The following is a 135,288-nucleotide window of genomic DNA, read 5'->3' on the forward strand; positions in this document are numbered from 1 at the left end:
AGGTGAGTGGTATAAATGAAAAATAAGAACCCAGATAATTCAGGCATTGGTCTGGGATTTACAACTGTTCCTTAGAATGCACTCTGAAGGCTTAGTTGTTGAGCAGGGCACATGGTTTTTCCTTCTGGCCCACCAGAAAAGGAAACTGAATCATGTCAGAAGGGCCAAATATTCACTGTAGAGGAGAAAAAGTAGGAAATGATCACCAGTTAGGAAATTTTCCTGTTTGGTAATTTATGTGCTTCCTAAGGTCTCTGGTTCAGATAGGTAAATGATTAAGACGCAATGTCCATAACATTATTTTCCTACTGAGCTATGTTATTGTATGTGAATCTGCCTGCAATGCAGGAGACCCAGGTTTGATTTCTGGGTTGGGAAGATCCCCTGGAGAAGGAAATGGCAACCCACTCCAGTATTCTTGCCTCGAGAATCCCATGGACTGAGGAGCCTAGCGGTCTACAGTCCATAGGGTCACAAAGAGTCGGACACAACTGAGCGACTAACACATGTTATTGTAAGCATATGGCTACTAGCTACAGAAACCCTGTCAAGTTCCAAATGGAACAAAAGAGTTCAGCATGAAACAACGCAGAGAGGATTTCTCATTTAAAGACTTAGAAAAAGAAGAAAGAAAAATTAAACAGCAAGAACAAAATCTTGCCTGTCATAGCTGTTTAAATTACCTAGATAGTTCCCCTTTCTCCCAATCTTTCTTTTTTTTAAGAATTTATTTAGTGCTTTTAATACATTTTCAGTGATCACATAATAATCATTTATTTACATGAAAAGGATATAGTTGTAAATCAAGATTAACAGGAAGAACTGGAATCATGTTTCAAAAGAATTGAGTATACTACACCTTCTATTAGGAGCTAGAAAAGAAGGCAGAATGCTCACGTTATGTGTAGCATGTGTTGTTGTTCAGTCACCAAGTCGTGTCCAACTCTTCACGACCCCGTGGACTGCAGCATGCCAGGCTTCCCTGTCCCTCACCATCTCCCGGAGTTTGCCCAAGTCCATGTCCATTGAATTTGTGATGTCATCCAACCATCCCATGCTCTGTCACCCTCTTCTCCTCTGCCTTCAATCTTTCCCAGCAATGTAGTAGGTGACATTTAGTCAAACAGAATCACAATCAGGCATTGTGCATGAGAGCATGAGATTTAGGAAATAAAAATATTCAGTCTGGAAAAGTACAAATCAAATATCTTAGATGAAAATGCTCTTTTTAAAAAATAGATTTTTAAAGGAGGATATTTCTGTAAAGATGTAAAGCCTCAACAAAGGAAAATAACTCTTTAGGGTGACTTGCTGACTAAGGACACAAAATGTGTTTTTTCTCTATTTTGACCAGGGAGATGGTATTAGAGCCTGATCAAGGACACAAGCTCCCAGCTTATGAGGTAACAGAGTCACTGTCCAGCTTGAAGATAACAGTTTAAAGAAAATGCTATGTTAAGGGCTATTAGAGTCTCATGTCATCTCTTTGGTTATCACTGGAATCCTAAAAGAGGTGCTAAAACACTACAATGTAATCTAAGGACAGCTTTAAAAATGCTCACTTTTGGAAGAAGGAAAAATAGTCACACTTCATAATATGATTTTTGCATCATTGGGAGAATTATAACTATAGTTTTTCTGAGGTCTCTTCACTCATTAGACAAGTCTTCTGATCCTCCAGATTATCAACTGTCATAGGAAAACTAAATGCAGAAAAATCTGAAGTAACTAGAGGAAAGGGTCATGCTGAATAATTAACTGACATAAGTTATTCTCGCCCCACGAAATCTTTACCAAAACTTTTAAGAAGTATCTACTTGAGATGTGCTTCAACTGCTTTTCATGCTGACTTCTGGTATAACCAAAGTTCAAGGAGTTCAAGAGAAAGGAAAGACAAGACAAGAAAGGGACTAGTGTTAATGCATAAATTGAATAACCCAAAGCCCCAAATGATCCACAGATAACTGTATTAAGTTGTATAATTTGTAATAACAATGTCTTGGCTCCAAGAATGATCTTTAATTGAAATACCTTGTGAAATTTTATTTTATAACAGAGAGAAAGATTTCAAATATGTTTTGCTTAAAAATAACAATAGCAAGCTAGTCAAACCACTTTGCTTTAACTCTAACATCCCCTTAAGCTATAATTTATTACTTAACCAGGTATACAATAAGATGTTTATGTTATGTACTGGTTTTATTTAAATAATTAGAAGAAAATTGATTGCTGTCCAAAATAAAAATAAATCAGGCAATTTGTTTACAATCTCATATTTTGAAAATAAGTAAAAATTTTGTGCAAACATACAGAGGGGGAATTTACCATTTTCATTAGAAGAAAAAATTCTGTGGGGAAAATGATAGTAATGACAGAAACAGAGAAATCTCTTGGGTAATGGTTTAAAAGTTTTCCTTCAAAGATTTTAAAATAGAAAAAATAAGCCATGTAATTTTGAAGAAATAAGGTTCTAAGTTAGTAGATTTTTCATTAATTTATCAAAATTTATTCTGCAAAATTACCATCATGGACCACACCGATGATGTTAAATGCCTAGAATGTATTATAACAACAATTTTAATATTCTAACCACTTCATAAGATTGAGCTAAATGTTCTGTCCAAATAAAAGGAATTATAACTGACCAAACCCGTATGATTGATTGCTTTAACCCCAGATTTCTTCTGGGCAGGAAAATAATTCATATTTATTATTGAACACTTGAACACAATTTATAAAGCACTATTCCCCCATTTTGGTATCTAATGAGATACCAAATAATTCTCCAGTTTACTTTACTTGAAAGTCTGCAGTAAGACTACTTGAAGGAAGAAGCAAAAACACAATATATATTTGCCTTCAACGCTGAGTAGGTGATTTGTTGTAGAGATTATAGATGGAAAATCTGTATTTTTCCTCTACTTTAAAGATGAAGTATTAACCATCCATCAATACGGTTTATTCCTCATGATCTTACTTTAATTCAAGTTTTCAGAGTCAGCTCCATTTGGTGTGGAGATCTTTGTTGCCACAAAGGGTGAGCTGATGGGAGAGGACAGGATGTCCCAAGCCCCTCAGCAATGGGCCATGCCCCTTCGGAGAGGAGATGAAAGCTACACTTCACCCCTGGTCACCAGAGCCTCTATCGTTGGATGACGCAATACAGCCTCCGTGTTCTGCGCCCGTATACATCTGGGGCTCCGCTCTCCATGATGACTGTTCCAAGGACGCTATACAACAGAAAAAAGGCATTTCAGTATTCCCATCACTTACAGTGTCCAGCCAACGAGACCCTAACAGTGGTTGGAGAGTAGACCTGAAATATGAGATACAAATGGACCTATTCTCAAGCCATTCTGAACCCAATTTTTAAAAAATTAAAATAGTTTTGGTTAGTTAAGATGATTCAAAGGACTGTGCTACCTGACATTGCTATTTAGCTTTCTCTGTGAACTCTCTCTCTTTCCATTTGGCCCATAAATGACTTGAAAACAGAGCCCAGGTTTTAAATGCAGTTGCATTCCTATTCCCTGACATGGTATTCTACCCTTAACCTGCTCCAGTTGATGTTGGTTTTGGTCAATGAATAAGTAACTTTGGAGGCACTACTAGTAAGGCTTGTGGTTTAATGGGTTTTCCAGGAATAGACAAAGAATTGGTTCAGAGCCAATCCTGAGCTTTTATCTCATTTTCCACTCTACCTCCCCACCTCCAATCTCTACATGCTCTTTCATAACAGGTATTAAACATTTATGAGCTGGCTAGACATGATTGGGGATGTGATGACTCATATTGGGAGACAGGTATATGAGTGGCTCATACAGAATGGGCCAAACTGTTTGCAACAGAATGAGCAAAAAGAGAGAGACTCTAATTTATTTCTGAAAATAGTCAGCTAACTGAGTCCTCAGTGTTTTCTGGGCTTAACCATACTCTTTCATTTGCAAAATTACATTATATGTACCTCTAAAGAAGATTACTTTCATACCCAAAAATTATTTGCTTTTAGCTCCTCAAGAAAAAGTACTATGTAAGGTATTCCACTGCTTTCAAAAATTACAAAACCCTAAGCAACTTTTGAAAATGCCAAATATTTTCATTATCCAGGTTAACAACACATATTAAAACTACAATAAATATTATATATAGTATATATTTTATATGTTATTAACATATATGTATAATATGTAAAATATTTGCTGTAGTTTGAATGTTCAATTCTGAAATATACTTTAGTATCCAAAGCCTTCCTCAAATTAGGAAATAAAGTCATACTGAATCTGGGTTACATAGCAACATGAGTGAGAGCAGGGTTTGGAGTGAGTTTTTCAAAACAAGAAGCCAGTGTTCTCTCTACAAGGAAGTTCTAGGAGAAGAGAATGGTAATCAGCATATTTATGAAGGGCAAATATCAGAAAATATATTTTCTGAAGTGAAATATGAAGGGGCTGAAGTGCCTCTCATGAGCAGAGAAACTATTGTCTCAAAGTTTTTTCAGACTTTTCTAAAGGTTTATGATACAAAGTGTATTCAACCTTGTCCTGTGAGTTAGGAAATACGACTATGATATATATCTAAGACCCAAGCCCAAGAAGCTTATCATAATGCAACTCTTGGTAAAAGTATTATGTCAAATCATATATAACTCCATTTCTACCTGAAGCAGATTGAGCTCCACAACAGCCTGAAAATGTGAGTTGATTTTATGGCCCCTCTTCTAGGGGTCTGACTGGATTTCACAGATGGCCAGGCATCTGGCTGAGGGCTAGACCCTAATAAGACTTAAATAGTCCTCAATCCCTAGGAGAATCCCCAGATCAAGTTAAATTCACAAGAACCCTTTATTCTAGAACATGAAACACAGTTTCTTGGAGTCATTTGCAATTTCGCTGGAACCATACTGACAGCAGCCAGTATAGGTCCGTAACCCCAAGGATGACCTCAAACTCCAGTGTAATTCAGAATAAGGTGGCACTCACTGTGTGCTTGCTTAAAGGGATCCAGCAGACTGCTCTGTGACCAGAGTTTTGAGTGAATGTGGTAACCTCACATAAGACAGGAATCTGGTCCAAATGTATTTCTCTAAGCTCTATGGCATTCCAATACAGCCAGTTGTTCACATAGCTTATACAATTTCACTATTGCTTCTGTGCATAGATGAGACTTTCCACAGTCAGGGAAACTTCAAGATCCAGATAAAGATAATCATTCACCAGGATCCAGGGGGGAAAACTGGCCAACATCTGCTGCCAGGCCTTCCTTGAGGGCCTCGGATGGACGCCCATTCCTGAGGTTTTGATGTTCCTTTACAACCACGAACTGCAGAGAACAAAAGGGAGACAGAAAACACTTAAAATTCATAAATTATCTCAACATACATTAAAGTCTATGGCTTTGTAATGTTCATCCTATAGGAGGGGAAAGCCAAAAGGAAGGCCCTATCAAATTTGTTTCTCTGGCTAGTGAAGGCTTCAGTTTTCAGTGAGAAGTCTTACGCTACTCTCTCTGAAAAGTGAAAGCGAAGTAGCTCAGTCGTGTCCAACAGTGGTGTCCGACTCTTTGTGACCCCATGGACTGCAGCCTACCAGGCTCCTCCATCCATGGGATTTGCCAGGCAAGAGTACTGGAGTAGGGTGCCATCGTCTTCTCCGCTTAAAGCAACTAGGCAGTACTAATACCTTTACTGAAGAATCAATTCTAATTCTGGAATCCCAATTTTTGGGCCATGGATCCCTAGGGACTACTTTTTCCATAAGCAGCCCATGAATCTACAAGAGGTCTGAAGGTTGCCCCTAGACCAGATAAATAATGCCTCTTACATGTATCTGCTCCAACTTTCCAAATATGTGTGTAGGTGCTTAGTCGATAAAATTCACCTAAATATGATACCAAGGTCTGAACAATTTGGGCTCCTTAGTGACTAATAAGCACTCATAAATGCAGCTACTATTTTTCAGGGATCCATGAAATGTCTTCTCATGCTTGAACAGCTTGGGAACCAAAATTCTAAAAGACAGGCCCAGAAAACAACATTATTTCTCTTTGGTCAACAGAATTATTACTTATGTCATTGTTTGTACTGTCCACATTTGATTGGGCACTTGCAATGCAGGCTGACCAGAGTTAATTGGCTCACATTCATAAGAGATGAATCCACCTGCAATGCAGGAGACCCCAGTCCAATTCCTGGGTCAGGAAGATCCACTGGAGAAGGGATAGGCTACCCACACCAGTATTCTTGGGCTTCCCTGGTGGCTCAGCTGGTAAAGAATCTGCCTGCAATGTGGGAGACCTCGGTTTGATCCCTGGGTTGGGAAGATCCCCTGAAGAAGGGAACACCTACCCACTCCAGTATTCTGGCCTGGAGAATTCCATGGAGAATTCCATATAGTTCATGAAGTCGCAAAGAGTCGGACATGACTGAGCAACTTTCACTTTCACAAAAGATAGATTAAAGTATTAATAGGTCAAAGATAAAAGGAAAGAAAAGAAGATACCCCATGCCCCAGGATGAAGGATACAGTTTGGTCAAGTCTTTCCCTGCCAATCAGTAACCCAGCAGAGAGGCTGCCCCAAGGCTCTGGTTGATTATGCTCCATTGGTTCAGAAATGGGTCCTCCACATAATGAGCCCATAACTCAGAAATATAGAGAAGAAAAGAAAAAAAAATTTCCTTGACCATATTTCTTTTTGAAAAAAGTATAGGAAGAATGAGTGGTTTATTCAGTTCAGTTCAGTTCAGTTCAGTCGCTCAGTCATGTCCAACTCTTTGTGACCCCATGAATCGCAGCACGCCAGGCCTCCCTGTCCATCACCAACTCCCGGAGTTCACTCAGACTCACGTCCATCGAGTCAGTGATGCCATCCAGCCATCTCATCCTCTGTCATCCCCTTCCCCTCCTGCCCCCAATCCCTCCCAGCATCAGAGTCTTTTCCAATGAGTCAACTCTTCGCATGAGGTGGCCAAAGTACTGGAGTTTCAGCTTTACCATCATTCCTTCCAAAGAAATCCCAGGGCTGATCTCCTTCAGAATGGACTGGTTGGATCTCCTTGCAGTCCAAGGGACTCTCAAGAGTCTTCTCCAACACCACAGTTCAAAAGCATCAATTCTTCAGCACTCAGCCTTCTTCACAGTCCAACTCTCCCATCCATACATGATCACTGGAAAAACCATAGCCTTGACTAGACAGACCTTTGTTGGCAAAGTAATGTCTCTGCTTTTGAATATGCTATCTAGGTTGGTCATAACTTTCCTTCCAAGGAGTAAGCGTCTTTTAATTTCATGGCTGCAGTCACCATCTGCAGTGATTTTGGAGCCCAAAAAATAAAGTCTGACACTGTTTCCACTGTTTCCCCATCTATTTCCCATGAAGTGATGGGACGGGATGCCATGATCTTCGTTTTCTGAATGTTGAGCTTTAAGCCAACTTTTTCACTCTCCACTTTCACTTTCATCAAGAGGCTTTTTAGTTCCTCTTCACTTTCTGCCATAAGGGTGATGTCATCTGCATATCTGAAGTTATTGATATTTCTCCAGGCAATCTTGATTCCAGCTTGTGCTTCTTCCAGCCCAGTGTTTCTCATGATGGACTCTGCATAGAAGTTAAATAAGCAGGATGACAATATACAGCCTTGACATACTCCTTTTCCTATTTGGAACCAGTCTATTGTTCCATGTACAGTTCTAACTGTTGCTTCCTGATCCGCATACAGATTTCTCAAGAGGCAGGTCAGGTGGTCTGGTATTTCCATCTCTTTCAGAATTTTCCACAGTTTATTGTGATCCACACAGTCAAAGGCTTTGGCATAGTCAATAAAGCAGAAATAGATGCTTTTCTGGAACTCTCTTGCTTTTTCCATGATCCAGCGGATGTTGGCAATTTGATCTCTGGTTCCTCTGCCTTTTCTAAAACCAGCTTGAATATCAGGAAGTTCACGGTTCATGTATTGCTGAAGCCTGGCTTGGAGAATTTTGAGCATTACCTTAGAAAGAAATATTTGTAAGAGAATGGTGAATCCCCTGAACACATTTTCATTTTCTTATTTTCCATAACGCTAAGCATCCTTGCCACCTCCTCCTCATCAATAGTCTGCGGTAACACAATGCAAAATTAATACATGACCCACTGTTTAAGGGCACATGCCCATTTTTCTCAATGGAGAAGGGAATGGCAAACCTTTCCTAGGTATCATACCTTTCTCAGATGAGCCCCCCAGGTCAGAAGTGTCCAATATGCTACTGGGGAAGAGTGGAGAAATGAATGAACGAAGAAGCTGGGCCAAAGCAGAAATGACACTCAGTTGTCTGGCTCAGGCCAGACTTCAGCCCTCTGCACTGCAAATTTTCCAACCACATGCCTCTCTGCTAAAAGAACCTAGGTTCCAGGATTCTGGCCTGGGTTGGGGAAGGCAGCTGATGGAACCAAATTTGTTTCTGCTGCTTCTCCTCCTCGTTCAGGTGCTCCCCCCCATTCTCACTGATGCCCACAGCAGCAGTTGGTGTCAAGATGGTTCTGACCACTGGGGATCAGCCCCTCACCATGGCCCTGTGTCCGTACGCTGCTCACGACAGCGGCAAGCGTCTCTGAGTTTTTAAATAAGAAGATACACACAGATTGCGTTTTTCCTTCTCTCCTATGATTTAAATAAAATGAACTAAACTTGCTACCTAAAACCTGAAGGAAGTACCATATAGACTAACAATGAAATCAGGGTAATTAAGGATTTGAAGACATGAAGCTTCAAAGATCTGAGGACATTTCTGTAACTAAGTTCACCCAGAACCACACATATAGGGAATCACTAGAAACAGAAGGGATCTTACAGCCCATGTAATCCAAATGCCTTGGAGTCCTGAGGAGGAAACAGGGGTTAAGTGACTTGCTGAAAATTAGCCAGTTGGTAGAAGAGTAAAGTCAGAATTTATTTCTTATTGCATTTCTGTACTCAAGTTCAACCAAAAAATAAGTACACACTGAATGCCTACAACGGGCAGAGACAGATGGTTGCTTGTCCGTCAAAAGCGCAGCCACAGGAAAGCTATTCTCTGAAATGCATATGAGGTAGAGGCAGGAAAATGCGATATGGGAAGGACCCCAAATGATACCTTTGACCCTCTAAACCCCCTTAATAAGCTTTTCTCTATGTGCCCACAGGTTTCACTTCCCCATGGGCCTGTCATATATTCCAGCTTCTTCCACAATATATGCCACAAATGATACCAACAATACACACTAAACCAGTCAATGTGTCTCTGACAGGATCCTGGAAATGGAAATCCCAACCGTTGCAAGAGAGCTTTGTCCCATGTCTGCCCTCTAGGGTTCTAAGATCAGTGACTGAAGAGGATGATCTGTGAAGCATTTTGAACTTTGCAGTTACTATGCTGTTTGGAAAATACAGGATACCTAGGAATATTTGAATTTAAAATTGAACTTTCAGTATTAGTCTGAATTTAACTAGGTGTTCTGTATTTTTATTTGCTAAAGCTGGCAAACTGTTTTGCTGCTGAAGTTTAAGGACTTAAAATGTGTGTAAGAAAAGAAGTTTTAAGAAAATTAGGAGCATAATCTTCAGTTTGTAAGACATCCATCTGAAAGGGATCACCTAAAAATTGGGAAAGACTTTTCACAAACATATAAAAAGCTAAGTTATAGCAAGAAAGTACATGATAGGAAAAAGGATCCCATAAACGTCTTGGGCCATTACATCATGGCACTAGTTTAGCTCGTCTGATTAACTTAGGACACAGTTCCCCCAGCCCCACTGCCCACCCAGGACCTCCCAGTTGTCGTGGTGTTGGGTAATATTAACACCAGCTGGAAGTTATAATAGGTTCCAGTCTCTCTCAACTCAGCAAAGAACGAGAAAAAATGAACTGGGATTAATAGAAAGCCAATTTCTTGCTTCATGTACTTTGGTTACATTACCCAAGGTTGGGGGCAAAAAGGCATCCAGCCTCGCCATCTGCAGGCCTGCTACGGATCACATCTCTGCTCGGTTCTTCACAAGGATTCTTTGGATTTTTCAGTAGCCACTTCTGAGTCCTGCAATAAAGCCAAAATGTGAGACTATCTCAAAATAAAACAGTAGCCCATTCAACAATGGTCAGGCAATTACTTATGTTACTGAAATTTAGGTACCTAAGATGCATGAGAGAAGAGAAGTATTAAGGAGACTAGGAGCATAACTTTGGGTTTTAAAGCCTTCTTTCCTGCATTATTTTACAGATTCTGTTTCACTATTTGCAAGGTACTGTGAGAAGGGAGAAGGAGGGCATGGGAGGCAGGGGAAGGCACGCGTGCATTCATGGATATATCGACTGAGTACTAACTATCCTAGGCCTTGTGCTAGTACTAGAGACAAAGCAATGGAAAAACAACAAAATCTCTGCTTAAATGGACTTTGAATTTGTAGAGAGGGGAGTGCCTATAGAAACACTATCACAGCAATTGTGTGACACACAGTATTAACTCCATCTTATTAGTGAAGCCAGTGGTGTTGGAAAACAGTAGTGATGTACCCAAGGCACGTGGCTACCAAGGGCAGCCCAGGGGCTGGGTCACAGTGATGGGCCAGCTACAAATTGGCATGCGCCATCTACCTCTATAAGGATTAAGTCATGAGCTGCTAAAGCTGCTGACCTTCAACACCCCCTGAAAGGAGTTCAGGTTGAAGAGCAGAAGTGAAGCACTCTGTGCTCTGGGAAAATCTGGCAGGACACAGCTTCAGAGAGTTAAAAATTTTTCAGGAAAAGATTTTATGAACCAAATTCTTGCATCTCCTTGTACCTAGAAAAATACTAAAATTCTTCATGGTGATATTTGCTCCTCATGACTAGCAATAACCTTCTGCAAAAAAAATATGTGCTTGATCACACGTCCTCCCCCTGCCTTCACCAAAATCACATATATTCTGACGTTCCCCTCTACCTCTTTGGAGCAGTTTCTCAGAGCTATCTGAACTGCTGTCTCCTGAGCTGTAGTCTTCATTTTGCTCCAGATAAAACTCAACTCATAACTCTCCTGTTGTGCTTTGTTTTGTTTTGCTTTCAACAGATATAAAGCCTAGGCTCCATCCAGGTCTATGCTAGGCATGGTGTCATGCCCTCGGGGAGGGGGCAAAAGGAAAGGAGATCTAACAGGGACCCCTGTCCTCAGAGCCCAGCCTCAAGAGGGAGAGAGGCTGGTGCATCACATCTGAGCAGCCATCTAAGGGAAGGCAATGAGGGAAAGGCGGTGGGGAAGACACCAGCCAGCCTCAAGATTCCCAAACAGCGCTACTACTTCAAGGCAGATGGCAGCTCAATTCCCTTTGGGAGTGCAACCCTCAGCCACACAGGCCTGTCTGCCCATCTGAAAGTGAAAATTGCTCAGTCGTGTCCAACTCTTTGCGACCTCATGGACTTTAGAGTCCATGCAATTCTCCAGGCCAGAATACTGGAGTGGAGAGCCTTTCCCTTCTCCAGGGGATCTTCCCATCTGCCCATCTGAGGAAGGGCAATAGGAAGATAGGGGCTGCTCTGGAAGCCCATGCCAGGAGCTGTGAATTCCATGTAACAGATGGAACCCACTGGGAAATTGTGTGGGTTATTATTTTTAACCAAAGGCATCAAAGAGAACAATTGAAGTGGTTAACATAAACAGTTCCAAAGTTTCAAGGTATAGTTTGTGGGACATACTTCCTGTTGATTTTCTTACAAAGCAGGCCTTTCAAGAAATCAAGTTTCATGAAGTAATTACACTACCATACTTTAAAAAATTCAGTTGCACAAATAGCCTTTTCAGAGATACACAAAACAAATAGTGTTTGGACAGTTAATCTAAATAAGACAGGCAAGACTGATACAAAGGGAGGAATAACTGATTTTATCTCTTTAAAGAAAATTGCTTAACACACCTAACTGACAAACTCAGTGCTGGAGTTGTATTTACTGGTATATATCAGTAATGTGGCAATATTTAAGTTGGCAGTTTTAATTTGATCCCAAGAGAATCTTATTATGTTGTAGTCCACAGAATAAGAAAAAAAAAAAAAACAAACTTAGCAATTATAGTACATGTGGACTTAAGTTTCTTCCTTCCATTTTTTTTTTTTTTACAGTATTTGCCAAACATCTGCTTTTCTTTTGACATTCTGTCCAATGGATGAACAGCTGATTATTCAGTATTCTGTCTACAAACATCCAACATATTGACTGAACACTAGGCTAAAAAGTACAAAGTTTACTGATGGACCACTGAATTAAAATGTCAAATTTTTGCCCGTGAATCCTGTGTCTCAAGATAGAAAAGGGTTTGGAATGTGGGACTCCTTGGGGAAGCTTACAGTTCTTGGAAAATCATAACAATAAGAACAGAAAGCATTTATTAAGCCCTAAATTAGCCAGACAAACTACAATAGTGCATAAAATGCTTTTCAATATTGAAAATAGTAGATGACACTGGCCTACTTTTTAAGAAAGTGGAAAATGAGCAAACAATACGATGCCCAATGTAGTGGGGTTTTTGTGTGTAATAAATATGTAAATACTATTATTCCACAGTTCTGAGCTTTTAACTGGAAATGATTAAAAACACAAACTCCAAGAACCAGAAACTTCCTTCCAATTTAGGGAAGACACTGATATTCTTGAGCAGAAGTTAATATTTTGTGGGAAACCAACTCAATGGACAGGATGTATGAAAAATTATAGTTATGCAGGCTGGGGATGGGGTAAGGAGAAGCCTGTGATGCTAAAAGAAAAAGGTGGAATATGAAAATGCATGATGTTATATAGCCACCCAATATACTACATACGTCCATGGACAAAGACTGGAAAGGAACAATAAAACCACAGATGTTTTAGAGCAGTGAAACCCTGGATCATTTTTTGTTTTGTTTTGTTTTCTATTTCCTGTTCTTCCAGTTTTTAAATGAAATAAGTATGTAGAAGCAGCTCATCTCCAAGAGCCCCTGGGAGGAGCTTGAAGGAGGTGGAAAGTTCCAGTGGATGCAAAATCACCTGTAGTAGTAGTGAGCTCTGCACAGCCCGAGGAGCAGCAGGAAAGCCAGCACCAGCGCACGGACAGCCACCGGGCTGGTGTTCCACTGATGCCCACGGCCTGCACTGTGCGGATCCCACCCATCGAAGTCTATGTACTCACCTCGCTTCCCAGGGTAGCCAATGGGACAGCTGCGGCAACACACAGACAGAAGTCAGCAGTGAGCTATGGCCAGAAACACTTACATTCTTGTACTAGCCAGTCATCTCTCAGCCTCTACACTTCAGCCTCATACTTTGTGAAGAATATGGAAAATCCATCAGGGCTCAGTTGCTGCTGTTGTTCAGTCACTCAGCTGTGTCCCACTCTTGCAACCCCATGGACTGTAGCCCACCAGGCTCCTCTGTCCATGGGATTTTCCAGGCAAGAAATACTGGAATGGGTTGCCATTTCCTTCTTCAAGGGATCTGCCCGACCCAAGGATCGAACCGTGTCTCCTGTACTGGCAGGCAGTCTCTTTACCGCTGACACCCCAGGAAGCCAAACGGGTCAGTTGAAAGCACTCTGATCTACAAGTTACTGCAGCATAGACTTCCCCCATTGGTCTCTTGGCCCTGGGATTGATTCGGGGTTATTTGCATACCACCTCTATAAGGCACTGCAGAACACTGATTAAAGATCAATTTCTGTTAAAAGAAGAACTGCCTCTCTCTAAGACCAACACAAAGCAACCCTGCCCTAGGAGCAAAGGGAGTTTACAAACAAATGTTTGGCCAGATTGCAATCAATATAAGTCAAAGGAAGGAAGAATTTGAAAGCAGAGTCTTTTACTTGAGACCAGGTTATAAAAGAATGTGAGTAGCCTCTGAACAGGAAGCAGAGGAAACCGTTTTTCTTACTTTTTTCTTAAAGGTCATAGATCCAAAAGGTCTCAGTGGTAACAATAAGCACACACTTACTTTCTTCAAGAGAGAAAAACTAAGTGGAGGGAAAAGCGGCATTCACCAACATCCCGCTGTTCATTAGTGAAACTGTTACTGGAATTATTGTTGTTCATATGGGGCCTCCCTGGTGGCTTAGATAGTAGGTAAAGTATCTGCCTGTAATGGAGACCTGGGTTCGATCCCTGGGTTGGGAAGATACGTTGAAGAAGGGAATGGCTACCTACTCCAGTATTCTTGCCTGGGGAATCCCATGGACAGAGAAGCCTGGTGGGCTACAGTCCATGGGGTCTCAAGAAGTCCAAGACACAAGATGGGACGGAGTGACTAACACTATTAGCAACCAACACAGGCTGTGAACTTTTATGTGAAAGTAAATGAAACAATGCTGCCATCTACTGGGAATGCATGCTTCCAGAGCCTCTCAGGATCTTGAGTAGAATTAATTATTCTTTGAAAGAGCATAAACTTTAAAAATAGTCTACTAAGCATTTTGTGATGCTCACTTGTTAGGAATTTCTTCCCCTTGGCCCTGGACCCACTAACTATATACCCATGCCCCCACTTTATTCTAGAAGGAGATGAAGGCATGAATACACAGAGAATGGACATCAGTCCCCATGATGGGAAGAGGCAGCAAGGGACAAGCTTTAGATGAATCATGCATCTCCTGCATGGATCAAGCCCCAGAAGAGATCTCAAGTCTAATCCTAGTTGTACCTTGAGTTAGTCATAGGAGCTTTGGCAAGTCACTTTCAGAGACAGAAGGGAAAGAAACTAGCGTTTGCTATACACATTATGTTTCTGATACTGGGATAGTTAGATAGCATCACCGACTCAAGGGACATGAATCTGAGCAAACTCCAGGAGATAGTGTAGGACAGGGGAGCCTAGCATGCTACAATCCACGGGGTTGCAAAGAGTCAGACATGACTCAGCAGCTGAACCCTGGGCACTTTTGTTTTGTTCTCAATGGTAGATTTCCATTTTATAGATGAGGAAAGTGAGATGCAGAGGAGTTACATAATTTGTACCAGGTCACACGGCCAGTGAATGGCAGTTTTGATTCAAATGGTTCTCTGATTTCAAAGTCTGTATTCTTTCTACTACGTTGAGCCACATCCAAAAAGAGTTTTCAGTTCCATGCACCTCTGAAAAACTGTTCTGACTCTGCAAAAGCATGCACGATCTGAGTATAGCACCGATGGAGGACCATCCAGTTATTCCTGGGTTTGCTGATGCTGTTTTAACACATCCATTTAACAACACATGTTTTAACAACAACACATTGGTTATACACATCCATTATTAACACCTAGCAGCCATTTTTAAACTGGTGGATATTAACAGGCCACACCTCCGATCCTCTCAGAGATCGTAAAGTCTCAAGTAATAAGTCAAGCACATGATAAGAGTCTGGAGAGTTAAGCAGGCTGCGATATCAAAGCCTTTCAGCCTTATAAGGCCCAGAGCAATCAGCCAGCATTTCACAAGGGCAGGCCACACATCACTAATTTTTTGGGTTTTGATTAATTCTTCTCCTACATTAAACAGAAAGTTTCCTAGCCGAATAAGCTTGGTTCCATGGTCAAACAATTTCAAGTTCTGGACTAAACAAAGGTCAACAAGACTTTTTCACACGTTGTGGTGACCATGAATCAAGAATTGAAGGCTAGCGTAAGCAGCATTTCTTAAACTGTGCCACACGATCCTTTTCTCATGAAACATTTCACAGCACCATAGTTTGGGCAACTTGGGCTGAAGAAGACCTGCCCTAGAGGCTGTGGGTTGGTTCAGAGCCAAACCAGAATAAATGAGGACCTCTTCTGTGCTCAAGAGGTTTGGAATCCTCTGAGAACCCCCGAGCAGGGGCCCTCTGAGGAGGCCTGTGGTGTAGAGACTTCCGGTTCTCATATCCTCTGCATCCCCAGGGCAGCTGGGATTTCCTACATCTGGGAGGGGAGCTTCCATTGCCTCCAAGCAAGGAAGGAAGAAAGTTCCTTTACTAACCTGCTCACAACATCGTGAACAGTCTCTGGGCTTCCCAGGTGGCGCTAGTGGTAGAGAACCCACCTGCCAATGCAGGAGATGCAGACGACCTGGGTTCAGTCCCTGGGTTGGGAAGATCCCCTGGAGGAAGGCATGCAACCACTCTAGTATTCTTGCTTGAAGAATCCCATGGACAGAGGAACTTGGTGGGCATGGTTCACAGGGTCGCACAGAGTTGAACATGACTGAAGTAACTTAGCACTCATGTATACATGTGCAGAATGATGCCTGTGAGATGTTTCTAATAACCGTTGGACTGAGAAGCACTCCCTAGAGATGTTTTCTTTTTATGGAATTAAAAAAATACAAGGTGAGGTCACTGGGGCATGGAAGGGTTGGATATCTGACAAATCCATGTTTTTATTAGATATAGAATTCAAAAACAAATTATGATCCAGATTAATGAGAACTCTGGTGATATTTTAAATATTGCTTTTGATTGCTGCTGCTGCTGCTGCTAAGTCGCTTCAGTCGTGTCCGACTCTGTGCAACCCCATAGACGGCAGCCCACCAGGCTCCCCCGTCCCTGGGATTCTCCAGGCAGGAACACTGGAGTGGGTTGCCATTTCCTCCTCCAATGCATGAAAGTGAAAAGTGAAAGTGAAGTCGCTCAGTCGTGTCCGACTCTTAGCGACCCCATGGACTGCAACCCACCAGGCCCCTCCGTCCATGGGATTTTCCAGGTAAGAGTACTGGAGTGGGGTGCCATTAAAGGTGCTTAAATTTAAGTGTTAGATCCAGTTTAATTGTCATTTTGTAGCAACTCATATTTAAAATATTATTAGAGGAATACGATATTTTCATCGGGTTTTAATGACAGAAACGAAAGCAGTGTGCTAAAGAGTGTTCACAAGTCATTTAATGATTGGTGCTATCAGTTCCAAGTGAAATTGATGTGCTAACTACAATACATAACTCTGCAGTACCCTTCTTCTTCTTATAATGCCTTTAATAATCCAAAGTTAAAGTGTCAGAGAGAAACATAAACCATTGCTAGGATACTTGTTTTCATAATTTCATTACTGGGAATAATAAAAAGCCATGAACAGATGAAAACAATTTGATCCTTATTATCAAAATCAAGAATGATTATCATCAAGTACTAAATTTATCTTAGGTTAGAAAATCATGGCATGAAATATGAATATGAAAACAGATTTCTATTAGGACTGAGTTATTTTTTCTAATATTCACAAACATTTCCCACTATTTTTGTCAGGATGACGTGATTTCTAATGCAAGGCCATATTCTTCATCACAGAATATAATTTATTCTAGTAATTTAGACTATGTTTCTACTAATTATGATTAATAATCAAAGCTTTTAAGCTTATAGCACCTACTCATGAGGATCAACGTACTCTCTCACTCCATCATTAGCCACAGAGAAAATTATCACTGAGTCAGGAGGCCAGCCAGAAGAGACCTATTTATTTTTCAGTATCTATCCATTCCCTCAGATTGCCTTCAGATTATGAAAGTTACTAAAAGTAAGATTTGATACAGAACTAGATCTTCTGGGTGTGGTTTTACTAAAGACTGAGGGGCACGGTTTTGAGGGAGTATGGTGGGAGCAGGCTGACACATAACCCACCAAAGCCATCACGGTGACCAAGGCAGAGCAAAGGCAGCCGTGGCTGCATTTATCAGTTGTTAACAACAAAAATGCAAACGCCAACTATTAGGATGTACAGGGAGAAAAATGGAGGCCCAGTGTGACTGTATGTAACGCTTTTCAAAATTTAGAAACGTAGCACTGATGCTCCCCATCTATTTGGCATAAAATAGAAGTTTTATAAAATAGAAGTTTTTATCTATATCGAGTTAGAAACAAAGGAAACAAGGAAACAGACCAGATATAAAAATGCAGAGATATATTTCATTTCTGTGATACAAACCATAAAAAAAAAAAGAATAGAAGTAAGATAAAATTCTCCAAGCAGGCTCCTCAAGCTGTGGTCCTATCACTTTTAGGGAATGTGGTATAGCCCACTTTTCCAACCCTGGTCATCCTCAGGGTCCTCAATTTGTGCAAGAAGGCAACTCATTTACCAGTAGCAGAGGACAGCTGTTCTCTAAGAACTTGCCAGAGAGTATAATCTTTGAGGGATAAAAAAAAAAAAAAAAAAAAGACATTGAAAGCACAAAATTTATAGAAAAGATTGATAAGTTTAACTACACTGAAATATTTTATTATAAGAAATTTTCAGTAAAGAATTGGGAAAATATATTTGTAATACATATACTAATAAAAACTTGGCATTCAAATCTTATTAAAAATATGAATGCAAAAGAAAAAAAAAAATAGAAGTTTTAAGAAATTCTCTCAGTTTACTTCCCAGACTGTACCAGTAGTAACAGCAAGTTATTTAAGTCAGAGGGGAAATCACCCAATTCCTTAAATTTCATATTTGCCACTGACACCTGGGGTGTGTGTGAAATATTCAGAAAGAGTGTAATACACACATTATATATATATATATATATATATATATATATATATATATATATGTAAATAACAGATTTACATGTGTGTGTGCTCAGTCATGTCAGACTCTGCGACCCCATGGACTGTAAGCCCACTAGGCTCCTCTCTCCACCTCCAGGAAAGAATACTGGAATGGGTTGCTACTTCCTCCTCCAGAGGCTCTTCCCTGACCCAGGCACGGAATCCGAGTTTCCTGCCTCTCCTGCACAGGCAGGCGGATTCTTTATTGCTGCACCATGTGGGAAGCCCAGATTTACATATATAAATTACATATATTTTTCACTATGGAAAAGTTTAATTATAGAAAAATCTCAATATAAATTTTTTGAATTCACTAAAACTTATGGGCTGCAATATCATATCTCTACAGAAAAATAGTTTGACTTACTGGCAGGAGAACAGGTTGGCAATGCCAAAATATATACAGACATGACCATTGAGGCAGTACCCTTCAAAATTCGGGGTATATTCAGGGAAACATTTTTTCAAAAAATTGTGTCCATTCTTCCCAAGGTGAGACAGCAGAGTAGAGTCTAGAAGAATCAAAGGCATTTCTTTTACTTTCTGAAGTGACTGGAGTCTTTCAGATATCAACATCAGGAACTAGTTTCTGTGAACAATTTGTCATATGGAACAATAATTTCACTTTCTTAACCAGACCTTATGGAATTTGCTATGGAGTCACCCATTTTGCTTGAGGTTCAGCACTATTTGATATAAAGTATATTGGAGGCAAGTAAGAGAATGGTCAATCCTAAGACCATATGAACCCTGAGTACAGATCTCTTATAAAAGCCATCTGTCATCTATAAAAACACACCATGTAAAACAACAGTTAGCTTAAGAGGGTCTCACTGAACAACCGTCTCTCTTCATGGCTTATAACCACCCACCACTATACAGTCAATTACCCCCAGTTCCCTGGGAGTCTCAAAATTTTATCCCACAGGATACTTGCTTCTAAACGCAATTTAACTTTCAGGGGAGCCCTCAAAGACAGGACTAGCAACTTTGACAGAGAGGAAATGTTACCATAACAGAGGGGATGCCCAAGTGGAAAAGTCCCTTTTATTAATGGTTCACTGCTCTTTAAAAGAAAAACATTAGGGTGTGTAGCTGACTACATAAATATTAGGAGTTTTTCAATACCTCTAAGAAGAGCAAATTATTTGAGAAAATAATATACTGAAAAACCAGAGCCCCAAACAAGTGCCGAATTTTCCTTTTTCAGGATGTTTTCTGCTTGCAGGGCTGAGATGGGTAAATGGCTGTCAGTGACTAAGCTGATTCTGGCTTCTGGTGTCTTTGAAGCCAACCCCCCGCCACCCTCTGACCACCCCTCCCCATTCTGGAGTGCTGATGGTGAGAAGATACTGCTTTTGCAGGGGGAGGTTTCAGGAAGCAGAAATGGACTATAATTAACAATTTAAAAAGTTCTCATTCAGCTCAAGAAATACTGACTTTTTAAAGTAATACTTTAAAATCCTTGAAAGTGATTCAAAATGCCAGCAGACCAGACATCCTCCCCAACCTGTCTAGCCCTGCCAAGTTCTCCCAGCGGCCCCCAAAATCAACATTACAAATCAGGACATTAACTGAATAGTTAAAGAGAACCACCTGTGTTCTCACCTATATTGCATTGTGAATAATAAAAAAGGATTTATTCCAGATGCTATTAAATTAAGAAAACTTGGACCATTTCATTCTCGACCTTATCATCAATCTAATCAGGAGAGGAAACTCACCAGCCTGATTGAACCAAATGATTTCTTGAAGCTCTAATGAAAACACACTTAAGTAGAGATTTTTTGGGAATCAAGTCCCTCCCCTTGGATCCAAACCACCCACCAACCTACCAGGGCAAATCTGTCCAGGCTCAGACAAGTCGCCAGCACACGTGCAAGTGTGGTTTCCCTCCATATTTTTTCAGGTGGCATTTTCCCCACAGCTGTGCACGCCCCGTCGGCACTCATCAATATCTCCAGGAAAAAGGAGTAGGAAAGAGAAAAGTGAGGTGCAGAGGAGATCAGAGGCTCATATAGTAATTGAAAAACCCAATATTCTGGAAAAGAAGCATCTTCAATTTGTGTCGTGATACATGTTCTCAGAGCTCTGTACATTTTTAGATTCAAAAATTCTATTATCCATGTTGGAAAGAGAGATGAACTGGGTCCCTGGGGTGCATACCCATGCAGGTAAACTCCTGATGTCAGGCTGGAAGCTTCCTTACTGCTTGGAAGGAAAGGAAACTTCCCAGCACAAATAGCTCCGTGGGAAAGTTGGAGATGGTAAACTATCTCTAGGTAAACATTTAGAAGTTCAGATCCTATTAAATAAAACATTTTGCCCTTTTAACACAGATATAAATGAAATCATCTCTTTCTTTCCCAACTACCCATCTTTTCTTTTCTTAGTTATCACCACCATAACCTTTAGGTCCTTCCTCTCTTCAATTTTCCATCGCTGTAAGAGGAGTAGCCTTCCTACATTCCCCGTATCCCATCTCTCCTCTACTCTCCTAAGCATCAGTGCCACATTGATCTTCCCCAACCACACCTCCCATCATTGCACCACTGACTCAAATGCCTAATAAAGTGTACTCATGCCCCCAGGTTCATCCAAAGTAATACTTCCTCCATGAAGTCCTTCCCAATACCTCAAACAGGTATTTCTACCTATTCTAAACTCCCACTTCATTTTTAGTTCTCTTATGATGCACATCTTTCTTCACTACTTATCACAGCTGCATTAATTTTAGATTATATTCTAAAGGTGGGGAACAATGCAGAGAACGAGAAAAAGCTCACTGTTTCTATGTGACCTGAGGACTCCATGCCACTCAGGCAGGCTGGGCCATAACGCTCTGCTACATGAAAGGAGGTATGTGAGTAACAGAGTTGGAATCCAGAGTATACTGACTTTAAACATCCAAGAAAGTATACCTTCCTTTTTCTTCAAAGTAAATGAAATATAAAGCCTGTTTGTCTAAATTATCTATGAGCCTGTTTAATTAGAGCAGTGACATTTTCCTGACTGACAGCCAAATATGTGCTTAAAAGAGCATTTACAGATGTTTGTGGACTCCACAAAACTAATCTGATAAAGGTCTGATTTAAATCAACCAGATCCAGAAAATTGGTAGTTATGACTGATATTTCATCTTTAACCTCAACGTGTGGGAGAAAGCTGTGACATTTCAGTTTCTTATCAGGGCATCTGCCCTTCACCGTGAAAAGATTTCCATGTTTTCAGAAGGAAAAGAAAACACTGGAAGAGACATTTTAAAGCCCCATAAAACTTGAGATAACTATTTTACTGGGCCAGGATGGCTTCAAGTCAGGTCTTCACTTGTACAGTGATGCTGTGCTATTGGCACCTGGAATGGTACATGATATCCACTAAGTGAACTCCCAACCCAACCAGCCACACCCAGACCTTGGCAGAGGATGGTGATTATGAAAGAGGTCTTAATCATTCGCTGCTTATATTTAAATGTCAGTGGCTTGAACTGATCAAGAACCAGCCAGCGAACCCTCTGATAGAATCTTCACGCACAGCAGTGACTTCCAACAAACCCATGTCAGCTCTGAAGTTCACCACAGTTCAGTTGCCAAATTCAGTGACAAAGAAAACGCTGTCCGGTTTTCCCCTTGATGGCTCACAGTATGGGGTATTGATCAGGTAGTGATGTCACTCAACCCCCAGAGAAAGAATTAGAAAGGCAGAGGGGAAAACAGCCTCTGCAGAGGGTAGGCGCTAAGTAGTGCGGTCATGGCCAAAGGGCACAGACTTGACTATTTACCAAGAACTGAAATATGTCAGTTTGAACAGGTCACACAACTCCCCTTTTTGACTTAACATGTATCACTGCAGTTATACCCTGTCTTTTCTCAAACTGCCACACCCAGCATTCAGTGATTCTCCAAGGCTTGCCCCTATCCACTTCCCTCCACACACAGCTTTCCTACCCAAACAGTGGATTCCATCTCCCTGGTAGCTCTCTGAGCGCCAGCAGACATAGCCACCTTCTGTATTGACACACTTGGGGGAGGTGGGAGGGCAAACTGAGAGACCCATCTCACATCCATCTACATCTGCAGGCAAAACAATCAGCTAGTGAAATATGCACGCAATCCTGGTATAAACTACTACAGTAGGAAAATGAAAGCGTTAGTCGCTCAGTTGTGTCTGACTCTTTGTGAGCCCATGGACTGTAGCCCACCAGGCTCCTCTGTCTATGGCATTCTCCAGGCCAGAATACTAGAGTCAGTAGGCATTCCCTTCCTCCAGGGAATCTTTTCAACCCAGGGATTGAACCCTGGTCTCCTGTATTGCAGGCAGATTCTTTACTGTCTGAGCCACCCAGGGAAGCCCATAGTAGGAAAGAATAGTGTAATCTTACATACACTCATCTAGCCATTTACAGGTACTGTTTGCAAACATAATGCAAGCCTGCATTTGGACCCAAAGTTCATTTCTGAATCAATTTTCACAGATTTCTCAGTGTTTGACTAGCTAAGTATGTGTAAGTAAATCACTTTGTGCCAGAGTTTCAAACCATAAGAACATTTACAACAATGGCCATCAAAATAAAATAGAAACCTATCTAGCCTGGATGGGAGGCAAGGTTGGGGTAGAATGGATACATGTATATGCGTGGCTGAGTCTCTCTGCTGCTGTACACCCGAAACTACCACAACTTTGTCAACTGGCTATACTCCAACACAAAATTAAAAGTTAAAAAAAGAAACCTATCCAGCAAAGCCTATTTAATAAATTAAAACTTATGATCTAAGCCTTTGAGGGGAAAAGTTGTTTTTCTTGGAATTGGGGAGTTTATAAATTTGACTTGAACTCAAATTCATGCTTCTAAAGCTAATTATAAATTCATCTCCTTAATATCAACTATATACATTATGGAATTCTAATATAAACTCAATGCACTAGAGCATATACTCTATGTTTCATTTTTTTCTATTCATATATCCACTACCTTTTAGCTAATATGAAATAATTTACTCATACCTGAGGATAACATAAATCCTCCTGGAGATTTTGAGTCAATACAATCTGAGAGAATCTTTTTTATTCACTATTTTCCAGATATGTGTATTTGGATTTTGCTCTTACCAGAACATTGTTTTCCATCTCCAGCAAATCCTTTCAAACACTGACATGTGACATCTGCTCCCTTTGAAAGGCACTCAGCCCGTGTACTGCATCCCATGGCATCAGTCTTTATTATCTGCAAACAATAAGAACCCTATCAGATTATTTTCAGATCTCAGAGGAAAAAAATAGACTTTAATGCTTTGCATTCTACAGAACATTCTAGAACTTCTTTTGTCAAGTTCTGGGACAGGTTAACCTCCAAACAGAAACACCATGTTGATCTGTAATCTGTATCTATATCAAAGGGTCCACAAGCCATATGCTTCTGTTTACATGCTCTCAACAAATCTTTAGTCTTAAAGAATTATGTGGTGTTCAGAACCCTCCTATGAACTTATTTATAATTTTTTAAAGAATTTGCAAATTTGAACTATAACATTTCTAGGAGTAAATGGACTCAAATGTTTTAAATTGTATTGCTTTATTTGAGAATTCCCAACCATCATGAAAGGGTCAACATATTCTTATCTCCCAAAGATAATATGTAGCAAGTAGGTCTATGTACCAACATGACAAAGAGATTTCATCATAAAAAGATTTACTGTCAATTTACTAAAATTATGTTTCATGTATAATAGAATATGTATGTCAAAAATGTATGTTTTACTATCAAGATTTATGCCGTGACTTGCAAACCTCTAGGCACTTTTACAGAGTCATGAACCATACAAACTAAATGCTGTAAATGGATCATTTCATTTCATACTCCATTGAAATGCAAATGCCCCAGGGAACAGAGTTGCCTGTTGAGCCATAAACATGAGCAAGTTTTTTTTTCTTCCTTTAGCTACTTATGTATGAAATCATTCTCCAAATGCCTCCTCTCTGTTGGAGTTGGGGGTATCTGACATACCACAGCAGGATATAAACTATCTTCTGTCTTTTCACTGGTAAACTTGCTCATCTGAATATAGAAGAGGTCAAGAAACCCTCCAAAGTTGCCCATAAATTAAAGAAAGTTAAGTGATCTAAGTAGGATTCAAGTCCCATGAGAATGTAGACATCGGGTAATTGCATTTGACTTGCTTAGCTATTTGAGCGAAAAGATTTCTTTTGTGGGAATACATGCCTTTCATGCTTGCTTGGTCACCTCCTGTCACTCGTGATTCTTTGAGGTGGATAAGTTCAGCCTAAATCAGTTATCCATTGGATTCAGCATTTATTTGGAAGACTAGCTCCCAAATCACAAGGCTGTTCAGAGAGTATGGTGGACAGCATCCAATTACCCCAGACATTTTAAGTCACTAGTGGAATTAGAATATGATTCAGGAATTACTTGGTAACTTGCAATCCCCCAGGATTCCCTGGTGGCTCAGAGGTTAAAGCGTCTGCCTGCATTGCAGGAGAGAGACCTGGGTTCGATCCCAGGGTTGGGAAGATCCCCTGGAGAAGGAAATGGCAACCCACTCCAGTATTCTTGCCTGGAGAATCCCATGGACGGGAGGAGGCTGGTGGGCTACAGTCCACGGGTGGCAAAGGGTCGGACACGACTGAGCGACTTCACTTTCTCTTTTGCTTTCAATCCCCCAGGCAATGAAAAGCAATGGACATGCGTTTGCAGTTGGGGGGTAGGCCATAGCCAAAGTTCTTTTTGCCACCCCCTGGCTCCAGAAGGAGCGAATGCCTGTGCTCCACGTGCCTCCTCTCTAAAATACAGTGACAGTTTCCATCCAGTCTACTTCACATGGTTGTTTTAAGAACTTGAACAAAAAGTGATTTAAAAAAAAAGTTTTGAAAATTTTGAAATATACATATCTAGATAAGGGTGATAAAGGAGAAAAGCATTGTGATGGCCTGTATCAGAATTAGCCTTATCACACTAGAAAAGACTCTGCAGTCTGTTAGTAAAACTAACAAAATTAATTCACTCCAAAATGCCTACTATGTGTCAGATCCTCATGAGGGCCAAAAATACAGTGGTGGAGGATATAGATGAGAGTTCTGCTTTCTTACATGATTAATTACTGAAGTTTATGTGTAATGAGCACAGTCAAAAACAATACTGGCTTCCAAGAGGGCTGAAACAGCTCTTGTACTGCCTGGTCAGGAGACTAGGAAAGTCTTTCTGAGAAACAGCATATTATGTTGAGATATGAAGGATTCACAGGACTTGGTGGGGAGGGGGTTAGAAAGAGCACTGTAAGTCAAGAAAACAACACCTGCGTGTTACAGGCAAGGCCTATGTAATGGAAGAAGGCCATCCAAAGAGGGGATAGAAGGGCACAAACTAAGGCTCATGAGGTAGACACAAGTTAGTTTCTCCAGGGCTCAACAGGCTACATTAAGAATTTTACATTTTAGTCATGAATTTAGAAGAATTTGTGATTTTAATAAATTTCACAATGAAACTTTTTATGATTGAATCGCTTTGCCATGTGGTACACAGATCTACTTGCCACATATCATTATGTGTCTTTGGGGAATAAAAACATACTGACCTAAAATCTAATATAAAGTTTTCAAACTCTTTTTATTATAGCTACTTGCTTGAAATGAAAATTTCACTACAAAACATAAGTAAGACCTCTTAACCTCACACAGGCAGAACTAAAACTTCACAGGCTAAGACAAAATAGAATAGAATCCAGGGAAGGAAAGATGAGGCAGTTCACCAGGACAATTTCGTTCATTCTACAGTCTCCAGGTAGGAAGCCAAACACAGCCTATTATATGTGTATTCCACATCTCTGGCCATGTTGTCACTTGCTCATTGCACCCATGGGGCCTAGTTTCCCATCTGTCATTCACCTTGGTTTTTGAGTTCCCCAAACATTAGGCTTTCAAAATATCTTCTATCAGCTTAGAGGAAGGTTTTCCATACTGCTGATATTTATTATCTCTACTGTTTTATTCTATCATATTGTTTGTCTCAGTATCAGACTGTGACTTTGGAGGCTGGGGCTGCATTTAGCTCAGCATGCTATCACCAGCCCATAGCACAGCATACGGCAAATAAATAGTCACCAGATGAATAATATTCCTAACATAACTATGTTTCCAGTACTTCTTTTCTTGACATGAATTACTGATAACTACTCAGTCATAATTTTCAAAATCTTTGGTCAAGTCATTAACTTAATAATATAGCTTAGTTTCAGTTTTCAAATCTGTAAAATGAGACACTGTGATAAAGGTTAAATTAGAGAATACATTTAAAGGATCTGGTAAACTCTAATGGTCTGTAAAAATTATTACTAAAAATATTCACCTCTTTGTATTATATCAAAAATCACACTGATAAATTCCTATAAAGAGAGGTAAGAGGTTCCAGGGCCTTGTTAACTATAGTTTGCCAACAACAAAAGTTGTGGTTGAGTGTATATGAAATCCTAATATGGAGTTCTCCAATTGATTTTTAAGCCACATACTGTGTTAAAATTAAGATTTACTCAGAAATACAAACAAATAAAATGTTTCAAAGCAGAGCTGCACTGACTGAATGGCAGAGACCTAGCATGAAGAAGAGGTGGGGTTTGCAGGAGCTTTAGGGCTGAGCTAAACCCTGTTTGAAAACCACTACCTTCATGAGTCGAAGGCGATGGCACCCCACTCCAGTACTCTTGTCTGGAAACTCCCATGGACGGAGGAGCCTGGTGGGCTGCAGTCCATGGGGTCACTAAGAGTCGCACACGACTGAGCGACTTCCCTTTCACTTTTCACTTTCATGCATTGGAGAAGGAAATGACAACCCACTCCAGTGTTCTTGCCTGGAGAATCCCAGGGATGGGGGAGCCTGGTGGGCGGCCATCTATGGGGTCGCACAGAGTTGGACGCGACTGAAGCGATTTAGCAGAAGCAGCAGCAGCTTCATGAGTGAACAGAGTATAAAAGAATTAGGTTCCCTAGAACTGGACATGGAACAACAGACTGGTTCCAAATAGGAAAAGGAGTACATCAAGGCTGTATCTTGTCACCCTGTTTATTTAACTTATATGCAGAGTACATCATGAGAAACGCTGGACTGGAAGAAACACAAGCTGGAATCAAGATTGCCGGGAGAAATATCAATAACCTCAGATATGCAGATGACACCACCCTTATGGCAGAAAGTGAAGAGGAACTCAAAAGCCTCTTGATGAAAGTGAAAGTGGAGAGTGAAAAAGTTAGCTTAAAGCTCAACATTCAGAAAACGAAGATCATGGCATCCGGTCCCATCACTTCATGGGAAATAGATGGGGAAACAGCGGAAACAGTGTCAGACTTTATTTTTCAGGGCTCCAAAATCACTGCAAATGGTGACCGCAGCCATGAAATTAAAAGACACTTACTCCTTGGAAGGAAAGTTATGACCAATCTAGATAGCATATTCAAAAGCAGAGACATTACTTTGCCAACAAAGGTTCGTCTAGTCAAGGCTATGGTTTTTCCAGTGGTCATGTATGGATGTGAGAGTTGGACTGTGAAGAAAGCTGAGTGCTGAAGAATTGATGCTTTTGAACTGTGGTGTTGGAGAAGACTCTTGAGAGTCCCTTGGACTGCAAGGAGATCCAACCAGTCCATTCTAAAGGAGATCAGCCCTGGGATTTCTTTGGAAGGAATGACGCTAAAGCTGAAACTCCAGTACTTTGGCCACCTCATGCGAAGAGTTGACTCATTGGAAAAGACTCTGATGCTGGGAGGGATTGGGGGCAGGAGGAGAAGGGGACGGCAGAGGATGAGATGGCTGGATGGCATCACTGACTCGATGGACGTGGGTCTGAGTGAACTCCGGGAGTTGGTGATGGACAGGGAGGCCTGGCATGCTGCGATTCAGGGGGTTGCAAAGAGTTGGACACGACTGAGGGACTGAACTGAACTGACTGAACTGAAAGTTGTTACATATTGAATACATTCTTTAGCATCTTGGTGATAAGTGTACAATATAGAAGAATAAAATCTAACATTTGTTGTTTGTGGACTTTCTGGAGCAGCTGAAGCAACCAACCTATATTTGCTTATCAATTACCATCTGCTTTTCACAATGATGAAAGTAATGCTAAATGGGTCAAATACCAAAAACACTAGGCACAGATGAGGATCCACTCAAATCAGATCAGTTCAGTCGCTCAGTCTTGTCCGACTCTTTGCGACCACATGAACCGCAGCATGCCAGGCCTCCCTGTCTGTTCTTGCCCATTTTTCAGTTTTGCCTCCAAGTTAGATTTCTTTTAAAAAAAGAAGTCCAACAACTTTCATCAAGTAAAGTCATGTCCAGTCTAATATGGAGCCATCTAATATGACAAACCTTTGGGAAGAGAAGGACCAAAGTTCAAGTCCAAAGTCTAGCATCACTCACTTTACATAGACTTAGTCAACATTAAGTTAGAGAGATCATTCAGAATTTCAAATGAGTAGGAGGAAACTGTTGGAACCAAAGCTGTAGCAAAGATCTCCTGATTCACACCTGACACCATGATCTCGGCCACTGGCAGGTGTTGAGACTCTGCCATGTTATAGTCAAGCTCTCTGCTGCCGGCTAAGATGTCCAGTGGCAGGACTTCACTACTCAGATTGGCTCCACTACCTATGGGAGGACAACAGATACAGTTAGTTTACCATCTGTGATTTAAGAAATGTTTGAGTTAATTTATATTTATGGCTGCTTGTTGGTTATGAGTTCAGACTCAGAGTAGGAGGATTCAGAGAAACTCGCAAGGTCTAGCTTAGAAAACCTTCCCTGCCACACCACGCCCTCTCAGCTTCCCTCCATGCACGTGAGATGGAGGGTGGGGAGAGCCAGGCAGAAAGACAGGACTCTTTCAGGTACTGGCATAAATGGTAACAGTAGAATACCCAAATCCTTATGCACAGAATCAGCTCATAATCACTGTTTGCCATTATGGAGGACAAACTGACCTCTCCAACCTGCCTTCATATATACTCTTTCTCCTTCAGGCTGCTTTAGACATTTATTTTAGCCTGACTTTGCCAGTATTTAGAAATGTGGAAGAGCATAAAAAAACCATAACTTAACATAGGCATGGGACCTAAGCAACTCCCTAGAACACAGGAGAAATGGATCCCCTAAAACACTGTATATTCTCTAAGTGTGGTCCACTTAGATGGATCCCTGGGGTCTCATTGCACGCCACCTAGAAGGTCAAAACTATTTTCATAAAAAGCAGATAACTCCGTTATTATTTTCACTGTGTTGACCAATGGGGCAAAAGCAATGATGGGTGAAAGTGTGGTGCCTTAGCATGAATCAAGTCATGCTCCTAGCGGCATCTCTACTGTGGTCATGCTCTTCACCGCCACATACACACACATGCATGCACGCACATACTCTAGCTTCACCTTTAAAAAACCATGATGGAGCATTAAAATTATTGACTATGGCCTACTTGCTGTTTCATATCCTGTATAGTGAAATGGGAGGCACACAGAAAAGACTGCACACACTGAACTCATGATGTCTATCTTAGATGTTTGAGCTAAAACTAGCCTCTTTTTTCCACTGAACATGATTTTTACCTGAAAGAATGTTTGATAAACTGTCAGTAACACTTGAGGATTTGGCATGTTTTCAAAAATGAATGAAGCTATTCTGTCTCTTCAAGGAAAATTAGCTCACAGTGCTTGTTGCCAATAATAAGATTGGAGTTTTCAAGTGAAGAAGTACAATTCTACAAAATTTTCCACAAGAAGTTTTTGACAAAATCCAGACACTCAAAGACTTTTCTGATGAGTTTGATAAATAACTCATGAACATTATTGTAGGTATATTAGTATGACACTCAGAAGATCTGCATAACTAAATCAATCAATATTTTTAAATGACCAAAACACAACAAAATCATGCATAGCAAAAGATTCATGCAAAATATAAAACAAGAATACTGGGTTTTAACATAGCAGAGGACAAGAAGTTCATTGATATGACTTCAGATTCAACATTGCAACGGGCTCTGAGAAACTACCATCTGTCTAGTTCTGAAATAATATCAAAAGAAGATATACAAAAAGGGCATCTGAAAAGGCTATTAAGCAATCTTTCCTTTTCCAGTTCCATGTCTGTCTGAGGCCAGATTTTCTTCATAGGCTCCAACCAAAACAACACAGCAACAGCTTTAACAGAGAAGCAGATGAGAGAATCTGGTTGCCCTCTATTAAGCCAGACATTAAAAATGTAAATGTAAAACAATGCCATGCTTCTCACTACATATTTTTATTTTGAAAAATAGAGATTTCCTTTTCATAAAACATGTTCACATATAATAAATTACTATAACTTTAATAGATATTAGATTTTTAGTTTTAATTTCTAATGTCATAAATCTTAACAAATAAAACCCACACAAAAAAACCTTCAGTTTTTCAATCATTTTAAAAACATAAAAAGGTCCTGAAATCAAAAAGATTGAGAATTGTTATCCTAAGGCAACAATTAATAGATCTGAAAATCCAAAATATCCAGTTCTGGTCCATGGATAAATTAATCCATTTGCTGTCAATCTGTCACCTAACTTATATCATGCCAATTGGATAAACATGAATTTTATAAACATCTAAAATAAAATTTAGGTTCTCTCTTATTAGATGTCTGTCAAGAGATGAATCCAAATATACCTTACTTGTCTGGATGCACATTCAAGGAAAGTAAATTAGCACCTCTGGTTACCTGTCAAATCAGATCTATTCTTCCTCGAACTCATGTTTAAAATGTGGATCACAAGCCTTATCAGTCTGGATTCCCCACACTTGTTTGGTATCCTCAACTTATTTATTATAAAGCACTTTTCGTTTCATATTAAGACAGTCATGTGGCTGGGGAGTTGTATATGACTGCCTTTAAAATAGAGGCCATAAAACTGGAGAAAATGTCTTTGAACATTCCCTGAGTTGGTAAAATACTGGCATTTATTTCTAAGAATAAGCTGTGTGTGCATACCTGCTCAGTCATGTCCAATTCTTTGTGACTCCATCAACTGTAACCCACCAGGTTCCTCTGTCCTTGGGATTTCCCAGGCAAGAATATTGGGGTGGGGTGCCATTTCCTACTCCAGGGGATCTTGCAGACCCAGAGATCGAACCTGGGTCTCTTATATCATAAATGGGGGGCTGAAGCATTGGAAGACTTTGAATGTTATATTTTGTTCATTAATTTTACAGCTGAAAGTGAAAGTTAAAATCACTCAGGTGTGTCCAATTCTTTGCGACCCCATGAACTATAGTCCACCAGGCTCCTCTGTCCATGGGATTCTCCAGGCAAGAAGACTGGAGTGGGTTGCCATGCCCTCCTCCCGGGGAATCTTCCAGACCCAGGGACTAAATCTGGGTCTCCTACAGTCTGAACCATCAGGGAAGGGAGGCCAGTTGAATTTAATTTGTAATGAGGAGCTGAAACTCATCAGAAAGAGAGAGAGAGAAAAAAAAAAACCAGACAGTTGGCACCCCTAAAAGTAAGGGAGCTTTTTATAACACAAAATATTAAAAATCAGCACAAGCACAGGAATCAATATAGAATGATATTCCTGAGCCAAAGTAAGAAAATTCAGCTGCACAGTTTGTCATATTATCTGACAATATCCGATGGCCATGAAGAGCCAGACACATTTTTCCATCTGGAGCTTTCACAAAACCTTCATGACACAAACACTGAGCAGTTTCAAACCTCTCTTTGCAAATATGTTCACAGCCTCCATTTTGATGTAAGCAGGGATCTGCTCCTAGCAGGGAGAAGACACGCATTCACAGATGGGCTTGGAGATAAAAAGGTTGCCGCTGATGCAAAGTACAGCATACAGCTTGGGGGAGAGACACTGTATCTAAGTGGAGTTTATATCAAGAGCTATTTCAGGAGAGTTCCTATAAAGAGCCACTGGTTCTCAGATAAGCTCAGAAAGTTATTACCTTATGAGTATTTATTGAATTTAGCCAGTACTTTTGTTCAAGAAGCTATTTGGGAAGATAGGAATCCGATTTCCAGACTCATCATCCAGTCAAACTGACAAAGGGTGATTCAGAAAAAAGAGTTACAGTGGAAAACCAAGTGGCTTTTCCATTTTGCTTTACCTACTCCTGGCTGAAGCTTACTCACTGGCATTCTCAGGAGGTGAGGAAAAGCCCAATGTGGGTAGAAGCTTCCTCTGCAGGCTTCTAAACTGCTCTCCCCACCCATCCCTGCTCCTGGACTTAGTGCCTTTAACCCAAGTCTTTGAAAAGGAACAAGTAAGTAAAAACTAATTAGGAGAAGAAAAGATGAGCTTGGAGGGATAAAGCCCAAATTCATTGCTAGACTGTCTTAATTTAAACAAAATTCAAGTCTCAGGAAATCTTAATAACTACCCAAATTAGTGAGAATTGCAACACCCCCCTCCCTTCCCTGCCATCAAACAATTTAAATAGTTGCAGATGCCAGTCAAAGAAAGACTAGTGTACCTGGTTTTGCCAATGGATGAACTACAAGCAGAGATGAGGGCTTCAGCATGCTGCCTGGGAGACGTACGCTATTTTTGCCAGTCCTCTTGTTCATCCTTGTTATCGATGGCATAGTCCAATCAGAGAACCACACGTGATCCTCAAACACAGCCACGGCAAATGGGTGACCTGGAAGCAGTCAAATCCATTACAAACATCTTGTTTTTATCATAAATATTGTTCAAAGGACAAAGAATACCCAATTCCTACACTAAATCAATTCTTTAATAAGCTGCTAAGCAATGTAATGAGCCACCCACATCAAGGAGAACCCGCGCGATGAGGAAACCTGTTAGAAGGGGAGCCTGGTGGTACGAAGTCCTAGCAAAGCCTGTTGTCACTCAGCATTCAGAGAGTGAGAGAATGTGGGTGACTGACATAATAGCACCAAGAAGAAGGAACCCGGGCAGAAATGTTCCCATGTTCAGTGATTCTATCACTACTTACAGACTAAAGAGCTTGACTGGGTAAGTTATTTTCCTCCTCTTTGTCTTAAGTTCCTTGTCTTTTTTTTTTTCAGAATTTTTTTATTTTTACTGATTTACATAATGACCAGTAGTGATTTAGAATTGGAACTCTTTTTAATAAAGAACAAGTTGCTGTTATGACTATATATCTGCCTACCCTGCAAAAATACGTTCTTCTTAAGCTAAGTTAGTACCAATTGGAAGCCAACTTTCCCTTTGCAATATTGTGAGCAGTATTTTGACTCTTCACTGGAGCTGAAATGGGAAGATATGGTTTACCAAAAGTAATATAAAGTAATAAGGCATTTTTATTTTCTTTAAAAAAAATTTTTTTTAGGTTCCTTGTCTTTTGAATGGCAGTAATAAGTAGTAGACTAAATTCACAGGTTTTTGTAAAATTTTTTAAAAATCTAAGGTAACTGAATAACAGTCTCCTCAAATTCCCATCTCCAGCACATTTCCATGCATCAAACCCCTACCTCCTTTCCTACTCTAGGACCTTGTTCTGTCAATTACCCCTTTCGTTTATTCATTCTCTTCATCTCTCCAGCTTCTTTCCTTTAGCTGATTAATATCTCCAGGTCTCTCCATCTTAATTCCCTCATCCCCTTGACCTCTCTTCTTTTCCTCTCTCTCCTACCCTTTGCAGCCAGGTTCTTTGGAAGTCATTTATTATCTGCTGCTTCCATATTCATGGCTCTAATCAACCCCCAAGTGGGTCTTCCCATCTTACCTCAACTAAACCCACCTCTCCACGCCACTGAAACTGCTCTGATAAAATATTCCAGTGTTTAGTAAGCTGAGAGATGTTTTAATATACTATCTCAAGTGTTTAGAGGCTATGGCTAAGAGCCCCTAAGTTTGGAAGCTTTGTATCACTGCACATCCAGTCACATTTCCCAGGCCAGTCGTTTTCGCAAATGAGCAACGGATTTGGTGGACTAGGATGAATGTCTCCCTCTAGTGGCAGCAAACTCAAATGATTAGTCCTGGTGAAATGAGTCTGCGCCCATCATTATTGATGGGGGCCCTTAAGATTCATTTTGGTATCTAGCCTTTGTTCCAAATAAAGCCATTAATGCAGGAAGGGAACTTTTTACATAACTTTTGTTTTGTTTTGCTTACTGAGATTAAAAAAAATACCTAACACAAAATTTACCCTCTAAGCCTAAGATAACCCACAGTTTCTGTAGTGTAAAATACATTCACATTGCTGTACAACCAATTTCCAGAAATTTTTTTTAATCTTGCAAAACTGAAAATCTATCCTCATTAAACAACTTCTCAGTCCCTGCCCAGCCAGTCCTTTGCAAACCCTATGTTACTTTCTGTTTCTGTAAGTGTGACTATTCTATTCAATAAATACCTTAAGTTAACAATATTTGTCTTTTGTAACTGGCTTATTTCATTTAGCCAAACGTCCCCGTGGAAATGGCAGCCCACTCCAGTATTCTTGCCTGAAGAATCCTATGGGCAGAGGAGCCTGGCGGGCTACAGTCCATGGGGTTGCAAGAGTTGGACATGACTTAGCAAATAAACAACCTCAAGATTCACCTATGTTGTAGTATGTGTCAGAATTAGCTATAGTTTTTCACCACAAACCCCAAACTACATATAATATCTCTTATTTTTTGTCTACAGGAGAGCCGCAATTGTGTGTTAAATTAAGAATGAATTCCTTCAATCTTTAAATGAAAAACCCTGAATTGGTCATTGAGATGCTACCATTTAAAAACCGGCAGGTGGTTATTTAGATATTTTCATACCAATTTGTATTTGTGAATGTATTTAATAGGAAGTTGCGTTGGTCATAAAGTAGAGCAATGAAAATTATTTATAAAATATCTGCTATACTTTTTGGCTTAGAATATGGTGTCTTTACATTCTAGTAGGGAATTTTCAAATCCCTTTATATACCAAAGCTATAAATTTACACTTATTTGGGAGATTCATTTTTTAACAATGTGTGGCTCCTGACTAGACTCGGTGACTTCACAGGAACCATACTGTACCCTCCAGTGTATCTCTACTTCCTACAAGATTCTATAAACATCTGTTGGGCGCATGGATGATAAAGCCTATGATTACAGACATGTGAAGTATGTCCATTTTTAAGAAGCTTGGAAGTAGGTAGAATTTTTAATTATATTTATCTTGATCTGTTTAATGTATAATGCTAATGCTAAGTCGCTTCAGTCATGTCCGACTCTGTGTGACCCCATAGACGGCAGACCACCAGGCTCCCCCGTCCCTGGGATTCTCCAGGCAAGAACACTGGAGTGGGTTGCCATTTCCTTCTCCAATGCATGTAAGAGAAAAGTGAAAGTGAAGTTGCTCAGTCGTGTCTGACTCTTAGCGACCCCGTGGTCTGCAGCCTGTCAGGCTCCTCCATCCATGGGATTTTCCAGGCAAGAGTACTCTAATATAAATTTAGAAATTCATTATCAAAGGGAAAAATTAATACCTTATACAAATTATTAGTTTTGTTAGCTCTTTCCTAGTAGAGAGAGACCGTGTTTTCTCATCTTCTCAACCAACCAGTTTCTAAATTCCTGAAGCATCTTTAACATCTCCCTGGCCTTTATTCTGGCATCCAATCTGTTACTAAATCTTCTGTTTTTCATTCCCAGTGGTTTTTTTTTTTCCTTAACACTCTAATCCTCCATTCTACTTTTAAATGGCAATGTTCTAGTTCAGGCTTTTATTAACTGTTGCCTGAACAACTGTTGTAACCTCCTAACTCATTCTGTTCTCTCCAAATTCCAATCCAACCCTTGTTACCTAAGTGGCTGTCCTGATATACCAATTTTATCAGATACAGTTCCTGCTCAAGAATTATGCAATGGCTCTCCAGTACGTTCAGAATGAATTTCAGTTAACATATTCTGGCAAGACTACAAAGACCAAATATATACAAAGACCAAATTTTGCAGCCTTATTTCAAATGATAATGTTTTATCAGCATTTATTTACCACATGGTCCAGTTCAAATACTGTCAAAATGAATCCCCCACTGTTACATCATCTCATAACCATCTGTACTTCTAACAGATAGCATAATCTACAGTGTTTCAAAATTATTTATGGAAATACATGACATCCTATGTAAAATCTGAAAATATAATAGAAGGGAAAATTTATTAATCTTTGTACAGAATGGCTAAAGGGAATGTTATCACTTGTGAAAATGACATTTTATAAAACATGAGAAATGATAACAGCTGAACAATTTCTTAAGAAACTTTTAAGTATTTAATATTTTCAATCTGCTTTTAAGAAATCTTGGCAAAGAGAAATGATAACGCAGCACTGTTTTTTAATCTAATATTCCAGTGTTCAAATAATCTTCATAGCTTATAAGCCCCTGGAGAAATCTGTTAGCCTGTTTGTTTCTATTCCTTTCTCACCATGTGTTTAAGGGTATGTGTATGGGGAGGGGGAGGGGGTGGTGAGTGTATGTGAGTGTGTGTGTGAGTGTGTGTGTGTGTGGGTGTTAACATTCATCAACACTCAATCAAGTTAAAGAAATAACCCATTCCAAAGCTTTACCAGGGCTTCCCTGGTGGCTCAGTGGTGAAGAATCCACCTGTCATGCAGAAGCCACAGGAGACACAGGTTCTATCCCTGGGTCAGAAAAATCCCCTGGAGGAGGGCATAGCAACCCACTCCAGTATTCTTGCCTGGAGAATCCCATGGGCAGAGGAGCCTGGTGGGCAGAGGAGTCCATGGGGATGCAGAGTCAAATACAACTGAAGTGACTTAGCATGCATGCATGCATACTGGCAAAAAGATAATCAAAGCCTTACCTACATCCTTCTGGGGAAGTCTTTGGCATTTTGAGCCATCCAGATTGGACATTTCAATCACAGACTGCTTGGCATCGCACCAATACAATTTGTCAGTTAAGTAATCAACTGCTATTCCACTGTGCCAGACTAGATCCGAGCTAGCTATAACCAGTCGGCCACTGCCTTGAAGAGAAGAACTTTCAATTCGTGGATTAATTCCTATATCAGTCCAGAATAATCTCCTTTAATCAAGAAAACATATAACAAAATTTGCAAGGAAAAAAATTCTTTTACTCTTTTATTATTAAAAACATCAATGTAAATCACTTTAGGATAAACTAAAGTGGTACATCAAGGAATACAGAAAACATGGCACTGCATGCTGGACAAACGATTTTCAAAATCAAAAAATCATCTTCTCTATGTACAACAACTTGGACCGAAAATGCTGAATTTAAGCTCTGATAATTAGATAAAGAGGAATTACTCATTTTTTAAAATGTAGTATATTGTATATTACAAATACACAAATACATCAAAAGTTTTTGAGTGCATATTCTTATTAGTATTTTACATTGCAAAAGACAATGGAATCTTGCTAGTCTATCCCTTGGCTATACATATGTAAAATTCACTGGTTATGCAAAGTGACAACATAAAGGGAAGAGCATATTTATCGATCATCCAGTTTTATATGATAAACTTGGTTAGCTTGGTCAGTTTTAAGTTCTGTGAGTCAGGTGCTGAGAGTTTTTTGAGTTCAATATGGTTCAATATCTTTTCACTGTTCTAATCACATGGCTAGCTCCAAATTAATGATCTATTTTCTATCAGTTTACTATTTTCTATAGACCATCATAACATTCTCATTATAGATAAAATAGTGTTGGTTTTTATCTTCAATTTTTTAACTAGGAAGGATTGTTTATTCTCTTAATTCTCTAAACATAAACCAATGGCACCCCACTCCTGTACTCTTGCCTGGAAAATCCCATGGAAGGAGGAGCCTGGTGGGCTGCAGTCCATGGGGTCGCTAAGAGTCGGGCACAATTGAGCGACTTTCACTTTTCACTTTCTTGCATTGGAGAAGGAAATGGCAACCCACTCCAGTGTTCTTGCCTGGAGAATCCCAGGGACGGGGGAGCCTGGTGGGCTGCTGTCTACGGGGTCGCACAGAGTCGGACACGACTGAAGCGACTTAGCAGCAGTAGCAGCAGCAGCACAATTAACACCCAGAGCCTTCTAACCTTTCACAATTTCTCTTTCCTATTCTCTAAATCTAGGACTGACCTATCACTGCAACTCATGATTTTTCTGAAGAGAATTCATAAGCCATGCAATCCAAATATCATCCTCTCAGGGAATAGTATAGTTTTTAAAGAAAGTACAGAGTGTAGTGGGCTTATGCCTCATTGATTAATGAATCACACCCATTTCTTTTCAAAAAGAAATTGAATTTGCTTAAAATGAAGGGTTTTCTAAACAATAAAATTTTATACAAGAAAAGTAAATCAAAAGACATTAAAAGGAGGAGGAAGTCACGCTAGCCATATAATTTCCAAACACTTGAACACATCTCATGGATTTTCTTGGTTTCTGATTCCACTGATTACCTGAGATCTTAAGACAAATTTTGGACACTAGCACATCAAACATGAAGTGTTCTATGATCTCTGCAAAAAAAGGGCCTTAGTTTCACAATTACTTACTTGGCCATTGGATGAACAGCATTCCTCGTGGCTGAGAGATGCCCTCCTTAATGATTATTTCACAATACTTTCCATTTAAATCACTCCCTTCAATGAGAGATTTCCTAAAATGCATGTAAAGGGGCTTGTTACACCAACTTTACTTTTTAAACAAAAATACTTTCCCTGTTGCTTACTGAAGAGCAAAATAGGCATTCTAAACTACCCTATCACACACGCGCACAAGCACATACACATTCTCACGCACGAGTCAGGAGAAACACTCTCATAGTCTGGTTTGTTTTTTTTGTTTTTTTAGACACAATGTTTTAATTAGTTTCTCAATATTTAACCCACTTTATTAAAATACGCAGTGAAAGGTAAGGTAAGAGGGGCTATGTCAGTGGCCCGACAGTGTTAAAGTCAGGATGTTTAAATAAATACCACCATTCCCTTCTCTTTACAACTTCCCAGCTCCTGCTGAAACCAGTAAGAGCCAGAGGAACCACCAGCCTCTGGCCACAGACCCTAGGGAGCAGGGAGAGCAGATCTCTCAGGGCCACAGAGTCAGCCAACACAAGGACGGGTAGGGGAGTGTTATATTGACTTTAATTTTCTTCCGTGTGATTCTAAGACAAATGGGAGAATTGAAATATTATTTGCTACCCTTCACATTAAAAAATGATAACAACTCTTTGGAATCTGGCTGGGGAGAAAACTTCTGTTTTCTAAGTTTTTCCATTTGCCAAACAAATCTCTATTATCAAATAAATATTTACGAAGCACCTAATGTGTGCCAGGGATTGCCCTAAGCATTGGAGACACAATAGTATACAAAACCCAGCTCTGTCCTTAAAGAGCTTAAAGATCCACAGAAGAGTGAGGGGGAGGGAGGGGGCCAGGAGGGAGGCCAGGAGGGAAGAGAAAAAGAGAAAGAGGGAATTATATTACGGAATGTGTAAGAATGCAACTGACACAGAGGGAAGTAAGTCAGAAAGAAAAAAACAGATATCGTACGTTGTGCTTAGTCGCTCAGTTGTGTCTGATTTTTTGCAACCCCATGGACTGCAGCACGCTAGGCTCCTCTGCTCATGGGGATTCTCCAGGCAAGAATACTGGAGTGGGTTGCCATTCCCTTTTTCAGGGGATCTTTCCAATCCAGGGATCAAACCCAAGCCTCCCGCACTGCAGGCAGATTCTTTACCATCTGAGCCAGCAAGGAAGCCCAAATATCGTATATTTGTGCATATATATGGAATCTAGAAAGATGGTACTGACGAACCTATATGCAGGGGAAGAACAGAGACACAGACACAGGGAACAGACTTGTGGGCAAAGAGGGGGAAGGAGAGGGTGGGCCAAATCAAGAGAGGGACATTGACATGTATACATTCAGTTCAGTTCAGCCGCTCAGTCGTGTCTGACTCTTGGTGACCCCATGGACCACAGCAGGCCAGGCCTCGCTGTCCATCACCAACTCCCGGAGTCCACCCAAACCCATGTCCATTGAGTCGGTGATGCCATCAAACCATCTCATCCTCTGTCGCCCCCTTCTCCTTCTGCCCTCAATCTTTCCCAGCATCAGGGTCTTTTCAAATGAGTCAGCCCTTCGCATCAGGTGGCCAAAGTATTGGAGTTTCAGCTTCAACATCATTAACATGTGTAAAATAGCTAGCTAGTGGGATATTGCTATATAGCAGAGGGAGCTCAGCCTGGTGCTCTGTGACAACCTCAAAGGGTGGGATAGGGTGGCAGGTGGGAGGGAATTTCAAGAGGGAAGGGACATGTGTACATGTATGGCTGATTCATGCTGTTGTGTGGCAGAAACCTATGCAACATTGTAAAGCAATTATTCTACAATTAAAAATAAAGAAAACAAGCAAACAAAAAAGAATGCAGCTGGCAGATTCAGGGCCATGGCTTGGAGGGCACCATGAGCCCCAGCAGCTCCCTGGAACAGGCAGGATCACAAACAGAAGGGATAAAAAAGAACCTCCCTTCCCTTCCATGTGAGGCCTGCTTGCCCAGTTTCCCCACTGCAACCTAGAAAGTACAGCTATATTTCATTCAATAAGCATCTGGAAAGGCCTAGCCCTTGTTCTTCCGGGCAGTGTGTGCACACAACAGACCTGCCCAGAAACACAGGGCAGGATCATTCCCTCCTCCCTGTCCTACAGAACAAACGCTAAGGAGATCTTCTCCAGGGGGCTTGCTCGAGTGCCCTTTCTAGACAGGGGAAGGGGCTTGATTTCTTCTTCCTCACATGCCATATGCAAGAGGGAGACAAAGATAACACTGGCTCAGGGCCTGGGCTGGGGCAAGTACGCTTTGCAAACTATCAGCTTAGAGCAGTGGATAGTTGGAAATTATTTGTACTGCAGTGCCACTTTATTCCTAGATGAAGGGGTTGTAGGAAGGGCACTGCTAGGCAGAAGGCATTTTTGAACTCAATGTGTCAACTTCACTCAGTCCCAGCTGTCACTGTGCCTGTGCCCTGGGTAGGAGGCAAGGAATTCTGAAGCCGCTTGCTTGTGACCAGAGGAGACACAGCTGTCAGTTCTGATCTCATTGTTTTATCATCTCTAAATTCTCACTATTTTGAGCAGGAGTGAGGGGGTGAGAATTGATACAGATGTAAGCTCCTGACTCTGGAGCTGTCTCAGGCAGGACGGCTGGTATTTGCTCTCAAAACTCCCCAAGGGGGTCACCCAAAACACACTTCTGCTTGATTCAGCCAGAAAGCATATCTTGAATTCCAGTGTTGGTCATGAGAAAGCAAAGACAAGGACGAACATTTGGGTTCACATGAGTTCAAGCATAACCCTCAATCGAGTGGAACATCTTTCTTTTTAGAGTCGTTATCTAATTGGTCTCAATGCCACCACTGGGATCCTCTAAACCAAAGGTCCCCAACCTTTAGGATCTACTGCCTGATGATCTGTGGCAGAGCTGATCTCATAGTAATAGAAATAAAGTGCACAATAACTGTAATGTACTTGAATCATTCCAGAAGCATCCTTCCACCCCTGGTCCATGGAAAAATTGTCTTCCACGAAACTGGTCCTTGGTACCAAAAAGGTTGGGGACCCTGACCTAAATCCATCCTGTTTCCAGGGCAAGAGCTGTCCATCCAGAATTCTAGAAGAGTGATTTTCTTACCTTATAGTGGTTTTTGTCGACTCAAAAAGATGAGCAAACAGATACTTTGTTTTCTTCCTGATTCTTTTTACTAAGGATCTGACTTAGTAAAGAATCTTAGTATCAGAATCGGGACCCCTTATCACTAAATAATAACATTGCCAGGGGAATTACCAACTTCCTTCCTTCCTACAGTTAGATGTTAATATGAATCTGTCTTCTCCTAAGCCAATATAAACCATAAGCATCCATTCTGCTTTTTTTTTTTACTTGGTTAAGAGTTACTATATAATCTAATACCACAAATCAAATTTCTAGCTAATATCAAGGTTTTCAAACTATAAACCTCTCATTTCCAGACAAATTAAAGGTTTTCTCTTAGCAGCTGCCTTTAGAGGGAAGAGGACTTGAGAAGGGCTTGTTATTACTCAAGTCAATGAACTAGGGAATTTGAGGTCTGATAGGGTGGTGCTTGTCTATCTCCTGAAGGCACTGCCTTGGCAGTGGGTACTACAGTACTACTAATCAAACACGTACAATTAGAGGTGCCATGAGGATGTGAGAAACGCGAGGAGACCCAGCATCCTTAGAGAGTCCAAAAGTGGCTGACATCTGCTGTCCTGATCAACGTTTCCAAGAACAGCCGTGTACAAGCTCTGTCATTATGCACAGGTAACATTTTAAATGTCCTTTTAAGTAGGTTCAAAACAGAGAAGGCCATTATTATCATTTTTATCATTATTACAACTGAAGTTGATTTTCACTTGTTATAGGACTCTGGGTCAAGCATGTTTAATCAACCCTGGTTGTTGGAGGCAGCACGTACCTATGATTATTAAAAACATATTATTTTTAAGATTATTAAAAAGTTTCGGAAATGGTCACCCTTGAGTTCAAATTCCAGATCCAATACTTGCTGGCTGCTTCTTGGGAAAGTTGTTTTACCTCTCTGATTCTCAATTTTTTTAATGTTTAAGTTGGGGATATGAAAACTTATATTTTGGGGTGTCAATATGGATACGAAGCTCTTAGTGCAGTATCTGGTGCATTTCAATTATTCAATAAATGAATAAATACAAAAAGAATAATGAAATGGGATGAAGGCATGGCTAAATGAATAAGCAAATAAGTGAACAAATTAATTAAAATATACTCGGTCTGGACAGAAATACCGTATTATTCATAACTGAGCACCACATCATACATCTGGCTCATTTTTAAAAGCCCGTTTGTTTCCCATGGGTTATCCAGGCCAAAAGAGATTTTCTGGGACATGGAAAACCTGCCCTGAAGCATTTAAACCCACTCCCTGGGACTTCTTCCTCTGTGTTGGGACCACTGGTTGAGGTGAAATCCCAGCTCATTCTCTGTTTTACTTTAATGTGGTTGCGGAGGTGCCAGAGGTTTGAGTTGGCCGCCAGGTCCCTCCATAGCTTTAAGATCCTCTGAGACAGTGTCCCAGAGCCTAGAGTCTCTAAGACTCTCCCGTGAGGTATTGTGATTGGCTCTTTCTCACTCAGAAGCAAGAAGTGGACTCTCATTAGCAAACACAAGAGACGCAGCCACTTCTTTTCTCTCCCTCCTCCCCACCCCAACTGTTCCTGGGGCTCACGCAGGACACACACACACACACTCAAGTGCAGCAATGCTTCCTGCAGCCCCAAGAGCGGTGTGCCCAGAGGGCAGACACACCACAGCTTCTCTCTGGTCCTGCTGTCTCCCAGCAAAGAGAAAACACACCATCTCTCCCTCATGAAGAAGACTTTCCTCCCAACTCCAGTGTGAAGTACTTGCTCCCTCCTTCACACTCATTTAAAAGAGCCAACATGTGGGTTTGAATAAATCACTTAGCTTTATGAGGCTTAGTTTCCCCCTGCCCCGCAACCCATAAAATGAAGGGGAAGTTGATCCCCGAAGCCTCTTCCAGAGCCCCCTCTGGGAGTACCCACCTTCATTTGGCAATTATTTATGCATGACCTATGACATTTTTTGTACTGAGATTCAGACCAAGGGTTTGCATTACTTTTTCCTGTGTATATGCCCTTTGTCTCCCTGGTTACACTAAGCTGACCGGAAACATGGAGCTCCTCATGCTCCTGTGTATCTTCCCTGCCACCTAGGTAACAGCTAACCCATAGCAGATCCTCAGAAAAAGCGTGCGGATTGTATCCAGACAGGCTTTGCATTTCTCTGATTACAACACCCTAAAGTGCAAAAACACATGCTGCTTTCTTGGTCCTCAACATTCACCCTAGTGAAAGATACAATCTTGATGAAAGGAGGAAGGTCCTGCTTGGTGGTGGGGAGCGGAGGAAGGGACTGTGGACAGCACTGGGGGCATCTTCCTCTGATGCCAGTCAGGGGACCAGCAATATCTTCCTGTTTTCCAAGTGAAGAATGAGGCCAACTGTACTACATATCCCATCATTCCCATGCCATGTGACTTAGCAACAAAAGAGGAAACATACCCTCTGTCTGTCCAGTAGAGTTTATGGCCAATCCAGTCAACAGCAAGACCTTCTGGTAAACCTACTTCTTCCTCGATAAGCCTTCTCGCTGGGAAGCATCCATATTAGCTCTTTCTATCCACTTCAGGACTGTATGGGCAAAGTATATCAACAAAAGAGAACACAGGCATACAGTCTGATATGTTTAAAAATGTAACGTGGAATATATACAAACAGAGTTAGTAAATCTTTGTATCATACAGTATAATCATTCAGAGCTTGGCTTTGGAGATAGATGCACCTAGAACTGAACTCTCTCTCTGCTGCTTCCCAGATGTGTATAAACTTAGGTAAATTATTCAGAGTCTCAGAAGCTCAGCTTCCTTATTGGCAAAATGGGAATAATGCTATCAAGTGCATTAATTTTATATATATATATATATATATTCCAGGTAATTTGCTCATCTTTGATCACTGGTGAATAACAAAGCCTTCATATTTAAACTCTAATGGCTGCTACAGCCTGAAAGGGAGCAAAGATGAGCAGTTTGATGGGGGCTGTAAGCTGAGCTTTATCTTCCACGGCTTGATCCACAGGACTCCACTCCACTGCAAGTCAGGGCACAAGGCTTCATGTCCCTGTTTGGCATTTATTTGTTTGATCACCTTGGTTAAATCATTTTACTTATTTATATATTTTTTAAATTGAAGTATAGCTGATGTATGATATTATATGTTGCATGTATATAATATAGTGATTCACCATTTTTAAAGTTTATGTTCCATTTATAGTTATTATAAAATACTGGCTCTATTCCCTGTGTTGTGCAGTATATCCTATAGCTTATTTTACATGCTACATAATAGTTTAAACCTCTTAATTCCCTTCCCCTATATTGCCCCTCCCCACTTCCCTCTCCCTACTGGTAATCACTAGTTTGTTGTTTTATATCTGTGAGCTTGCTTCTTCTTTGTTATATTCATTAGTTTGTTGTATTTTTTTAGATTCCACATACAAGTTATATCATATAGTGTTTTTCTTCCTCTGTCTGGCTTATTTGACTTAGCATAAAACCCTCCATATCCATCCATGTTGTTGCAAATGGCAAATTTTCATTTTTTATGGCTTATTAGTATTACATTGTTTTATATATTTATACTATGTCTTTATTCATTCATCGGTCGATGGATACTCAGTTGCTTCCATATCTTGGCAATTGTAAATAATGCTGCAATGAACATTGGGGTGCCTGTATCTTTTTGAATTAGTACATTTGTGTTTTTCTGATATATACCCAGGAGTGGAATTGTTGGGTTATATTGCTGGGTTTATTTTTAGTTTATTGAGAACTCTCCATACTGTTTTCCACAGTGGTTGTACCAATTTACATTTCCAATAACAGTGCGCATGGTTAAGTCATTTAATCTCAATTTTCTCAGCTATAAAAATGATAAAATCAGATGAGATATTTGCTAAAGTTCCTTTCATCTCTAACAATATACAATTTCATTTTATTTTATTTATTTATTTTTTTTAATTAAAAAAAAAGAAATCATTGCAAGTATAACAGTTTGCAAGGTAGTGAAAGGAGATGACAAGGAGTCTGGGTTTTTTTTTTTTTTTTTTTTTCGTTACCATCTTTCTAAATTCCATATATATGCGTTAGTATACTGTATTGGTGTTTTTCCTTCTGGCTTACTTCACTCTGTATAATAGGCTCCAGTTTCATCCACCTCATAATCAATTTTGTTCAACAGAACATACCCTGCAAGTACAAAGTGCCTTTTCAGTTTAGTATGCAGACTATCAAACAGGTACAAGAATAAAAAATTGCTATGAGTGGCTGACAATTTAATGATAGCATATGCAGAATATTAACGGTGAGTACACATATATACATAAAATCAGATCAGATCAGATCAGATCAGACACTCAGTCGTGTCTGACTCTTTGCGACCCCATGAATCGCAGCACACCAGGCCTCCCTGTCCATCACCAACCCCCAGAGTTCACTCAGACTCACATCCATCGAGTCAGTGATGCCATCCAGCCATCTCTTCCTCTGTCATCCCCTTCTCCTCTTGCCCCCAATACCTCCCAGCAACAGAGTCTTTTCCAATGAGTCAACTCTTTGCATGAGGTGGCCAAAGTACTGGAGTTTCAGCTTTAGCATCATTCCTTCCAAAGAAATCCCAGGTCTGATCTCCTTGCAGTCCAAGGGACTCTCAAGAGTCTTCTCCAACACCACAGTTCAAAAGCATCAATTCTTCGGCGCTTAGCCTTCTTCACATTCTAACTCTCACATCCATACATGACCACAGGAAAAACCACAGCCTTGACTAGACGGACCTTTGTTGGCAAAGTAATGTCTCTGCTTTTGAATATGCTATCTAGGTTGGTCATAACTTTCCTTCCAAGGAGTAAGTGTCTTTTAATTTCATGGCTGCAGTCACCATCTGCAGTGATTTTGGAGCCCCAAAAAATAAAGTCTGACACTATTTCCACTGTTTCCCCATCTATTTCCCATGAAGTGGTGGGACCAGATGCCATGATCTTCATTTTCTGAATGTTGAGCTTTAAGCCAACTTTTTCACTCTCCTCTTTCACTTTCATCAAGAGGCTTTTGAGTTCCTCTTCACTTTCTGCCATAAGGGTGGTGTCTTCTGCATATCTGAGGTTATTGATATTTCTCCCGGCAATCTTGATTCCAGCTTGTCCTTCTTCCAGTCCAGCGTTTCTCATGATGTACTCTGCATATAAGTTAAATAAACAGGGTGACAATATACAGCCTTGACGTACTCCTTTTCCTATTTGGAACCAGCCTGTTGTTCCATGTCCAGTTGTAACTGTTGCTTCCTGACCTGCATACAGATTTCTCAAGAGGCAGATCAGGTGGTCTGGTATTCCCATCTCTTTCAGAATTTTCCACAGTTTATTGTGATCCACACAGTCAAAGGCTTTGGCATAGTCAATAAAGCAGAAATAGATGTTTTTCTGGAACTCTCTTGCTTTTTCCATGATCTAGCGGATGTTGGCAATTTGATCTCTGGTTCCTCTGCCTTTTCTAAAACCAGCTTGAACATCAGAAATTTCACGGTTCACATATTGCTGAAGCCTGGCTTGGAGAATTTTGAGCATTACTTTACTAGCGTGTGAGATGAGTGCAATTGTGCAGTAGTTTGAGCATTCTTTGGCATTGCCTTTCTTTGGGATTGGAATGAAAACTGACCTTTTCCAGTCCTGTGGCCACTGCTGAGTTTTCCAAATTTGCTGGCATATTGCGTGCAACACTTTCACAGCATCATCTTTCAGGATTTGGAATAGCTCAACTGGAATTCTATCACCTCCACTAGCTTTGTTCGTAGTGATGCTTTCTAAAGCCCACTTGACTTCACATTCCAGGATGTCTGGCTCTAGGTCAGTGATCACACCATCGTGATTATCTGGGTCGTGAAGATCTTTTTTGTACAGTTCTTCTGTGTATTCTTGCCATCTCTTCTTAATATCTTCTGCTTCTCTTGGGTCCATACCATTTCTGTCCTTTATCGAGCCCATCTTTGCATGAAATATTCCTTTGGTATTTCTGATTTTCTTGAAGACATCCCTAGTCTTTCCCATTCTGTTGTTTTCCTCTATTTCTTTGCACTGATCACTGAAGAAGGCTTTCATATCTCTTCTTGCTATTCTTTGGAACTCTGCATTCAGATGTTTATATATTTCCTTTTCTCCTTTGCTTTTTGCTTCTCTTCTTTTCACAGCTGTTTGTAAGGCCTCCCCAGACAACCATTTTGCTTTTTTGCATTTCTTTTCCATGGGGATGGTCTTGATCCCTGTCTCCTGTACAATGTCACGAACCTTATTCCATAGTTCATCAGGCACTCTATCTATCAGATCTAGGCCCTTAAATCTATTTCTCACTTCCACTGTATAATCATAAGGGATTTGATTTAGGTCATACCTGAATGGTCTAGTGGTTTTCCCTACTTCTTCAATTTAAGTCTGAATTTGACAATAAGGAGTTCATGGTCTGAGCCACAATCAGCTCCTGGTCTTGTTTTTGCTGACTGTATAGAGCTTCTCCATCTTTGGCTGCAAAGAATATAATCAATCTGATTTCGGTGTTGACCATCTGGTGAAGTCCATGTATAGAGTCTTCTCTTGTGTTGTTGGAAGAGGGTGTTTGTTATGACCAGTGCATACAAACTCATCAATAATGAGAATATTCATAACATAGTTATTAAATAATGAGCTATCATCTTTCTGGATAAAATAGAAAAGGTTCTATTCCATAATTCAAAAATGGGTATTTCTTATATTAAAAAATAATTCTGCTAGTGCTCTGCTTCACCAGCTTAAATGTGTACATGAATCATCAGGGGAATCTTGTTAAAATTCAGATTCTGACTCAGTGGTCAGGGGTGGAGCCTGAGAATCTCCAGTTCTAAAAACTCCAGGTCATATTGATGTCACTGGTTCAAGGATCACAGTTTGAAAAGCAAGAAGATGGGACCATTGACCAGAGAAATTAAAAAACATGCATAAGCCATATGACTTAGAGTTCATTTTAGGTTTTCTTGTTCACCTCATTGTAAAAATTACTGGCTGTGTGGGAAAATAATTTGGTAATAAACGAGTCTTAAACTGATTCTATTAATTTTTTTCCTGTTAATATAATTCTTCTATGGAGTTACATAGATTCAGTTCATAGAAAAGAAATAACTATTTGCTAGTGTTAAATTATAATACTTCTATTTGCAAAAATAGTTATATTTGGCCACCAATCCATATCAATTAAACACAGAATCAATTTACTTCACTCTGTCTCTTTTGGCCATTTACTAGAATGCTTCAAATCAGAAAAAAACAGAAGCATAAAATTTTTTTTTTAGATATTTTATTTTAATTTATTTTATTTTTTAACTTTACAATATTATATTGGTTTTGCCATATATCAACATGAATCCGCCACAGGTATACATGTGTTCCCATCCTGAACCCTCCTCCCTCCTCCCTTCCTGTACCATCCCTCTGGGTCATCCCAGTGCATCAGCCCCAAGCATTGTGTATCCTGCATTGAACCTGGACTGGCGACTCGTTTCATATATGATATTATACATGTTTCAATGCCATTCTCCCAAATCATCCCACCCTCTCCCTCTCCCACAGAGTCCAAAAGACTGTTCTATACATCTGTGTCTCTTTTGCTGCCTCGTATACAGGGTTAGTGTTACCATCTTTCTAAATTCCATATATATGCGTTAGTATACTGTGTTGGTGTTTTTCTTTCTGGCTTACTTCACTCTGTATAATAGGCTCCAGTTTCATCCACCTCATTAGAACTGATTCAAATGTATTTGTTTTAATGGCTGAGTAATACTCCATTGTGTATATGTACCACAGCTTTCTTATCCATTCACCTGCTGATGGACATCTAGGTAGAAGCACAAAATTTAAAAATTCTAGGAACAAAAGCACCATCTAGTAATAACTAAATCATTATCAGTTCAGTTCAGTTCAGTCCCTCAGTCATGTCCAACTCTTTGCGACCCCATGAATTGCAGCACACCAGGCCTCCCTGTCCATCACCAACTCCCGGAGTTCACTCAGACTCATGTCCATCGAGTTGGTGATACCATCCAGCCATCTCATCCTCTGTCGTCCCCTTCTCCTCCTGCCCCCAATCCCTCCCAGCAACAGAGTCTTTTCCAATGAGTCAACTCTTCACATGAGGTGGCCAAAGTACTGGAGTTTCAGCTTTAGCATCATTCCTTTCAAAGAACACCCAGGACCGATGTCCTCTAGAATGGACTGGTTGGATCTCCTTGCAGTCCAAGGGACCCTCAAGAGTCTTCTCCAACACCACAGTTCAAAAGCATCAATTCTTTGGTACTCAGCTTTCTTCACAGTCCAACTCTCACATCCATACACGACCACTAGAAAAACCATAGCTTCGACTAGATGGACCTTTGTTGGCAAAGTAATGTCTCTGCTTGTGAATACTAAATCATTACGAAGGGAGGTTAATAACTATATAACTTCATCATTATTGGGTGATTAATTTTCAAAAAAACACTATAACATGTCATTTCAAGCACATTCTCATCTAGCACAAAGATAACTAAGAAATTAAAGACCAAATAGCTGATTGGGTTGATAATTTAGAAATTCTAATGTTTATACAAAAACACTTCATGTAAAATTATGTAAATAACATCCTACATTGCCATTCACACGTGGACTATAAGACTTATGTTTCTTGATTTTCATGATCAGGAGGTCACCAAATTCCTTCCCTATGTGTGTTAGTCACTCAGTCATGTCTGACTCTTTGTGACTCCATGGACTGTAGCCCACCAGGCTCCTCTGTCCATGGAATTATCCAGGCAAGAATACTGGAGTGGGTAGCCATTCCCTTCTTCAGTGGATCTTCCCAACCCAGGGATAGAACCTGGGTCTCCTGCATCGCAGGCATATTCTTTACCATCTGAGCCACCAGGAAAGCCCTCCTCCCCTTAAGGCCATGTATTAAATGCAAATTAGTAATCTGTACTTACTATGCTGCATCCCAAACTCCTACTTCTCCCAAAACATAAATAAATCGAAACCAATTTGTGGCACTCCCCCAGTGCATATGGTACTGTGCTAGCTTCCCATTCTCACCTCCAAAGAAGAAGCTAAACCTCAGATTCTGTTTAAATCATCCCTAAAGCCGAATCGTAGCAAGGACCAGGGTTGGTTGCTTGTTTAGTTGCTAAGTCATGTCTGACTCTTGTGACCTCATGGACTATAGCCCGCCAGGCTCCTCTGCCCATGGGATTCTCCAGGCAAGAATACTGGACTGGGTTGCCATTTCCTTCTCCTGGGCAGATTCCCAACCCAGGAATCAAACCTGGGTCTTCTGCATTGCAGGCAGATTCTTTACCAACTGAGCTACACAGCTTATGGTAGCAGAATCACCCTTAAAATTTTCTCAAGTGACGTTTCAGTGACCATTTAAATTTTTCTTTGCCTAATCATTCCAAGCTTTGTAGCAGATTTTCAAGTAGCCCAAGTTATCTTTTATGATAAAAATCCTCTATTCTGTCCTTAAAGCACAGCCACGTCTGTTCAAGTAGCAAAACCATACCTTATTTTCCACAGGGTCATGATCAAGGGCAAAAACCATTCCTATCCTATTTGTTGGTAGACCAGGGTTCCATAATCTGTTCCATCAAAATGCATGTATCGAATGTCTTGAGAACTGGCAAACAGCAAAAATGGTGGTGGTCCTAATAACCAAATTTGAATATGGCAACATTTAAAATAAGCCTTGGAACCCACAAAGCCCTTCAGACTCTTTCCATTCATTGTGCCCTCTTCCTTAACTCCTGCAGTACTTGTTTTCTTCATTTCCCACCAGCACTGTGGTACGTTAAAACAGGCAAAAAGACTGCCTTTTTCATGAGTTGACATATGGTCAGAATTTTATCACCGGATTCCTCCCTATGTATCTGCTTTTAAAATGCAAATTACTTCTAGAAAGACACAGTATTAAGTAACAAATATCTCAGCTAAATGATGCAAGTCTTATGCTGTAATCTCCTGAGTCACACATATTGAAACATTAATATTATTAGATTGTATTGATTCATGTCCAAATAAATTCCCTTCTCTGGACTGGATGCTTTTCAAATGGAGGTAACACTGTGTGAGTTAATAACTAAGATCCCTCATAATTTCAGAGCTCACATTAGCTATATTACTGAGAAGTTAAGACTATTGGAGTCTGAGTAAAGCAAGCTCTTCAGGTTCATCACTTACGTTACCCCAGATTACAGGCATAATGAACCTCAGGAGAGATTATGTCAATTTGGGATAAATCCAGGATTTCCAAGGCTATTGAAGGACATGAGGGATGTAATATTAGAAGATGAAAACATAGCTGGAGCACACAACTTTAATTTTGTCATGGAAAGGACAGAACTTGTCAAAGTATTATGATTATTACATTTACTGGAGAGATGAAAATCATATCAATCAACAAATATTTATTAAATGCCTCTTAACTATAAAGCATTTTAAGACTGTTCTTATTCTGGTTATGACTTTCATATATACTGAAATGCCATACTTGACATTATAGCAAATCTTTGCTTAATGTTAACTAACTTTAAAATGTTTCTCAAACACACAATTATTATTTATACAATGATAACTTATGTTATTTATACTTATGTGATCTGTTTTCAATTTCCAAAAAAAAAAAAATTCAACTGCCTATGCAGAAGCCAAAAGCAATTTAATACTTTCTAAATTAAATGGTGTTTTTCACATAACCTTTTCCCAGAGACGCACTTTTGAATGTTCACAGCACTAGCCTGAAGGTCTATGGCTCTTTTTGTCCAGTTGTAGGTCATACCCAGGAAGGCAGCCACATTTCCAGGATACGGGGCTGAGAGGGGTGCAGGGCTGGCTACATCCCCCATTATCAGGTGATGAACAGCCTACAAAAAGCAGCTCCTTGGTAATGATGCTATGCCACTCAAGAATACACCAATTTTTCCTCAAAATATTGAGGTGAACCAAATATACATTGATTTTTAAGACCATTTCCATTGTAACTGTCATTCATACTGTTACAATCAAGTTTATTTTTCAGAGATTAGGAGGAAAATGTCACTGTACTCTATATTTCCCTATAACCTGACATCGTGAATGTTAAACCTTCCCAGTGCCCCTTGCCTTCTTGATCTATCACTGAGTTTGTGAACAAGTGCTCTGGTAGCTGGCTGGAATAAGTAGCATGTTTTGATGAGTTTGGCAGCTGGTCTAAATCTGGCATGTATGCTAAGTCACTTCAGTCATGTCCAACTCTTTGAGACTATCTGGACGGTAGCCTGCCAGACTCCACTGTCCATAGGGTTCTCCAGGCAAGAATACTGATTAACATATTTTTTTCTCCCTCACATTTTCGGACTCTTGACTTCTTTTGCCCTTTTTGTTTAAAAAAAATTACACGTAACTCATCTGCTAACTTTGAGTTATAACCTTCGCTCTACATACTAAAGTCTCTATGAAGATGAAAGTAGGGAGACAGTCATAGGTACATAGAACAGGCCAAGCGCTCCATATCCAGTATCTTGTTTAATGCTGGAGGCAGGTATCATTAACCTCTACAGAGGAGCAAGCTGAGACAAAAGAAGGCAAGTAACTAGTCCAAAACAATACTGCTAGGAACTGATACTCCTACCTCAGAGCTGTCTAGCTTCAAAGCTGTGGCTTATAGCTACTACACTATGCTCTCTAAAAACAAGAAACAAACAGAAATCTTAGTTAAATTCATATGTTAATCCATTATGTAAATATATTTCAATGTATAATGTTGGGAAATATGTTTTCCTTTGTCAGTAGTTGTGATTTTTAGGTGTCAGTTAGAAAATAAATGCTTTCAAACAATAGGTAAACAAGCTTACCACTGCATGTCTTTCCATCTGTGTCAAGCACTGAGCCTTCAGGACAGGAACATATGGGACGGTCTGATGTCAGAACACAGTCATGACTGCATTTAGACACATTTCTTGGGCAGGAAATTAACTCTAATGAATGAAAAATAAGGTCAAAATTAATGTTAAATCAGATTTATGGAAATTTGGTAAAATCGGTTGCTAACAAAAAAATGATCTCCTGAAAAGAGTAACTTAAATAAAGACTGAACATGTATGAATTGCTATGGTAATGGAGATATAAAAATAAAGAAATAATTCCAAACCTAAAGCAAATTAATGAAAGACTTCTGATTTTGGAAAAATGATTCGTTTCCTCAAAGCTTCTTTTCTGTCAAACATTATTTTTAAGTTATTAGTCATCAAAATTCCAAAATATTTTAGATAGAATTTGGGCAAATGATTCTCAAGTTCACCTAGAAAACAAATTATATGGGTATGAAAAATTAAAACATCGTGTGACTATCTTTAGATGAAAGAAGAGAATGAGAGGCAGTAAATAAATATCAACATGTATCATAAAGGTACAATAATTAAAACAGTTGGTAGTGTGTAAGAATAGATCATGAGGATAATAGAATCAGATAGAAAGTTCATTTTACAAAAGACTCAAGTACAGATAAGAATACGGTATGTGATAAAGCTATTTTAAGTCACTGAGCATGTGGGATATCATCCAGTAAATGTAAATAAATGAGGAAAGATTTGGGGCAAAAATTAAATCCCTGTATTATACCACACATCAACATAAATTCTAAGTAAATCAAACATTAAAATGTAAAATATATACCATAGAAGTTCTAGAAGTTTGGACAATCAAGTGAGATTATATGTGTCCTGTTTGGCATATAATGAACTCTGTAACATATTAACATCACGTACCTAAGTACAGCTGCTCGTGTGTAAACCATATGGCATTAGAAGGGCAAGTTCCACAAACAATCACAAAAGTGGTGGGTAATTTCCAAGAAATTCATTGCCATTCATCCTTTATTCTGTGCCTCATTTGATAAGACATATGACACTTTATCGTCTGTGAAGCAGTACTAGGCCATATATACATTTGGCCACACTGTGACTTTTAGGACCTTAGTTGCCAGCCCAGGGCCAAACCAGGCCCTGTGGCAATAGAAGCACCAAGTCCCTTACCACCGGACCACCGGGGAATTCCCACATCATTTTAAACCTTTGTTTCTACTTACCTATGTTAGTAGATTCAACAAGAAACCTGTAAGAAGTTATGTGAGCATATAATCCTAAACTTGAATTGAGAATATCCATATAAACTCATATTCCTCTTTTTAAAAAGTGCTTTCCTAATTTTGATGCCCCAGAAACCCTCAAAACAATAACTAACTTTGTAGAGAATTATGTTATCTAAATACAATTTGTCATTAAAAGGAAGCAGTAGCCCTGAGAGATTGCTGATTCTAGGTCTAGAACATAATACATACAAGACAAGACAGGAAAACATGTCCTGCCAGGTAGAGAAAACTATCGAAGACTGCTGGGATCTGGAATCCATTTGGAGAGCCTCCCATCAGCCAAACAGGAAACAATTTGCTCATTGGTAAGCATAACAGCTGCAATGGATTGAAACATATAAAAAATGTTAAAAATTCAGGAGTTCATAATGATACTTACAAAAAAATTCCCAAAGTCCTTCTATGAAGACACTATCACCCTGATGCCAAAACCAGACAAAGACACTACCAAAAAAGAGTTACAGGCCAGTATCTTTGATGGATATAGATGCAAAACTCTTCAAGAAAATATTAGCAAACTGAGTCCCACAACACACACAAAGGATCATGCACCATGATCAAGGTGGATTCATTTCAGGGTCACAAGGATGGTTCACTGTATGCGAATCAATTGATGTGATACACCGCATCATCAAAAGAAAGGACTAAAATCACATGATGCAGAAAAAGCATTGGATAAAATTCAGTATCCATTCATGATAAAAACTCTTGCAAAAAGTGGATATAGAAGGAACATATCTCAATAGATATGACAAACCACAGCCAGTACAGTGGTGAGAAGCTGAAAACCTTCCCATTAAAATATGGAACAAGAGGATGCTCTCTCTCACCACTTTTAGTCAACACAGTATTGAAAGTCCTAGCCACAACAATCAGACAAGAAATAAAAGGTATCTGAATTGGGAGGATAGAGGTAAAACTGTCAATATATGCAGATAGCATGATACTTTATATAGAAAACCCTAAAGACACCACACAAAAAATATTAGAATTGATAAATAAATTTGTTACAAGACTAATATACAGAAATCTCTTGCATTTGTTTATACTAATGATGAAATATCAGAAAGAGAAAGTGAAAAAAAATCAATCCTATTTATAATTACATCAGGGAAAAAAAATAGGTAGGAATAAATCTAACCAAGGAGGTGAAAGACTTATTCGCCAAGACCTATGAAACATTAATAAACAAGATCAAAGGTGATTCAAGGAAATGGAAAGATACCCCATGATCTTATATTGGAAGAATTTTAACAATATTGTTAAAATGGCCAATCTACTGAAAGTAATCTACAGACTTACTGTGATCTCTATCAAATTACCCATGGTGGTTTTCATAGAACTAGAACAAATAATCCTAAAATTTACTTGGCAACACAGAAGACCCAGAATTGACAAAGCAGTCTTGAAGGAAAAGAACAAAGCAGAAGGCATAATCCCTCCAGATTTTCGACAAAATACTACAAAGCCACAGTAATCAAAACAATGTGGTATTAGCACGAAAACAGACATGGATCAATGGAACAGAAATAAACCCACACACCCAAGGTCAATTAGTCTTTCACAAAGGAAACAAGAATGTACAATGGGGAAAAGACAGTTTTTTCAGCAAGTGGTGTTCACGTGTAAATCGATGAAGTTAGAACACTCCCTCACACCATACACAAAAATAAAAACAGCATAAAGACTTAAATATAAGATACGACATTATAAAACTCCTAGAAGGGAACACAGGAAAAACATTCTCTGACATAAATCGCATCAATGTTTTCTTAGGTCCATCTCCTAAGGCAAAAGAAATAAAGACAAAAATAAACAAATTGGGCCTAATTAAACTTACAAACTTTTGCACAGCAAAGGATACCATAAACAAAACAAAAAGACAACAAGCATTGGTGGGGAGAATATAAATTGATGCAGCCTGTATGGAGGTTCCTTAAGAAATTAAAGCTAGAGTTACCATGTGTGTGCTTAGTCGTTCAGTCGTGTCCAACTCTTTACATGGCTCAGATGGTAGAGTTACCATATGATTCAACAACTCCACTACTGGGCATATATCCAGAAAAAACAAAAGCTCTAATTCAAAAAGATACATGCACTCCAATGTTCATAGCAGCACTATTTACAATAGCCGAGAAATGGAAGCAATCTAAGTGTCCAGCAACTGATGAATGAATAAAGATGTGAGATGTATATACAATCGAATATTACTCAACCATAAACAAGAATGAAATAATGCTATTTTTAGCAACATGGATGGACCTAGCAATTATCATACTAAGTAATTCAGACGAAGACAAACATATGATATCACTTCCTGTGGTCATGTATGGATGTGAGAGTTGGACTGTGAAGAAGGCTGAGCACAGAAGAATTGATGCTTTGAACTGTGGTGTTGGAGAAGACTCTTGAGAGTTCCTTGGACTGCAAGGAGATCCAACCAGCCCATTCTGAAGGAGATCAGCCCTGGGATTTCTTTGGAAGGAATGATGCTAAAGCTGAAGCTCCAGTACTTTGGCCACCTCATGCGAAGAGTTGACTCATTGGAAAAGACCCTGATGCTGGGAGGGATTGGGGGCAGGAGGAGAAGGGGATGACAGAGGATGAGATGGCTGGATGGCATCACTGACTTGATGGACGTGAGTCTGAGTGAACCCCAGGAGTTGGTGATGGACAGGGAGGCCTGGCATGCTGCGATTCATGGGGTCGCAAAGAGTCGGACACGACTGAGCGACTGATCTGATCTGATCTGATCTGATATATGGAATCTAAAAAATAGTACAAATGATTTTATTTGAAAAACAGAAACGGACTCACAGACATAGAAAACAACTTAGGGTTACCAAAGGGGGAGGGTGGGTAGGGATAAACTGGGAACATGGGATTAACAGATGCATACCACCATATATAAAATAGATAAACAGAAAATATAGAGAATTGTATTTCATATCTCAATACCCAAAAAACTATAATAGAAGAGCATTCTTAGTCATTCAGTCATATCCAACTCTTTGGGATCCCATGGACTGTAGCCCACCAGGCTCCTCTGCCCATGGGATTCTCCATGCAAGAATACTGGAGTGGGCTGCCATGCCCTCCTCCAGGGGGTTGTCCCAACTCAGGGATCGAACCCAGGTCTCCTACATTGTAAGCAGATTCTTTACTGTCTGAGCCACCAGGGAAGCCCATATACATATATAAGAGAATCACTTAGTTGAACACCTGAAACAAAATAATATTGCAAACCAACTATACTTCAATAAAAAATAAAATTAAAAAATCCATCAGGCACCTTTGAAAGGTGTTAAAGAACCAAGCCATTATTCTAAATAAAGAAAAAAAAATCCAAGATTTATACTGCCTTATCTGTAAGAATCGTAACTTGAAGTAACCAAATAGTTAATGAGAGTACATTTTTTTATAAAAGTATTATAATTAATAATTTAAAAGAAATATAAGAACTAGATATCACCATTCAAATCCCTTGATAAAATAGTGGAACCAGGAAATGAGTGTTCACGGCTGCTACAACCATTCCCTGAAAGATGACTAGGCTCTTTCTTGCTCCCAGTCATTGTGGCAGCTGCTCTTGGTTAGGGGCAGTCCCGCACCTATGGCAGAAAGATGGTGATCCAAAAGAAGACAAAAAAGTTGCTGAAGTAGATCAGTTCTAGGCTCCAACCTGTTATAACAAGTGGAAAGTCGGTGCTGCAGGTACAAGCAGACTCTGAAAATGTTCAGATAAGGTAAGAAGAAACCAGTCATCCTTACCAACAAATGCCAAATGCCCGAAACAAATGGAAATCTGAAATAGAGTACTATACCATGTTGGTCAAAACTGGTGGCCACCACTGCAGTGGCAGTGATAGTGAATTGGGAGCAGCATGTTGAAAATCCACAGCATGTATGTCACTGGCAAAGCCCACAGGGGTCCTTGGAGGTGCTGGGGGAGATAAGATAGAATCTAGGTAATAAGGTCTAACCTCTTCTTTGGGTTTACCAGATGGAACAGTGGTAAAGAATCCACCTGCCAAGCAAGAGATGTGGGTTTGATCCCTGGGTTGGGAAGATCTCCTGGAGAAGGCAATGGCAACACACTCCAGTTTTCTTGCCTGGAAAATCCCACGGACAGAGGAACCTGGCGCACCACAGTCCATGGGGTTGCAAAGAGCCAGGCATGACTTAGCAACTGAGCACATACACAACCTCTTCTTTGAGCTATTTTTTTTTTCAGTTGCCCACAGGGGGCCTTGTGCATGCCTGATACTGCAGCTCCCTGGACTGCAGGGGACCTCACGCAGAAGCACTGTGTTCAGTAGCTCAATTCAACATGGTAGAGACAGGCCATGTACACAAACCCTAAGACCAGCAGAGAGAGCTGGAGTGTGAGCACTACCGCAGCCAGGAGGCCCAGTGGAAACTCTACCCCCTACCCTGCTATTGAAAACCCTATAAAGCAGCCCTGCCTATTGGGGGAGCCAGAACTATGCAGGTCAGCTCACATTTCTCCAATCTCTGATCAATAAGGCTTTCCTTTGCTGCTGAACCAAACTAGGTGTCTTTCTATTGGCATTAGTGATGCTGGGCAGGAGGACTTTGGTGGGGACTGACTGAAAAGGGCTGGCAACATGCACGCTGGCTATTATTGACCCAGGTGATTCTGATATCACTAGAAGAACGCCAGAACGGACTGGTGAAAAGTAAATCGTGCATATTTTTTCTTCAGTAAAACTGCCCACAGTTTAGAACAAATGTCAAAAAGTGAAACAACCAGATGTTATGTGTCTCCTGATGGGAGTATAAACATACTAATGAAGCATTATTGTCAAAATTTCAAAGTCTAATCTGATTAAGACTGCAGATCTGGCTACAAGTGTTCAGAAGACAGGGACATCGTAGAAGTATGTTTAATAAAATCCAGAGTATGAGAAATTCTGCAGGAAAAAAAATATAGTTTCTTCAGTAAATACTTGCTAACACAACACAAGGAACCTGTTTGCATATTTAGTCAAATAAATCAACTACTTAAAAATATTTTTAAGATAACTTGAAAACAGTTTTTTAGATGTAATAGTGTACTATGATTATATTTTTATATGCTTATCTTTTAGCTATATATAATGAAATATAATAAAATAGATAAACAGTAAAATATATAAGTACATGCTTAATGGAGGTTTTGATTTAACAAGTCTTGGGTAGCATCTAGTCACTTATGTTTTTAAAAAACAAACCAAGATAAAACTCCAAGTTAATTCTGATATATACTACTGATCAAAGGCCACCAAGCCAGACCATAGACATATTATAAACCCTGAAAATGGAGAGAATAAAGTAGTTAACACTTGTGACTTACGGTGACACCATTTCCCATCAGGAAGCAGGACATATCCCTCAGGGCATGTGCAGTAATAGGATCCAGGGATATTTTCACAGTCATCTGTGTAGCCATGATTCCGAAAAGCACACTCACTGACATCTACACCGTGGCAACAGCAAAACAGTCAGAAGGTAATTTTTGGAAATAAATTGTAGTATCATTAATACGTGAGCAATAAGTAGGGTATCTCACACCTCTGCCTGCTATAACTGACTGCAGCAAGACAGTTTTTGCTACTTTGACAAGGGGCGAAAGTACCCCAATGTTCATCGCAGCACTGTTTATAATAGCCAGGACATGGAAGCAACCTAGATGTCCATCAGCAGATGAATGGATAAGAAAGCTGTGGTACATATACACAATGGAGTAGTACTCAGCCATTAAAAAGAATACATTTGAATCAGTTCTAGTGAGGTGGATGAAACTGGAGCCTATTATACAGAGTGAAGTAAGCCAGAAAGAAAAACACCAATACAGTATACTAACGCATATATATGGAATTTAGAAAGATGGTAACAATAACCCCGTGTATGAGACAGCAAAAGAGACACTGATGTATAGAACAGTCTTATGGACTCTGTGGGAGAGGGAGAGGGTGGGAAGATTTGGGAGAATGGCATTGAAACATGTATAATATCGTGTATGAAACGAGTCGCCAGTCCAGGTTCAATGCACGATACTGGATGCTTGGGGCTGGTGCACTGGGACGACCCAGAGGGATGGCATGGGGAGGGAGGAGGGAGGAGGGTTCAGGATGGGGAACACATGTATACCTGTGGTGGATTCATTTCAATATTTGGCAAAACCAATACAATATTGTAAAGTTTAAAAATAAAATAAAATTTAAAAAAATATAGAAAGCAAAAAAAGAAAAGAAAATTCAATTATCCCAAAAGCCACCATTTAAACTGTCACAGTTTATTCTTTCAAATATAGATTTTCATATCAAAATTACTCTTGGGATAAAGTAGCACTATTTCCCCTGAAAAGATATAGCCATTTAAGGAAGGCCCATGGAAAGTTCTTGACAAGGACAAGACATCCCACGCTCTGCTCTTCAGCCTTCTCAATGCTGACAGGGGTCCTTTACCTAAACTTGGGAACATTCCCCAGCAGTTTTACTCTGGCTGAAACCCAGCCTTTCAGATCACCGTTCTATGCAATGGCTCTCATCTACTGGTCCCATGTAAGCAGGGGGCCACAATTAACAGGAAGAACCCAGGTTTACCTAAAGTCTCATCCCAACTAATTCCACTGAATTCTTTTTGTCAGTACTTCACTGGCCCTCCCAGGAGAAAGGACACAGCATTTCTCCCTAGGTTCATTACATTGAGTCTGGAGTCTCAAAATAGGAAAAGCCTAATATAACCGGCCCTGGCACAGTCTTTCAAGATCCTGAACAAACAGTTACATGATGAGATGTGGGAATCACATACTCTTTGAGGATCTCTTAAGAGAGCTAAAAAACTTGACAATACTGACATTTTGCACACCATCAAACCAAACCCATGGAGGTCCATGGAGTCCACTCAGAGAATTCCTGCCTTATATTCATCCCTGCGTAGCCTCTGAAAGTATTTTATCTAGGAACAGAAGATATAAAGGAGAGCTGAAAGTGCGACAAAGGCTTTAAAATTGGGGGGAAAAATAACATTCCTTTTCTGGGGGGAAAATATGAGGAAATTTGAATTTGGTTTCACACTGAAGCTCTTGATGACCCACGCAAGACCAGCCACTGGCTAAGCTGAGCTGAGCTTGCTCACCAGATTACCTTCACAGTTCTTTCCATCTTGGCTTAAAGTGTATCCCTCTGGACACGTGCACACTTGGGACTTAGGCTCTTGCTCACACATGCTGCCACTGCAGTTACCTTTCTTCAGTTTGCAGAGTTTCTGATCTAAAAGAGAAGACAGTTAATTTGGTGCAGAGGTGTGTTTTGACAAGGATGGTACATGATCCCTGCCTGGTTCTTAAGAACTCCAGTCTTCCTGCGACATCAGCAGGAGTGTTGTTTCACAGTGGTGGCACTGCTCTAGGGTCAAACCATAGCCCAGATTACTCAGCATTCCAAAGCCCATTTATTTCTCTAATTGTACTCCTCCTACAGTAGCTCTCAGGAGGAACAAAGTGTGTATGTTAGTAGCTCAGGCGTGTCCAGCTCTTGGCGACCCCATGGACTGTAGCCTGCCAGGCTGCTCTGTCCATGAGATTCTCCAGGCAAGAATACTGGAGTGGTTTGCCATGCCCTTCTCGAGGGGATCTTCCTGACCCAAGGACTGAACCTGGGTCTCCTGCATTTCAGACAGATTCTTTACTGTCTTAGCAAACAGGGAAGTCCTAGTTCTCAGGTTAGGACATACAATTAAATGGAAATGTCATTCTTTGGGTTATAAACACTAAGTACAACTTAATAGCTTTATCTTCTTGACCTGCTTTTATGAAAATATGTATTTATTTAAAAAAACAAGGCACAAAACAAATGTTTTTTTGTTTTTCTGATGCTGTTTCTTGTTGAAAATGCTGAAAATGAAGTATGTTTAAGAAGCAAAAAAGGTACAAAATTAAGAACACAATTTCTTAAGTATATTTACAGGTCAGATCTATATATTTATCTATTTTTAGGGTCATTATGTAAAGAACAGCATCTTTAAGACAATATATTCTATTGCTATATGTCATATCCTCAAATTTCTGAGTTTATTGCTGCCAGCATTTCTTGTTTCATAAAACAGCCCAATGTGAGTAATAAAATCTGCTCAGTGAGGTAGGTGTTTGGGTTAAATTAGCCAAACACACTGAACAACAAATGGCCAACCTGGTACCTTTGGTTATCGGAGTCCTGGGCTAAACTGGCAACACATATATCCCTATCACAATTTGCTCCTCATTTTTTTTTCTGCCAATTTTAATGACTTTATGAAATACTATGGGATAAGCTTGAGTTTGAGGGCAGCTCTCAAGGTTCATTTTGGAGGCCAGAGCCCTGGCAATAGGAGACGGCAGGGGAAGAGGATTGGGGCCATGGACCAGGAGTCCTGGCATAAGTGAGATCAGTGACAGCCTGAATAATTCGAGGAGCCAAGGACCTACGGAAAGGACCACTGAAAACCCAGCCTTCTGTGAAAGAAACAAGCACAAGCAACCAGTCAGCGAGAGCCTAAGCACAGCAGTGCGAGAGGCCTAAGCTGTCCTCCATGTAGGTTTGTTTTCCTGGTCTCTGTTCATCTATTAGTACCTAGAATGATGGCACCTAACTCTGACTCTGCCCCTTTCCTTCTACTTCAAGTCACTAAACACATTCCTTGACCAACAAACCATCACACGTGCATACGTCACTAAGCTGTGTCCGACTCCTTGCAACCCCATGGACTGTAGCATGCCAGGCTCCTCTGTCCATGGGATTCTTCAGGCAAGAATACTGGAGTGGGTTGTCATTTCCTTCTCTAGAGGATCTTGCCAACCCATGGATGGAACTCAGGTCTCCTGCATTGACAGGCAGGTTCTTTACCCCTGAGCCACTTGAGAAGCCCAAAGCATCACATGTTGAAAACATAGTCTTGTCCCCTTGAAAATGTTTGTAATGTACATTGAGGTTTCGTGGGGGGCATGTCACCTTCTAGAGATTCTGACCTGATAAATGAAGGAAAAGGCTCATCTTCACCAGAATCTAGAACAACTGTGATGGTAGGACTCTTCACAGCACATTTTAAGCAACGCTGGCCTAATATGTTAAGGGAACACCCCACTTTCACCTAAGTTACCAACACCTCCTTTTAGCTAATCTGTGTTATTTCTCTGGTTAAACTTGTTTACTCAGATCTCTTGATAGAGTTAAATGCACAATATTTCTGATTGTTTAATACTACTGCAATACTACCAAGTCAGGTAAGATTTACACGGCATAGTTTTGGATATTGATTCTAAAATTTTTGTTTCTTGTCCACAGTTTTTATGCCAATTACACATTTAGTTACATTGTTCATGGTCCCACATGCTTCACATATCAACATCTTAATTAAGAAAATTAAGAACCAAATGACCCAGTTTTTAAAGTAAGTGATTAAAGTCAGAAACTCAAAGACATATTGGAGACAAAATGTACCTACTTCAATTTCTAAAAAAGAGCATGTGATTGTCTTAACTGTACTTTTTATAATATTTACAAGTGAAAATCAACAAAAATCCAGAAAGGTCTGATTCAGCCTTTTAATACCACCAAAGTGCTACCACTTTCTTAAGGTAACAAAAAATTGAGGAATCATGCTTCCTATAAATATCTTTTATAAAAATCTTTCCAAACCAAGCATGATAGATGACCACTGCACTTAAGAGTTGGGAAAACTGAGTTCTGTCTCAGTTCTGCTTTTATATAAAATCACTTTATCTCTTTGACTTCAGTTTCCATGAAATAAAAGTGTTGAAGTAGATAGCCCCTGAAATCTCTCACTGAAAAAAACATTATGGTTCTATACAGAATCAGATGTTTGTTGTAAATTCCTCTAAGTTTACATGTTTAAAGATTCTCAAACCTTAATTACTGCTTATAAATGTTAAGGGATATTCAAACTGATTTCTGAGGAAAACAGTGAGTGTCTAGGGTACAGGAAATTGCTCTTTCATCTATATCCATTGTTATTTATCTCTTTTCTTCTTGTACTTTTCTATTACCTCTTACTTGCTCTTCTGTGTGTTCTTATCATTAACATTGCCATTATCATCACAGTTATATATGTATATGCATGTGCATGTATGTATCTCTTTTTCATTAATCAATAAGCTTTTGAAGATATGGCATGTATCCCATTCACATTTATAGTCCAGGTAGTACCTAACCTGGTGCCTTTTACCACACAGGGGTGCTACAAACATCTGGAAAACATGCACAAAAGTCTGTGCTAGTGAAACCTGCAACTTAACTCCCTTCCTTGGTTTTTCCTTGAATATCCAGTCAACCTCAGAGTTAGAACTCAAACAGATGGTCAGTACTCTTTTTACTATACCACAATGCTGATGGTTTTACTGATACTTATTAACAATATACAATATTATTCAATGGTGAACATACGAGAAAAGCAATCACTATTGTACTCTGAATGGTTGTGTTAATGATGTGACCTGAATTCACTCAACACCTAAAAGCCATTTTAGGAAGTGGCAAAACAGAGGATTGAGAGCTGTATTTTGCTTAATCTCCTTAATCTTCTGCTGTGCTTTAGCCTCAAATTAGGTTGAAGCCAGCACTCAGAATGCTGCTGCTGACCTCAGATAACACCCCTCCCGGAGCTCAGCAAGTGCAGCCTGATTACCTTTGAGATCAAATTAAAGCTCCTTAATCATGGAATTTAATGTCCACCCCCACCTGCGCCTTCAATAACTATCCAGCACACCCTCATGAGCTTTGCTACAGCCAAGCAAACTATAGATTTTTACCTTGGGCCGGTTTTGAAACAACACATGTGGGATTCCCGAGCCTGCTTCTTTCCACTGATCACACCTTTTTCTCAACCTCAAATTCAGTGTCAGATTCACGTCATCAACAAAGCCTTTCCAGTCTCTTCCATTTGAAACCATTCACTTGAGTCATTCTTGTAACTAAATATTTAGCAGCCCCAATGGTCACAAAATTTGACTAATGTTTTATAAAGCATTTATATTATCACATGTATATTTTCATAACAAGCCCTTGAGCTGTGTAGAGCAATTATTGTCTTCATTTTATAGATTATGAAATAGTATCTTAAGGATCACATATAGATAATAAGGGGTAGGACTGGGACTCAAATTCCAGTCTTCAGTGATACACCCCATCTCCTTAATACAGATAACATGTATGTATGTACATGTATGTATGTATACTTATGTGTGTGTATATAGAACAATGGGTTTTATAGAAAAACACATTTATATTAGTGATATTATATATTAATATATACCATCTACTGATATATATCAGTTATTAACATATTAACAGATGTTATACTATATTTTTATATAATATATAAATTATATGTACATAGTATATTTTTCTATAAATGTCCATGATTTTTGTTTTATTTATTTATTGTCTATTTCATTAGTGAGTTTCCTGAATCAATGGTTCACTCACCTTGCTCAAAAAACCTCCCAAACAGTATAATATAGGAGTTCTTTGTTAATAGAAAAGAAAGAGGAAGAAACAAGAAAAGTTATTCTGTGCTATTGCAATTCCTAATTGTAGTAGAAAATCACTTAGCCAGAATTTAGCTACTTGGTATCATTATCCATCTAAACCTAAGAATCAGAAAGTAAACAAATCAACAGCCTCTGAGCAGTTAAAAAATGAATGCCTTTCACTCACAGAAGAGCCTTAACTAAAGGCCCACTCAGTGTTCGTGTATTTTAGACCTGTTTCTGAGGAGCTTGGCCCGCCCACAACATGATGATGGTATGCAGCCCTCCACCCATCTCCTCACTGCCACCCCTCACTCCTCTCCACCCAAGGCAGGGTGGCTACCTGATTCCAGAATTCTTTCTTGCTGAGCCCAGACACAGCCTAGGCCCAGCACTGCAGACCACTAAGGGTTAGTTACTGGTCACTTTTCCCACCACTAGATGCCTCATGTCATGACTCTTCTTGAAGAAAGATGGCATAATTTAGAGTGTAAAAATGATAACTGCAACGAATAAAAACATGTCAAATATTTTTTACATCCTTGAATTTATAAAGATGCTTTACAAAAAAAATAAAAAGTTCACCTCTGGAGGATACACTAACCCTTTATTCTGAAAACAGATAAAGTAAGGGAAAGATTAAATCAAGCATTTAATTTACCTTTTTTAATAAAAGATGCTCCTCAGGGAAATCATATACCTGATTGGAAACGTTCTTCAACTAATAAAGCAGTAATAGAATTAGAATGTCATTACTTCAAGCTTCTAATGAAAAAATGGCTCTAGACAATGATAATCAATAGCTTGTAAAGCCATTATATGAAAGGCTGAGAGGAAACTCTACAATGGACTGACCAGGCTGGTAACACCTAAATCCCTGACCTATCTTTGAGCATCACAAGGAGAATGGAGACCCAGCCGCTACATGCCCTCTGGCCCGGTCACTAGCAGCACACAGTACTACCTGAAGTACCACTTATAGAGTACTCTCGCAAAAAATCTGAATCTGATCAGGCTTCTAGGCCAAAGCCACCAGGTTATACACAATCATGTTAAATGATACCACAGGATAGAATCTGCAAAGTCTAGAATGTGGGGAATTCTAAGGGACAAGATCTGGATTCTTCAACAAACAAATGGCAGGGAAAAGCCTCAGAGAATAAACAGAGGCCACAGCGAGGCATATGGAAACCACCAAGAAGAGACAATGGCAAGAAAAATAGAAAAATGATAGAGAGCTATTCAAAGTATTTAAAAGGCAGCTGTTTGGTGTCAAGGCAAACTTGCATTAAAAAACCCAGCTTTGCCTGAAGTCAGTCCTATTCTTGCCCCAGTGGTGTGTAATCTTTGCAAATGTGATCCTTATCATTAAGAAAATATCTATAACTATCTATAAATGTTAGGAAGCTATAGAAATCCATAATTTGCTAAAATTTCTAGAAGAAATAACAGATCTATAACAGATCTGGGTACTCAAATTGATCATTTAGACTATATGAAAGCAGAGAATGTAAGTGTAGGCGAGGACATGGAGAAACTGGAAACCCCGCGCTCCATCAGCAGGAATGTAAAATGATGCAGCCACTGTGGAAAGCGGTGTCATGTGCCTTCAGAAAACTGAAAACAGGATTACCACATGATCCAATAATTCACTACTGACTATAATTCATAAGAATTAAAAGCAGGGTCTCCAAAAGAAATTTGTATACCCACATTTTTAGCACCATTATTCACCATAGCTAAAGGTGGAAGAAACCCAATTATTCATCAATGAATAAATGGGTGAGTAAAATGGAAGATATACATGCAATGGGGTATTATTCGGGCTTAAAAAGGAAAAAAATATCTAACACATGCTACAAAACAGATGCATCTTAAGGACATCGTGCTGAGTAAAATAAACTAGTCACAAAAAGAGAAATACTGCATGATTACACTTATAGGAGGTACTTAGAGTAGGAGTCAAAATCCTTGAAACAGAAAGAACAATAGAATGGTGGGATCCAGGGACTGAGGAGAGGCAGAAACGGGAGTTGTTATTTAATGGGTGGAGAGTTTCAATTTTACAAGATGATAACATTTACAGAGATGAATGGTGGTGATGGTTGCATACACACACACACACACACACACACACACACACACACCATAAATGAACTTAATGCTACTGAACTGTACACTAAAAATGGTTAAGATGAGGGACTTCGCTTGTGACCCAATGGTTAAGACTCTGTACTTCCACTGCAGACGGCATGGGTTCAATCCCTGGTTAGGGAACCAAGATCCTGCATGCCACACGGCACAGTAAAAAAAAAAAAAAAACCTAAGATAATAAATTGTATATGTATTTTACCACAATTTTTAAATTTCAGAAAAACTACATGAAAAAAATACTTATATATCTAGGATGATTCTTTTCTAGAAGTTTCACAAAACCCCCAAGGTTTTATAGTAGAAACCCTAGCAATCACATAATCGAAATGAATCAGTTGCACCTGGACAGCTTTAGCTACACTAGCTACTTTCATAAACAGGTACATTTTTAGGCAGAAGCAAGTCTTCTCTCAGAATTAATGACATTCAGCAATATTTCTGTGCATGAAATGAATGCAAAGTATTTTAATAGTGTTGATGACAGATGTCCTATATTTTCTAAAGAATATGCTCTTGAAATTCTCTTATGAATTTTAAACTGGAAACAGCATTTTAAAGAATTACAGAAGAATGCAGAATTATTTGCACCTTTTTCAAAAGAACATCTGTGAGCAGCAAAACTATAGTTGCAAATTCCCCGAATGTTGAACTTGAAATAATGTCATTAACATTATATACAAAGTTCCCACACTGGCTCTGAGATTCATATAAAATCTGCCTTTCATATTTGTGCATTCCACATCTGCAGATTCAACCAACCATGGATTGAAAATATTCTTTAAAAAAATTCTGTGAAGTTTCAAAAAGCAAAATTTGAATTTGCCGTGCACCTGCGATGGTTTGCATAGTATTTACATTGCATTTACAGCTATTTACACAGTATTTACATTGTATTACATATGATAAGTAGTCTTGAGATAATTCAAAGTATAAGGATGTTAGATAATATGCAAGTACTATTCTGTTTTATATAAGGGACCATTGCAGCCTTGGATTTAATATTGGTGAGAATCCTGGAACAAATCCCCATGGGTACAGAGGGATGGTTGTAATTGTACAGCTGTCAAGGCAGCCACAAGAGCACTGTTGCCTCATGGGTTTAATCATGACAACAAAAACGTGAGATCAAGTCAGTCTCTTTTCAGAGAGCCAGAGAAGAAAGAGAGAGACTCTGTGTATGTGTGTGAGAGAGAGAGAGGGAGAGAGAGATTGATTCCTGAGTTCCTGAATAGAAAACATTTTTAAAAGAAAAAATAAGATCTGGGTCCCATTGATCTGTGCAAACTGAAGCTTTTAACCACAAGCATGCCATGGATAGACAAGAATATGCCAAATTACAGATTTTCCCAGAACAAGTTAGGCAAATCTAAGATATGAAATTATAGACAATAGCGAGGGTAAGTTGAGGCTGCAGCATGGTGTCAGTCTGCCTGGGTTCAACGCCCAGGTCTACCCCAGTGTGACCTTAAACAAGCATTTGTGACATTGCTGAACCTCAGCTTTTAACCCATAAAATGTACTAATAATCACATGATTTGTGGGGTGGTTAAGATTAAATATATTAGAGAACCATTGGAGACAGAAAACTAGGAAGCGTTGCTTTTTAGAAATGACTATGAAAGCTTTTATCATTGCTATACCCTTAAGGGCCTAAGCTCTACACTTTTTGAAATTTTAGGGAGAGTGAGCCTATAATTTCAAGATAGCTTAAATAGCAAAATTTGAGCCACGTCTTCCAAGTGCCATTCTTCATAAATCTATTTAGAATCAAGCTTAAAAATCACAACCAGCAAATCATTTTCGTAGCCTATATGGCAACTGCACACTCTTCTATTTAATTTTTCAGCACTGCTTTATTATAAGACATAGCTTGCAAAAAAATAATAAACTATTTGTATTGTAAGCTGAAAAGAACGAGACTCATAGAGTAGATCTGCAGCAGTCTCTTCTGAGGATGGCATGAAAAATAGACGTTTCAACTGTGCCTTTAGATTCACAATCAGGTTGATGGAAACAAATAGCCCCAGATCATTCAGCTTAAAACCTAGATAAAGAAACAAACAATCGGCCAACCAGAGTTATAGAACTGGTATAGAATTTAAAGACTCAAGAGACGGTTTTCTATAACAGGTTAACCTGGGGTATCCTCTAATGCACATTAATGAAGTCTCCTTTATATACAGTTGGGAAGGTCCCCTGGAGGAGGAAATGGCAACCCACTCCAGTATTTTTGCCTAGAGAATCCCATGGACAGAGGAACCTGGCGGGCTACAGTCCATGGGGTCACAAAAGGTCGGACACTGAGCGACTAATACTCAGATTAAATGAGATAAATGAGATAACATAGCCCAGAGCAGATCATTCTGCACCCATTCTATACTCATGACTATTCCTATTATTTCTAAGAGCACTACAACCTGTGCCATTTCTCTATTTTACCTCCTATTCAGCAGCCTATGTGATCCCCAAATCTGTTAATCCTAGCCCAGATCTTTTTCCCTGAAACCTAGACCAATTAACTAAGGAATTTTTAAAAAAAGTCTCTGAAGCACAAGAGAGTCTAAAAGATTGAAAAAGACTCTCACTAGAGCTTCCCTAGTGGCTCAGACAATAAAGAATCTTACTGCAATGAGGGAGACCTGGGTTTGAACCCTCCAGGGAAGATCCCCTGGAGGAGGGCATGGCAACCCACTCCAATATTCTTGCCTAGAGAATCCCATGGACAGAGGAGCCTAATAGGCTATACAGTCCATGAAGTCGCAAAGAGTCAGACACGACTGAGTGACTAAAGCACAGCACAGAGCTGAGCTGCAAAGATCTGTTGCAGGGAAAATTGATTTAAAACACTGGGATTCATTCATAATATACAAAAGGGAGCAGCCCCCTGAAGACTATCTGGTAAAGAGTTGGGGTAGGGGTTATAACATGTAAGGAAGGCAGCATGTACTCAGATATTAAATATCTTTAGAACTTGTTCCTTGTGGTATTATTTAGGGGAGAAGGTGTCAAAGGGTGTTTTTTTTAATTCTTTTTTTTACCTACTACAGTTTATTAAATGTTCTCTAGGCTGCAGTCCATGGGGTCGCAAAGAGCTGGACACGACTGAGCGACTTCACTTTCACTTTTCACTTTCATGCATTGGAGAAGGAAATGGCAACCCACTCCAGTGTTCTTGCCTGGAGAATCGCAGGGACGGGAGAGCCTGGTGGGCTGCCATCTATGGGGTCGCACAGAGTTGGACACGACTGAAGTGACTTAGCAGCAGCAGCAGCAGCAGCAGGCACTAGAAATATAATGGAGAGTTGTATTCTCTGTCTTCATAGGAGGAAGCTGAGGAAGTCAGACAATTACAGCAAACCATGATAAGTGCTCTGTGATGGGAAATCTGTTATTTTCTGAAAAGAGCTACTGAGGCTCCAGTGAGCTGGTCAGGGAAGGGGTTCCTGAAAGAAGAGATTTTGGAGCTATTACTATTTCTTAGAGGATGAAGAGTAAGTCACTGCTGTGAATTAGAAAGAGTGTTCCCAGGGAGTTCCCTGGTAGTCTGAAAGAAAGTGAAAGAAATTGTTCATTGCTCAGTCATGTCCAATTCTTTGTGACCCCATGGACTATAGCCTTCCAGGCTCTCTCTCCATGGGATTCCCCAGGCAAGAACACAGGAATGGGTTGCCATTTCCTACTCCAGGGGATCTTCCTGACCCAGGGATTGAACCTAGGTCTCCCACACTGCAGGCGGATTCTTTACCGTCTGAACCACCAAGGAATAGTGATTAGGATTCATGGCTTTCACTGTCTCAGCCTGGGTTCAATCTCTGGTCAAGAAATGGAGATCCTGCAAGCCGTGCAGTCAAAAAAAAGGAGAAACCATGTTCCCAATCATGCTGAAAGGCTGGAGGAGAGAGCAAGCATGCCTCCTAGGGTAAGAGAAAAATCAAAACTTTGAAGATGTCTGCAGCCCTGACGATAAATGAAACTGAGAAACAGGGGCCCTGTGAACCAGTTCAATAAAAAAGAGACTGGGTTTTATTACTGGCAATTGAGTGTTTTAACCCAGGAATGACAAGATTGGGTTCTCCTTTTTGAAGGGTGATGCCCCCTGCAGCATGGCAGAGGGAGTCAGGGACACTAATGAAGTGGCCCCCAGGGATGGAGAGCTGCCGAGAGGGGCACAAGCCAGTAGGTGGTGGAATTGCTAGGTGTTGGAGAGTGATCTCACAGGGATGGATCTATGCCTAGGGATATGGAGATTAAATGCCACTCATCAAGGCCTACACCTGGAGGTCTTCAACCAGATACTGGAGGGAAAAGAGCTTGGCAAAAGGGAAGGGAAAGTAAGTGAGTCAGTCATTCCTTCTGTGCCTGAAGCACTTGCAAGAAATCCAAGTAGAAATGCTCAGAAGGCAGATAAATGTGGGCCTTGAGAGGCAAAGGGGAGCTGAGCCTGAATATGTACATCCACTGTGCCCCTTTGCTTGGCGTGTCTGAGCAACTACATGAAGCTTTGTGTTAGAGTCCAGTGAGGGGAGAGGGAAAGAATGCTAAATCAAATTGGCCAAATAGTGATAGGCCTGGTTACACGTTAAATTACAATCTAACTGCAAAGGAGAGCTTTTGAAGGAATTTAAGTAGAGGAGTTAACCCCTCAGATTTACCATTTATAAGCAAGAGGAGAAAATGAAAAGATTAAGTGGCTGCTCCAACAGGCCGGATAAGACAAGCCAGCTGTTTGGACTATGGTGGTGGCAGTGGAAGAGAGAAGTGGACATTTGAGATAAATTAGAATGTAAAATGGAAAGGATTTGGCAGTAGGCTGAAAATTGGGGTGAGGTAGTAGGAGAAATCAGGGATGATTCCTAAATGTCTGTCTTGAGTAAGTGGAGAAGTGGGGAGTACGTGCCGGACCTTGTTTGAGGTCAAAGATGACTCACCAGATGCCCAAGCATCACCCTCTGCCTTGGGCTATACGAGTGGACGAACCACTTTAATTCCACTGGGTGGCACGAATGACGAGTTGAGGGTGATTTTAACCATATCCTTCCCTGTGTGCTTGTTAGCTATCCAAATTGTCTTCTTTTTCTATGTTGAATAGAAGATACAATCTCCAAAGAAGGACTCTGCAAGCAGATTGTGCCTAAAACAACAGGAGAAAAGCATAAAGAATGGCAGAATATTTCCTCCTGGATTTATTAAAGTTTCACTTCAACTTATGGTCTGAATTTTAATCACCTACATTTTTAATCGTTTCTCATTTATGGTTAGAAACAAACATTAAGTTTAAATTTGTATTTGTGTAGCCATAATCTGAATTAATAAGATATATTTTTAGCTTCAGATCCATTATCTCATTTTTTTTTTTTTTTTTTTTTTGCTACTCAGCATGTAATTGTGGTGAAAATAAAATACAGAAGAAAACAGACACAGGAAAAGAGTGGATTGCTGGTTTCATCACTTTCACATGCCAAATTTCTGCTCTTGCTAAAGGCAGCTAGATTACTTGCTGGCAAGATAGGAAATCAAATGAAACATAGATTTTTCACAAACCACAGGACATAACAATTAAAAAAAAACTAACCAGCATGTGAAAACTATAAGCCAAATACTCTTCAGTTCAGTTCAGTTCAGTTCAGTCGCTCAGTTGTGTCCGACTCTTTGTGACCCCATGAATTGCAGCACGCCAGGCCTCCCTGTCCATCACCAACTCCCGGAATTCACCCAAACTCACATCCGTCGAGTTGGTGATGCCATCCAGCCATCTCATCCTCTGTCGTCCCCTTCTCCTCCTGCCCCCAGTCCCTCCCAGCATCGGAGTCTTTTCCAATGAGTCAACTCTTCACATGAGGTGGCCAAAGTACTGGAGTTTCAGCTTCAGCATCATTCCTTCCAAAGAAATCCCAGGGCTGATCTCCTTCAGAAGGGACTGGTTGGATCTCCTTGCAGTCCAAGGAACTCTCAAGAGTCTTCTCCAACACCATAGTTCAAAAGCATCAGTTCTTCGGCACTCAGCCTTCTTCACAGTCCAACTGTGGTCATCCATACATGACCACAGGAAAAACCATAGCCTTGACTAGACGAACCTTTGTTGGTAAAGTAATGTCTCTGCTTTTGAATATGCTATCTAGGTTGGTCATAACTTTCCTTCCAATGAGCAAGCGTCTTTTAATTTCATGGCTGCAGTCACCATCTGCAGTGATTTTGGAGCCCCAAAAAATAAAGTCTGACACTGTTTCCACTGTTTCTCCATCTATTTCCCATGAAGTGATGGGACCGGATGCCAGATTTTCGTTTTCTGAATGTTGAGCTTTAAGCCAACTTTTTCACTCTCCTCTTTCACTTTCATCAACAGGCTTTTGAGTTCCTCTTCACTTTCTGCCATAAGGGTGGTGTCTTCTGCATATCTGAGGTTATTGATATTTCTCCCGGCAATCTTGATTCCAGCTTGTGCTTCTTCTAGTCCAGCGTTTCTCATGATGTACCCTGCATAGAAGTTAAATAAGCAGGGTGACAATATACAGCCTTGACGTACTCCTTTTCCTATTTGGAACCAGTCTGTTGTTCCATGTCCAGTTTTAACTGTTGCTTCCTGACCTGCATACAAATTTCTCAAGAGGCAGATCAGGTGGTCTGGTATTCCCATCTCTTTCAGAATTTTCCACAGTTTATTGTGATCCACACAGTCAAAGGCTTTGGCATAGTCAATAAAGCAGAAATAGATGCTTTTCTGGAACTCTCTTGCTTTTTCCATGATCTAGCAGATGTTGGCAATTTGATCTCTGGTTCCTCTGCCTTTTCTAAAATCAGCTTGAACATCTGGAAGTTTATGGTTCATGTCTTGCTGAAGCCTAGCTTGGAGAATTTTGAGCATTACTTTACTAGCGTGTGAGATGAGTACAATTGTGTAGTAGTTTAAGCATTCTTTGGCATTGCCTTTCTTTGGGATTGGAATGAAAACTGACCTTTTCCAGTCCTGTGGCCACTGCTGAGTTTTCCAAATTTGCTGGCATATTGAGTGTAGCACTTTCACAGCATCATCTTTCAGGATTTGAAATAGCTCAGCTGGAATTCCATCACCTCCACTAGCTTTGTTCCTAGTGATGCTTTCTAAGGCCCACTTGACTTCACATTCCAGGATGTCTGGCTCTAGGTCAGTGACCACACCATTGTGATTATCTGGGTCGTGAAGATATTTTTTGTACAGTTACTTTTATTTATTTCTTTACTTAATCTTCACAATAATCTCAAGAAATAGGTGCTACTATTATTCCCACTGAAAAACTTCTGCTTCATTGACTATGGTAAAGCCTTTGACTGAATGAATCACAAAAAACTGGAAAATTCTTAAAGAGATGGGAATGCCAGACCACCTTACCTGTTTCCTGTGAAACCTGTATGTGGGTCAAGAAGCAACAGTTAGAATGAGGCATAGAACAATTGATTGGTTCAAAATTGGGAAAGAAGTACATCAAGGCTGTATATTGTCACTCTGCCTATTTAACTTATATGCAGAGTACATCATGTGAAATGCCAGGCTGGATGAATCACAAGCTAGAATCAAGATTGCTGGGAGAAATATCAACAACCTCAGATAAGCAGATACTACTCTAAAGGCAGAAAGTGAAGAGGAACTAAACAGTCTCTTAATAAGGGTGAAGGATGAGAGTGAAAAAGTTGGCTTGAAACTCAGCATTCAAAGAACTAAGATCATAGCTTCTGGTCTCATCACTTTGTGGCAAATAGAAGGGGAAAAAGTGAACGCAGTGACAGCCTTTATTCTACTGGGCTCCAAAATCACTGCAGATGGTGACTGCAGCCATGAAATTAAATTAAAAGTGACCCAGAGGGATAGGATGGGGAGGGAGGTATAAGAGGGGTTCAGGATGGGGACCATATGAAGACCCATGGATGATTCATATCAATGTATGGCAAAAACCACTACAATATTGTAAAGTAATTAGCCTCCAACTAAAATAAATAAATTGAAAAAAAAAAGTCAATTGCTCCTTGGAAGGAAAGCTATGACAAACTTAGATAGCATATTAAAAAGCAAAGATATTACTTTGCCCACAAATGTCTGTATAGTCAAAGCCATGGTTTTCCCAGGAATCATGTACGAATATGAGAGTTGGACCATAAAGAAGGCTGAGTGCTGAAGAATTGATGCTTTTCAAACTGTGGTGCTGGAGAAGACTCTTGAGAATCCCTTGGACTGCAAGGAGATTAAACCAGTCAGTCCTAAAGGAAATCAACACTGAATATTCACTGGAAGGACTGATGCTGAAGCTCCAATACCTTGGCAACCTGATGTGAAGAGCTGACTCATTGGAAAAGACCCTGATGCTGGGAAAGAATACAGGCAAAAGGAGAAGGGGTCAGTAGAGGATAAGATGGTTAGATAGCATCACCAACTCAATGAACATGAATTTGAGCAAACTCTAGGAGATAGTGGGAACAGAGGAGCCTGGCGTACTACAGTCCATGGAGTCACAAAGAGTTGGATATGATCTAGCAACTGGGCAAGAACAAATTATCCCCACTGTATGGCTGTCAGCATAATTGATAACATATCAGGACTGTATAGTTTCTCCTGTCTTTCCACTGACCCTACCCTACTCAGGACTGTACTGTGCAGCAAATAACTTCTGTTGTCAAGGGCTTTGCAATTAATTGTTGTTGTTGTTTTTCAGTCGCTAAGTCATGTCTAACTCTTTGCAACCCCATGGGTCATAGCCTGTCAGGCTCCTCCTCCTCGGTCAATAGGATTTCCCAGGCAAAAATATTGGAGTGGGTTGCCATTTCCTTCTCCAGTGCATCTTGTAATCAACAGATACGGTTTAATAATCATTAGGATCGAGTAGTCTCTATGCTCTGTTAGTCACCAAAAAGTGATGAGGACCTTCATTGTTGTATTTCCAGCACCGACAAGGCTAAGTTATTCCTTCATGACTCTTGACTTAGGAATGCACTTCCTGTTTCCAAGTATGTACTCCTAGACCCTAGGTTAACTATATACTTGTCTCAGTGTCCCCTTCACAGTGTGGAGTGCAGCTACAAATGCTTTCGGATCATTGTCCACCTGATCCCACCCTGTAAGTTACCCAAAAATATACTGATCCACTGATTGTATGGAGTGGCCTGCCTTCTTTTTCAGTCTCAAGATACTTTTTCAATTCAGTGGACACTTCTGTTCTCTCCATCCTCCAATACCTGCATTAAAGGAAGCAGGATGAGAGAAGTCATGCAACCTATCAAAGTCACTCACCTAATACATAGTATATCTGGGACTTGAACTCAAGTCTTTTGGACCCCCAAATCTGTGCTAAACCACTACACCAGTTTAGCTGACAAAAATAAAATTCATTTATCACACAAACTCCAAATGGCAAGTGTTTTATTTTACACGAAAAGTAAAACTTACCTCAGGGAATATTTGCTAAAAAGGACAGAACCCCCGTCATAATCACAGGAACAAATACGAGGATCACCTCCTCCTCTATGGTACTGAATCCAAAAGAGCCGTTTATCAAGCATATCCAATGATACAGCTGCTATTTTCTCTGATGTCTCTAACAGAAGCTTGACTTCCATACCACCAAGATCTGCTCTGTGAAGGCTGCAGCCACCTCTGAAGACCAAAACATAAAACTGAGGGCCAACATATCACAGAGACACTTCAGTGAGTGTCAGGCCACTTAAATGGTTGACTCTCTCAGTGTTTCAGTAGTCCCCACATGTCTGCACAGGACGAGTTTGACTATTTGAATGAAAATTCAGTTCAACAAATACTTATTGCAATTCCATGTTATTTCAAGTTAGAAGGAGAATTTGCTTCTCTAGTGGGAAACCTTGGTAGTCAAGATGCTATTGGTAGAGGGAGCCTGCTTCGATTCCAAGTCCAGGCAAATGCCCTATTGAAAATGGGATTTGTGCACCGTAAAAGAGGGTCTTTGTCTCAATCAGGAGGCCCCGTTGAGTCAAAATGTTATGATTCCTTGACTTTTCATCAGATTTTGAAATATATTTCAATGTCCAAAGCCAACAGAATTTACCTTGCTACTGGATCAACTGCTATATTTGCAGGATATTTTAAGGCACTTAAGAGAACCCAGGAATTGTTTCCTTTCCTATCAGTTACTGTAATGATTCCTTCCTGTTGATTAGACCAAATAAGTTCTTCATTGATCCAATTTATTGCCATTCCTGAAACATTTTTATCTATATCATATACTTTCTGTAAAACCAAAATTTTAAATTGCTATTAGTATTTCTCCATTCACAACAAAATTGTTTATTTTTATATAACTAGGTTTATTGTTTTAAGTAACTTTCATTTTTGTACTTTCCCAAAATTATTTAAATGATAAACCATTGGTAGATACTGTGCCATTATTCAGATGCAGCTATATTCATTCTCCCATGTGATTATTTCTGGGCATAGTATTTATATCAGTTTTGAAATGAAAATTAATTCTCTAAAATGAAAATTATCTCTCTAAATGAAAATTTATTCACAGTCAGTCAGAGTTGTGAATAATTTTAACTACAGTAATGGCAGAATTTCAATTTTATCTTACTACTACTAAGTCACTTCAGTCGTGTCCAACTCTATGTGACCCCATAGACGGCAGCCTACCAGGCCCCGCCGTCCCTGGGATTCTCCAGGCAAGAACACTGGAGTGAGTTGCCATTTCCTCCTCCGATGCGTGAAAGTAAAAAGTGAAAGTGAAGTTGCTCAGTCGTATCCAACTCTTAGCGACCCCATGGACTGCAGCCTACCAGGCTCCTCCGTCCATGGAATTCTCCAGTTTATTCAATTCCATTTGCCAGTGGAATTTCCCAGATTCTCACCTGAATCCAATTTCAAGCTTTGCTAAATTCTAGCAAGACTGCCTTGGAGGTTGTGCATAGGGTCATGAAGTGGATTTCACGTTGGGGCCCCCACTTTTCTTCTAGCACCTCCTCCACCAGGTCCTGCTCTTTCTACAAGTCCTCACCCTTCCAGCTATGACCCCAGGATCCTCATAGCAGGGCTTTTCTTTATGCTTTCTCATGATAAAAACAACTTAACTAAACCTCTTCTAATTTCAGGCTGTGCAAGTAAACCAGTCCTTTAACAGGGTGGAGGGTGAGAGATGGGAGGAAGACCTGGTTTGCACCACAGCAAATTTCCGTGGTGGAAATAGTCCCACAATCTGTGGTTTTCAGCTACCAACATGAAGTCACTGAACACAGAGTTGGGCAGAAATCAGTCTCCAGAATCTGTGCTATTCCTACATCTCATACAAAGTAATCTAGCCAATCCATTTAATCAATTGCTAATATATTAATTCATGCAGGTAAACTGTTTGCTTTTTAATGGTTATCTTCTATAAGCAATGTTTTAACCCAAAGGAGGGACTGATACGAGTGGATTTTAGGCTTCAGGCCAATCTGTTCCTAATGATTTGCCACAAATTCCCAACTATCTAATGCTTTTTTCCAGTTCTCTGACAGTAAACCCTCCAGATTCTTAAACTCAAGATTTTGAAGCTAGTCTACAGATGGCTGGAGAGTAATGAGTAGCCATTTTTGTTAAAAGTGAGATTAGCAAGTATTAGAGATGTGATAAAACAAATTATCACCTAATTGAAGGCTTTAGGGGGGTGAAAATTTTGCTTAAAAACAAAAATTAAACAAAAGCACAAAAGCAAAAGTGGGTACTTTGTGTTGGGTATAAATACTGAACGTGAAGCTACCTGCTCTCTACAATTCACTTTCCAGGAGAAAACATTTCTATTAGGACTCATTTAAGGGTTTTACTAATTAAGAAGAAAGATTAAAGAAAAGTGCTTGAACCAAAATATTTTGCTATATCACCTGCTTTATTTTTTTTTTCCAGCATGCAAACACCTTGAGAAGAAAAAAAATTTCTTCCTAAATTTCAGGTGCAAAAACCCATGACAGATTTTAAACAGATAAAACAGGGCTTCTCAACCTCAACAGAACTGATGTTTAGGGCCTGATAATTCTCGGTTTGGGGGACTGTCCTATATATTGTAGGATGGTTGGCAGTGCCCCTGGCCTCTAACACATTCTCTCTTCTCCCCATTCTAGTTGTGACAACCAAAATGTTTCTAGACATTGCCAAAGGTCCCCTGGAGGCAAAATTGCCACCACCTGAGGACCACTAGAATAGAAAATGATGATAAAATAAATAATCTGTCTTAATCATAAAAAGGTGATCTGGCTTATTAAACTTACATCTTTCTGAAATTACATTGACATCCTCACTTTCTCCTTTGGGGACTTCTGAATATCAATGCCACATTCATGGGCATGTTCAATAATGTGACAGCACAGATGCAGATTAAATACCTACATGTGCTGGATGCATATCTGCATTGTAATAATTTTCATTTATATGAATGTTACAAATTTTGCTTTATCATTTTTGACAGCCCATTCAAAAATCCCTCAAATGACACAGGAAATGGTACTTTACCTCTTGCCTTCTGCCATTCAAATGAACTCTTTGCAAGAGTTGTCTTTGTAGATCAACCCAATAGATTCTTTCTTCATTGTAATGAAAATCCATGATCACTGAGATGCCAGCATCTGCCACCAATTGTTCATAATTCATTCCTTCCAAATCAATCCTACAGATACTATTTCCATGGGAAAAAATTAAAAAGGGCACAAGACCTGCATAGGAAGAAACCAGTGTATTTTCAATGCTTTTTTGTCCGATTTAGACAAAATACTTCCCCATGACAAATAACACAAGAAGAATTAATTTTTAAGTCCCTGATTTTATACTTTAAATAAATATCATTGTTTAGAGGATAAAGAATTCCTGTAGATGTTCACAATTCCTGTAATTCTGTAAATCATCTCCACAAATTGATTGTAAGAAATGAATGTTGCCAAATTATGAAAAGAAAAACAACTGTTTGAAGAGAAAGACACTTCATGGCTTAGGAATATTATATGTTCAAAAAGAAACCACCTACTGTATTCTATTATACAGAGGGTCTGTATGAGTGTCAAATCTAGTTATGTAAATTAGAAATAAAATTGCAGATATTACTGTTTGGGAATGGATCTCTCCCTCCTCTGCAAAGTCACTTCAGTCGTGTCCGACTCTGTGCGACTCCATAGATGGCAGCCCACCAGGCTCCCCCGTCCCTGGGATTCTCCAGGCAATAACACTGGAGTGGGTTGTCATTTCCTTCTCCAATGCATGAAAGTGAAAAGTGAAGGTGAAGTCGCTCAGTCATGTCCGACTATTAGCAACCCCATGGACTGCAGCCCACCAGGCTCCTCCATCCATTGGATTTTGCAGGCAAGAGTACTGGAGTGGGGTGCCATTGCCTTCTCCCTCCCTCCTCTAGTCTTACCTTATGAATAGAGCCTCCAGGTTACAGACAGAGAAGAAGATGGTGAAACCTAGAAGTCCTAGGTAGAAGCAGGAAAAACTGAAATGCCATCCATGAAAGCTCTGAAATAGTTTGTTCCTGCTAACATTGCCACATAAAATTTAGGACTCCCAATTAAATTCAAATTGCATATATACTGCATGGGACATCCTTTACCTTTAATAATTGTTCCCTGCTTACCTGAAATTCAAAACTCAAGTAACTGAGTAGCCTATATTTTTATTTGCCAAATCTGAGTAGTGGACCTCCCTGGACACCTTAATTTCTACAAGGCCTTGCCCTGTATCCTAACCCCATACCTGAGACCCTGTTCTGTTCTAGGTGATGACCATCTACCCATTCTGACTCCCAAGTACTCAATACCTGCTTGGGAATCTGATACCTTTCTCTGGAAATTTCAGCAGAAATTCTAGCTGACTTCACACAGAGCTTACCTGTGATGCTCTAAGACAGGGGACAATTTCAATCCCTGCAGCCAGGGTTAGAAAAGGTTGGTTTTCTTGATCTTTCCTGACTGAGGTTGGGGAGGCTTCTTCCACTCTGCCTTTAGATAACAATACCAGGTAACCACAAAGATGAGTAGGGAATTAGGAAAGAATTCCAACATATTCTCACTGCCCTGCCAGGGTGACTCCATTCTGTTTTAATATTTCCACCAATAGGAACAAAGTCAAAGAAACTAGCAGACCAATCAAATTAATAAAAGCAGAATCTATCCTATGGTAGTTATTTTACTAGCAATAATAATAATGAACTTTTACATCCTGATCTCCTTTGCCCTTAATATAACAACATGGGCTATATAGGCCATACACTACATTTGATGAATCAAAGAGAAAAAAAGAAATCTGAAAAACATTGAAATCCATAAAACAAACCATAGCATTAACTTTAACAGCTTTTAAAAAATATTTATAAAAATACTAAATACAACAAATATTATCTTAAGATTTTTCTCATTCATGGTGAATTCTAGCATCCAGGGCTTCATCCTAGCTCTCAGAACTAGAAGACCTAGACATGACCTACCTCGGTGTTTCCCAAAATCGTTCAAAAGAATCACACAGGGTGTTGTGTGATCACTTCCCTGGAGATTCCAATTCAGTAAGTTTGGGCTGAGGACTAGGAATCTGTTTTTTGAACAGATAATCCAGGTGATTCTTTTATCCTACTGAATGTGGAAATCATAGATCTAGTTCAGATGAGAAATTCGATGATGCTTCCCAAAGTCCCACCAACAGTTGGTGGCAGAGTTAGATTTAGATAACTCAGGTACTATCTTCCCAATCCAGCACTCTGTCCTGCCTCGCTCTGGGCTGTCATGAGTCAAGACATCACAAGCTTCATTTTACTCAAGTAACTGATTTTAATTCTGGTCCCCTCCAAATGCCGCTCCTATACTGTCAGCATCGTTGTGTGTAAACCAGAGCCTAGGCTGAGTATTGTACAAATGAATTATAATATGATTTAAAAGAAAGTTAAAAGATTAGTCCTGGTGAAATAGTCATTAGTCTGTGCTATGCTGGAAATGATAAATACGTTAGTGGTTTTTAAGACTGTGTGGTACAATCTGTGGATGTGTCAGCAGGGTGTGCATGTTTGAACAAGTAAATTCTCCCATGTCAAAGCCTACAGCGTTTATTTTGGGTGCAGTTCAGTGAGAACAAAGTGCATAGGAAATCACTTCTAAGCAACACAAACCTAAAGACAGCAAACAGGTCCCAGCAAATCAAATGGAAACTCTGACTTCTCAACCTGGGGATTAGTAGGGGATCATCAGGAATTAGAAAGGAGTCCAGGATGTTTGGAGCACATCGACAATCTGGGGCTTCCATACCACAGAGGTTAAACACAAAAAGCGGGCTTTTGATTGAAAGGGTTGGGGTGGGTGGGTGGGCAGCAATATTGCACAACCAGCACCTCTTCATCTGCTCCGAGTTTGGGAGAGTGGCCCCACCCAGGTAAATGAGAAGAGGAATCAACTGTCTACTTTGGGCCTTGGGGGCAAAAGCTCATGGGACCAAGTGAACACATCAAGGATACTGGCAAGCATACTAGCAAGACACCTTAGTCTTCTCAGGCCCACACGGTCACCTGCCCTCAACACCACAGGTTTCCTGCTCTCTGGAGACAGATTGAAGAAGGCTCACAGGACAAAAGAGAAAATAGAGCTCTGGATCTGCAGGATTCAATGACACCCTGAGAAAAGAATGTAGATTTAAACTGCTGCTGCTGCTGCTAAGTCGCTTCAGTTGTGTCTGACTCTGTGCCACCCCAGAGACAGCAGCCCACCAGGCTCCCCAGTCCCTGGGATTCTCCAGGCAAGAATACTGGAGTGGGTTGCCATTTCCTTCTCCAATGCATGAAAGTAAAAAGTGAAAGTGAAGTCGCTCAGCCATGTCCGACTCTTAACGACCCCATGGACTGCAACCTACCAGGCTCCTCTGTCCATGGGATTTTTCCAGGCAAGAGTACTGGAGTGGGGTGCCATTGCCTTCTCCAGTTAAACTGATGGGTCTGGTGCAAAAAAGCCTGATGCCTCCTCACCTGCTCCTGCCTAAGCTCCCGATAGGAGTGATTTGTTTCTCCCCAGCAAGGAGCTGACTTGAATATTATCTGTGTCTTATGAAGTGCAAAAGTTTTACTTCACTCTAAAAGTCTATCCTCATCTTTTTTCAATTACAGGACTTAAAAGGGTATACATTTACTTTTTGGGAAATCACAGCTTACTTCTCAACTTATTCATTAGGGTCAAAACTCAGGACAGGTGAGAGAGAAGCTGGCTGACTCAGAAGTAATACATTGAATAAAAACAGCTCATACAACTCAATAACAAAAAATACCCAGACAACCCAATCAAAAAATGGGCAGAAGACCTGAATAGACATTTCTCCAAAGAAGAAATACAGATGGCCAATAGGCACAAGAAAAGATGCTCATCATCGCTAATTATTAGAGAAAAGCAAAGTAAGTAGGAAAGAAGAAGATGTCACTTCATACCCGTCAGAATGGCCATCATTAAAAAGTCTACAAATAACAAATACTGGAGAGAGTATAGAAAAAAGGGAACCCTCCTACACTGTTAGTGGGAATGTAAATTGATGCTGCCACTATGGCAAGAGTATGGAGGGCCCTCAGAAAACTAAACATAAAATTATCATATGATCCTGAAATCCCACTCTTGGGCATATACGCAGAGAAAACCATAATTCAAGAAGATTCATGTACCCATATATTCATAGCAGCACTACTCACAATAGCCAAGATGTGGAATGTCCGTTAACAGATGAATGAATAAAGATGTGGTACACACATACAATGGGATATACTCAGCCGTAAAAAGAGTGAACTAATGCCATCTGCAGCAACACGGTGGGACCTAGAGATTAGCATAGTAAGCAAAGTAAGAAGGAGAGAAAGGTACCACTTATATGTGAAATCTAAAATCCAGTACAAATGAACATAACTACGAAACAGACCCTCAGACCCAGAGAACAGACTTGTTGCCAAGGCGGGGTGTGGAGGGAGGGGTGGAGAGGGAAGGATTGGGAGTTCAGGATTAGCAGACGCAAACTATTATATATAGGATGGATAAACAATAAGGTCAAACTACACAGCATGGGGAATTATCCTGTGATAAACCATAATGGAAGAGACTATAAATATATATGTATAATTGAATCACTGTTGTACAGCAGAAATTAACACAACACTGAAAATCAGCTGTACTTCAATAAAATTTTTTAGAAAATAATACCACATCTAGGAAGGTGAGAAAAGAAATGTGAACTTAAATTGTTACCAAACCAAACTTGGGTCTGCTTGCCTGTGTGCAGTGAGGCCCAGCTGCTGATACCAGGTTGTGGTGAAGGACAGCACAGTGTTTATTGTAGGAAGCCATACAAAGCCTGGAACAGCTAGTGCTCAAAAGCCCTGTACTCCAGATGGCTTTCTGCAAAGCATTTATAATAGAAGGGGGGCGGGGGGGGGGGGTGTCCCAGACTGTGAGATAAGCTCACACACAATTCTCTGATTGGCGAGGTAACCGGACAGTGCCCCAGGGGTTAACAATATCAGTCCTTTAGGCACCAATAGGTGTGTGTCGGGAGGGCTATGTGCTCATGGTCATCAAATAGTTAATTACTTCCATTTGGTGGGGGGGGATTAATACCTGTAAAACAACTCAGGAAAAGTGCATCAAATCTGTTATGTAGGTACTTCAGAGAGGAGCTGAAGCAGTGGGTAAGGGGGAGGAGGGGTCTGTTGCAGGAAGGTCCCATTGGGTCCTGCTCAGTTACAAAACCTTAAGTCTGTAAGAAAAGCTCTGAAAAATGTGAAGATTGCCACTCTAGACCCTGAATGGTGGTAAAAATCACCTGAAGCAAAAAATAGCCCCTTCCTGACCCTCAACCACTTGCTAATTATCAGCTAAAGAGAACCCATCGCCAGGTCCTCAAGACAGTAACTGAGGCTAGTAAGTTCCACAAAATTAAATTTGTTCAACAGAGTTGCTCAGTCTTTCCTGTGCTATCATACACTTTGATTCTCCAAGAGGGTGGGTGATGCCTGTTACCATAATAGTAAGAGCCAACCTCTTGAGTGTTACCTCTGGGTAGCACATTAAACACAGTATTTGGTTTCACTGTGTAATGTTAGGAAGTAGGTGCTCTTGGCATCTTCATTTTACAAAAGAAGAAACTGAAGTTTAGAGCTTGCTACAAGTCACATGTCCAATCAATAACAACTGGAGATTTAAAGCCATGTCTTTCTGATCACAGAGTTTACTTTTTTTTTTTTTTTTTTTAAAGTGAAGCACTTGGGTTTGGCTCCCCTTGCATCGTGTTCTTCGGCCGGAAGCGGCGGGTTCGCCCAGAGTTTAACTTTTAAATATCATGCTTATCCTGAACTGAATTCATCAGGAATTCATTGTTGAGTGTCTTGTAGTTCGTATCTGTCCAGACACCCACTTTGGGTCACATGTTCTAGGCATCTCACCAAAAGGCTGGGACCTCTGCATCCATCTGTGTTCTAAGAACTAATTAGAAAGTGGGTCCTTTCAGTGGATTCTATATCATCTGGATATTTTTATACCTAATTCTATAATATATTGCAACCCATATATAATGTAATCCGTGCATTCATGGCCCCTTTCTCCATCTTCAATTCCACTGGTGTATCATCTTTGAATGTCTCTCTGTTTCTATCTGGAGAAGGCGATGGCACCCCACTCCAGTACTCTTGCCTGAAAAATCCCATGGACGGAGAGCCTGGTGGGCTGCAGTCCATGGGGTTGCTAAGAGTCGGACACGACTGAGCGACTTCCCTTTCACTTTTCACTTCCATGCATTGGAGAAGGAAATGGCAACCCACTCCAGTGTTCTTGCCTGGAGAATCCCAGGGACGGGGGAGCTTGGTGGGCTGCTGTCCGCCTCACACAGAGTCGGACACGACTGAAGTGACTTAGCAGCAGCAGCAGCTGTTTCTATCATCTTCCTCCTCCTCTGACATTCTGGCCTCCCTCTCATAAGGATGCTGGTGAGTACATTTGGGATCCACCTAAAAGTCCAGAATAATTACCCTATCTCAAGATCACGTTTGTGATGTCCCTTTTGGGATGTAAGGTCACATTCACAAGTTCCAGGAATTAAAACATAGATATATTTGGGGGTCCCTATTCAGCCTGAAATAATTAACAATGGTGAATATCTTTTCACGGACTTATTTATCATCCTTATATCCTTTTGGTGAATATATCTGTTTAAATCTTTTGCTCATTTTTAATTATATTATTTATTATTATTGAATTTGAAAGGTTTTTTTTTTATATATGTTAAATACAAGCCCTTTGTCAGATGTGTGTGTGTGTGCTCAGTCACTCAGTCATGTCCAGCCCACCAGGTTCCTCTGTCCATGGAATTTTCCATGCAAGAATACTGGAGTGGGTTGCCATTTCCTGCTCCAGGGGATCTTCCTGACTAAGGAATCAAACCTGAGTTTCTTGTGTCTCCTGCATTGGCAGGCAGATTCTTTACCAAGCCACCTGGGAACCCCCCTCTGTCAGACACATGCTTTGCAACTGTTTTCTCCCAGCACATGACATGTGTTTTCATCCTCTGGACATTGCCTTTTGTAGAGCAGAAGTTTTCGTTTTGATGAGATACAATTTGACAAAATTTTTCCTTTGTATATTATGCCTTTGGTGTGTCATTTCTAAGACCTCTCAATTCCAGGACATAAAGATTTCTGTTTTCTTCTAAAAGCTTTAAACTTTTACATCTTAATTTAGAGCTATGATCCATTTTGAGTTAACCTTTGTATAAGGTGTGCAGTTTAGGTTGAGGTTAATTATTTTGCTTGTAGATGTCTAATAAATTCAACTTTGTGTTGAAAAGACTATCCTTTTTCTGTTGAATTGCTTTGGCATCTTTGTCAAAGATCAAATTACTATTTTTATGTAAGTCTCTCTCTGGACTTTCTAGTCTGTTCCATTATCACTCTGCTAATACCACAGCTCAGTATAACTTTTTACAAAAACTAATGATAATGCAGTTTGAGGGACTTTCCTGCTGGTCCAGTGGTTAAGACTCTGCTTGTAATGCAGGGGGTCCAGGTTCAGTCTCTGGTCAGAGAAGTTGATCCCACATGCTGCAATTAAAGACCCTATATGCCGCAGCAAAGACTGAAGATCCCATGTGCTGCAACTAAGACCTGGCAAGGCCAAATAAATAGATAAATATTTTTAAAAATAATGCCGTTTTGAAGAACAGTGAACACTGTTAGAAGGTTCTTATGCTATAGGTAATTGTTCATCTTAAGTAAGCAGGCTTATCCCTCAGCTCATCAGCATAAACTATGCTCAATTTTATTTAAAGATTGATGCTACCAGACTAAAATGCATTCCCTTAACATTAAAGCATCAGAAGTTTTTCCAGATGTTACACACACACACAGCACGACTTAGAAGTCACCACCTTGACCTGTTCTCTGAGTTTTCCCCTTATATTTTCTATTTTCTGCGGGACATTTCCAACTGGGGATGTTGCACAGTCCCAAAAGTCCTTCTGCATGTTGTAAATTGAGAGTATGCGTCACTTTCTGATTCATTTGCATCTACTGAAAAAAATTAAATATGATATGTATTTAGTCACTCGGTTGTGTCCAACTCTTTGTGACTCCATGGACTGTAGCCCACCAGGCTACTCTGTCCATGGGGATTCTCCAGGCAAGAATACTGGAGTGGGCTGCCATGCCCTCCTCCAGGGTAAATATGATATAGGAATTCAAAATTTTGGTTAAAAGTTCATTGTGTTTTGCTATTTAGTCTTTGATAACTGTAATAGACAAAAAGGATATTTCACAATTATATCTATATCAAATACAAAAAATGCTTCACTGGCTGTATTTATAAAATCGTAGAATAGGCCTTTTTAATTATATCTATCAGCTATTCACAAATTTTATTGAATTAGACTAGCAAATTTCTTCCTTCCTGTAATTTTAATCAGTAAATATAAACTAACCAGGTGTTGCATTTTATATTTTAAGCAAGTGGAACTGAAGGGAGAAAAATCCTTTATTTAGAAGTTTTTAAAAACAGTTTGGAAAATTCTGCATACAGGAGTAATTTTAAGAATGCAGACATGAGTGTCTTTAATAAATGACATACTGACATTGATTCAACAACCAAATCACATGGAAAAAAACATTTCCAACGTCAGTTTTCAAACCACTTTCTTCATCAATCAGCAAATTGCTTTTTCACCAATTAGACTGTCATCTTTAACGTGGAGGGATAAATTTCTGTTGTTTTAGTTATTTTTTGAGTAGCACACCTGTGACATCAACTTATCACAGAAAAGGTACAAAAAATTTTTTAATACTTGTCTCTTTTTTAAAGAAAAATGTGCAATATTTGATTGTTGTCATAAGTGCTTTACTTCCAGATACTCTGCAGAAAGCATGTAGGGCAAATATTAACATTTTCATGGTTACTCTCTGTTCACTACAAAGTATTATAAAGAATCTAGTTTAGCCTTGTTTTTATAGGAGTAATGACATCAGTGACATCCCACTGCATTTTGTGCAATTCCAGTTTCAGTGTTTTTGCTGCCCTGTTTCCCTGCAAAACTGTGGAGACTCTACTGTAGGGTCTGCTGGGGTCCAGCCCCGGTGGATCCAGGGAATTCGAAGCAGGGACGGCGACGGCGAGGATCAGGAAACAATTGCTTAATTAAATGTTAATTAAGGATATAGAGTGGTTAAATAAGGATAGCTCAGTGAGGAAATTCAGAGGAGAAAAGAGGCTGAATAATTCAGCCAGAAGGTGAGAGAAAGAACGACATGGGGAGACCAAGTTTCGGTGAACAAGGCCCGCACTTTATTTTCCAAAGTAGTTTTTATACCTGAAGTTATGCATAGAGGATAATGGGGGAAGGGGTAGAGTCACGCAGTAAGCCAGGCTTTCTTCCTGCAAACTTATCATATGCAAAAGTTTAGGTGATTAGCATCATCTTCTGGCCTGGAGGCCTGTTAACATTTTAAGAAACTTATTTTTCTCTAAAGGTGATTATTCTAAAGTCAGGCGCCACCCTCCAAAAGCATTAGATAAAGTTGCATTCCTATAGGGCAAAGGTATGGTGGGCTATAACAAGAATTAACTCAAGGGTCCCAGGTTACAAACATTAAAGCTACTACTTACACCAATCATATTAATCAATACACTGCCAGGGACACAGCAGGTAAGGGATATGGAGACTTAGCAGCAAACATTGGCCCAACAAGTGAAAAACCCTTCACCAATACAATTTCTAATCAATCTTTTAACAGTTCAAAGGACTCTGTATTTAGACGGTTTAGAACATCTCATGCCTCTCACAGTCGGGAGGCTCTGAACAATCACATGTGACCGGAAAAACCTATTCAGGCAGGCTAGAGGACTTCGAAAGGAGTTTGTATGTTGAAACACTATCACACCCAGGAACTTTATTAACTGGAGCTGTAAGTTAAATCTTTTTTTCAGAGAGAGGTAGTGGGGGACAGCCCCCCATAAAGTCAGAGGTGTAAGTGAGAGCACAAAGCAGAAAGTAGGCAAACTCTGGTTTTGGGGGTAGATGCTCGAGAATTTCCAGGGGGACTCCTGAGGCTCGATCCCGCCTTTGCGTATGCCGAGCCTCCTTCCTCATGACCTTTGTCATGGGTGGAGCTCCTGCTCCCGGCAAGGGTCCACTATTATCTCACCCAAGAATTTTTGTTGATGCTCCAGTGAATGCAGCGGCTCTACTGCCCCTGGGTACAGGTGAACTATTTTTTTCATAATATATTTGTTAATATATAAAGAAGTCAAGAAGTCCTTGATTACTGAAAACAATTTCTTCTCTGATGCGTGTTTCTTTTACTGGCTTATGAAAAGGTATCTCAGTTCTTTGTACACTTCATTGCTGAAGTAGAGAGGTGACACAAATGTGGCTAAGATCACTGGCACTGGAGACACCCATGTGGACTCGTTACTGGCTCTGCTATTAGCTATAACGGCCGTGTGACTTTCAGTTCATTGCTTAACCTCTCTGTGCATAGGTTCCTTCATCCTGGAAATGGAAATGATAATCGTATTTACTTCATTATTATGAAGACTAAATAAATTCATGCCAAGTCCTTAGAATTTTCCCCTACATATAGTGCTGCTGTTGCTGCTGCTAAGTCGCTTCAGTCGTGCCCGACTCTTAGTGACCCCATGGACTGCAGCCTACCGGCTCCTCCATCCATGGGATTCTCTAGGCAAGAGTACTGGAGTAGGGTGCCATTGCCTTCTCCACCTACATGTAGTGAGTTCTCAGTAAATGTTCACTAGTAGTCCCTAGAAAACACCATAACCTGAGATATATCAGAAACACGTTTACTCTCAAACTGTATTATTTTTCTTAAAATTTTAGTAATGCTTTCTGTGAAGCTCTCAGTAGTAGTTGCTGACAAAAGAACACATTAAATCTGTTGTTATGTGGTTTTCCATGTATTATTTTAGGCATGTTTTACCGTAGTGGAAAGCAGGAAGAACAAGTACCATTTTTGCTATAAAGTCAAGAACCTCAAGGAAGCCTTGTAACATTTTATCAGTAAGTTTAGTAAATGTAGTCTTACATATTGTAATTTTGAACATAATTGTGAAAATCACAAAAAGTTAATTTTTACCTTCGGGATTCTCATTACTAAATATCTTGCTTGTCTTGATGGCTTCATTAGCTAATGTTTTGAGGCAAATTTTCACTTGTTTCAAGATTTATCACTAATAATAACGATAATAAGTGTAAATCCAAGACTTCCTTCTTGTTAGTTTCTCTTTTTTTGGTCACATCTAAACATTGTTATCCCTTATGCAGTCAACAAGGAATAAGGGGTCAGTGCTATTCTTCCCTCATTATCCTCTTGGGTTTATTAGCATTATCTGCCATATTTACTTCCTTTGCAGGAGGGTTTTGAAGGCACTTGTCAGATTTTGTAAGAGTTAGTTTTGATAAAAGCCCATAAGTCATGAGGTAAACTGTAGCCTACCCTGCAGCTCACCTTCTAAGCTGGGAACCTCACTGTCCCCTCAGGATAGTGGGCATAGTCAGTGATGTCATCACTGTCAGTCCAAACACACAACTGATGTTTAATACATGTTTGTTGAGTTGATTTAAATTAATGCATTGGTGTATTGGTGTATTTATGAGGACATAGTCCTACTTTCCAAGTGCTTTCAATATAGAGACCTAATAAGGGCCTTTCCCTAAGCCAAATTAACACTATTAATACTTTTCAGTAGAAAGAAGTAATGAAATCATTACATTGGTGGGCTTTCAACAATCAGTTGTGGGGGGCAGCATGTTCTTGGTAAATTCTGTACAATGAGTTGAGGGTCCTGAGTTCTAGTTCTCTTAGGATCCTGATGCGTTACCTCATCTCTCTGGATTTCAACCTCTCATCTGTCACATGAGGCAGTTGAGTTAGATGATTTTGAAGATCCTTTCTAATCTAACATATCAATTCCCATCCTGCCTGTCTTATAGAACTCAATAGTTTCCCTGTTTGCCTCATTTTTGTAAAGAAGTCTAAGCTTGTGGTAAACCGTAAATAGATATTTTCCATCTTAACCCCTATTTTCTGTGAAAGGTTTCCGCTCTCTGCTTCTCTAAACTTCAAATACCAAATCAATAACGTGTCATTATGAGCTTTGATAAGGAAAATAAAATAATAACCTAAAACAAACAACCTCTCCCAAAAGACAAAAAAAGCTCAACTCTTTTAAAGAAGTCCTCAAAATTAACTAATTGATTAAATCTGTAAAAATTTATTAAAGGTAAAAAATTTGATATTGGTCTTATTTATAACTAACACAATTATCTTCTCCTACCTTTACAACAATATTCCCTACATCGAAAGGTTGAACAATTATTTGCCTATAGGTACTACATTCTGAGTGTTTCTAGACAGAAACAAAAAGAAAATAAGTATTGGAATTTAGTTATTTCCTAAGTTACCACTTCCATTGTTCATATTCTACCAGAGAACACCCAGATAAGATGATTGCTAGGACCTGGCTCATGCCAAGAAACAAACTTCACATTTCTCTAAGAATTGTTGAAAATCTGAAGAAATAGGTATTAGAAAACTTACAAAGCAAAGGTGTTTCTAATATGCCTTATCTTACTGTGTTTGGTAGCATAATAGGTAATATTTAATAGGAACACACTGTGTGTCAGGCAAGATTCTAAGCACCTTACGCAAATTCATTCAGTCTTCACAACAATCCTGTGAGCTAAGTATTAGCATCTCATATCAACTACATAATTGGACCTTGTCCATTTCAGGAGTTGAGGCCTAGCAGGACCTGCCAGGCAGGGTGCACTGACCAGGCATGAGAGGATTCCTTCACACAATGCAAAGTGATAAGCAAGTGGGGCACGGGAACCACCACCTGTCTGAAACAGCTCCAGGTTTTCCTGGGACAAAATCAATCCACTTGTGTAAAGCACCAACCAAAATTCACTCTGTCTAAAATATATTCTCTGTTTGAAAATGGCACTTTATCCTGTCTCTTTAGTAGCAAAAAACCTGGTCATTTCACATGTGTCAACATAATCTGCATTAAAGAGGAATATCCATGCAGAAGGTGCTTCTGTTTAGCTTTCTGTTGCAGAAGATAACACCTTGATGTTGGAAGACAATCTCCTATTATCCTTACATGAACCTTGTTGGGTGCTTTTTAAATGCGCTGAGGCTCACAATGGAAAGTTTTCTTCACATACCTTATTCTTTCCCCTCTTACATGAAATTTTTGCCATGATTCATTAGAATAGCCAAGAAATATTAAAATTTCAGAATTTGTTTCAAATGTGTTTTCCAAAACATAATGACTTTTAATCCACTTAGCGCTTTTAAAATTCTCAACAACGTTGGTTGAATCTTAAAAGACATACATTTCCACACACTGGGTAAAGCACCATTAATGATAGTAACCTTTGTAATTTCCTTGTAAACCAAGAAAAATTTAAGTTCCTGTAGTAAACAGAATAATTGTAAGCTTCAGAGAGAAGGAAAGAAACACCAAAAGATCCCTAGTAGGTTCTACCTCTGGGCATGTTTTGAAACCTCATTAGGGAAGGACCCAAAATGCAGAGGATTGGTGTCAGCAGTCACATATTATGACAGTGTTGAGATTCAAGAACCTTCCATCTTTGACCTATTTATTCAAGGATAGTTTAAAGATGATCAATCAAGATGATTCTTCAAATTCTTCAAATTTTAACTAGAAAAGCATTGAAACGAATGAAATAAAATACTATTTCTCAACTGACAAGCCAGGTGCTAAAGAATAAGACAGCTGCTCTGAGGTTGTTAGGGCTGTCTGTATCCTAGCTACCAAGCGTCCACAAAAAGAACCACCTCATGAATAAGATCTACTTACTACACACAAAGCTGATCCATAGCACCCTGACAGGCAGCCCTGAAGTGAGGAGGCAGGTAATGTGTTCCTCTGAAAGCCTTCATCTAGTCTACACTGGATGGGGCTTAGCAAATAAATCAGTGCACACCATGAATCACTGTCACACTCACACAAACTCCAGGGAGTATCCTGGAAAATCCAGACACTGAGTGACATTAGCATGGCTAGGCTTGGGAGAATCCAGTGAAGACAGGTGCGTACAACCAATTCAAACTCCAGACTCAGAAAGGTCAAGAGGTGATGAGAACAGATATTCCCGCCTTGTATTCAGCTAAAGAGACTGAAATTTCTACACATTAACTAATTTCCAGCATCAAAGGAAAGCTTTGAATGAAGATGTTAAGGAAAAAGATCTCCTAAAGAAAAACATACTTCTATGTTTTAGTCTACAACTGCCCGCAGAGGTTAGTAACATTGGCCATATAAAATAAAATATTTTCTGATACAGCAAGACCTTTCAAGAAATATAAAGGTCACTTCTATTTAAAGTAATTTTTTCTTCTTCTCACCTGACAAAAACATCACTCATCCTTCCAGGCCCAGATCTCAGTCATCTTCTTATCATGGATCCCAACAACTGGGACAGCTGGGGACATGCCTGGAGTGATAATATACAAAGCCAATATTTATTAACATTATTGTTAAAAAAGAATGTCTACAAAATAAATCTTTATTCCTGGTTCACCTAATATCCAGATAATACTGTCTTCATGGTGAGTAGTATTAGCATTCTGGATGAAAGTACTGACCTAGAGGCAAGAAGTAAACAGTGGGGACAATTACACTCTGATGGTCAAGGTTTTGTTGTTGCTGTTATTTTTGTTCCTGGTTCTTTCTTAAAGTTAATTTTAACATTAGAAACTACAACATAATGAAGCTCACATTTTGTTCCTTAGCTCTGCTGCTGCTGAGTCACTTCAGTCGTGTCCGACTCTCTGCGACCCCATAGACGGCAGCCCACCAGGCTCCCCTGTCCCTGGGATTCTCCAGGCAAGAACACTGGAGTGGGTTGCCATTTCCTTCTCCAATGTGTGAGAGTGAAGTCGCTCAGCCGTGTCCAACTCTTCGCAACCCCATGGACTGCAGCTTACCAGGCTCCTCCGTCCATGGGATTTTCCAGGCAAGAGTATTAGAGTGGGTTGCCATTGCCTTCTCTGGTTCCTTAGCTCTAGGATTGCTCAAATTTGGAGTTATTACTACAACCTAACACTAAGCTGTTTTATGGAATTTGAGAGTGTCTTGAAAAATATTGAGAAATTCCTTGAAGAAAAGTACATTCTTTAAAACTGGCCTGGACGTTCTGAAAAAGTTCTCTAGCTATTCAGGCTAGTTGTTGAATCTTTTTTTGTTCAGAACAAACAAAACTGCTTCATTAAAATAACTGCTGAAATAGATTAGGTAATTTACATATATTGGAAAGTTACTAATTTCTTCTCCAATTTTTCTCCACTATAATCAAAGTGACTAAAATATTAAGAATGTTGAACAGATTTTAGAAGATGTATTTTCCAGTTAAGGAATTTTTGTTTCCTTTCATCTGAGGTGTTATGTTTGATTTTTTAACTGTCTGGATTGAGAGACAATATGTAAGTTCAGTTCAGTTCAGTCGCTCAGTCGTGTCTGACTCTTTGTGACTCCATGAATCACAGCATGCCAGGCCTCCCTGTCCATCACCAACTCCCAGAGTTCACTCAAATTCACATCCATCGAGTCGGTAATGCCATCCAGCCATCTCATCTTCTGTCGTCCCCTTCTCCTCCTGCCCCCAATCCCTCCCAGCATCAGAGTCTTTTCCAATGAGTCAACTCTTCACATGAGGTGGCCAAAGTACTGGAGTTTCAGCTTTAGCATCATTCCTTCCAAAGAAATCCCAGGACTGATCCCCTTCAGAATGGACTGGTTGGATCTCCTTGCAGTCCAAGGGACTCTCAAGAGTCTTCTCCAACACCACACTTCAAAAGCATCAATTCTTTGGCGCTCAGCTTTCTTCACAGTCCAACTCTCCCATCCATACATGACCAATGGAAAAACCATAGCCTTGACTAGATGGACCTTTGTTGGCAAAGTAATGTCTCTGCTTTTGAATATGCTATCTAGGTTGGTCATAACTTTCCTTCCAAGGAGTAAGTGTCTTTCTATGTAAAGTTAATATAAGTAAATTAATACAATAGAACTTAGAAGTCAGTGATAAAAATAAGAGAGGAGACATAGTAATTGCTTTGTAATCCAAACTGTTTGATTCTCCTAATAGTAGACACTGACTGGGCAATACTCTGCCTCTCTCAGCTTTACCCATTGGCACTCTCATCCGTTCTCCTCCCACTCTGCCCACAACACTGTGAGGCCACAGAGCTTATGGAAGACAGTCCCTCCTACCTGCACTCATTCTCCCATTTCATCTGAAATGTGCGACTGGCCTTTTTCTTGTTTTCCTCAGTGCAAGTGAGATCAATCTCTGACTTTTAATAACCTCTTCTTTGAAAACTAGTGACTAATAGTCACTAGTCACTAATAGAAAGGGGCTCCCCTGAGGGCTCAGGGGTAAAGAATCTGCCTGCAAAGCAGGGGACTCAGGTTCAACCCCTGGGTCAGGAATATCCCCTAGAGGAGGAAATGGCAATTCACTCTGGCATTCTTCCCTGGAAAATCCCATGGGTAGAGGGGCGTGGGGGGCTACAGTCCATAGAGTCACAAAGTCAGACACGACTGATCACACATGCACACTGGTTTAATAGAAAATAAAAACAAGCCACCTTAAAATGGCTGGCTAAGGCCAGACCTCTGAAGGTCTCCTCCATGGCAGTGCCCTGTCTCATTTCTGACCTGTGTCCACCAGGCCAGAGAAAGGGCTCCTCCAACCCCAGAACTCCGCAGCCCCTTCGTGGCCCAAGAGTTCAGGAAAGGTCTCCTCTTCAGATGGTATTCCCAACACCTGGGTCCTGCCTCCAAGATCTCCTCTTCTGTCTCAAACTTAACCTTCTCCCATTGCGGAAAGAAAATTGTAAAGACTGGTTTAATCTGTGGCCAGAACTTCTGAAAAACATCTATTTTGTTTTCACTACAACACTTCAGTGTACTATGTAGTAATTTAAGGTTTTAAAATGATTATTTATAAACAGAGGCCTAGGATATGATTTTTTAAAAAAACAGAATTGGGGGAAGAAGATATCTACAATGTTCTACATAAGGATGTAAGTCATCTGAAATAGATGAAAGAGGCCAAGATAAGAGAAACAGATGTAGATCAAGGGTCACTGAGAGCAAAAGAGGGGTGGCTATCATGGCAGGAGGGTCACACTTAAGAGAGATAACTGGTAACTAAGTATTTTCCACATAAAACAATGACGACTTTTAAGTAGAAGAATGAAAAACATTTTGTTCTAGTTGTTTGATGTGCTGGATCAGGATGTGACCATGACTTTGTTTTTCTTTTGCCCTTAGTTTTTAGTTAAAGTCTGTACCCTCACACCCAAAGCTCTTTGAAGAAAGGAAACAGGGTGACAGGGACGTGAGGTGCTGGAGTGGGAAAGGGACACGAGGGAAGCAAGCCACAAAGGCATCAATGATTCAGTGGAAGGACCAAGTGGACGCAGAACCTTTCCTTGCACATCACCATCCCTGCCCAGCAATTCTCCAAGACAGAGGAGGGGAGATGGGCTGGAGATGAGACGGTTTTTATTTTAAAATTCTAAGATACTATGACCCCAGCAGGCCATAGAGCTTTGGAACTTACGAAATGCCAGTCCATTCGTAGGGATGTAGTCTGCTCTTCTGACCCTTAAGGTAGAATTTCAGTGCAACCCTACCATATGCAAGAGGGATCCTGGGGCATGAAGTTAGCCAACTGGGGAGATCAATTTTAATTGCTACAACTACACACTATGAGAAAAGGTATTCACTATAAATAACCCCCCTTTACTTGAAAAATAATTAGCAGTCCTTTTGCTTTTCTCTTCATGCTTAAGTGAAAGGAGCTGAGCTAATAAAGAAGGATGTAACATTTATTCCATCATTCTACTACTTCTCTGAAACAGTCTCTCCCAAGTAGGATGTGTACCACTTAGAGACTGTAAGATGGTTCATTATTGTGTGGAAAGAAAACGTTAGAAATGTTTTCTAACGTGTTTCATAATGTTCATAATAATAGTGTATATAACTAATGTAAGTGATAATTAAAACTGTATTGGGAGCATATGTCCACATTTTAACTTTTTTAAAGTGGAAGGGAGTTTGGAGGTTAAGGAAAGTAAAACAAACAAACAAAAAAACTCAGCCATTTATACTATATAAGGAAATATGTTACTAGATTTTCATGAAGGCAAATTTGTAGATGATAAAGTAAGATTTTGAATTTAAAGCCAAATTACGGATCTATTTACCTTTGATGGGAAACACTTGCTCTATTCAAATAAGCAAATATTTCTCACCTTCCAACTTCTAAATTGAATGTCAAATAAAAGGGACAGCCCACGACAAGCCCCCAAATGTAAATTCACTTAAAGAACTAATTTATCATTTCTTTCTATGCCCTCAACAATTTTACAAATCTTAAAAAAGTGGTTCCAAACATAGGAAAATTCTTATGAATTCACATAAGAGATTTAAATGCATACTGGCTTGGTTTTGCTGCTGTTTAAGTGACTGCTGGCAAGAAGCCTAACAAGCAGACTTACTTTGCACTCAGTAAAATTTTTTATCAGTTGACGTCACAGAAAGACAATCGCTGGAGCCGCAGTTCCACGGGGGCACTCACTCAAACCAGTTTGATATGGTTTTGTATTTTTAATAAACTTTTCTTCTGAGCACAAAAATACAAGCTATGTATGTTGAAATTAGTTTGAATACAAATTGTAATGCTATAAAACTATTAGCAAATTTTTCAACATGGCATTTTTCCATGTGTAAAAGAAATTTAATTATTATAGAAGAAACTAAGTCATATCTATAAAAAATTGTTGTCATTGTTCAGTTGCTCAGTCATGTCTGATGCTTTGCAATCCCATGGATTGCAGCATGCCAGGCTTCCCTGTCCTTCGCTATCTCCCAGAATTTGCTAAAACTCATGTCCATTGAGTCGGTGATGTCATCCAACCATCTCATCCTCTGTCATCGCCTTTTCCTTCTGCCCTCAATCTTACCCAGCATCAGGATCTTTACCAATGAGTTGGTTCTTCATATCAGGTGGCCAAAGTATTGGAGCTTTAGAGAATACTACTACTATTACCACCAATAAAATAACGTTAACTGCAATAAAAATATTAATACAAGCTAAGATTTATGGAGGGGCTTCCTAGGTAGCACTGGTGGTAAAGAACATGCCTGCCAATGCAGGAGACCCAAGAGACACGGGTTTGATCCCTGGGTGGGGAAGATACCCTGAAGGAGGGCATGGCAACCCACTCTAGTATTCTTGCCTGGAGAATCCCATGGACAGAGGAGCCTGGTGGGCTGCAGTGCCTATGGTCGCAAAGAGTTGAACACAACTGAAGTGACTTGGCATGCATGCACACAAGACTTACTGAGAGCTCATTACATGCCAGGCTCCATTTTATGCACTTTACTCAGTTATGTGACAACTGAGCGGTCCTGAACCCAGACTGCCCATTATTCCTGTTAGAAGCACCAAGGGAGGGTAAAAAAAAAAAAAAAAAAATGCCCAGATTCCACCACCAGAGGAGACTCTGACTCACATTGCCCAGGTGCTAACCCTATTAGTGGTTCTAACATGCAGCCAGAACTGAAAACAAATGTTTTAACACAATCCTGACAATAGTCCTGGGAAGAAGGGGTAATTATCTTTATTTTACAGTGAGGACAATGAGACACACAATTCACAAGCAGCAGAACTGGGATCTGAACTCAGGCCGGCAGACTCCAAAACTGAAGCTCTTTACCACTAAGCTCCCTGGTGGCTCAGATGGTAAAGCATCTGCCCGAAATGCAGGAGACCCGGGTTCCATCGCTGGGTTGAGAAGAGCCCCTAGAGAAGGAAATGGCACCCCACTCCAGTATTCTTTCCTGGAAAATTCCATGGACAGAGGAGCCTGGTGGGCTATAGTCCATGGGGTCGCAAAGAGTCGGACACGACTGAGTGACTTCACCACTAAGCTCTACTACCCCTTCAAAGACCGGGAACCACTGAGGACTTCAATTCAGTTCAGTCGCTCAGTCGTGTCCAACTCTTTGCGACCCCATGAATCGCAGCACGCCAGGCCTCCCTGTCCATCACCAACTCCCAGAGTTCACTCAAACTTATGTCCATCGAGTTGATGATGCCATCCAGCCATCTCATCCTCTGTCATCCCCTTCTCCTCCTGCCCCCAATCCCTCCTAGCATCAGAGTCTTTTCCAATGAGTCAACTCTTCACATGAGGTGGCCAAAGTACTGGAGTTTCAGCTTTAGCATCAGTCCTTCCAAAGAAATCCCAGGGCTGATCTCCTTCAGAATGGACTGGTTGGATCTCCTTGTAGTCCAAGGGACTCTCAAGAGTCTTCTCCAACACCACAGTTCAAAAGCATCAATTCTTCGGCACTCAGCTTTCTTTATACTCCAACTCTCACATCCATACATGACCACTGGAAAAACCATAGCCTTGACTAGACGGACCTTTGTTGGGAAAGTAATGTCTCTTCTTTTCAATATGCTATCTAGGTTGGTCATAACATTCCTTTCAAAGAGTAAGCATCTTTTAATTTCATGGCTGCAATCACCATCTGCAGTGATTTTGGAGCCCCCCAAAAATGAAGTCTGCCTCTGTTTCCACTGTTTCCCCATCTATTTCCCATGAAGTGCTGGGACCAGATGCCATGATCTTCGTTTTCTGAATGTTGAGCTTTAAGTCAACTTTTTCACTCTCCTCTTTCACTTTCATCAAGAGGCTTTTTAGTTCCTCTTCACTTTCTGCCATAAGGACTTAGGGGATGGTTTTATTCATGTGGTATTCATAAAAGATCATTCCTGTAATTTCTGAGCAGTTAGTTTTTTTTTTTTTTTTGAAAAAGCTTTTGCATAACTCTAGCTGAAAAAATAAACCAGATTTTGATCATGGAACTACTCTGGTTTGCACGTAACAGGGAAGCTGACCAAACCCTAGCCAGTGCTGAAATCAGTGATTTCACTGTTTACTGCTAAAGGTGACCTCCCCAGATGGCTGACTAGTGCTGAGGTTTGGCCTGCATTTCTTCGTCACTCTATTTACCAGGAAAGTGAAAGTGAAAGTCAAGTCACTCAGTCGTGTCCGACTCTGCGACCCCGTGGACTGTAGCCCACCAGGCTCCTCCGTCCATGGGATTCTTCAGGCAAGAATACTGGAGTGGGTTGCCATTTCCTTCTCCAGAGGATCTTCCCCACCCAGGGATCGAGCCCAGGTCTCCCGAACTGCAGGCAGACACTTTAACCTCTGAGCCAGGAAAGTTCATATAAATAATGCAGGCAGAGACATGAAACAGGAAAAGTTCCTTTTCAATTGCTATTTCTCCTCCAAGGAAAATTTTTATTTTATTTTTATTTTAATAAAAAAAATTTTATTCTCCAAGGAAAATAGGCTTGAAAGTTCAAAAGCCACTTGACAGCACTTTTTCTTATTGCTCTCCTTTTGTAGTGTAGCCCAAACAGAAGTTAACAGAATACTCAGTGATTAGAAAAAACAAAAAGAAGCAATAGCAGCAGGAGGCATGGGGGAGGGGAGAAATGAAAAGAAAACCCACGTCTCTGTTACCACTTGGTTTATCAGGCTCATAGTCACATTCAAGACAACATGGCATAAAGTTACATGAATCAGAACCAGGAAGGATTCTTCCTCCTGGGTCAGGCTGGCCACACATGGTCTGTCTCAATGCCAAGGGTGAGGAATAAGGCAAGTAAAATTTAATTAGAGGAAAAATAGATGATGGCACCATATCTATTTAGAAAGGAGAAATAATATCCTCTGAAATGCATGGGCATAGGGTGCGACCTGGGCAGTTATTGGCTAACGTAAGACATGGAGTGTCAAGTAGAGGCTTTAAGCCTTTGACTTGCAAGGAATGAAGGAGCAAAGAGTCAGAGTCACAAAGTGGCATCCAGACATTCCTCCCTCCATGGGGTCTGGGCCATGTCACTGCAGTGCTCAAATGATTTGATCAAAGAGATTTAGCCAAGATATGGAGCCAAGAGAATATTTATTAAGCACAATCTGCCAGCCTCTGTGGTAAGTGCATTTCCCATATTATCCCATGGGATCCCCACAACAATTCCGAAAGGGGGTATTATAATTTTTCAGCAATATTCCACTATGTAGTTGCGGTTTAGTCATTAAGTCATTTCTGACTGTTTCGATCCCATGGACTGCAGCCCACAGGCTCCTCTGTCCATGGGATTTTCCAGGCAGGAATACTGCAGTGGGTTGCCATTTCCTTCTCCAGGGGATCTTCCAGACCCAGGGATTGAACCTTGGTCACCTGTGCTGCAGGAGGCCTCCTGCATTGCAGATGGATCCTTTACTTGACTGAGTCACCAAGGAATTACAATATATTCCACTATAGCTCCAGTATTAACTAGGTAGCATAGATTTGAAATGAGGTATGTTTGCCTCTAAAACCTCGGTTCCTTCCATTTTGTGACACAGTCCTCCTAACTCATTGTCTCTATCCTGGGCTTCAGGTTTATTTCTTCAACCAGCCTCAGTGAAGGCACTTTTGAGCCACCAGCAGGGACTAGTGAGAAGCACGAGGTGTAGGTCCCTTGTTAGCAGCGAGTTCCTTGAGACTCTAAAGCCATGTACAGAGGTTCATTTGCATCTTATTTTTTCTCTCTGAAGTTTCTGCTTCTTGACTGGTTCCCACTCTCTTTTTGCATCCCATGCAGATGCCTGGCTGTAGTCACTTGCCAATTACTTTCTCCCAACCCAAAGAGGGTCCAGGCTGCTCGACAAAAACTGTGTTCAAAAGCTCTGCCTCCAACAGCTGAGTCACCGGCTCATGGGGTTATTTTTGCTTTTTGTCATTTTTTTTTTTTTTTTTGCTGCACTGCACAACATGTGGAATTTTAGTTCCCCAATGAGACTAGGGATGGAACCTGAGCCCCCTGCAGTAGAAGCTTAGAGAATAACCACTGGACCTCCAGGAAAGTCCCTGTCATTCCTTTTTTGTTTTTATTGTTTAGGACTTGCATTATCAAGTCAGGGATACTCATTCATTCAGCAAGAATTTACTGAGTATAAACCATGAATTTACTGAGTATAAACTATGACAGTTTCAGGTGCTGGGGACCCAGAGATAATTAGAACTCAGTCCTGCCTTCTAATACCCTAGGGTTCTGCTCACCCATTCCAGTGAGTGCTCCCTGGTGACAGAGACTTGACCTCCTCATCCATGTAATTTCCTTTACAGGAGAGCCAGGACAGGAGCCCAATGTCAGCAGTTTGGTTCAGAACTGTTCCCTTTATTCCCATTATTTTGTGCTAATTTCCAGAGGCTTCTCTTTCTCTTCTGGGAAATTTACTGTTTCCCTCAATCTACCTCTTCTGGGGAGCCAGACCTCTTCTCAAAAGGGTAAAATGACAAGAAAGGAATATTAGGGCAGTTTATGCCCTTTAGTGAGTGGAAATGACTGCCTTATTTCAGCAACAGGTTGGAGAGCCACCAAGGATTAAAATAAATTCTTACTCAGGATTGCTGTTTTGCATTCAGTAGAATTCCCACTTCCTCTTAATTAAGAACTCATTTAATATGAGAGGGGCTGTGGCATATTATCATTTCTTAGCAGTTCCCAAAGTTACAATGCACCTGTTACTAAAACTGGCACTGCATCAGAGCCTCAGAAACAGCTGTCGGGGAGAATGCAAGGAGGTTTAATTTGAAATTTAGCTTAACTTTCACAGTGAAGGAATTACATCTGTTCCCAATTCCCTCCCCATTTTTCACTGGTTTTTAGCAACCTCTTAGTTCCTACACAAAGTTATTCAAAGGATGATGTTTTTTATTTATGGCTTAGAGACAGTTTCAAAATTTTTAAAAAGTCATCTGTTTCCCCAATTTCCCATATAAAGCTGATCAACTAAGTAATCACTCCTCACATCAGAATCAAGACAGAGGTTTATGTTCAACTAGTTAAAAATGAGACCTATTCACTCACACACAGAATAGTTTGAATTATTACAGTCAGTCCTAATAGCCAATAGGATGTTTATAGTCCTAACAGCCAATAAGGAAATAAACATGCATTGAAAACAAAAAGGAAGCAAATATACACATCCAAAGACAAATCGGAAACAAATGTCAAGTATACAAGATGGAACGAACAGGTATCAGAAGGTAGTTTCTGGGAAGATGTGAACTCCTTTTGGTTAGATTACTTACCTGCACAAGTAGAATTCCCATTTCCAGAGGGAGAGCCTTCAGGACAGTTCAAGTGCGGCAGGGCTGAGAGGCTAACAAAACTAAATTTGAAAACTACCAGCAACACAATGACAAGGAAATGCAGCATGATATTGATGGGCTTGAACTCTCAATAGCAAAGAAGCTGACTTTGCTTGAGCACAGCCTGGGCAAGGTAGGCACATCTGACTCTCAGTGTGTCCACTCAGGTTGGCCTGCAGCTCTGGGGTATCTTTTCCTCTGTTGCTCTGCTGTTGCCCTCTTACTCCTTCTCCTTCAACTCAAGACAGCATCTAAATGCAGCCTGAGGGGAAACTCTAAGTTTTGGGGAAGCTGGTAAGAAATATCTGACACATTTATGACAAATTTCAAAGAGTTGAACAGCCATGCATTGGAGGCCTGCCGCTGTCTTCACTGTGACAAGGCAGAGTTGTAGGGCCAAGGATAGAAAAAGGAAAATAGGGAAGAATTGGTGGAAAGTTCCAAACACAACCCTTGATGAAATAAGGACATACGATTCCTCCCCAAACATGGTTTCTCATTTTGAAAAGTAGAATGATTCCTCTTTCCTTTTTAGAGCCTCTTTGGCTCCACCCCTCTCCTTTAGTAACACTTGAGTGAGCCTCTGTTTGCAAATAATTCCATGCTCCAGGAAAGCGGTACCACTGCCAAGGAGACAGCCCGACTGTTCACCATGAGCATCTCGGGCAAAACTAGGTGAAGAGCCATGATGGGGGCTATGGAGTTGCTTTTGGTGGCTTGGAGGTACCTGCTGAATATTGGCTATGTTTTAAACATCTGGCAGGAGGGAGACAACATTAAATCATGTCGTATAAATTAGTGGTGAATAGCACTGCTGATAATGCAAACTTAGAGCAATTGATCATTCATCTGAGCAATACTAAAGAAAATTGACCTTCAGTTCATTATGTGAGTGAATGTCAACACCAGTGCACATTCCTGGAGCTTTATCTTTCTCCCTCCCGTATATTTTATAGCGGAATTTGAAAGAGTATTCTTTCCAAATCAAAGGGAAATCCCTGATGCCAGATGAAGAGTTACAGTATGCATAGTCACCCTTTCCTGCAGCAGGACCATAATAAAACATCATGAGGGGTCAGGAGCGCAGGGAAAGGAGGGGACTGTTATCATAGAGCAGGGTTGGAAAAAAAACAAGCTAATAGCACTGTTCTGCTGGAAGTTTTACTTTTGTTACCTTACGGTAGGCAGAGAGGAGGATCCAGCCTCTTCAACCCAGCGCAGTACATTCTTATCCTTTCTCAGGTGGCCCAAGCTGCAAACATTCAATAACTTCTAAAAGTTTGGCCCGCTTTAATTTGGGGTCCCAGTTCTCACACAATCCAGTGGATATGCCCTATTCAGTAGCTAGCGAGCAGTAAGGCAAATCTTCCTACCTGGGAATAAAAACTTGAATAGTCTTAACCTCTTTCTTTTTAAAGCGTGGCATTTTGTTTCACAAATCCTGCTCACAGTGCCAGTTTATGTTTTGCCAAAATTCTTATTTTGTTTTAGGTTCAAAGGATTCGTTAACAAAAGAAATCACTTGTTACACCCAAATATACAATTTCAATATATAATAGAGGATTATTTGACTTAATTTCAACATATAGTCATTTAAAGAAGAGAAATAGAAACAATAGAGAAAAGTAACAGCACATACATCACCAAATTGGGATGACAAACATCCAGACTTAGACAGCACTGGGAAGTCTCTTGTTAACAGCAATCTGGAGTTCCAGTTGGGAAAGAGTCCCAGGGTGTATCCACCCCATGGATGAGACTTCAAATTACAGTTTCAGGGACTCCCCATTTATAATTCCAAGCTGCAATCTGATATCGTTATCAGTTTGCGTACAAAAATGCAGCTCTGTTTTTTTTTTTAACTTTTATAATGCCATATATTTCACTTTGTGAATCACAAAACTTCTGAGTCCCCAGGGGTTGGCCAGACTCTTAGGGGCTCAAGAATTCCAAGATCCACTCCCTTGCTTATTATCTAAAGTGCCGCCTGACTTGCTATGCATGTAGGCAGGCATGGAATCCAGGTAATGTCCAGGCAGGTCCAAGGCAGGTCAGAGTCCTGCTCTCCTGCCTCTGAAGCCTGAACAAGACTTCCTCCATTTTAATTTCCCTAACAGCTGGCCTTAGGATAATTTAAGCTAAATAACATAGGAATAAGGCAAAATAAAACGGGCAGTCTTCTTAATTCTGTAGGTCAAATAACAATTCCAGATAGTCAAAAGAAATAAAGCGATCAAAGAAATAAGAAATGAATTATGCAATGCAGAAAACAGTTTTTGAGCAGTAGGGCATTTAGTAAAGAAAAAATCCCACCATGAATGAGAAGTATGCTTTTGTACATCAACTTCTACATCCATTAACTTATTGGCAGCAATGGTAGTAACAACAGAATGTTCTATCAAGGTACGATTATGTTTACCTATGAAATTTTGTAACTCTTTGGTTCCTTGCAAAATCTTACATAACAGTTCTAAGAAGAAGCTAATATTAGGGACAGACAAAGTAGGGAATAATATTTGGGTCCATAATACCTAAGTTCTCATGGGGGAAAAGTAATAAGTGGTCCCCCTCCAATATAAATGATCAACATATGTTAGATATGTGTTTGTGCAGCGTTGGTGGTATAGTGGTGAGCATAGCTGCCTTCCAAGCAGCTGACCCTGGTTCATTTCCTGGCCAAAGCAGTGGGCCAACCTTTGGGCTTCCCTGATAGCTCAGTTGATAAAGAATCCACCTGCAGTGCAGGAGACCCCAGTTTGATTCCTGCTCAGGAAGATCTGCAGGAGAAGGGATAGGCTACCCACTCCAGTATTCTTGGGCTTCCCTTGTGGCTCAGCTGGTAAAGAATCTGCCTGCCTGCAATGTGGGACACCTGCGTTCGATCCCTGGGTTGGGAAGATCCCCTGGAGAAGGGAAAGGCTACCCACTCCAGTATTCTGGCCTGGAGAATTCCATGGACTATATAGTTCATGGGGTGACAAAGAGTCAGAAACGACTGAGCAACTTTTAAAAAAATGTGCTAGACATCTGGAAAAAGGAGTTACTAATTGATATATAGAAGTTGTGTTTATATCATCAGTTACAATACATACTAATTGAGGGGCTATTTTAAAAAATTCTTACAGGATTTAGGGAAGATAGTTCATTCACAATGGTTGGTTGGTTTCCCCAAAGGCAAGAAGTTGGTCCACATAGCAGTTCCTCAGTAGTCTTGTCACAGTCTATCAATGGGTGGATACAACTCTTAAAGTAAATCAGCACATAATATTTGTGTTCAGGGCTTGAGCTATATCTTTATCTGTGCTGTGTAATCTAGCAGACACACAAATTTTGTCCATAGAAAGTCTAAGTTAAGAAAGGACAGCCCTTGTCTGCCAGGAAGGCAAAAGTATCCTGAGTCTAGATCTGGCTTATGTTTCAAAGACTTAGAATTGGACACAACTTAGTGACTAAACAACAACACAACAACAACTCTTGTGACAGATTATTCTTGGAAGCCTGACTATAATGTGGACTGTCACTCACACCTCAGCCTTCAAGGATATGCTACAAGTAAAAGATAAATATGAAGAAACCTATTTGGGACACTTCTCTTCATATTTTTCTTTTAATTGTAGCATATCCCTGAAGACTGAGGTGTGAATGACAATCCACATTATAGTCAGGCTTCCAAGAATAATCTGTTCACAAGAGTTGTTGTTGTGTTGTTTTGTATAGTCACTAAGTCATATCCAACTCAAAGTCTTTGCGACCACATGGACTATATAGCCTGCCAAGCTCCTATCTCCTTGGGATTTCCTAGGCAAGAATACTGGAGTGGGTTGCCATTTCCTTCTCTAAGGGATCTTCCTGACCCAGGGATCAAACCTGAAGCTCTTGTGTCTCTTGCTTGACAGGCAGATTCTTCACCACTGTGCCACCTGGGAAGCCCCATTCTTTACCCATAGGGGAAGCCAAGTGGCAAATCCATTGGCTACTCACCAAGAATCTGTGTATACATATCAGTCAAAATTTCTTCTTTTAAAGCCTACTGTTGACAGGGTTTCCCAGGTGGCACTAGTGGTAAAGAACCTGCCTGCCAATGCAGGAGATGTGAGACATGGGTTCAATTCCCGGGTAGGGAGGATCTCCTGGAGAAAGGCATGGCAACCCACTCCAGTATTCTTGTCTGGAGGATCCCATGGACAGAGTAGCCTGGCAGACTACGATCCATATAGTCGCACAGAGTTGGACATGGCTGAAGTGACTTAGCACACATGCATGCATATACTGCTGACACTTTCGGATTGTGGTGCTGGAGAAGACTTTTGGGAGTCCCTTGGATGGCAAGGAGGTCAAACCAGTAAATCCCAAAGGAAATCAACCCTGAATATTCACTGGAAGGACTGATGTTGAAGCTGAAGATCCAATACTTGAATCAACTGATGTGAAGAGCCAACTCATTGGAAAAGACCCTGATGCTGGGAAAGATTGAGGGCGGAAGGAGAAGAGGCCAAAGAGGATGTGATGGTTGGATGGCATCATCGACTCAGTGGACATGAGTTTGAGCAAATTCAAGGAGATAGGAAGTGCAGGGAAGCCTGGCCTGCTGCAGCTCATGGGCTTGCAAAGAATCAGGCACCACTTAGCAACTGAACAACAACAGCTTACTGTGTATAATTCAACAAATTGACTACTCTTGGTATACTTCTTTCCAGCTTCTGGAAATTTCACATTCCAGAAATCCAAGGACGTTCTTTTGTCTTATTTTTTCCATAAGCTCTAATTAGCACATAGTTCATTGATAGATACATGTAATTTTATAATCCCTGGGTATAGCTCATGGGGTGGTGGTGGTTTAGTCGCTAAGTTGTATCCTACTCTTGCAACCCCATGAACTGTAGCCTGCCAGGCTTCTCTGACTATGGCATTTCCCAGGCAAGAATATTGGAGTGGGTAGCCTTTTCCTTCTCCAGGGGATCTTGCCAACCCAGGGATAGAACCTGGGTCTCCTGAATTGCAGGTGGATTCTTTACCAACTGAGCCACCAGGGAAGCTAATCTCTATCCAAAGATAGATTACTGAGATGAGCTTTAGAATAATTTAATTAAACTTTTTAGTAATCAAACATAACAGAAAGGAACTATCTGGGAAGTGAGTCTTCCCAATATAGACCTCAATTAACAAAACTAGAATTTACTATTCAATGAAACAGAAATTTTTTGTGAGGACATTAACCCTGCAGCCAGGGAAGGCTTTATCCCATCAAATAAAAAATGATGTTTGTCAGGGAACCAGGAAAAACCAAACAGTCTTGGATTTCCTATAGCCCTGGCTGCTTGATTTACAGCTGTTGTCTACCCATTTTAAATTCCTTGATTTAGTAGTAGAGTCTTGCCATGTCCTAAGGGCATCAGGATAGCAAAAGTCTGATGATGAAGGTTAATTTTTTGTAGACACACAAGGAGCTTTATCTTGTGTGTCACAAACTTCACAGATCATTGTGAAATAATATTTATTTACCAAAAGATTTTAAAAACAAATATAAATCACTTAAAGGCAAAGAAATTCATATATTCTGTTATCAAAAGCCACATGTAAGAAAACGTTTTTTTCTCTTAACAGAGAGAGAAAACCAAATCCAGTCCAATACCAGTTTACTGTTAATAACAAAATTTGCTTATCTAGTTAATTTTAATTTAATCTTAAGAAATCCTTTCTATAAAATCTTGAAGAGGTAGTATTTTTGCAAAGGCATCAGAGTGAAACCCATAGCTCTCTATAATGACACAAAAGGCTTTAAAAGGCATGTTTAAAATCTGATTACAGGGGTTTCCCCGGTGGCTCAGTGGTAAAGAATCCACCCACCAATGCAGGAGACTCAGAGTTCGATCCCTCATCCAGGAAGATCGCACACACCTTAGAGCAACTTAGAGCAAGCCCGTGTGCTGCAACAATTGAGCCTGTGCTCTAGAGCCTAGGAAGCCCAACAATTGAGCCCATGTGCCACAGCTACTGAAGCTCAGTGCCCTTGGTCGTATGCTCCACAACCGAAGAAACCACTGCAATAAGAAGCCTGTGCAATGCAATGAAGAGTAGCCCCTGCTCACTCCAACTAGAGAAAAGTCCAAGCAGCAACAAAGACCCAGTACAGCCAAAAATAAGTAAATTTTTAAAATTATTTTTTAAAAAGTCTGATTACAATGCAATTGACAAAGTAACTTGGTTACTATAGTGACGTGTAACATTTTAAGATAGGAATTGGAATTATGACTGATAATGTTTTACCAGGACATGTCAGATCTTTATGAAATCTATATAATTTCTAGAATACCTATATTAATAACATATTCCATACAACATAACCTGAGAAGATTTATTGCTCATTTGACAATTTGTTACTATTCAGTCACTAAGTCATGTTCAACTCTTTTCAATCCCATGAACTGAAGCACACCAGACTCCTCTGTCCTTCACCATCTCCCCAAGATTGCTCAAATTCATGTCCATTGAATCAGTGATGCTACCCAACCATCTCATCCTCTTTGGTTCCCTTCTCTTCCTGCCTTCAATCTTTCCCAGCATCAGGGTCTTTTCCAATGAGTCAGCTCTTCACATCAGTTGGCCAAAGTACTGGAGCTTCAGCTTCAACATCAGTCTTTCCAGTGAATATTCAGGGCTGATTTCCTTTAGAATTGACTGAGCTGATCTCCTTGCAGTTCAAGGGACTCTCAAGAGTCTCCCCAGCACCACAATTTGAAAGCACTAGTTCTTTGACACTCAGCTTTCTTTATGGTCTAAACTCTCACATCTGTATATGACTACTGGAAAGACCATAGCTTAGACTATAAGCACATTTGTTGGTAAAGTAATGTCTCTGCTTTTTAATACACTGTCTAGGTCTGTCATTGCTTTCCTTTCAAGGAGCATTTAACAATATTTCCCATGAACCTAACTAGTTTAATATCTCTCTTTGGGATGTCCTACAGGCTCTTTGAGGGCTTCCCTGTTGGCTCAAATGGTAAAGAATCTGCCTGCAATGCGGGAGACCTGGGTTCAATCTCTGAGTCAGGAAGATCCCTTGGAGAAGGGAATGGCAACTCACTCCAGTATTCTTGCCTGGAGAATTCCATGGGTAGAGGAGCCTGGCAGGCTACAGTCCATGGGGAAAGAATCAGACATGACTGAGCGACTAACACACAGACACACACACACACACACACAAGGGCTCTTTGAAGCATCCCAAAGTTAGCTAGAGGTCAAAAGGGCTTCATTAGAATTTGATTTAAGTTATGTCAATAAATATCAAAGGGTTCTTGTCTCTGCACTTCCAAGATGACCAAGAAAAGCAGGAACAATGGTGCCAAAAAGGGCCACAGCCTCATGCAGCCTATTCGCTGCACCAGCTGTGCCTGCTGCATGCCCAAGGATAAGGCCATTAAGAAGTTCATTATTTGGAATATGGTAGAGGCCACAGCCATCAGGGACATTTCTGAAGCAAGTGTTTTTGATGCCCACTTGCTTCCCAAGCTGTATGTGAAACTACATTACCATGGGAGTTGTGCCATTCACAGCAAGGTAGTCAGTACTCACTCTCCGGAAGCCTGGGAAAACAGGACACCTGCACCCCGGTTTAGACCTGTGGGTGCTGCTTCACATCCTCTACCAAAGCCCATGTAAGAATCCAAGTCCTTAAAGACTGAAGAAATACTGGTTTTTCTGAAAAGACAATAAAATGAAAATTATACTTAAAAAATATATCAAAAGGGTTTAGAACACTCAAGATCAAAGGTCACAATTTGTTATCATTATCAGTTTGTGTGCAAAAATGCAGCTCTGATTTTATCTTAGCCTTTTTACAATGTTGTTTGTTTCACCCTGTGAGTCAGACTTAGACCCCAGGGGTTGGCCTGACCCTCAGGGGTTTAGTACTTCCAAGACCCACTCCCTCCCTTACCTGAGGTATTTCCTGACTCGCTGTGCATGCAGGAAGGTGTCCAGGCAGGTCAGAGTCCTGCTCTCCTGCTTCTGAATCCTGAACGAGACTTCCTCCATTTTAACTTCCCAAAAAGCACACAATCTGGGAAGCATTGGGAATCCAGCATTTCTAAATGCTGTTCCTTCTCAAACAAATTTGGCTATCTTTTCACAGATTAGTGATAGAAAATAAAAGCTTCAAGTTTCCTGGACACTTTCTACTTGGAACAACAGCAGTTATTTCTTCCGGAGTGAACCCAGGACCCAGAAATATCTGGCTCAGTCAAATCATCTACAACAGATTTGATGAATAATGGAAAATTTCTGCCAATTTGCTTCAGGCTATAAAACAAGCTTTCATTTAAGTTGCCCAGAGGTAGTGTTCCAAGTGCTAGTCAATTCACAGATGAAGCAATAGCCAGAAAAATAACAGTCACAGTAGCGAACACCACTTATAGAGAATGGGAATGACTCCAAGTCTTTCTACTCATGTTTAATTATGTCCTCCTCATTTCTCACATACTAGGTCACTTTTCTGAAAGTCAGGATTCTTCTGATTTCAGCTAGCCTCCACCAGGTAGCTCTGACCTTTTATATGAGAAATAGACCCCAGGGGCAGCAGGAGTTGTGTGTGGGGGGATACATGGAATATTCCACTGCTTTCTGGACTCACAGACTCAAGACTCAGAATGAACATCCTACAAATACGCTGCATCAGAGTTACTAACCTTGATAATAAGCTTTCCATCCAGCAAACACATTGTTGTCGTCACAGGTAACAGCAGCGGTAGAAGGAACTTAGAAGACAGGGAGTGTTAGTGGAGAAGAGAGAGGAGAATAATATGAACACAAGTATAACCTAATCCATAACTACATTCTGTTTGGATTTTGAATCTCTCATATTACTTTTGATTGTAAAAAGCCTTGCTTTCCAAATTACGTGGCACTTGGGCTAGTGTTGCCGTTCATGTTGAGCGTAAGCTCCTTAGGAGATAATGGAGTCAACGTGGATAGAGCAGATGTGAAGACTGGTGACTCATGTTAAAGGTCAACCCCAGCTCATCCACAGACAGCCAAGGGTTGCCCAGATGGCAAACACATAGGACAGAGCAATCCACCTAGAAAGGACATCCAGAGATATTTAATAAATCCACATTCTTCCTTCTAAGTAAAACTGAATCTCTCCTGGACAAATGAATGTCCTTTCACAGTTGCCTAGAAAGCTATACAAGCTTTATGGTTTGAGGCTGCCTAACACCTTTTAGTTTCTGCAATTGAATCAAATTAACTAATTCAGTGATCATTAAAGAGCTCTACATGACAGGGTGCTGCATGGAACACAAGAAATGGAGGTCATATTCCCTAAGTTCAAGACTTTGCTGAGATTGATTAACCACTACAAAAGGAAGAGTGTATGAGTAACGAGCTAATGAATGGCCAATCACTAAGTATTCTGGGGGAGTCAGGAAAGAAGGGGAACTTAACAAATTCTGTGGACCAGAACATGCAGCAAAGTTTCCTGGAGTAATTAAAAGCCTCAGACAGGCATGGAAAAGGAGGAAGGCCATGCTAACAGGACTGGGACAGGACAAGGTCAATAATGGCTTATTTACTAGATCCATAGATCCTGAGGTGACACAGCTGGATAAGAGGAAACTCTGCTGGCAGGTTCTGAGAGAATCAGATGTTCATGACAAGTGGACAGTTCTGAATATTTTGAAATGTGAGTGGACATCAGTAGGTGAAAGGAGGCTATGAGAGACATGTTTACGTGTGCCGGTCATCATTCTAACTCTTCAGATGAAATTTCTCTATTGACGCTCAAAGCACTTAATTCTCCTGGAATATATATTGGCCACACACACAACTGTTATTAATCATTGCCATCACCACCCCACCAACAAACTGCTTCCAGTGTGTCAGGCATAGAGGAAGCGCAGATGCTTTATTCACATCACTTCCATTCCTCAGCACCACCTTGCAAGGTGGATGTTATTGCCCCATTTCACAAGTGAGGACACTGAAGACCAGAAAGGCTGAGAACTTTCCTTCATAAATTACACATTTATGAAAAATGTGAATTCTGAAACCATGATTCTCTCCTCATTAGAGGGTGTTTTTGATCAACATGATCAGTCTAGGACCTCATCAAAAGAAATATGTATATGACTGTCAGAACCAGAAGTGACAAGACAATGTGTTTTGTTAGGCATGACTATTAAATATCCACCCACAGAAAGAGTACACAGGCTATTTCTATTAATAAGGGTCAATTGCATCTGGACAGTTCCTACAAGATTTGAAAACATTCCCTTATTTTTCAGAAAGAAAACTGTTGACATGTGTTGCATTCTTAGCAATACATACATGCCAGAAACTGAAATAGTATTAAGGGAAAGAAATTAGGACCTCAGGCACAGGAGTTAGCTATGAAGAGTGGTTTAATCACTAAATGTCCAATTCTTGCAACCCCATGGACTGTAGCCCACCAGGCTCCTTTGTCCATGGGATCTTCTAAACAAGAATACTGGAGTGGGTTGCCATTTCCTTCTCTGGGGATCTTCTGAACCCAGGAATCAAACCCAGGTCTCCTGTATTGCAGGCGGATTCTTTACTCACTGAGCTATGTGGGGACAAATTACAATTTGTCAAGATATAAATAACAGATATAAAAATTGTGCTGAAAAAGGAGGTCAGTTGTGCTCCTGGGTTTTTACCAAAATGAGTTGAAAACTTATATTTACTACAGCTTTATTCATAATTTCCAAAATTTGGAAGATGACCTTCAATAGATGCATGGATAAAAAAAATTGTGGTACATGTATACAATGAAATATCATTCAGGAATAACATGAAATGAACATTAAGCCACTAAAGGCATGAGGGAATCATAAATGCATTTGCTAAGTGACAGAAGCCAATCTGAAAAGGCTAAATATTGTATGAATTTAACTGTATGGCATTCTGGAAAAGGCAGTGCCTGAGGAAGCATTACAATGAACAAAGTTAGTGGAGGTGATGGAATTTCAGTGAGCTATTTCAAATCCTAAAAGTTGATGCAGCTAAAGTGCTGCACTCAATATCCAGCAAATTTGAAAAACAGCTGTGACCACAGGACTGGAAAAGGTCAGTTTTCATTCCAATCCCAAAGAAGGGCAATGCCAAAGAAGGTTCAAACTACCATACAATTTTACTCATTTCACACACTAGCAAAGTTGTGTTCAAAATCCTCAAGCTAGCCTTCAATAGTATGTGAACTGAGAATTTCCAGATATCCAAGCTAGATTTTAAAAAGACAGAGGAACCAGAGATCAAATTGCCAACATCCATTGGATCATAGGAAAAGCAAGGGAATTCCCAGAAAACATCTACTTCTACTTCACTGACTATACTACAGTCTTTGACTGTGTGGATCACGACAAACTGTGGAAAATTCTTAAAGATATGGGAATACCAGACCACTTTACCTGACTCCTGAGAAACCTGTATGCAGGTCAAGAAGTAACAGTTAGAACTGGACATGGAACAATGGATTGGTTCCAAATTGGGAAAGGAGTATATCCAAGCTGTATATTGTCACCCTGCTTATTTAACTTCTATGCAGAGTACATTATGCAAAATGCCACCCTGGATGACCTACAAGCTGGAATCAAGATTGCCAGGAGAAATATCAATAACCTGAGATATGCAGATATCACTCTAATGGCAGAAAGTGAAGAGGAACTAAAAAGTCTCTTGATGAGGGTGAAAGAAGAGAGCGAAAAAGTTGGCTTAAAGCTTGACTTTCAAAAAACTAAGATCATGGCATCTGGCCCCATCACTTCATGGAAACAGTGACAGACTTTATTTTCTTGGGCTTTAAAATCACTGCAGACTGACTGCAGCCATGAAGAGGCTTGCTCCTTAGAAGGAAAGCTATGACAAACCTAGACAGCGTATTAAAAAACAGAGACATTACTTTGCCAACAAAAGTACAGTCAAAGATATGGTATTTTCAGTAGTCATGAGTGGATGTGAAAGCTGGACCATAATGAAGGCTAAGAACTAAAGAACTGATGCTTTCAAATTGTGGCACTGGAGAAAACTCTTGAGAATCCCTTGAACTGCAAGAAGTTCAAGCCAGTCAATCCGAAAGGAAATCAACCCTGAATACTCATTGCAACGACTGATGCCGAAGCTGAAGCTCCAATACTTTGGCCACCTGACGCAAAGTGCCAATTCACTGGAAAAGACCCTGATGCTGGGAAAGACTGAAGGCAAAAGGAGAAGGGGTGGCAGAGGATGAGAAGGTTAGATAGCATCACTGACTCAGTGAACATGAATTTCAGCAAATTTGGGGAGATATTGAAGGACAGAGGAACATTGACTGCATGCTGCAGTCCATGGGGTCGCAAAGAGTCGGGCATGACTTAGTGATTGAACAAAAACAACATGGAGATAATAAAAGGATCAGTGGTTTCCAGGGTTTGGGATGAAGGAGAGATGAATGGGGGAGCACAAAGGATTTTTAGGGCAGTGAAACTATTCTGTATGATATGATAATATTGGATACGTGTCATTACACCTTTACTGCAACCCAGAAAATGTACAACAACAAGAGCTGTAAACTGAGGACTTTAGTTGATAATAATAATGCATCAATATTGGCTCATTAATTGTAGCAAATGGACCACATTAATGCAAAGTATTAATAATAAGGGAAACTTGAGGGAAGAGGAGGGAAGTCAATATGTGGACATTCTCTGTACTATGCACAACTTTTTTATAAACCTTAATCTGCTTTTAAGAAAATGTCTATTAATTTTTTTTTTTTTAAAAAAAGAAGGGGACTCACTATCCAATTAAGTAAACCTATGCTTAATGCACAGGTTAAGTAGTTCCATGCTTCAAACAAATGAAATCAGATTTTTAAAAGTACTTGGTAAACAAGACGTAAAAGGTTAAGTCCTACCCATGTTCCGTCTTTCAGCTAAGATGCCTCCAGTCATCTAGAATGGTTCCTCTGACCAAGAGGAAGAAATGAGCCCCCAGAAACTGGGTGGTTGTTGTTGTTCAGTCGCTCACTCATATCCGACTTTTTGCAACCCCATGGACTGCAGCACTCCAGGCCTCCCTGTTCCTCGTTATCTCCTGGAGTTTGCCCAAGTCTATGTTCATTGAGTACATCATGAGAAATGCTGGACTGGAAGAAGCACAAGCTGGAATCAAGATTGCCGGGAGAAATATCAATAACCTCAGATATGCAGATGACACTACCCTTATGGCAGAAAGTGAAGAGGAACTAAAAAGCCTCTTGATGAAAGTGGAGAGTGAAAAAGTTGGCTTAAAGCTCAACATTCAGAAAACGAAGATCATGGCATCCGGTCCCAGCACTTCATGGGAAATAGATGGGGAAACAGTGGAAACAGTGTCAGACTTTATTTTTGGGGGCTCCAAAATCACTGCAGATGGTGACTGCAGCCATGAAATTAAAAGACGCTTACTCCTTGGAAGGAAAGTTATGACCAACCTAGATAGCATATTCAAAAGCAGAGACATTACTTTGCCAACAAAGGTTCGTCTAGTCAAGGCTATGGTTTTTCCTGTGGTCATGTATGGATGTGAGGGTTGGACTGTGAAGAAGGCTGAGAGCCAAAGAATTGATGCTTTTGAAGTAGGGTGTTGGAGAAGACTCTTGAGAGTCCCTTGGACTGCAAGGAGATCCAACCAGTCCATTCTGAAGGAGATCAGCCCTGGGATTTCTTTGGAAGGAATGAGGCTAAAGCTGAAACTCCAGTACTTTGGCCACCTCATGTGAAGAGTTGACTCACTGGAAAAGACTCTGATGCTGGGAGGGAATGGGGACAGGAGAAGGGGACAACAGAGGATGAGATGGCTGGATGGCATCACTGACTCGATGGACGTGAGTCTGGGTGAACTCCGGGAGTTGGTGATGGACAGGGAGGCCTGGTGTGCTGCGATTCATGGGGTTGCAGAGTCGGACACGACTGAGCAACTGAACTGAACTGAATGTTCATTGAGTCAGTGATGCTATCCAACCATGTCATCCTCTGCCACCTTGAGTTGGCTGTTCAAAACTGGGTATTTATTTTTAAAACAGCGTTAACAATCCACAATATATAATTCCTAATTCTATGAAGCTGCAACAAAATTTAAATTAAAAAAAGAAATATCCTTTTAGATTGCATAATTACATAATCTCAGAACGCTTATTGATTTGCAGCCTTGGAATTTCCCTGGGAGAAACTTGAAAACTGGCCTCTGAACACGGAGGGCAGGAAGAAGCCAAAGAAAGAGGCAGACCACTTCTAACTGGTAGGTGGCAGGTTTAATAAGGGAACTTAGTTATGAGGTTTGTCTTGGATGTCCACAAAATGAGTAAATCTTCACACCTACCCCATAGAATCTTAAAATTTTATATAGAGGCCTTAACTGAGTTCAGTCACATATTCCATCCAAATGATCTAAATAGCAGATTGTTTTCTCAAGGCTGTGTCCTTGAAACGGCTCCAGCTGTGAGAACGGTGGGCCGAACATAACATGCCAAGGGCAGGGGAGGGGTTGAAGAGCCTCTGGTCAACTGGTGGTCACAACCTCCTGGTGACCTCCTTCAACAATCCCTCCTTCATTGCTCTCAGGTATTTTAACTTCTAAAAATGTCAGAGGATAATGGAAAGAACTCTTCTATCACCCACAGGTCTGCCGTCCTTAGGTATCTGAAAGGGATTGGTTCTAGGACCCCCTGAGATACCAAAAGCCAAGGATGCTCCCCAGTCCCTTATATAAAATGGCATCATATTTGCACATAACCTACACACCTTCTCCCCTATACTTTAAATCATATCTAGATTGCTTATAATACCTAATACAATGTAAACAGTTGCCTTCATGAGGCAAGTTCAAGTTTGGCTTTTTGGAACTTTCTGAAATTTTTTTCAAAATATTTTCCATGCAGGATTGGTTGAATATGCAAATGTGGAATCCGCAGATATGAGGGGTCAACTGTAGAATTTTCCCCCTGACCTTCAGTTCTGCTGAATCTATAGAAAGCACCATTGCATTTGATGGCTTGACAACATTACTAGAGAAGCTATAAATTACATATAATTTCACATAATTAAAACTACTTTCTGAGAACTATTGAAAATGCAAACCATAGTTTGCGGCTCTTCCTATGTTTTTATCTATTCAGTTCAGTTCAGTCGCTCAGTTGTGTCCAACTCTTTGTGACCCCATGGACTGCAGCAAGCCAGGCCTCCCTGTCCATCACCAACTCCCAGAGTTTACTCAAACTCATATCCGTTGAGTGGGTGATGCCATCCAACCATCTCATCCTCTGTCGTCCCCTTCTCCTCCTGCCTTCAACCTTTCCCAGCATCAGGGTCTTTTCAAATGAGTCAGCTCTTCGCATCAGGTGGCCAAAATATTACATAAATAAATATAAGTATTACATAAATAAAAATACAAATAAATATATATGTATTATATAAATTATGTATTATATTACCTACATATAATAAATATATCTTATTATATAAATATAAATTATATAATAAATATAAATGTTTATATTTATTAAAATGTGAAGTAATATCTTTGATCCTTTCCTTTTTATCTTCAGACAGAAATTATTAGTACAAAAATCATCATGGTTTACAACTTAAAATTGGAAAGATGTACAAAATGGATGGTGAAGAGAAAATATTTAAGTAAATAATATATTTTTAAATTTTCAGATACCAGAGAAGCAAAATAAAGTTGCTTTCATTTGGTTTACCCAGCCTGACTCCCCACAGAGATGTATTCACTTTTTATTTTTATTGAAGTAAAATTTTATAAAAAGTGAACAGATTTTAAGTATAAACTCTTATGAGTTTTGGTAAATATATATACACAGTAAACCAACACCTCAACCAAGATAAAATGTTTCCACTACTGCCAAAATTTCCCTTGTGCTCTCTCCAGTCAATCCCACCCAGATCCACAGGCAACCATTGTTCTGATTTCTATCATCATAGGTTAGTTTTGTCTGTTCATGGACTTAGGTTTGCTTTTATGTCTGACTTCTTTTGTTCACCACAATGCTTTTGGTATTCATCCATGTTGTTGTGTGTTCATTCTTTTTTTTTTTTAAATCTCCAGGAACTATTCTTTTGTATGAATAGATCAAAATTTGTTTATCCATTCTCCTGTTGATGGATATTTGGATTGTTTCCAGCTTTGGCTGAATGAATATTTTCTTTTCAGTTAATACCTAATTATTGGTTCATAGGAGAAGGCAATGGCACCCCACTCCAGTACTCTTGCCTGGAAAATCCCATGGATGGAGGAGCCTGGAAGGCTGCAGTCCATGGGGTCGCTGAGGGTCGGACATGACTAAGCGACTTCACTTTCACTTTTCACTTTCATGCATTGGAGAAGGCAATGGCAACCCACTCCAGTGTTCTTGGCTGGAGAATCCCAGGGACAGGGCATCCTGGTGGGCTGCTGTCTATGGCATTGCACAGAGTCGGACACGACTGAAGCGACTCGGCAGCAGCAGCATTGGTTCATAGGGTAATTATACTGGGGCTTCCCAGGTGGTGCTAGTGGTAAAGAACCTGCCTGCCAATGCAGGTGATGTAAGAGACTCAGGTTTAATCCCTGGATCGGGAAGATCCCCTGCAGAAGGGAATGGCAACCCACTCCAGTATTCTTGCCTGGAGAATCCAATGGACAGAGGAGCCTGGCAGGCTACAGTCCATGGGGTCGCACAGAATCGGACAGGACTGAAGTGACAGAGCACAGCACAGGTTAAGTATATGTTTAACTTCATAAGAAGCTGCCAAACATGTTTCCAAAGTGACTACTCCGTTTTATATTCTCGTAAACAATGCATGTGAGTTCCAGTTGTTCCACAGCCTCACTCGCACTTGGTGTTGGCAGTCTTTTTAATATTAAACATTTTAGTAGGTGTAACATAGTATCACATTGCAATTTTAATTTGGCTTTCCCTGATGTTGACCAGATTTTCAGATGTCAATTGATGATCATGTATCTTCTTTTGTGAGAAGATGTGTAAATTTAAAGATATTTCTATTTAAATCTTTTGCCCATCGTTATTGTATTTTAAATTTCTTATTGATTTGTAGAAGTTCTTTACACATATCCTGGATGCAAATCTGATCTATGTATCACATAGATGTAAATATGTATGTCAGACCTTTGAATTACACATATTTCCTCCCAGTCCATGTCTTATCTGTGCATTTTCTTAACAGTATCTTTTTTTTAATCTTAAAACATTCATCTTTCCATAACCCAGATCAAACACCTTCAATCATGCTTGTGTTTACATAATTACATCACTAATCTGCTAAGTCTTTTTAAAATAAGGCCCAATCACATCTCCGACTGTATTTCATAAGACTGTTACTCTGTTCAACATTATAAGCAAATAACAGCTGAAAATATAACACAATTCAGTGCAATAAAAAGAAGAATGAGGCAAATGTATCCCTGGTGATATAGAAAGTTCTCCAAAATAAGAATGAAAAGGCAATTTTAGGAGTGTGTGTTTGTGTATAGTATTGTACAGTTAAGCATCTCTCACTTTAAAAAATTTTGGAAGATTACACACCAAGCTGACAATTTGTTGTTATTTGTTGTTGTCTAGTCACTAAGTTGTGTCTGTTTTTCTTTAATTAACAGTAATTTTTCTGATGGTCTGACTATCTGGTTTTTGTTACAAGAACTAGACATCCCAACCCACTCCAGCATTCTTACCTGGAGAATCCCATGGATAGAGGAGCCTGGTGGGCTATAATCCATGGGGTCACAGAAGAGTTGGACACAACTTAGTGATTAACAGTATCTTTTGATGAGCAAAAAATTTTACTTTTGATGAAGTCCAGTTCATCATTTTTTCCCTTATGGTTATATTTTTGTCTGTGTTATCAATTATTGCCTACTCCAAGCTCTCAATATAGTCTCCTATTTTCTTCTAGGCACTTTCAGAGTTTTAGCTTTTATGTTGGGGTTTGTGATTCATTTTTATTATTGTTTGTATATTATATGAGGTTGAAATTTATTTTTCTCTGTATCTATATTCACTGCATAGATATCAACTGGGAATGGATTGACATTTTAACAATATTAAGCCTCCCAATCTAAGAATATTACATATTTCTCCATTTATTTAGGTTTTCTTTAATTTCTCTCATCAATGTTTTTGACTTTTCAATGTAATGTTTTACAAATCTTTTGTTAAATTTATTTGTATTATATGTTTTTGAATGCTTTTAAAAATGAATAGCTTTTTCATTTTATTTTCTAGTTGTTTGTTGCTCCTTTATATTTATAGAGATAAAACTGAATTTTATATATGGACTTGGCCCTATTACCATACTAAACATTTCATACATGAGTAGTTTTTCCATTGAGTCCAAACCCTAATGTTTTACTCATAATGCTGCTAAGTCACTTTAGTCGTGTCGGACTGTGCGACCCCATAGACGCCAGCCCACCAGGCTCCCCCATCCCTGGGATTCTCCAGGCAAGAACACTGGAGTGGGTTGCCATTTCCTTCTCCAACACATGAAAGTGAAAAGTGAAAGTGAAGTCGCTCAGTCATGTCCAACCCTCAGTGACCCCATGGACTGCAGCCTTCCAGGCTCCTCCATCCATGGGATTTTCCAGGCTCTTAAGAGTACTGGAGTGGGGTGCCATTGCCTTTTCCATTTATTCATAATACTGGAGGTAAAATTTAAAATGTGAACAAAATCATGTGTTTCTTTTTTCCTTCGAACATTAGCTATCTTTACTTGCCATCAGTTAGGAGCAACCATCAGAAAGTTACCACTAGTGCCACCTGGGAAGTCTCACATGGAGATCACAGTGAGTCTTACTATTCAAGGCTAAATAAATCTCAGCATACAGGGTGCCCTGGCATAGGTGGATTTGCAAACACTACGTGGACTCAAACCAAAAAGAGGCTTTATGCTTCCCCTCTTCTAGCCTTGGAAGCCACCCAGACAAAGAACTGGATCCACAAAGAGAATGAGCTAGAGGGAGACCACAGCTACCTCAGCAGCCACCCAGGCACCCAGAGCACAGATGAGGAGACCTGTCTTCTGTCCCAGCCTGGATATGACCACCACAGGAGACCAGATAGCATGCTTGATGTTTGGTCCCGACCAATCCACAAGGTTGGCTATACAGGAGGAAGGATGAGGGGGGCTCAGGTGGCAATGGCACCCCACTCCAGTACTCTTGCCTAGAAAATCCCATGGACGGAGGAGCCTGGTAGGCTGCAGTCCATGGGGTTGCAAAGAGTCGGACACGACTGAGCGACTTCACTTTCCTTTTTCACTTTCATGCATTGGAGGAGGAAATGGCAACCCACTCCAGTGTTCTTGCCTGGAGAATCCCAGGGACGGGGGAGCCTGGTGGGCTGGCGTCTATGGGGTCGCACAGAGTCGGACACGACTGAAGCGACTTAGTAGCAGCAGCAGCAGCAGGTTTGTAAAGCTGCTGCTGGAGACCAGGACCAGTTGATGTCTGACTTTCACCAGTCATATTAGCAGCCCCTCTTCCTTTGAAGAAAAGGCTTAGAGGGAAATAAAAAATACAAAGGAAAAAAGAACAAAAGAACTCATTTTTATAACTCTTTGCATGAAAATATCAACATGGAAAAATATATTTTCTCCACTTGAGAGACCATTATTAACTTGTGAAGAATTTAAATCAAATAAAGTGTTTAAAATAAAATCCTTTTTAATAGAATACTACTTAAATGGCCATATTGGTTTTACAAAATGAAAGTTATTAAGAATAATTGGCTGATTTGCAGAGGTCCATTATGAATTTTTAGTTTATATATTATTTTCCCCCTATAGAAGTAATACATGATTATGCTAGAAAACTTGGAAATAGAAAAAAAAACAGCAAGAAGGAAAAAATTAGTTGCCTAAGGTCCTAACCATCTGGAGACAACAACTTATAGCAAATGCATTCTTTCTGAATATTTTTTTAAAGTTGTAATCGTATGATATAAATGCAAATTTTAACTTAAAAATAAAATGTATATTTTTGATGATGAAAGTAATATGTATTCATTAGAAAAAAAACTTCTTCACAAATATAGAAAATAAAAATCACTCTGCGTGTGCGCTCTATCACTTCAGTTGTGTCCGACTCTTTGCAACCCCATGTGCTGTAGCCCTCCAGGCTCCTCTGTCCACAGATTCTTCGAGCAAGAATACGGAAGTGGGTTGCCATGCCCTTCTCCAGGGGATCTTCCTGACCCAGGAATGGAACCTGTGTCTGCTGTGTCTCCTGCAATGCGGATGGATTCTTTACCACTGAGCTACCAAATCAATCTAAAATCCACAATTAGCATAGTACTTTATAAAAAGGAAAATGAAAAATGACCACATCTGTGCCAAAGTTTTACTTAACAAAGTTCTCACAAATGTCTCTGATTTTGAATCTGAAAAGAAAGTAGTAGTAGAAGGTTATAGTTCTAAGACGAGCTTCTATAGTTATACTTCTAAGGTAAATTTATAGCTTCTAAATTCTCTCTTTTGTGGGAAATTATTCTGAAAACTTTTTAGCACATGTACATTCAAGGTTGGGAACACTGCTGAAGGTAAAAAAACATTGCACCTTTATCCCCAGTAGTGTTTAGAAATGTATAGAATGTCTTTCATCTAAATGGCAAAATATGTTGCACACTTGTCCCACGGGGTAGATTAAACAGAGATGAAGTGCATTTTTTGGTTTTCCAATTATATTTTTTCTCCTAATTTTTATTATAAATGTATTATATTTCAAACATATATAGTCTGATTCTCTTATTATAAACTTACAAGGAGTATTTTTAAAATTTCAAAACTAGTTCAGTTCAGTTCAGTCACTCAGTCGTGTCCGACTCTTTGCGACCCCATGAATCGCAGCACACCAGGCCTCCCTGTCCATCACGAACTCCTGGAGTTTACCCAAACTCATGTCCATTGAGTCGGTGATGCCATCTAACCATCTCATCCTCTGTCGTCCCCTTCTCCTCCTGCGTTCAATCTTTCCCAACATCAAGGTCTTTCAAATGAGTCAGTTCTTCGCATCAGGTGGCCAAAGTATTGGAGTTTCAGCTTCAACATCAGTCCTTCCAATGAACACCCAGGACTGATTTCCTTTAGGATGGACTGGTTGGATCTCCTTGCAGTCAAAACTAAATTAATATTAATTCACTGATAATTTGTATTATATCTGTTCTCTACTTCATATCATACATACATTAAAATTGTCTAGAAATTAAAAACTCAAAGTTGGGGGAGGAAGTAGAGGGTAGGAGGTATGGAGAGGGTAACATGGAAACCTACATTACCATATGTAAAATAGATAGCCAATGGGAGTTTGCTGTATGACTCAGGGAACACAAACTGGGGCTCTGTAACAACCAAGAGGGGTGGATGGGGAGAGTGGTGAGAGGGAGGTTAAAGAGAGGGGACATGTGTATAGCTAAGGCTGATTCATGTTGATGTTTGGCAGAAACCAACATAACACTGTAAAGCAATTATCCTTCAATTACAAATAAATAAATTTTAAAAACCTCAAAGTAAAATATAGCTATAATAAGTGCAGGAGAGCATTTTGAAAATATATATGCAATTTGGGGATGGGGGTGCTTTTTAATCACAATAATAAGGCCAGAAATTAAAAAAAAAAAAGTATGAATGTGACTGATTTAACTATGTGACAAACCTCTGTGCAAAACACCATAAATAAAGCTAAAAGATATATATAAAAAGCCAGGTAAGAATTTTTCTGATATATATATATATATATATAAGATATACAGTTAATATCCTTAATATTTAACTATTCTTGGGCAAATTAAAAAGGCAAAGACCACCAATCCCAAGTAGAAAAATGTAAAAGTCAAAAAATAAGCTATTCACAAAAGAAATATAGACGACCAAAATATATAGATATTCAATCTCAGTGAGGAAAAAATCACTTCAAATTGAAATTATAAAGAAATGTTTGGCCATTTACAGGACTGTAAGGAGACCTTGGTTCTCTTGGCAGGGTAATAACTCCCAAAAATGGTCTTTATTCACCTTCACCAGTTGTTAACATTTTGCCACATGTGCATCATTAACCTCTTGCTCTTCTGAAATATATATTGAAGAATAGATTGCATACATCACAATACATCACACCCCTCCACTCCTCAGTATTACATGTACATCTTCTATCATCCTTTGTAAGGATTTTGTTTACTGCCATTGAGAAAAAGATAGTAATATAGCTCATACTTAGTAAATATATTAGTGGATATCAGAATCACAAAACTATTCTCCAGAAGAATTTCGCTGGTCATCATAACACTCATTAAACACCTGGCAAACGGACAGACATGGTTGTTTCCTTCTGAGAGTTGGACCTCTAAAACTTGACCACAATGAAGAAACTTGTAGCCATACATCAAGAACTTTATTTGAATTCCAAGAGAGTAGCGCAGAGCCAGTTTATCTAGGAGCAGACTGTCATGTATGCACATAAGCATGAACACACAGATGCACATGCATATTTAAAGAAGTCAAGAAGCTGGGATACACCCCTTGAGCAAGGTTTTGAACAATAAAACCCTAGGTATCCAACTTTACAAATGTGCAAATTGCTAAAGTGAAATAAGATTCTGCTAAAAGTAAAAGGATATCAGGCTTGGCAGGGCTGCATGGGAAGGGAGGTGAAGGAGTCCTAAGGAAACAGAATTCAATGAATGTTGAATTTGTAAGTATTTCCTTGGGATAAGGAAACTACTCCATTTGTCCAGAAGAAAGAGAATCAGTTGCTGTGTTTGGACCCTAACATATGGCAAAGATCATATTAAAACAAATACCAAAAATGCCTGCCTAAAGCAGTCATATTCTAATAATATATATGCACCATTGAATTCTATCTGAAGATTCACCTAAATTGCACTAATATCAGAGTCAATTTTCACTGCTGCTGCTGCTGCTGCTGCTAAGTCACTTCAGTCGTGTCCGACTGTGTGTGACCCCATAGACGGCAGCCACCAGGCTCCCCCGTCTCTGGGGTTCTCCAGGCAAGAACACTGGAGTGGGTTGCCATTTCCTTCTCCAATGCATGAAAGTGAAAAGTGAAAGTGAAGTCGCTCAGTCGTGTCCGACTCTTAGCGACCCCATGGACTGCAGCCTACCAGGCTCCTACATCCATGGGATTTTTCAGGCAAGAGTACTGGAGTGGGGTGCCATTGCCAATTTTCACTACTTTTCCTTAAATGTTCATCTTTCCTTAAGCTTAGGAACCTGATCTAATCGCCTACGTTCACTTAAGCTCTGGTGTATTTTCTAGTTCAGGTTGAACATGTGAAAAATGATAATCATAAGCTCTGCCAAGCTGAAAAAATAGTTTCATAACAGATTTCTGTCTGTAATTCAGAGGTGAAGCTTTAGCTGGGTTTCTCTTCCCTATTTCATTCTAATCTTTGATCAACTATCCTGTATTTCTTTTTTTCCTTTTTAAAAAAATAATTTTTCTTATTTTTGGAAACAATTTCAAACTCACAATAAGGTTGCAAATGAACTCCAAAAGATCCTTTATCCACACTCACCAGTTGCTGGCATTTTGCCACATTTGCACTACCAATCTCTTGTTTCCTCCAAACATATGTTGAAGTTTGGGTTGCATAAATCATAACACAGCACACTCCTTCACTCTTCAATAGTATATATGCATCTCCTAAGAACACAAATGGGCTTCCTAGGTAGGTCAGTGGTAAAGATATGCCTGCCAATGCAGGAGACCCAAGTTCAATCCCTGGGTTGGGAAGATCCCCTGGAGAAGGTAAAGGCAATCCACTCTAGTATTCTTGCCTGGAAAATCCCATGGACAGAGGAGCCTGGTGGACTATAGTCCATGGGGTCTCCAAAAGAGTCAGACATGACTTAGTTACTAAACAAGGAACACAGATATTGACTTTTTTCTCTTTTATAACTTTAGTATAGCTATTCAGAGAATTTAATATTAATATATTGCTTTTACCTAATCAATCATCCTTATCCCAGTTTCATCAATTATCTCAATAATGTCCTATATACTTTTACTCTTCAGAGTCCAGGATCCAGTCCAGGATAATATATTGCATTTAGTTGTTATTCAGTCTTTGTTCTCCTTTAATCTGGAATAATTCTTATTATTTCTGAGAATGTTCTTCAATTGGGGTTTATCTGCTATTTTCTCATGATTAGATTCAGTCTATTGGATCCCCATCTAGAAACACTACATAAGTGATATTGTATCCTTCTCATGAAATGGTATATAGGGGCAGGTTATGTCTGGTGTCTCCCATCAGTGACATTCATTTTGCTATCCAGTCAAAGGATTCTGCTCATCCACTGCATAGTAACTATTTTTTCCCATTGCAGTAGTGAGCAAGCTGTGGGGAGGCATTTAGAGACCATGAAAATATCCTAATTCTCCTCAAAAATTTCCCCTGGATTTATGACCCATTGATGATTCTCACCCAAACCAATCTTTACCATAATGATTAGAAAATGGTGACTCCTGATTTATCAGTCAGCTTTCTGCTATAAGGAAGAGCTTTCACTTCCCATCTCTGTCTACCTATCTATCTATCTACCTTCTGTCTACTATAAACTATCAGTAAAGACTCATGGATTTCTATTGGTTTATAAACTATTACTGTCTTTATTTGTGTTTATGCTTAAATTTTTCCAGTTTTAGCCAGGAGAGCCTTCAAGCTTGATTTATTTTCCTATCATTTGAGTACCTCCTTATGCAACCCACTCCAATATCCTTGCCTGAAAAATCTCATGGACAGAGGAGCCTGGTGGGCTGCAGTCCATGGGGTCGCAAAGAGTCGGGCACGACTGAGTGACTAACACTTTTACTTATATTCCGGCACAAAAAGATGTTATCTTCCCCATCACAGTCTTGAATCAGCTATTTCTCCACGGAAACGCGGGTTTCTCTTAGTGCGGCATAATATTAGAAGACAAGAGTTTGGTGCTGGGTGTGCTCATTATTGCTGGAGTGTAATTGCTTCTAGCTGTTCCAAAGACAGTGCTAAGAGAGGAAAAACATAAGTACATGGATAGATGATATTGATAGATAGATGTGAAATAATCAGTTCATACCTCCAATTTCAAATTTCAATCCACCTCACAAGGTTGTTTCTTGCCTTTCCCTATCTTGTATTTGTATCTTCCTGCACAGAAAAAACCTTGGTTTCCAAGAATATGAATCCATTCACTCATTTACTTATTCCTACAACTCATAAGAAATAATTTTAGAATTGCTGCTCCTATAATACTCTGAAAAGCAAATCTGAAAAGAAACAAAAGAATTCAAGATTCATTTGCAGGTCATTTTCTCCCCCTAGACAGAGTATACATAAAGGGCTATATTCAAAAGATATTTGAGGGGAAATTTCACTTCTAGAAAGATAGGATAAACAGGCTTATCTTTATTTCTTCTGTTCAGTAGAATTAAAAACCTTGGACTTTATATATAAATCAAACATAAGAAAACTGAAAGGTGGAGAGAAGACCCAAGGAATAAAATGATGGTGAGTTCCATGGGTTTTCTTTTTGCCTCTGTATCCCACACTTGGAACTGAAGAAGCTGGCAATCCAGAAATTTCAATAGGCATAGATAAACACAGTAAGAACAAAAACTGACTCTCTTAGCCAAAGAACTAGAAATCATAGCCTAGCAAGATGGAAATCATTTGGATAATAAGTGCCCTCCTCCAACAAAATATCACAGAAAAACCTGGGTCCCACCCCCACCCCATGCCAGCAAAGACCAACTGGGGACCCTGGATTTTCACCCTTCCTGGGCTGAAAAGAGATATCCCCACACTTCCCCAATTACAACTACTTGTAAATCTATAATTATCTCAAAATGAGAAGGGTTTATAAATAAATGCAAAGATGATTCAATGTTAGAAAATTTATTAATACAAATATATTAATGCATTGATTGTTCTGAAAAGGCCTCTGAAAATTTCAACATTCATTTCTAATAAAAACATTGAGGAAAATAAAAATTGGTGAATACTGCCTTTATGTACAATATTCTGATATCACAGATCACAGATTTGGACATGTCAAATACCATTGACATGACATCCCACCGCACAGGAGTCTGACCACAACAGACCGTGTGCAGAGCCCTGAAACCACAGAGAAGGGAAGGGACTCAGCCTTCCATGCCTCATTCCCACCAAGGCACTGGACATGCTTGGAGAAGCCATCTTTGAAGTGTATCATCCAACCAAGCTATCCCAGCTGACACCATAGGATCAGAAATGAACCAACCAGTAGAGCTTTTTCCAAATTCCTCACCCACAAAATCATGTGCAAAATATAATGTTTTAAATCACTAAATTTTGAGTCACAAAGTTTAAACCTCTTAGGAAATAGAGAAAACAGTTTTTTATCTCTTCTAGTCTTAAAAGCCAGCATAGCTGTATAGAAGTGTTTTGGCTTTCATTTTCTCTGGTCTAAGTACTAACCAGGCTCGACCCTGCTTAGCATTTGAGATTAGATGAGATTGGGCACATTCAGGATAGTGTAGTAGTAGACGGTATCTTCTTTCCTTGAATTTTCTGAAAATACAGCTCTGCTGTAGTTTGTTTTATATTTGGCTTTTTAGAAGTCCAATGGCAGCCTAATTTCCTTAACCTTATAACTAATTTGATTTTTTTTTTTTTTTTTTGCCTGGAGGCCCTGAGGATGTTTTTCATTGTCTTTAAAGAGTAATGGTTTTAATCTTTCTGCATTTGGTGGCTTGCTTGCATTTTTTGTTTGTTTGTCTTAATTTCCCTTGTTTTTTAAGGAAGGCATGCAATTTGTTTTTGTTGCTTTAAAGAGTCTTTTTAAATACCTTTAAATCTCTGCTCCCTCCACCCCACTTAACATTTTACTATGTGATCTATAGGCTTTCCAAGTGGTGTTAGTGGTAAAGAACCCACCTGCCAATGCAGGAGACAAGAGACATTTGATCCCTGGGTCAGGAAGGTCCCCTGGAGAACCCTTCCAGTATTCTTCCTGGAGAATCCCACGCACGGCGGAGCCTGGAGGGCTACAGTCTGTAGGGTCGCAAAGAGTCAGACACAACTGAAGCAACTGAGCAAACACACATCTGATCTATAATTCTTAAAAGGTGTCCTTTGACGCTCACCTTCCTTCTCTTCCTTCTCTTGCTCTCCAGGCTTGCAGCAATGGCAAGACATCTTTGGAATTTGATGTTTATTTCTCTTACAAGCACTGCAAAGTTCATGGTATTCTCTATCTCCTATTAATGCTAAAAATGTGGTCATATGAAGGGGTTTTGAGTTTTTAGTTAAACTAATAGATTCTTTTGAGGGGCGAATGCATGAAAATAAGAGGATTCAGGTGGCTACCATTATCCTCAGATTGCTATCTTGTTTTTGAGATACTTCCTTTCAAAATTCTTCTGTACTTTTACCCTTTTTGCTTAGTTCCTAGGAATCACAGAGAATATAAGAAACCCAGCATCAATGCTTATCTATGTAATTACTTCAAGAATTTAACTCCTTACTATTGTCACAGTGTTAAATACTTTTTATTTAAGATAAATACAACTAGCACACTTAATAAATGGTATATTAAAATAATGCCAATGATCAGAAAATTGCTGCTTTGATGTAAAGACTTAACTGTGTTTATAAATTACATCAAATTAATTCATAAAAACATTGGGCTTTTTTTCTGAATAGTTAAGGAATGAGTCATCTGTGTTATAACCTGTATCAAGGAAAAGAAAAATTACAGTGACTCTCATCCAACCACTTTGGAGAAGGCAATGGCACCCCACTCCAGTCCTCTTGCCTGGAGAATACCATGGACAGAGAGCCTGGTGAGCTGCAGTCCATGGGGTCATGAAGAGTCGGAAATGACTGAGCGACTTCACTTTCACTTTTCACTTTCATGCATTGGAGAAGGAGATGGCAACCCACTCCAGTGTTCTTGCCTGGAGAATCCCAGGGATGGGGGAGCCTGGTGGGCTGCCGTCTGTGGGGTTGCACAGAGTCGGACATGACTGAAGCGACTAGCTGCTGCTGCTGCTGCTGCATCCAACCACTTAGTTGAAATTAATTGCATAAAAAGAGGACAACACAAACCTACCCGATAGTTTGTAGCCTAATTTTTCCACTATTTAAACAAATTAAGACTCAGATGTTTACACATGAAATAAATTTTATTATAATTAAACAAAAGAGGCTACTTAATATAAATATTAGCATTCTCTTCCACTGAAACCAAAGGATACAATTTTATTGATATTCCTTTCTTTCTGCTACAGCCCAAATGACTGAACTTTTTAGTCCACAATGTCCTTTAGGGTATCTTTCATCATTCCTGACTTCTGGAATATCTATGAAAGTCCTGAGTAATATTATGACAATATGACTTACTCCACTGTTTTCTAATTCTGACTGTTAGAAAAAAAAAATTTGTTTTTAATGTGGAGTAGTTCTGCTTCTTTGTCATCCCAATATTGCTTCTATATCCATTGCACAAAACAGTGTTTCTCAAAGTCATTACATCACCTTCATCATTCCCCTGGGTTGAGTATCAAAGTGCAGTTTCCTAGACCCCAGGCTGCGGAATTCATATTTCTACTTGTAGAACCTAGTAGCCTCCATTTTAACAACCCAAGCAGATGGCCCTAAACATAGTCCTCCAGGGAAGAGTTAGCACCTTGTGCTGCACTAAGTTAGTCTGGTCTCCCCACAGTCTGTGCTCCAGATCCTGAACCCTTTCATGCATGATAAAGTTTCCAAATGCTTGGTGATCTTGTTGCTGCTGCTAAGTCGCTTCAGTCGTGTCCAACCCTGTGCGACCCCATAGACAGCAGCCCACCAGGCTCCTCCGTCCATGGGATTCTCCAGGCAAGAACACTGGAGTGGGTGATCTTAGTTGCTTTCTAATGGACAGCCCATAGTTGTGATCAAGGTTCATAATTATTTAAATTTGGCACCCCAAATTAAACGTGATCCTGTAGAAATGTTCTATTAATGCAGAGGATAACAGACCACTTGCCTTCTTTGATCTGTTACCTACACTGCTGCTGCTGCTGCTGCTACGTTGCTTCAGTCGTGTCCAACTCTGTGCAACCCCACAGACGGCAGCCCACTAGGCTCCACCATCCCTGGGATTCTCCAGGCAAGAACACTGGAGTGGGTTGCCATTTCCTTCTCCAATGCATGAAAGTGAAAGTGAAAGTGAAGTCGCTCAGTTGTGTCTGACTCTTAGCAACCCCATGGACTGCAGCCTTCCAGGCTCCTCTATCCATGGGATTTTCCAGTCAACAGTACTGGAATGGGGTGCCATCGCCTTCTCCAGTTACCTACGCTAGAGTAACCTAATGCTAGCATTTTTAGCAGTTACCATACATAACTTGGGGAAGCCCAGGCAGTGCAGTGGTAAAGAATCCACCTGCCAGAGCAAGAGACGTGGGTTTCATCCCTGGGTCAGGAAGATTCCCTGGAGTA

The 135,288-nt window shown here is 40.0% G+C and overlaps 1 protein-coding gene and 2 pseudogenes across 1 annotated transcript; 2 read left to right on the forward strand and 1 right to left on the reverse strand.

Moving 5' to 3' along the window:
* Positions 1–2,259: 2,259 nt before the first annotated feature.
* Positions 2,260–105,846, reverse strand: EGF (epidermal growth factor). The gene is given in 30 exon segments (XM_059887707.1): positions 2,260–3,126; positions 3,129–3,230; positions 5,214–5,319; positions 9,931–9,953; positions 9,956–10,047; positions 13,005–13,175; positions 18,851–18,995; positions 20,319–20,441; positions 22,431–22,556; positions 23,593–23,707; positions 29,016–29,137; positions 32,118–32,282; positions 32,995–33,162; positions 37,307–37,530; positions 38,998–39,022; positions 39,025–39,101; positions 44,583–44,667; positions 44,670–44,757; positions 51,689–51,733; positions 51,736–51,830; positions 52,920–53,045; positions 54,015–54,137; positions 60,666–60,788; positions 62,461–62,586; positions 73,922–74,124; positions 78,406–78,604; positions 78,607–78,632; positions 79,037–79,218; positions 81,469–81,668; positions 105,720–105,846. Coding segments are annotated over 30 exon segments (3,675 nt in total). The 3' UTR covers positions 2,260–2,983.
* On the forward strand, positions 58,881–60,290 carry LOC107132554 (large ribosomal subunit protein eL30-like; annotated as a pseudogene).
* A 7,247-nt stretch (positions 105,847–113,093) lies between the features above and the next one.
* On the forward strand, positions 113,094–113,438 carry LOC786091 (40S ribosomal protein S26 pseudogene; annotated as a pseudogene).
* The last annotated feature ends 21,850 nt before the right edge of the window (positions 113,439–135,288 follow it).

This window comes from Bos taurus, chromosome 6 (assembly GCF_002263795.3).
Source record: "Bos taurus isolate L1 Dominette 01449 registration number 42190680 breed Hereford chromosome 6, ARS-UCD2.0, whole genome shotgun sequence".
NCBI classification, from domain to species: domain Eukaryota; kingdom Metazoa; phylum Chordata; class Mammalia; order Artiodactyla; family Bovidae; genus Bos; species Bos taurus.